General features: G+C 42.6%; 4 protein-coding genes and 3 long non-coding RNA genes across 13 annotated transcripts; 4 read left to right on the forward strand and 3 right to left on the reverse strand.

Annotated features, from left to right (window-relative positions):
- Window positions 1-2,917: 2,917 nt before the first annotated feature.
- On the forward strand, window positions 2,918-5,283 carry LOC119115561. Its single transcript, XR_005096164.1, has 3 exons — window positions 2,918-3,094; window positions 4,185-4,283; window positions 5,030-5,283. It is a non-coding gene; the product is annotated as an uncharacterized LOC119115561 (long non-coding RNA).
- Window positions 5,284-5,722: 439 nt separating this feature from the next.
- Window positions 5,723-17,258, forward strand: irs2b (insulin receptor substrate 2b). Its single transcript, XM_037240109.1, has 2 exons — window positions 5,723-9,156; window positions 16,319-17,258. The coding sequence occupies exons 1-2, from the start codon at window positions 5,805-5,807 to the stop codon at window positions 16,321-16,323; spliced, it is 3,357 nt and encodes a 1,118-aa protein (XP_037096004.1). The 5' UTR covers window positions 5,723-5,804; the 3' UTR covers window positions 16,324-17,258.
- Window positions 17,259-23,596: 6,338 nt separating this feature from the next.
- On the forward strand, window positions 23,597-28,173 carry LOC119115562. The gene is made up of 2 exons (XR_005096165.1): window positions 23,597-23,887; window positions 27,170-28,173. It is a non-coding gene; the product is annotated as an uncharacterized LOC119115562 (long non-coding RNA).
- Window positions 28,174-40,089: 11,916 nt separating this feature from the next.
- On the reverse strand, window positions 40,090-107,006 carry myo16 (myosin XVI). Of its 7 annotated transcripts, XR_005096158.1 has the most exons (36): window positions 102,402-102,747; window positions 92,844-93,119; window positions 88,972-89,042; window positions 88,492-88,635; window positions 84,352-84,460; window positions 83,233-83,357; window positions 83,024-83,149; window positions 80,186-80,261; window positions 78,660-78,810; window positions 78,435-78,585; window positions 78,134-78,244; window positions 76,443-76,508; window positions 75,289-75,416; window positions 73,310-73,415; window positions 72,735-72,852; window positions 72,009-72,156; window positions 71,808-71,925; window positions 70,434-70,551; window positions 69,537-69,608; window positions 69,303-69,444; window positions 67,397-67,469; window positions 64,659-64,811; window positions 64,252-64,455; window positions 63,439-63,514; window positions 60,857-61,056; window positions 59,305-59,385; window positions 57,551-57,756; window positions 53,892-53,994; window positions 53,174-53,270; window positions 52,828-53,110; window positions 51,536-51,918; window positions 50,190-51,422; window positions 46,610-46,762; window positions 46,404-46,486; window positions 45,253-45,369; window positions 42,747-42,838 (listed from the first exon to the last, which is right to left on the reverse strand). XR_005096158.1 is itself a non-coding variant. In XM_037240099.1 (35 exons), exons 2-35 carry the CDS (start codon window positions 93,082-93,084, stop codon window positions 42,665-42,667), a joined length of 5,823 nt encoding a protein of 1,940 aa, XP_037095994.1. In that variant the 5' UTR covers window positions 93,085-93,119; window positions 106,866-107,006; the 3' UTR covers window positions 40,090-42,664. The 7 variants fall into 7 exon arrangements, 6 of the variants coding, with proteins under 6 accessions (XP_037095994.1, XP_037095988.1, XP_037095989.1 ...); XM_037240099.1 differs by lacking the exons at window positions 45,253-45,369; window positions 102,402-102,747 and adding an exon at window positions 106,866-107,006 and having other exon boundaries at window positions 40,090-42,838; XM_037240093.1 differs by lacking the exon at window positions 45,253-45,369 and having other exon boundaries at window positions 40,090-42,838; window positions 102,402-102,746.
- On the forward strand, window positions 85,204-107,460 carry LOC119115558. Its single transcript, XR_005096161.1, has 4 exons — window positions 85,204-86,010; window positions 96,568-96,570; window positions 104,186-104,190; window positions 107,450-107,460. It is a non-coding gene; the product is annotated as an uncharacterized LOC119115558 (long non-coding RNA).
- Window positions 107,461-109,927: 2,467 nt separating this feature from the next.
- On the reverse strand, window positions 109,928-113,079 carry tnfsf13b (TNF superfamily member 13b). The gene is made up of 6 exons (XM_037240159.1): window positions 112,760-113,079; window positions 112,573-112,666; window positions 112,410-112,466; window positions 111,521-111,645; window positions 110,384-110,534; window positions 109,928-110,289 (listed from the first exon to the last, which is right to left on the reverse strand). Exons 1-6 carry the CDS (start codon window positions 112,982-112,984, stop codon window positions 110,177-110,179), a joined length of 765 nt encoding a protein of 254 aa, XP_037096054.1. The 5' UTR covers window positions 112,985-113,079; the 3' UTR covers window positions 109,928-110,176.
- Window positions 113,080-113,258: 179 nt separating this feature from the next.
- On the reverse strand, window positions 113,259-116,836 carry abhd13 (abhydrolase domain containing 13). The gene is made up of 2 exons (XM_037240149.1): window positions 116,654-116,836; window positions 113,259-116,168 (listed from the first exon to the last, which is right to left on the reverse strand). Exon 2 carries the CDS (start codon window positions 116,133-116,135, stop codon window positions 115,080-115,082), a length of 1,056 nt encoding a protein of 351 aa, XP_037096044.1. The 5' UTR covers window positions 116,136-116,168; window positions 116,654-116,836; the 3' UTR covers window positions 113,259-115,079.
- Between the last annotated feature and the right edge of the window lie 11,316 nt (window positions 116,837-128,152).

Here is a 128,152-nt window from a genome sequence, read left to right on the forward strand (position 1 = left end):
AATTGCGTACAGCAAGTGGAGGACAGACTCAATAATGACAAATAGAAGCAAATATCCTCCATTTGGAATGATTGAGTTGAATGCACCGTCTTGAGTCCAGGATGGATCTATTATGTAATATATATATAATATACGTACAGTCTATTTATTACATATGTTATGTCTGGGATGTGTTATTTTCATTAGAAGCAAGTGCAGTATAAATATTCCATGAATTCCATGAGCAAGTGCAGATATATCTATCTATCTATGTATGTATATATATATATATATATATATATATATATATACTTACATACATACATACATACGTATAGCATCATGTCTTTGAGTACACACACATGTATGGATGTGCATGCTTATAGGAATGCATGTCAAATGGCTCTGAATTGATAATTGGATTTTGTGTCCACACTTTGTCCATCTGATTTTTAACCATGGGAAAGTGGGATGGATGCTGATGGGGCAAAATATCTTTATCCGGAAAAGACCTTGTTACCTTGCCACGGTCAGCGTCGGAGAGTGGCAGTCATGTTATGTGTGGTAAGAATAATAATTTCCTCGTAAAGGCCATTTGTTTGTTTGTTTCAATTGGAGTCTCTACCTAATTAAAGTGGGATGGATGCTGATGGGGCAAAATATCTTTATCCGGAAAAGACCTTGTTACCTTGCCACGGTCAGCGTCGGAGAATGGCAGTCATGTTATGTGTGGTAAGAATAATAATTTCCTCGTAAAGGCCATTTGTTTGTTTGTTTCAATTGGAGTGTCTACCTAATTAAAGTGTCAAGACACTATGTGTAACATACTGGCAAAGCATGCTTTCTTTTTAGAAAAGGCCCATTAATTGCTTTACTGCAAAAGTCTTATTTAAATCCCCTTGTTGCAGGGTGCCAGTTTATTATTCATCATTATTACTGCTGAGCTCGAGTAAGTTATCATCTTCTGTTTAATGTATGGTTGCTTCGAGGTCAATTTTAAGCTTATAAAGTTGCACATTCCAAATTAATTATTGCAGCAAGCTCTGTTTCCCATTGTACAGATTACAGAGGAGAGTGTGCTGTGCGTTCATTGTGTATTCATGTGACCACTGGGGTCACTTCAGGATAAATAACAACAATTAGGCCTCACACACACACGCGCACGCATGAATGATCAGCATCCTACACTTTCCGATTAGATCATTCCCCTTTTTAATACTATTCATGCCGCCCACATTCCCCTGCTGCCTTCTTTCTGCTGCTCTAAATGTGGCCTGCATGATTTAGGATTTGGAAAGTTTTAGTTTTATTTATTTATGTATTTATTTAGTTATTTAGTTAGTTAGTTTTTATTTTGCTTTTAGCTTTAGCTTTTTTCTGAACAGTAAAAGTCAAAGACGCACAAAGTCCTTGAATATTGACGCAACGACTTCTTGAGATACATATTTAATACAGACAATAAGATCATGCATCTCTGTCATTTCCGTCCCAGCTCGTGACGCCACACGAGGCATAATTGTGACAAATGACTGATGATGGCATTATGGAGCATGAATAACATATGCATTCATATTGATTTCATCTCCAGGAAGGCGGGCCCAAATTTCACTGTTGTCGTTTTCCTCCCGCCGTGTGCGGCCAAGTCGGTCATTTGTGTGGATGAATGAATACGTTTGTTATCACCGGCCTCAGTGAACACTTTATCATTGGCCTTCTCTTATCAAATAGTCACACAATGAACGGTCTTAACACTTTAAATGTAAATGTATACCTGACTCATTGACCTGTGAAATGAAAACATGTTCAAAGTGCTTACGTGACAAAGGAGTAGACAAACGAATGAATATATGAATCAACTAACAAAATACCTTTTGTTTTAAAGTTTATGCATCTGATTGTAAACAAAATGACCAGTGTATTTTGAAACATAGAATTTTGCCAGATGGTGGCACTGGTATTAAGACGCCAATTCAAAGGATTTCCCAGTAAACAAACGCTTTAACTGAGAAACATTCTAGTTCTATATGGTCATTACCGAAACAACAAATCATTCTGGTCAAGGATGAAAATTGTACGTGTTCCTATTATTCCAGTGAATTACCCAAGCAACTCAATCACATCTGTAATTGCTTCTGCTGCTGGCATGCGATCGGGTCCAATGATGACAAAATTCGTCATCATATGCACGCATTCGAGGCCAACTCTCCGGAGTTCAATGGCTTGCAAAAATTAATTGCCAGAAAATGTCCATTTTCACCGAATTGATCAGGAAATCGAGTCGGTTATTTGCAACAACGTTGGGCCGAAGCGAGAGATCCATACCGTAAAAGCTCAAGACCCAGAATGGCGGTTTCATTATCATCGTCATAGATTGTAATTTGCTCATATTGAACCCTGTTGCCTTGTTATTCGATCTCATTGGTGTGGGAAAACCTTTTTTTGCCCCTAACACCTCTCATGAAAACAATTTAATCTTTGCATGGGAAAGGGGCGATCTGGGGTCTTTTGGATCACTAACGGAACATCAGCTTTAAGAGTAAGCTGGAACAAAGGTTAATCTGTTAGACGAATGGCACAATAGGCCTGAAGATAACAAAAACAATAATTCCTCAAAACACAACAGAGACACTCAAGGATTTTGGCTTTAATCTTTTTTGCCGTTGACTAATGAGATGAGGCAGCGGTTGGTTAAAGAGATGTTGCAGCGCTTGTCTGATGGCGACTTATAAGTATGGCAGAGCCTAATCTTTAACCCCCACCACTACCAGTCCCGCTTGTCCTTAATCTTATCTCATCAGATTGGCTATTCTAATCTGCTTTATGAAGCTTATGAAAGTAATCTTTACGCACAGTGACAGTGGAGTGAGACAATATTAGCGTGTGACTCAGCGGATGGGCCGAGCCGAGGTGTGTTTCTTGGAAAGCTAGCCTAAAGATGCTAACGTCTTCTTCATTCTTGGAGTAAAACATAGACTTTGAATATGATTTTTATTTAAGATGTCGTTGCCTAATAGATGAGATGAGCGCCGTTCCCATGGTGATGACGCAGCAGGAATTTGTTGTTGCATCAGAAAGTTAATGGAGGCAACGATCTAAAGCAAACCACTTCTCACAGGTTTGTGCCTGCCATATTGGCTCACACTGCACAAGTACAGTAAATCACCCACCGCGTCAAGTCTAAACTACCGACTGCACTGTTCAGCGACAAAGAGCTACGACTTGACTGCTCACCCTGTCCCGCTTGTGTTTCAAACAGCTGCCAAACTGTCTGCATGGTTTGTATGATGGAGTGTACACGCTTTAACCCAAACCCAGGTGTGCTTCCATGGGCAACTAATTCAGACCACAAAATGCAAAATACAGATGTTGAAGTCACCTCAACCACACCAGTTATCATTTTTTTCATTATGATTGGGCCTGAATGGATGCCTAATCACCTTCCATGAAAACATTTCATCTCTTTCCCGAGATGGGCTTGTGCAACAAACAACCATCTGGCCTGTCAGGTTAGAGGTCACAGCCATTTGGATCAGAAGGTCACTGCCTTATTGCCTGTCTGCAACAATACATGCCTCACATTATTTGTTAGCAAGCTAGCAGTAATGGCCAGCAACATTCTTTTGCTTGACCTAAAAAACAAAATATATAAAAATCAAATTAAAACGTACAAGATCACAACATCTTAAATTCTCACAAAGCATCATCTTTGAACAAATTGAAACTGAATTCAATTAGCAGTAACATTTTCATTTTTATCCAACCAAACTTGAACCTAACCCTCTCTTGGTTCAAATAAGCACAGTAAATAAATACAATAGAATTTATTTAATTGAACTCTTTAAAATTGGGAAGTTCCTCTGAAGAAAGAAAATTGATGATGGTCCTTGTTGTGTTGTCATGTTAGACAGCTTTTGCCCTTTTCCCTAAATTACTAAACCTATAAAAACTCTAATGGCTTCATACTCTGTAGATCAGAGGTCCGATTTAAAAGCGTGTAAATCAGATTCATTCGTCCATTTAATTAACTTGTAAATGAATGCACCATGCTGTGTAAATTGGAGGAATGATAAATATTCATGTTGTTACAAAAGAAAAGGGCAAGGGCGCGTCACGTTCATATTGGGTTTTGTTGACGCCCCCCTCCCCCCAGTCCCACCTTATTGCTACTTTATAGGGTGCTGATTTGCATTTGTTATGATTTGCAGAATATGCAAAAAAGATATTGTCATAGCCCCTGCTTTGATTTCACACCACCCGCCTCCAGATCATTTTGGGCCTGTCTCGCAAACAGCAGGTCATACAAGGTGATTCTGACAGGAAGGAGCACACTAATTTTGATCACTGTAGATCAATCCGTTTTTTTCCCAATAATTTGTTTTAAATATTTGACTTCAAGTGTTTTGATAAATAATTGTTAAATATAATCTAAACAGTTTTAATCATTCCTGTTGTTACTTATGTGCGAGTGAACGGTCACATGCTTTGAGTGGTGACCCAACATGAACTGACAGTGAGGAGGGAACCAATGCTAATTCTAAAGAGAGATATCTGAGCACCACATCTATTTATATCAAATATGGCTTTGAGCACTTAAGGTGCACGGTTTCAAATGTTGCAAAGACAAGTGTGCAAAACACATGTGCCATGCATGAAAGACATCATATTTAGTCACTGGACACTTTATTATTTATTTATTATTATTTATTATTTATTAGTCTATGAGACTACTGAGTAAAATCTCAGTTTTCTTACTCCTATAGTGACATCAAGGTTAAACCGTGGTGGTATAATTGACCTGCACCGGGCATGATAATCGACCTTGCCTCTGAAAAGGAAAAGAAAAGGCACCATTTGGTGCTGAGCCAGCAAAGTGGATTGTGAAGAAAAATTAGAATATAATGGAGAGGGATGTGTGAGTACATTCATGGGGGCTGGGCTGCGTTTGAGGGGGGGTTGTAACATCTTGGTTGCATGCAATTACTGCAACAAAATGTTGTCACTAAAGCAGCATCGCTTGCATATATTCATGTCTCATGTTTCTTTTCTTCAGGAACGTCGCACCTTCACTCCATCTTCATCCTCATCCCAAACACGTCTCGGTACCCAGCTGGCTCCGGCACTTGTTCTGTGCGCACACTGCCAGCCTCTGACGCATGAATATTCCTGACATCATCTTCTTTTTTTTCTCCACAAACAACCATATTTGGAATATGCCTCCGTTTTACGGACAAACAGGTTGTGAAAAATTGGGAACACTTGCATAATCCAATAAAACCTGCATTTACAAAGACAATAAAGCAACCATTCGACCAAGCTTATTATTTGGAAGGCACAGTATGTTTATTTTTGTAATTGACGTTGGCAATGCAGAACTTCACAGCATCATACTGAGCCAAGTATTTCATCTTGCTAATTTAGACTAAAATAAATATAAAGATGATCAGATAGATAGATAGATAGATAGATAGATAGATAGATAGATAGATAGATAGATAGATAGATAGATAGATGCTTTTAAAAAGAAAAGTGTGAGGCTGCTTTGAAGTGATGAAAGAGATCTAATGACGTAAAAAGGAGGCTGCATCAACGCAGCCAAATGCTTTCTCTGCTATAAATAAATAAACGGATCCCTGACTTGGCTCAAACAGGTCGGAAGGGGGCAGAGTGACGGTAGTAAGGAGGCTTTCCTCCCCTCTTTTATTCACGCTCAATCCACCAATGAGCCCAATGAGCTGAGCGCGCACCGCCCACTGGCTGCGTGCGTATTTTTTCTTCTCCCCCTTCCACCCTCCTCCTCCTCCCCCATTGAGTGTGTAAATGGTCACATGTTGTTTCCCCTCCCCAGTCCGGACACCAGCACGATCAGAAGCAGCAGCAGACATGTGTTATTTATCGCTCAGCCGTGGGGGAAGCAAGAGGACGATCGAAGCGTAAAAACAAAAACTAACGTCGAGTGTCCTCCAATTCTTCTTCCTCCTCGTAAGTGTTTGAAGAGTAGAATGGCGAGTCCGCCGAACGATGCCGGACCCCAACGACCGGCTGCCGGCGTGAAGAAGTGCGGCTACCTGAGGAAGCACAAGCACGGCCACAAGCGATTCTTCGTACTCAGGGAGCCCGGCGAGGGCTGCCCTGCCCGGCTGGAGTACTACGAGAGCGAGAAGAAATGGAGGAACAAGTCTGCTGCCAAGCGGGTCATCCCGCTGGACTGCTGCCTGAACGTCAACAAGCGAGCGGACGCCAAACACAAATATCTCATCGCGCTCTACACCAAGGACGAGTACTTTGCCGTGGCCGCCGACAGCGAGAGCGAGCAGGAAGAATGGTACCGGGTGCTGACGGATTTGATCGCGGAGGGGAGAGTGTTCGACGGGTCGGCGTCCAACTCCGCGTCCTCGCTGGTGGGGTTCGACGAGACGAGCTACGGCGTGATCACGCCGGTTAGCGCTGCCTACAAGGAGGTATGGCAGGTCAACATGAAATCCAAAGGCTTGGGGCAGAGCAGGAATTTAACCGGAGTGTACAGACTCTGCTTATCCAGTCGGACTATCAGTTTTGTGAAACTCAACACGGAGGTGGCCGCGGTCATTTTGCAGCTGATGAACATCCGGAGGTGCGGCCACTCTGACAGCTTCTTCTTCATCGAGGTGGGTCGCTCTGCAGCCACCGGACCCGGCGAGCTTTGGATGCAGGCAGATGATTCTGTCGTGGCGCAGAACATCCACGAAACCATCCTGGAAGCTATGAAAGCAATGAAGGAGTTGTCTGAATTCCGCCCTCGCAGCAAAAGCCAGTCATCGGGTACCAACCCCATCTCCGTGCCCACGAGGCGGCACCTGAACCACCTCCCCCCCAGCCAGACCGGTCTACTCCGGCGGTCGCGCACTGACAGCATGGCCACAACCTCACCTGTGGGTAAATTCTCCTCTTGTCGGATACGCACGGCCAGTGAGGGCGACGGCACCATGACACGCCCTATTTCGGTGAACGGGAGCCCCCTCAGCCCGGGGGTCCGCCGCACCCTCCTGAGCAGGTCTCACACCATCACGGCACGCCCATGTCGGACGTTTGAATCCTCCTCCCTGCAACACAGTAAGTCCATGTCCATGCCGCTGTCTCATTCCCCGCCGATGACCGCCCCCAGTCTTGTGAGCCTGACCTCGTGTCCGGATAACAGCGCACCTCGTCCCTCCAGCTGTAGTGCCTCTTTTTCGGGCTCCCCGAGTGACGCCGGTTTCATATCGTGTGAGGAGTACGGCACGAGCCCCGCGGACGCACGCGACCTCCGGCTGCCTCTCACGTACGGGAGCAACACCCCAGAGTCTCTCAGAGCTGACACTCCTCCCTCCCGGGATGGCAGCAGGCTCGATGGCTACATGGTGATGGAACAGCCGAACCAGAATGGCTATCGGTGGTACTCGGAGTTGGACAAGGCTTATCGAAAGCGTACATACTCTCTGACCACCCCCCGGCAGCAGAGGTGTCTCCCTCAAGTGTCTTCGGCCTCCCTCGACGAGTACACGTTAATGAGGGCCACTTACACGAGTGGAAGCCAGTCTTCTCGCCGATGTCTCACAGCCTCTCCTAAAGGAACCTTTCCAGATGAGTACAGGGATGTCCGGACGGGACCAAACTGTCTCCAAGGCGACAGTGGTTACATGCCTATGATGCCAGGCGTGGCACCTCATACATCAGGTGCTAAGAACGACCCCTACATGCCGATGAGCCCCATGTGTGTCTCTGCTCCGAAGCAGATCATCAACCCCCGATCGCACCCCTCCTCTGCAGCAGGGCTGGGCCCGCATACTGTCTCCCCAGGCAGCGTTTCCCTCGAGGACAACGGCTACATGCGCATGTGGTGCGGAATCAAAATGTCAATGGAGAGCACTGACGGAAAGCTCACCAACGGAGAGTACCTGAACATGTCTCCCGGTGACCACACGCCTCGAGACCACCACATCCTTAGTTCTTCTGGAGGAGAGCAACAACACAGACAGCCTTATTCTTATAGCACGCTGCCACATTCACTTAAGGGCCAATTGCAGCGCAACGGCTCCACTGACACAGACCAATACGTGGTGATGTGTTTGCAGAAGCAGCGGATCGAAGAGGAGTCCAACTACTGCCCTGTGACTTTGGGAGACTCTGTGACACCGGGCACCCCTTCATCTGCCCCTTCTCCTCTCAGAGACAGTGGAGTTCTGGCGCACAGGAGTAGGGCGTGTCGTCCCACCCGCCTGGCTCTAGATTCTCTCAGAACCTTACCATGTATGAGTGAACACCCGCTCCCCTCTGAGCCACGCAGCCCAGGGGAATATATTAACATCGACTTCAGCAGTGCTTCCAGTGACGCGGTGGAATCCGCTGAAGCCTCAAAGTGTGCAGATGAGGGATCTATACCACTTTCGGACTATGTTAACGTGGACCTCGCCTCGCCCAAGACTGTGAGTTTGAACCGGGAGGAGGAGGAGGGCGAAGGCGTAGAGGGACAGGAAGAGGTGAGAGGCGTGGTGGATGAATATCCTCTCCAGCATCACACGAGTCCGGCGTGTCAGCCGACTGCAGTCAAAGACGACTACACCGAGATGACACTCGGTCCTCTCTGCGCCACCGACAATGCCCCTCTCCCGACCAGCCCGACCGCCTGTGTCCATAGACTGAGTCTTGACAGCAGCCTTGTGGCGGACGGAGTACCAGCGGTGCCCGTGGATTCTTTTCTCCTCAGTGGACCTTCGCTGAATGTCCCCCTTGCAGATCCACATCGGGGGGCCAAAGTAATTCGCGCTGACCCTCAGGGACGCCGGCGACACAGCTCCGAGACCTTCTCTTCTACTACCACTGTCACACCCGTGTGCCCATCCTTTGCCCACGACACCAAGCGCCACAGCTCGGCCTCGGTGGAGAACGTCTCCCATGGCGTGCGGGACTCGGAGGGACCCGATGAGGACTATGGCGGCAGCACCCCGATGTGCAGGGAGACGTCCGCCGGCTATCAGAATGGACTCAACTACATTGCCTTAAACTTGATGGAGGGTACTCTCGGTGGGTGCCGGTTAGGGGGATGTGATGGACTCTTGAGATTCAAGACTGCCTGTGGCTGCAAAGATGGTATGAATGGCTTCAACTCCAGCCCCTACGCCAGTTTGGGATTCAAGGAGACGACTGCTGCTGCTGTGAAAGGTGAGCGCCACTACTATATGTTGTACACACATTCATTCAGGAGGCTTTCATTCATGAAGGGAGTGGAGCAGGATCTGTCGTAGTGCTTCTGTGTACTCTGCGGATTGACTGGTGGTTGCTAAGCAGCGCTAGGCTCATTTTCATTCCCAAGTTGTGAAAAATTGTGAGAGCGCAGTATTCCTGCCTGCAGCCGGCCTCGTAGTCACTGGACTCTGCCGCGCTGACTCTTAGCTCAAAGCTGGTAATCAGAATGTATTTTTGTGCACCTAATCAAAAAGAATGTAGCGTGCTTTACGCCTTGATGCTCGACAACATACCAACCTACATTATGTAACAAAAACAGAGCAAAAGAACACTAGACGGCATATCATATCATCTGTGCTCACACACACGCCTGGCCTTTGTGCAGTTGTATAAGTCACCGCGACCGAGGAAAGTTGTACCAAACATTGCTGTGAGATGCAGGCGGCGATGTTTAGGTAGAATTAGTCACCCCCTCGTCACACCCATGACACAACGAGAAATTTCACAGGACAGTGATGTGAAGGGGAGCTGTTTGCTCAACCTTTCTTTTACGTTGGGCTGCACGGATACCACGTTGTGATGATACAACAACACCCGATCCAGAATGCCCCATTCTATTCCTAACACCATTAAAATTCATGCTTCGGGCTGTTTCTCTATTCTTATTGGCTGACTTGAGCTCATGAGACGTAGTTTTATACCACGTCAGTGTTTCATCTTTACTAGTGACGCATGTTACTACACCGGCTCATTTAAAGTAGTAACACCAGCAGAGATCCTTGTTTTTATGCCTGATTGTAAAGCCGGTTTATTGGTCCTCTATTTGGTCCTATTGTCTTTATACGGCTGACTACTACACCGTTGATGGGTTGTCTTTCCGGGAAAGAACAGTTGCCATCAAAATATCACCTTTCACCTTGTTCTCTACGCTGTTGCATCACTGGCTTTTCATGCAACTCTCAAAGGCAGGGATTATTTACACGGATAGGTGACCAAGCAGCGGCATTTCAGAAGTCACTGTTATCCGAAAAGACAATCACGGGGCAGGATGGTTGCGAAGTCTTGTTAATTGCTGTTTGTGCTTTCATGACAGAGATTGTTTCTTTGCTAGTAGGACTGAACAAGTTATCGTGTTTGGAATTGAAATCGTGATCGGAGATAATGCGATTTGTGATCTTCAAAGTTATGCGCTTTTATCCCTGACAGGTTACTAACCAATTGGCTACAAGCTGGTTAAAAAAGCGTCGCGTCCACATCACACTGACGCCCATCCTCCTGAGTTATTGCTTTCCCGGCTCCTCGTGAACGCTAGGCGCTAAGCTAACTTGCTCAGCTGTGAGCTTCGGGGTGCGGGTCCTCTCCTCTAAATAACTAATCCTCGCCTCCGTAATGACAAAAAAACTACACTTACAAGAAGAATCACTCAGCAAGCAACATACGAGCAACCAGAGAAAAGATTGGACATGCCAATGCTAACTGCTAAACTAATGTGAAACGCAGTCATGAAAGACCAAAATCGGGGCTTTTCCCAGAAGTCATGTTTGTAAAAAATTTGAATGTAAAGAAGCAGACATGATACATTCTGACTCATTTAACGGGAAATATTTACCTTTTGTTATTCCAATAACCATTCGGAAATATTTCCATCATGATATTTTCCACTTTTACACTCACCATTATTGTGAAGGGATTCAATTATTACCAGGATGGGAATGTCAGGAAAATAAATCGGACCTTGAATTAAAATTGGTGTACCTGTCAGAAAAATTGGTATTCGATCTTCTCCAAAAATGGTTGAAACTTATCGACTAGTCTGTCTTTTAGTCTCTGAGCCAGCTCTGACGCTTTTCGCGGTACTCCGTGCGAGTCATCGGGTTCCCCAGGAAAACAAGTGAGTCAGTTGTTTATCAATTGTCAGGTACCGGGTTTCAGGCCTGGAATGTGGGGCGGTGTGCAAAGGTTGCTGGGAGAGGTGAATGCTCACTTGTTTTTCTAACCTGGCAGCATGGAAGACTCTGAAGGGGGATGGGGGACTTTTTTTTTTCTGCAAACAACTTCACAAACATGGCTGTATGGCCGCATGTTTGGGTTGTATGAACATTTGCTATCTCCCGTTTCTTCTTCTTCTACTCCTTCCAAATGACTAAACGCATGCTTCTTAGCAATCAAGGGAGAGACGAGGCGTCGCCTTCCGCAAGCTATGCCACATTTTCTTGTTATCAACCTACTGAGCCCATAGTTTACATTCCCTTCAGTGCTGCAGTTTGAAACATTCGGAACTTAAATCCCATGTCCTCATTTGGGATTTGCAGTCACCCCGTGGGGCGGAGAGGGAAGGAGTGTGGGCTCACAGTGAGGAGGGGGTGAGAGGGAGGGAGGCAGTTGCTGTTCTAAAATTCAACACACATGTGAATGAATAAGAGGGGGGCTGCATTCTATATCCCTATATATGGACTTTTTTGTTTCTGTGTGCTGTGGATCACTTTTAATAGGCCAGGCAGTCGATTGGTTAGTAGTTTTGAAGCAGTAGTTCCACCGTTTAGCCTTCAAGGGCACACCTCCTGACCCTGCTGCAATGTCACTTTAGTGACCTTTGAACTACAGCGAAATGCATCAAGCCACATCATAGAAGCGTGTGGATTACTTTTTACCATATTTTTTCTGAGGCTGCCTTTCATCTATTTAGCCAACCCCCCCCCCCCCCCCCTTCACATACGCCCGACCCCCTCCCCCCACCCTCTGTTGTAACAGCCGTCTTGCATGGTTGCATTTAGGGGAGAATCTGACTCACTCCCTCCATGCCTTGCCGAATTTAGCAGCCCAACGCACACACCGTTCCACTTTCTGCGTCTTCCTGTCTGCATATGCGCAGCCGCCAGCAGATGGTCGAGAGGGTTGTGTGTGAGTGTGTTTTGTGTGTAGAGGTGTTTGTGTGTGTGTGGGGGGGGGTTGAGTCAGGAGTATTTGCACCTGCCCCGCCAAGCAGCACTCACTGGTTATCTGGCTCTTTTAGGAGGAGAGTGACAATACGCTAATGACCGGCCACCATCTGCCACAACAACAGGGAGAAGGTGGAAGTGGAGGAGTGTGGCGGAGGGGTGCAAGAGGGTGTGTTCAGAAGCCTTACACCAAACCCCTCCCCCTTTTTTTTTTTTTGCATCATCCCTCCCCCCCCGATTCTCCGCCTCGTCTCTCCAGGCATCGCTTTCTGTTTTGCAGAAATCATGTGACGCAACCTACGCCTACCCCCACAATCATCCTACAGCAAGCCCCCTCTTCTGTTGACACACACACACATGCTTTATTTGGCATCAGTGTTGTGTATTTTCTCTTGTTTTCCATACCTCTGTGGGCCAGTTTTGCTATGGCTTCTTGCACCAGAGTCCGCGGAGGATGTCCTAATGACTTGTTTAGCAACCAAAGCTTATCAAACTTGATTAAAGGTTGCTGTTGTAATCACGAGCTTCCAAAAACAAGAACAAACAGCTCTGGCATAGTTTTGATACCTCACTGATAATCACCCCGACTTCTTTGCATTTTAATGAGCAAGTTACAGAGGTACAAAGTGCACTTTTCCAAAGTCAGCCCAACAAGACTCTTTGATGACAACAGAGGAAAGGAACACTTTGTTTCTTGCCCTCACCTGTCCTGTACTCCCCGTCTCCCTCCCCCTGCAACTCTGCACAGTCACAGTGAGTGTGATACATAACTCTTGAGAGTACACTAGGGCAGGATGTTCCAGTCGCAGATAAAAACAAAGTCAACCTATCCCCAATTTAGCTTGGAGGTAAGAAGGCTTACGTTCACTTCAGGATTAAACATTGTTGAGCCGCTTGTTTTGTCTCGAGCTGCTGCGTGATGCGAGCGTGTCTCAGCAAACTCGGCCCCTTCATATGACCGTTTTATACTGAATGTAGAGCCAGGATAAACTTTTTTTTTTTCCCAATTTGTGTTTGTTAGTAAGCAACCATTGCCATGATGGACTGAAAAGAAAAGTAATTAATTACCCCCCCCCTTCAATATTATGTAGTTTTATTTGACAGAACAGGCACAGGTTCTTTAATCAAGTTGTGATCGCCTCGAGAAGAAAATAAAAATCAAATGCAATTATTGATCCAGTAACTTGAATAATTCGATTACAAGAAAAGGTTGAAGCAAAGTCTTTGCCTCAGAGCTTTGCAGGGATCATTCTTCCCCACACAGACTAATGTTACTGCAGTTGCGCATATCGCTCTGTGTAGATATAAGTTGGCGCAATGAGGGTGAGCCAAAGAATTTGTAAAAAACAATGTTAAAAGTTTGAGATCATTTTACACTTAACAAGTCGATTAAACGCAATTTGTACCACAAAAGCACGATTGCCAACACAAATAACGTATTAATGTTAGCTAATTTAATCGAGCCTAGCATCACAAGTAATAGCATATTGTATTGTCACCAAAAGTGGTCAAGGAAACACACAGCCACTTGTGCACTTTCGCTTCTCTGAACAAACAAACAGTAAGAAAACAGGCCCACAAGATGAGTTGTCGATGGCCTCAACTCACACCAAATACCTCCAGCCGACTCTCATTATTGACACCCACGTCACTCACCAGCCACTGTTTAAAGCCACACACACTAAAAGTGACTATAGTAGAATGGTGACCAAGTAAACGAACATATCACCGGCACCTTACGTGTGTGCTCAATATGCAAAATACAATTAATTGATAGAAAACGTACTTTATATGTCGCTATATGATGAAATCGCTGGATATAAAAATGGGGGTTTCCTCCCAAATGTGTGCAAGTCACTCAAGGGGATACTGTGATTGGAGGTCATGTCCACGCCACTAGCAAAGGTTGAGGTGAGCGAGCAGGGCTTGTTTTCGTGCTGTGCGTCGGACAGGCCCATGCCGTGGGAGGTCATAGGTCACGAGGCATTCGGTGTTTGTGTAGTAGAGCCCTGCGATAGATCAGGGAGGAGTCAGCCGGCGGGAGGCTGGAATGTAAACACAACATATCCCAGCCTGTTCATCTCTGAGGGAGAAGACTTGTCATCATTTCTGCTCTTTTCACTCTTGGAGTTGTTTACATGACACGTTGGAGCCAGGAATAGCAAACTGAAAACAGATTATTTTAAGACAAAATTATATTTTCTTAGCATAGTTCAATTTTTACTAACACTTTAAATACACCCATAGCAGGTGTGTAAGAATATTTGGTGGCTGGTTTCACAAACCCAAACCACAAAAAATTACTTCCAATAGGACCTATGAGGAACTGCTATTGCTACTTACTGGCTTGGCATTTATGTTACTTACGTATTCTCCGTGAGAACAGAGATTAATTTGGTACAACCTGAACTTTACGACTGTTGGCAAAAGTAGCGAATGGCTAACTTGCGACCTTGATCGAACCCTGACAACAACTCGACATTGGATCCCTTCGCAAATTCCTCAGTGGGACACGGCCTTAAGTTTGTCGTTTTTACCAGTCATGCTTGATGCCAATAGAAATCCCCCCCCACCACGTTTTTATGGGTTTGCTGTCTTATTTTTCACATTTATGGCCATTTACATGAGATACGCTCAGTGAGGGAGGCTGCAGTGGACATGTTTACGTCGGAAGAGACTCGGCCGCCAATAACACTCCCCAGTGTCCTAGCCCTGAATGGAGCTGGGCTAAGTTTAGCCTGCGAGCTAAATAAATAATGAACAGTCGGTGAGGGTGGGCGGTCGTCATGGTTGTGGGAGGAACTGAAAGAGGGCACCCCCACCGAAAAGCAGGACAGGGGTTGAGTAGCCATCGGGTTCATTCCTTGATAGACCTCGCTCCCTTTGTTTCAGTAACACCCCTTTTTCCACACACCCCTGTTGTCTGGTGTGTGGTCGCGTTGAGACATGACATTTATTTATTTGTTTCCTCTGCAGCGTGTTATTAATCCACGCTGTCAGTGATTCATTTTCCCGGCACATCTCAGTCATTCTCACCCAAGTGTTTGCCCCGACAGGCCACTGTCTGGACCAGCACATACACACACAGATTGTTACAGGCCGACGGTCCCATGACCTCACTGCATTCCCGGTCCTCTCAGTCAGGTTGATTCTGTTACTGTGGTTTTTCCACCTCTCCCCAAACTCTTTCTTCTTGATTCTCTCTTTTCTTGCCCTCTAATGAACCCAAACAACCATGAGGAACCATTAGAGGAGCCAAATTAAATGTCTGTTTTCCCCAAAATGAGTCATCCACTGAACAAAAAAAAAAAAACCCTGACATGATTCTAAGATTTTTCTTTTTAGTCAAAAACAGGAGAACAAAGTGTGTGTGTTTTTAGTAGGGAGTGTTGTGGGGAGGGGGGGGGTCAGCTTGGCCTGAATGAAAGGTTTGTTTTAGAGAATGAACGATCACATCGAGCTTTGTGAAAACAGCTCTTGTTCACCTCCGGGGGAGGGGACGAGAGAGAGGGGAGAGGAGACGGCGAGCGGGGGACAAAAATGTGGCCTGCCGGCCCAGCCGTGTGTATTTGTGCGTGTGTGTTGTCGGCCGACATTTCCGCTGCCGTTTGATAGCTGCATGCAAATGAAAGCTCCCAAGCAAGTGTGTGGGGGTCAGAGTTCAGCAGTGTTTTCCACTGGGACAGAAAGCGACACTGTGGCGACTGCATGAATGAGAATAAATAAGAATATGTCACTGTGGTGTGTGTGGGAGTGACATTTGCATGTTTTATTTGGAGTGTGTGTATTCAGTCTGGAATACCGGTGTTGTGTGTACGACGCTGTTTTAAAGGCACTGACTGAGGAGCACACACTTTGTTACCAAGTAAGGAATAAGTGATCTTCAAAGTGGGGGAATCCATTTGACCACACACACACACACACACACACACTCACACACACACACACACACAACTGTCAATATGGATTTATTAAAAAAAAAACTTTTATTTTCTCCCAAAATGTAATTTTAGTCAACCTCTTTTTTTTCCCCTTTGAAAGACTACAGCTTTTGTAAGATTTGGACTTTTTTGCCCAAATACAACATCAACAACAGTTCTATTCATTTTAGTTTTGTAATATTCCAACCTTTTCTTTGGAAAAAAAATCTGAGTTCATTGTCATCATTGTCATCATATGTTTTCCCTTCTCTCTTTCAGAATGAAGGCCACTGGCTCAGCCCCTCTCCCCCTTTCCTCTTCTCCTGGCCGTCAGGTCGGTCCGCCGCCTCCATGTGATGACGTCGCCTCGGCAACAGCTGGACCGCGGGCTGCCACCCACATGTCCTTTGACCCTCGCCGCCATCTCTGCGAGGTCACGGAGGCGACAGTCACCACGGCAACACGGACACTTGACCTTTGGCCCCAAATCTTCCCTTGGCACCAAAACGATGAGGCGCCATCCATTGATGCTGCTGGACTAGATGACTTAAAGAAACAAACTGTCGTACCAACTATTAACTCTTGATAACCATTTTATTTATCTGCGAAATGACTACACAAGTTATTATATCGTGTTGGATATATATTATTTTGGTTACCGATAATAACAGAGTTTGAACTGGTGGTCTGACCTGAGAAGACACCAAACTTGGAGATCACATGCACACACATGCAGAAAAAAATGCATACTAAATATTTATTTATTTAACGCGGATGTATGCATTTGGCAAAACCTTTTCCAAATGTGTGAATTTCTATAAAGGTGGCATTTAGGTACATATTTAAAAAAAAAAAAAGTTTGCTTAAGAAAAACCTACCTCAACAAAACAAACAAAAACAGGTTGGTTAAACCCCCCCCTTAGTTGATATGAAGATATATGAAATATTTATTTTTTAAAACTTTTTTTTTTAAGAAAATCACCAATCCAAAGCCTTACTCTCGCCCCTGATGGGCTGTTTCGTCTGGACCTAGCAACCCTCCACAACTGAACCGATCCGCAAAGAATGAGCCACTCTGAGATTTCCACGGTACATTTAAGACAAGATGATGTATGAAAGATGTCTATATTTATTCACCCGGCGGGGGGCGGGATGGAAGGATTTTCTATCCTTGCGTTCCTGGAGAGCGATGATGTCACGCTCAAACACCGCTGCACCACCCAGGTACATCTGTGGCCTGTCTGAGCCAAAGTCACAACACTTTGGACCTGTTCACCTGTAGTCCCCTGCATACCCGCCCGCGCCGCCTGCAGGAAGTTGTGACAAAATGGAATGTTTGAAGTTGTCTTAACTAGGGATGGGCAGAGTGATAGAATTTGGTTGATTGTCGGGAAGTGATCAATAATTAAAGTCGAAATTGACTACAACCAGCAGAGGTGCAGTTAGTGGTTTAAAGAAGACGTCAGCATTGTTCTGTTCTTTAAGATACTGCAACAGGAGTTCAGAACATCCAGAGAGAGGTTATCATCTCACTTAAGTAGAAATTCATGCAAAAAATGAAAAATCATAGGGCTACAAGTAAAAAGTTGCAGTCCGAAAGTACTGCAGTTGGCTTTAAATATGAATGATTTTCAGGTGTATTTTTCCCGCAAATATGTTTTTTTGTAGAAAATTCCATCTATTTTTTTTTGTATATAATTAGTTTTCTACCATTACAGTTTTACTCATAGAATTGAACTTTTTATCAAAAAATTATCAAATGCGACTCCATTGTTTTTTTTGTCGTTTGACCATTAAATTTTTTTCTCAATATAATCTATTATATTCCCGTAAGAACAATTAAACTTTATTCCCATAAAATTACAGCTTTAGGAGTTTTATAGAAACTATTTCTTTTTAAAATTTTGAATTTTAGAATCAATTCACAATTTATAATTCTGCAACTTTATTCTGGCTATTTCTGATCACATTTGCACTGAATTCTTAAAACTACAACTTGTGCTATTTTTTTCCCACCACACTTTTACAGAGGAGTCGTTGAACAATTAATCAATTAATTGATTGCTCATTTTCCCAACCGTCAATCAATAAAAAGTCATCAAATGCCCATCCCTGATCTTAACTGAACAGTGCACACAGACCCACTCACCTGTTGCCTCACTGCAGCGCCGAGCCACGTGGTCGGTTTTGTCGCATTATGGGACGCTGACGCAGCAAAAGCATGGTCTTGCACTTACAAACTTGTCTAGATTGTAACACAAGACGCATTGAATGTAGTACACGCTGCGTTCCAAGGCTGGGAACGCACAATCCCAATGAACAACCACAACAATGAAAAGCCAACGAAAACATCGACCGACACAACACACACCAGGATGAGCATTGTTGCTGTTTATCTGGATCCACTGGTACTTCAAGACTGTAAATAGTGTGACGTTATGACAACAACAAAACTTTAAGTTAAATAACTTATGCTGTTTTTACTGTACATAGTTTGTGTTGGCGTGATACAACAGAAGCACTGATTAAGTTATACGCTAACCACTTCTGGTTTGGCTTTGATTCCCCCCACCCCTTCCTTTTTTTGTGTTTTCAAATAATTTGATAACCCTGATGGGAGTATTGTGAAAGCCGATGCCACCATTTTTTTAATGCTGTAACTGCAAATTTTACAAGAAATTCATACTTGACCTAATTCATTCTTGATACTTGGGTACAAATGGCATATGCAATATTTACACGATTCAAATCTAGTTTACTTACCAAGGTGTACCAAATGTACAAATATTGTCTATTTGTTTATGAAACTCTAAATAATGATTTTTTTGATTGTTGCGGTTTGTACGTGTTTTTTTCTTTTTCTTCAAATTTGAAATTTGCTAATCGAGCCCATTTGGTGTTTGAGCAGTGTTTTGCATATGGGTCGTGTATCTTGATGAAAGCATCTAAAAATGACTGTTGGGGGTGCCCGGCTGATTTGCTGTGTTTTCCCCCGCCCACCCCACTGTAAATAATTCACTTCTTGCTTATTATTGTGATGCGACTAAGAGATGATAATTTAAACTTACGTCTTTGCTTTAGATTGTATTGGTTCTTTTTAGACACATGGAATAAATATTGATATTATTTAAGATGCCTGCTTATGCTCTGTTTATTGTTCTATTTTGTCTCTGACAAATAAATACATTACTTTGTTTATCATTGAAATAATTTCTACGTTTCCTTGTATCATTGTTTCTCATTTTATCAAGACATTTTGGAAAATGTTATGCTTCCAATGTTAAAATATAAATAAAAAAATTAATAGAAATGGTCTTATTGTCTAACACAGTGTTTCCCAACCTTTTTTCATTCACGGCACACCTTTTCATCGGAAAAAAGTCTCGAGGCACACCACCAACAGAAATCTGTTAAGGGTTACACCAGCTTCTACATTAAAATCAGTTATATTACAACAAAAGACGTAAAGTTCTATTCCTATATATGTATGGAGAGTCGAATAATTGAATAAAAATAAATACTAAATATTCTTTAAATTGTATTTCTTTTGTAAATGAAAGTGACAGTTTTTGAAAATGGCGGTGTACCTAATGGAGTGTCCGTGTGGTTCCCTCGTTAAGTACACCTGCGTGAAAAGTTTTAGCTCCTGTAGAACGTGAAAATGACCAAAACTTTTCACGCAGGTGCACTTAACGAGGGACTCTTGGAAAACATGTTGGAATGCGGCCCCGAAGACTAGAGCTTGACACCTGTGACCTTTGACCATGATATTTCCCTAATAAAGTGGCCTGTTATTAGGTACACTTGAAAAAATGGCGGTGTACCTAATGGAGTGTCCGTGTGATTCCCTCGTTAAGTGCACCTGCGTGAAAAGTTTTAGCTCCTGTAGAACGTGAAAATGACCAAAACTTTTCACGCAGGTGCACTTAACGAGGGACTCTTGGAAAACATGTTGGAATGCGGCCCCGAAGACTAGAGCTTGACACCTGTGACCTTTGACCATGATATTTCCCTAATAAAGTGGCCTGTTATTAGGTACACTTGAAAAAATGGCGGTGTACCTAATGGAGTGTCCGTGTGATTCCCTCGTTAAGTGCACCTGCGTGAAAAGTTTTAGCTCCTGTAGAACGTGAAAATGACCAAAACTTTTCACGCAGGTGCACTTAACGAGGGACTCTTGGAAAACATGTTGGAATGCGGCCCCGAAGACTAGAGCTTGACACCTGTGACCTTTGACCATGATATTTCCCTAATAAAGTGGCCTGTTATTAGGTACACTTGAAAAAATGGCGGTGTACCTAATGGAGTGTCCGTGTGATTCCCTCGTTAAGTGCACCTGCGTGAAAAGTTTTAGCTCCTGCAGAACGTGAAAATGCCCAAAACTTTTCACGCAGGTGCACTTAACGAGGGGATCTTGGAAAACATGTTGGAATGCGGCCCCGAAGACTAGAGCTTGACACCTGTGACCTTTGACCATGATATTTCCCTAATAAAGTGGCCTGTTATTAGGTACACTTGAAAAAATGGCGGTGTACCTAATGGAGTGTCCGTGTGATTCCCTCGTTAAGTGCACCTGCGTGAAAAGTTTTAGCTCCTGTAGAACGTGAAAATGACCAAAACTTTTCACGCAGGTGCACTTAACGAGGGACTCTTGGAAAACATGTTGGAATGCGGCCCCGAAGACTAGAGCTTGACACCTGACCTTTGACCATGATATTTCCCTAATAAAGTGGCCTGTTATGAGGTACACTTGAAAATGGCGGTGTACCTAATGGAGTGTCCGTGAGATTCCCTCGTTAAGTGCACCTGCGGGAAAAGTTTTAGCTCCTGCAGAACGTGAAAATGCCCAAAACCTTTCACGCAGGTGCACTTAACGAGGGGATCTTGGAAAACATGTTGGAATGCGGCCCCGAAGACTAGAGCTTGACACCTGTGACCTTTGACAATGGCGGTGTACCTAATGGAGTGTCCGAGTGATGTCACAGATCAAACAGCCAATCAGAAAGTGGGGGTGAGGGCGGGCGTGGGGCTGCCAGGTCGAAATAGCCGACTGGTTGGTGATACGGGCTCTCGCTCGGAAAGAACTTAGTTCGAGCCCAGGTGTGAGCATATACCTGAATGTGCTTTTAGAATTGGACCCTCGCTGCGTACGCATATGCAAACAAATGCAAGTATTTATGTGTAAATACATAAGGAGGCCCGCCCCTAACCCTAGCTTTAAACCCTACTTTGGAACCCTAACTCTCTTCACCCCGCCCCTTACACTACTGGATTCTACCCCGCCCCCTAGGTAGTGGGCATGATCCATTGGTTTGCTCCGCCAAATTGGGGGCGGGCCACCTTATGTATTTACACATAAATACTTGCATTTGTTTGCAAATGCAGCGAGGTTCCAATTCTAAAAGCACATGTAGGTATATGCTGACACCTGGGATCGAACCAAGTTCTTTCCGAGCGAGAGCCCATGTCACTAGCGAGTCAGCTATTTCGACCTGGCAGTTTCTGGCCGTCTGTACTCTTTTGTACTAGTGATGGTGTACAACTTTATTCTTGTGCTTGAATAAGTATGTCTTTATTCTTGTTTTACCGCATTTTAATCTTTAGTCTCAACTATTTTAACTACTTTTTTTTCTTTTCAGTATGAAATGAGTACTATGATTTAATAGTCTCTCAAAAGAAAGAGCAGACGACACATTTATTTCTTCCTTTGCGTTTGTTTATTTTGAGTTTGACTTGGGGAGAAAGTGTGCGACCAGCCTTTTGGGCGTGGGCCCTAACCTAGGATAGCTCCTGTTATTGTTTAGCCTCGCAGGCCCCACCCCCTCCTCAGCAATAGTCATTAAGCAGCATGTTACAACAGCCTCTGGAGGTGGGTGGGATTAAAGCACCAGCGAGATCAACGCTTTTGCACATTTAACCATATGCCGGCGGATTATTCATTCCCGCAACCGTGCTAATTAAAATGGTAATTAAGGCTAGGACTCGGTCTAATTGTATCTACTGTGTGATGCAGAGATATATTATTGCTATTTGTTATCTATCAATCTAGTGGTGGGGTCATTGGAGAGGTAACAAGCAGTACCCAATTCTTCCACCGGGCACTTTCTTTTAAGCATAGTCATGTCAAAATATATTATTATTTATAATCAATTATTTTATATTGTTTTTTTTTATTTTTTCATGTTACAGTCTTAATTTTTGGTAATTAAAAAAAAAAGATTTTTCAATGAAAGTCGAAAATTATTATTAAATTGAGGTTCCCTGTACTTCTGCATAACAGAGACGTGTTATTTAATCTGATTTAAAATCTGATGATTTATCCTAGCTGGAGAGTATTTAAGTGCTCATGTGTGTGTGGTAGCAGTGTGTCCATATACAAAATGTCCTAAAGTGTAGCTTTGGCCCAAGAGAGCCGTCCTTATGGACAGAGACCTACAGCAGCTCCACAGGAAATGGTCTTCTTCCGGAAAGCTGTCTGCAACGTTGCGTCTCCTTAAGTATCCGTGTGTGTGTTTTAAAAGCCAATAAGCTCTGAGGCCGTATGAGGACCCCCCCCCCCATACCCCACTAAATCCCCACTTAACTACTCACCCACCTTCAAGATTGATTTATAGTATGTTGTTTATAGTTTGTGATTGTCACTGATTATTAGCCGCCCACTGACTATTTACTTCTACTTTTGCAAAGTGTAAATTCTAAATATGTATTACTCTATTTGCCCATTATATTGATGATTGCAGGTTTATATTGGTCAATCAAGTGTCTATTTTTATAGGACCATAAATGTAGTGTATAGTATAAGCTATACCACTACATTTATGGTCCTAGATTATTGAAAATAAAGTATCTTAGTTTTTCGGAATTGGCTTGAGAAAAATACATTTCATAAAGTAAAAGTATACTATATATTGTTTTAATGCATTTTAAGATGTGGCTGCAGATTTGCTACTTCAACCATTCATCATTTATTTCTCACAGAAGCAAGCGGAAGGAATGCAAACACCATTTTTTTATTTTTCGCCTTGTTTGTCCATGTTGCGCGCACGCACACACATGCACACACACACACGCACGCACACACACTGGAGGAACTGGATGACAAATTGACAAGAGAGAGCAAATACCCTGGGGCACACCCATTTGTGTTTCCGTCTTTCACTCAAAAAGCACTTCCTGTTTGGGAATGCTGTGTTGAGCTATATCAGCTATGAGCTATCCTCTCACTCTCTCTCTCTCTCTCTCTCTCTGCCCCCCCTCTCGCTCTCTCACCTTCCTCGTAATCCATCACCCTTGTTGCGTAACCCGCCTGCACCAAGTGCGGTAAACAGGCACTTCCTCTTTTGCTAATGCAAAACACTCTTTTACACACCCTTGTAAAGCTCTGTTGTTGTCCATCTAGAAACCATTCACACGTGTAATGGCTCGAAAAACTCACTATTTCATAAAACATAACCTTTGTCTTTCATATCACATTGCTACCTGTGCAGAAAATACTATGTGTGAGGGAGGGCCATAAAGGATTAGTGTGTTTTAAAGTACCGCAAATAGCAGTCTTTAATACTGCTCAGAGAACTTGTTTACAATAAGGTGCTGCTGTTTGGATTAGCAACAACGATCGTTAAACACACTGGTGCGCCCGCTGAGTGACGGCTACTATTTGAGGAAGTGCAGAATACTGTACTACGTGTGTGGTTGGGCAGCCTGTTTTAGCCAAGCAGCTGTTTTCCAGGTTGTAGTTCTCACACTTATCCTGGATCTCCGCTTTCTCATGCAGCCTGTAATCTCTCTCTGCACACACACGTGCACACACCTGCAAATGCATGCACACGCACGCGTAAAAAGAGGCAGGTAAGACAAAGAATGGCTGGAGGTGGGTGGGGCTGGAAATGTGATGTGGGAATGTGCGGGATGAGCTCAGCCTGGGTCCCCGCCCACTCGGTGACTCACTATTTGGCAGGTGCGCGGTTGGTGCATGCCCGTTGGCACCTGCGGGTCAACTCAGGGTGTGACGCCCTCACTAAGCCTGACAAGTTTCCTCAGGCTCAGGTGAATCTATTCACCGCTGCTTACTCACTCACCGCCTCGACTCATCAAAGGAATACTGCAAATATCGTTTCAAAATGTTTTTAATCGGACAACAATAACGCCTACATTGTCGTGAACCTGAGCCCTCCCTGTTATTTTATCTGAGAAAGTTTGTGACCCTTCTATTCAAGAACACTAGCCTTAAAAAGTCTAACAATGTAATGAAATGAAATTAATAGGGCCTCACAAAGAACATATTAGGTAATCAACAAGAAGGATGCATTTGAAAAACTAGCAGTCTCTCCAGTGTTCTCCTACAAGGTGACAAACTATTGATGTTGTTCTTCCCCCCCCCAAAAAAAAGATTTAAGATATTGGTCGTCCAATAAATCAGTACATGCTTACTGATTTCAAGATTTAAATTGAATTAAAAGCAAGATATGATTTTTGTATCATATGACATCATTTAATTATCTACCTTAGGGAATCACAGATAGTGAGTTCAAATTAACTGATGTGTTAATTAGTTGTGGCTTTGCAAAATTATTTGACTTGATTTATGACTTGCAAGTAATAACTCGGCTCAGCTTCAAGTGAGGACTCGATTTGACTCACTTGACTTTTGTAACAGTAATTTGGTACTTGTGACTTTTACTTCCACCTCTGCCAGCATGTATGTAAATCCCATTTTAGGACACAGCCATTGTTTTTTGTTTTTTCTCTGAATTAATGTGAGACTCCCGTTTTGCTAAAATTGCTGCAATGCTATGTCAACATGCATATGATGGTAATTTTATTTTGAGTTTTCAGCAGTTTTTTTTAAATAGGTCCCATTGACCTAAAACTGCAGACATACATATTTTTGGGATTCGTCCATTTATTCTATCAAGAGATGCAAGCTTGATAAAACTGCAGCTCTGCTCAGCTAGCATATACAATACGTTAATCCCTTTTGAGTTTCCGCCAGCATTTGTGAACTCTCCCTTTTCCTCCTCACTTTCACCGCATCTAAATGCTTGCAGCTGCCGCTTTTGTTCACTCACATTTCTTGGCCGTGTGTCATGGAGGTATCATCTTGAGGCTTGGCAAGATAGATGTGTGAGATTACTGTACATACCTATGCTCGCTGAATGTAAATAAATAACCACGGCATTCTTTCTGTACACTAAGCCCATTTCCTTCCAAAATGGATCATGTGGTTGCTAGAAACAAACAGCGGAACATGTATTGGATCACCGAGTTCATGGAATAAGGATAATTAAGGTTCATATTTTAGCACACAACTCCAAATTACCCGCCTCTGACTCACGTTGTAATTGTTTTGTACTTCCAAGATCCTCTGTTGTTGTTGTTGTTGTTTGCACTCTGCAGGAAGTCAGTACTCTCGTGGCATCAAGGCCTTTTAGCTCCCGCTTGAATGACAGCCATTGGGTGTTGACTGATCAAACACACGAGCCGTAATATTGTACTGGAGTGCTTGTTAATGACAGCTAGTAAAGGTTAGTGTACGAACAAGGAGTGGTTGAGTTTGCATAGGGGCCACCAGAAAACAATAAATCAGCCACCGAGCATCCGATTGACAGCATTATTATGTTTGACTTCTTCGACTTCTCAATGTTGAACTTGAATTTCCGCCAAATTTGCTGTTATAATGATCAATGATCAACGGAACCCTTGCCAACCTCCTATTTTTTCGGCATGAATAAACTTTCTAGTGTCTAATTTATCATATTGAAAACTAGAGGACTTTCTTAAGGAAGTTAGTAAGTGAAATAGCGAGATGTTAAATCTGTAAATCATTGTGATGAGCGTGTGATGGACATGCAGTGGGAATCTTACGCCTGGGAGGTGAGTTTCTTCTCATGAAAACACGAACAAAGCCATTAGAGTAATATGTCAGAACAGGGAGTGGTTGAATTTGCCTCAGAGATTTCAAAACATAAAAGCAGGCCCTAAGCATCTATTTGACTGTGTTATTAAATTGTTTTCATGATCTAGCTCCCAGTGTCAAAACACAATGTACTCATTACGTATAATAGTTGTGCTGATGGCTCATGTTTCACCCAATCATTTTTGATTTGGTGTTTAAATGATTATGAATTAATGAAGAAAATTCGACATAAGGATCAAAACGCGCCAATTTGGTGGAATGGCCCAGGAATGCATTCACTACTATACATGTTGACTCATGTCAAATGAAATAAATTGAGCTGAATCGTAAATATGATCCTAAATGCATCAATTTAAACAGAAATAATTTCTGCAAAAAGAGAAAAAACAACTCCCTACCCCAGAAAAGACCGTTGCCTCACCAGTGTAACACAATCTTATTGAACCAGAAGGAAACAAGCAGCTGATGCTAGTATGCTACAGGATTGTAACTTGAACTAAAAACATTAAAATATGGCAATAGAAGTGGAAGACTTTTCGCCTCATAATAAGCAAAAGGTCAATTAGTTTGAAAACTAAAAAAAATGCAGGAAGTTGCGTGACAGAAAAAGTTTGCGTTACGTCAAAAGATGACGTTTTAAATTAGCATTACAACAATGGTTGTCAATTATGAAGAAGGAGTTTTATTCCAACACCTGATCTTGAAATGACACAAAAACATTCATGTTGCATTCTAATCTCTGTCGACATACTTTTTTTTCCTGATAATGTTCAGAATTCTCAGAAATCATGTCTTATCTCAGCTCAGCACTGAATGACGCACGAGCTCGAGCAAGGACGTGCGATTTCTATACTCGCAAGACCACAACCTTGAATTGCAAACGTCTATTTTATTCTTTTCAGACAAGCAGACGGCTAAAAATAACATAGAAAGGTGCAACGAAAGGAGAAGCTAAACAAATAATGACAAACTAGTTAACAATACCCCACCATTTATTTGTTGGGCAATTATAAGCCATCGTTGGAGAGACAGTGTGTACGTATGTTTCCAAAGACACTGACTGGAAGTGGGCCATCGCTCCCGTTCAATCACACTAATGTGAACGTCTGTGAAGCTGACAGCCGCCTATTGCGTTGGGCAGATAGCCAGCCAACCCTTCCTCATCCAAACTAGCCTCTAATAAATAACCCCCCACCCACTGCGGCTCTCCCCAGGTGGTCTCCGTCAACCTGCTGAATGGAGCATCACTCAATGATGCCTCAAAAGGACCACTGTCTTCCTCATCCACCATTTGATTTGGCTCTTCTCCTTTCAGCCTGCCTACACAACCTCTACTTGGTTTCAGCCTCACTTGCCAGCCCCCCCCCCCCCCCCCCCCCCCCCTCCACCGTGGAAGTAAAAGGTCCCCAAGTGGTCCCCGATGAAGGATGAGCCTGTTACATGCGCCGCCACTATTTCTTTTGGACTAAATCTCGCATGTGTCATGCATGTGCGCGCCTGGCCTCTTCCATTCATCAGTAGGCATGCACGTAAAAGCTCAATAACTGCGTTTTTTTTTTTGGGTCAGAGACGTCCTCCACTGGTGTCACATTTGCATTAGGCAAACAGCGCAATCCATCCTCCCCACACAAGGGAGAAGTGACATCCTCTCTAGGTCATTCCTCCAAAGAAGAACGACTGTGAAAACTGTGTAAATGGCCTGAATGAACATCCATCCACCCATTTTCCATAAGGCTTGTCACCACGGGGGTGGCGGTCAGGCCGGAGCCTATCTCAGCAGTCATCGGGCAGCAGGCGGCCTGAACGGGTTGCCAGCCAATCGCAGGGCACACAGAGACAAACAACCATTCGGAATAACGATACGAGTTATGAGTGCTAAAACGGAGAGCATGCAAGATAGCTAGCAGGCTTGTTTTGGCTGAATTAAAACAACCCAACCAAACATTTTATCATTTTTTATAGAAATAGGAAAACTCTACGTAAACCTTTATACTGTACTTGTCCTTGTTGACTATTGCGGTATCCAGTTTGAGGTCGGTGAGTTTAAGACTAGTATTTTTCTTTTCAGACAGCATTATGTGTATAAATGTCAAGTGTCTTGCACATGTATTTATTTTGGAATATTTCCACATTGTCAAACGCCTGCAAGAACTACATACAAATTTGTGAACAATTTCACTGTTGCACCTGAATAAACACTATGTTATTTCTGGTCTAAGATGAACTTGACTGATCCACAAACATTTTAGCAGCAGAGAGAAACTGAGAATCTGAGATTTGACCTCCTGATGGGCCTTCCTCTCCAGAACCCCTGCTGAGACCCTACCAACGATGCTAAGGAGTGCATTTGAAACACATTTTCCTTAAAAAAATAAAATAAAAAGGTCCCACCTCTCAATCTGCCAGTCCAGAGGCGCTAAAGAACTAATATTTAGAAACAGTTGTGCTATGTCAACATCCGTATTAATGACTTGGCAAAAAACAACATTTTGATCACATACGATCATACGGCAGGTGCACGGCTGAACCGTAAAGTCTAAACATGTCTGAAATGCAAAGTCGTAACATCTATCCGGCGCGAGGTGCTAAACAAACAAACAAAAGAAATCATTAGTTGATCGCAGCTGGCTTGCCGAAGTGTGTTAAGGTGTATGACTGTGCCTGGCTGAGGTTCATACGGGGCAAGCCAATGACAAGCAGGCTGTTACGCAAGTTCTGGCCGGAATACAAAGCATGCTAACAGCTGTAATGAAAAGCAGAGACAAAGTGCTGGTGAAAAACAACAACCACTCGCAGGAGAATCCGTGGTAATGGACTCTTCTTACGCAACTAACAAACACTTTTTCCCTCTTCCTTAATGCTCCCGGAGTCACTTTGCCTCTTTGTCTTTCCATGCAGCATGATAGGTGTTGCTCCCTCTGAGCGCTCGCAGAGTAACAACACATTCCTGTCCACATTCCAGCCTCAGGAAAAACAGTGTCCGGAACATAATAAAAGGCCAAGCATGTCAACGCTGCGCTGAGGGCAGGATCGGGCAAATGTGTTTGTGCCTGTGTGTAAAGAAGGGAAAGGGGGGATGGCAGGACTGGTGGAGAGAAAGAAGCATGTTTGCGCGCTTGGTGATTTGCTGTTCTTCTCCGTGGTTAATGAAGACATGATGAACTCGGAGCTCTCTGTCAGCTAGCGATTCGTCACAAGGCCGCCGCCCACCTCCGAGTGCAGCGATAAGAACAAAATGAAGTACAAATCAATCAGAGTCACTCCGTGTCTGATCTTATTGGTATCAATACGTGATTGGCTTCTTGTCTTACTTTATTCCTCATTTCTCTTCATGAGCTACTTTGTTTGGGACAAATTATACCTGCAAGATCAATACATGAACAACAAACAGCCTTGACGAAGATAATAGAGCAAATGTCTGCCCAATAATGTCAGGCGGTGCACTGAATAATACTGACAGCTGTTTCTAATATTTTGACTAGCCAAATATGGTAACCAAATGAGCATTGTCGAATACAAAGTACAAGTAAGATGGCCTAAAGCAGGCCTGTGGTTGATTTAAATGTATTTATTTGAAAGTCATAGTCCGAGTGGATAACTGACTTTTTGTCTAATAAGATAAAAGTAAAATGAATACATTTACTCTTTTCAGACAATTCAGTTAATAATAGAAAAAGTGCATTTTGAAATTAGAATGAATTATTGTTTCATTGTTAAAATAAACTTAAATCTTTAGATTTTAAAATATAATAAAAGTATCCGCCATTTAAAGTGGTGGATGTGTACATACCAATGGCTCCTAAATATACACTAAGCCAACTTATGTTTTTTTTTCCCCAAAACATATTTAATGTCTAGATGTGCATGTGATCAAATAACAAGTGGTCTGACAGTGTCACTCCCTGGAGCAACGAATCGTACCCACCGGGCAGTATTCACAATTTTAATTCCAAAAATACATTTTGTTAAGCAACTGGCCTTTTAGTTTGTGTGTGGGTTTTATTGTCCATGCAAACAATAGCATGAGCGACACTGCAGGCAGGGTGAAGGTCATGATCATATTTAATGGAGTGTTTTGGCCCTGGCATATCCTGGCTCAGACATCCTCTTGACCCAAACATCCTGTCTGGAGCAATCTCACTTTCACTCTGCCCCTCCCGCTGCAAGGCAGCTCGCTCACCTGCCTCGTCTATGACTGATTTGTGTGCAAAAACTCCAGCGTGTTGACATTTGTCATCATTCGTGCGTCATCATTTTTCTTGTTTTAATCCTCCTCCATCCCTCCATTTCTAAATTTGTCAAGGAAGAGCAGTAAGTGATACTCGGAGCTTCCGATGGGCCGATCCTTAGCTAGTCCCTGCTGACCTCATTCTGTCCTGCTATCCCCTTTCCCCTAACAACACACACACGCATGCGTGCAACACACACACACACACACACACACACACATGCACACACACACACACACCAGCTCCTCAGGAAGCTAATAATCTCCTTCCTGTATTTGACACGGGGCGTGCCAGCCTGGGAGAGCGCATGAGTCCGTGCACAATGATTATTCAGCCATAACGGAAGTCATAAAGACTTCCGCTGATCACTATCAGTGTGGACAGAGCAATAATGCGCCCACACGCACGCACACACACACGCACACACACACACACGCACACACACACAAGTTGGGTGTCAAGGCAAAGTTGGAGAGGATCTGTATTGACACCTAAATAAAGCAACTCCACATTAATTGACAGTTTGCATTGTCTGACAATACCCGATTAAAATTCATGCTATTAATCATTTTCTACCTTCACATATGCAGGACTTGATTCGAGAGACAGCTGTAAAATAAACTTGCTGCTGCAGTTACCCCAGTGGAGTGGCAAAAAGGACAAGGCATGTGGAAAATTGACAACTGATAACAGCAGGAGCATTTTGCCAGTAGTAGCACTGCTGTCAGTATAAGATGCAATCGAGAAGTGAAAAGTGACATTAGTGACACACTTTCCAATAATAGTAACCAAGCAGTCGAAATGGGAAACTATAATAAATGTTGATCCACTTGTATGATAATCCTCAAGAAGCATTTCATATCTAAATCCTTGGTAAAAAAAAACAAAAAGAAAAAAAAGAAAAACACTTCATTTCTGAACTGAGATCTAATCAAGTCAATCATCTTGAATGCCATTTTTCAAAACACTCATGGACAAAGTGTTGCTAAAGATCCAAAGACGCTAACTCCTTCAGAGTAAATCATACTGATTAATATTGAAATTCTACTTGTTTGTTCCAGTAAGGAGAAACAAAAGTCATATCGTCAATGCATATGAGTGCCTTCTATCTACAGTGACTCAGTCGCGCTTGCAGGTGTTTACCTGTGCATCATCACGTCCCAGCAAACACATGCATGAGTCACATTGCTAACCGACTCCTTCATTTGCATCCCGACGAACAAATGTTGACTTGTTGTCGTAAATATCAAAATAGAACATTCGCTTTTAGCAAAAATAAAAAAACGGCAGGAGATAGTCCTCAGCAAACATTCTCATGAATCAACACCTTGGGTCATGTTCTAAAACTGCAGTAAAGTGAAATCCACTGTATTAAGAAAATTAGCATTAAGATGTTGGAAAGAAAGCTGAGGCTGACTCATTATATCAACTATTCTACGTCAGACTGACATTATTACTCGTTACCTCGAGAGAATGAACGACAATTTTGTTCACTTATCCAATATCAGCTTGTCCCCGGTCATTGGTGTCAACCGGGGCACCATCCTGGTTCAGTGATGTCACACTTGTAGCCCACACAGGATCCATCCAAAGGGCACGGTTTAACGACCCGGGCCATAAAGCAGCGGTTCTAACAAGCTGCTTTTTATATGAGCCAATATCACACTCGCACTCTGTTAAGACGTAAAGGACCAATAACTGGCGGCCTTAATGGCCAATGCTTTTCCCGCCCCATGACCTGGACATCAAAGAGGAGCTCAGATCTATAGTTTGAAACGTCTTAGTTGGTTCTCCGTTGTGCACCTGTATGGGTAAAAAACAAGAGAGGAAAGAAGACATCCAACAACCCCTAATCATTATTTTTCCCCTCTCTGTTTTTCCTCCATCTCCGCCACCTCCTACCAAACAGAGCTATATTTTCAGTCCATCATGTGACTTCCTTCCTGTTGTTTTGACCCTGTTTTTTTTTTTCCCCGCCTCAGGGCCATTGGACACTCTCGTCCGAAACAACACACACATGCTGATTGAACACGATCTGAAATCGGATTCTTTTTACTCTCAAACACAGCACGACTACGAACTCCTCGTTGCGGCGGCGGTTTTGAGAGACAAACGGATATGAGGAGGAGGAGTCGCTGTTGAATCTGATTGAACTTTAGAGGAACTCAATGACCACTCTCAACTCGTCTTTATGGTGCTCTCTGGCTGACCTTTCCGTCTGTGAGGAATGGCAGACGGCAGCCCGGTGGGGGTGGGAGGGGGCAGACGCCGCGACGCAGGTTGTTGTGGTCCAACTGGTGCAAGTGTCACACTCTTTCCTCACTTTGGATTATCGGCCCGGATTTGGATGAGATGCTATACAGAAAATGACCATGATCTTAGTAGGCCTACTTCACAAAAGAATTGACAAAATTATTCAATGTTGGACCAAAAATGAACAGAAATATTATTCTAGTGTGTACATGTAAAATGGAGACGAGGAAATGGTAGTACATTTAAAAGGAAGTGCAAGATCTCCAATTCATGATACTCCTTCACCCTCACCCAACCTATTTTAAAAAATGGCTGTTGTCATGTTTATGAATGAAATTCAATGACGTCCTCGACACACAGTGCCCGCGGCTCAATCAAATCTACCGAAATCAAGTTACGCCATCTGCGCCGCAATTTAGACCTGCTTTTAGTTTACAATCGAGTGTACTTTTGGTCACCAAATTACCAGATGGACCGGCGGCACTGGAATGCCTATTGAGGTTTAGCACAGTCTACCAAATTCACAAACACGTTAAACCAGATTTGCCGTTGCCTGGAAATGAAGCCCATGGACTTCCCTACTTTAACCCTCCTAGCTTAGGTAGCATGGCCAAAGGCACACAGTTCAAAGGAGGTATGTCATATATTTTGTTGTAATGATGTATTGCATAGCCCAGCCCAATAGATGATATACTGTATTACTGGAAAGATGAGATAATTCTCTTATTGTTTATACCAAAACCTCATTCGTGAAATTTGGGTCACTGTGACTCACTTTTGCTGTGGCAGATCACATATGCTTTCATTGTCTTAATGGGCACTCAGATTTTCCCTACACTCTGGGTTCTGCTCCCCGAAGTAGAACCACAAGGCTAAGGCACCACCCCCTTGTCATCGTTGTAATGAAAGCCATACTTGCCATTTGCCCAGCAGTAAATGAGGCGGAGTTGATGGTTGCTAATTTGCAGAAGATAGGACCGCCCCCCTCAAACAAGGCCAATTTTAATATGACTAGAAACACGATATTTAGAGGAAAGCATGTCACAGATATAGAGATGCTGCACACGTCTCCTTTACAACAGAAATGTATACGCATATGTACACAGACCTCAACATGGTTTTGAAACTGACTGCTAAAGGTCACATCTTTACATACTGTCGCTTAAGATGTTGAGGTCAATGTTAACAAAACAATAAAAGGTCAAAAAAACACAAAGGACCAAAGCTGTGATTTCACTCCAGACGTGTTCAGACGTCAAAGTTCTTTCACTGCCTTGTCCTGACACACAACGGGCGTCAAAGTCGATCCAGCGTGTTGCCATGGTAACAGATAAGGCCGTGCGTTATCGCTCCAGCTCCAGAAAGCATATGAACTCTATTTGCTAAATATGAGCGTGTTTGGGAGAAAAAAAAAAAAATAGATTCGATTCAAGAAGTTCAACTTTCCGTGCTTGAAAACTAACCCCCGAAACATCTCTGGCTTTTATCAGTAAGAAAGCGTCCTCTCAACAATGGAGGAATGCTATTTGCTCTTGGGAAAGAACACTTCGTCTCCAAATGTAATCTCCGTGTGCGCGAGAGGCATACGGGAGCTTAACCGCGAGGAAGGGGGTGTTTCCGTTGTGTTTGACGGCTGAGGGGAACACTCGGTGCTGGAATAATTAAAGTTGCCCTCGGCTACAAAACGTCCTGTTCCCAATTTTGGGAGCGTCTAACCTAACCGATCCCCCGCACACTCCTAGATTCAGGCGTGCATGTCAGCAATGTGTCGTAGAGGAGCAGCCTGACCTGCCTGTCTCATGTCAAGCATTTGTGCTCCTACATGCTACTACTATGCCGTTGTTTTGTATTTGTAGCTGTGTCTGCATTGGCGCAGGTTAGTGATGGACTAGTCAATTTTGACTAGAAATGTGACTATCTCATCCTTTTCCTGTCTCTGTATTTAAGAGTCTGTGTCCAGATTGAACGTTTTACTCACTCTGTGAATTGTTATTGCTCCACGAGGCTCGTTTACGCAATGGAAAGCCCCGTACTCTCGAGGCCTGCCCGCCATTTACATCTCCTACCATTTGTCATATGAGAATAAAGCAAGTTGTATTTACAGCGCGTCTGTGTATAAATCCACTCTTCAGATGCGTGAGTGGAGGACAAGCCAGGAAGCTTGGAGCAAATATGGCCCAGATGTGTTTGCATGCAAATACGGCGGACGTTGCAATACTTTAAGGAATGTGGCACACGTCCAAGGGATCTGCGGACGCCACGCTCGAAGCCCAGATATTGTTCCACTAAGATGATGGCGGGGTCATCGGAGCATTTGAGGTAATTGTCAGTCCGTGACGTTTCGGCAAGAGGTGGGGCATACCTTGGACTGTCAATCACAGGGAGCTTCGAGACAAACAAGAATTCCCACTCACACATGTAAACTCCACACGGGAAGGTCGGAGCCTCTCGACTGTGACGCAGACATGCTAACCACAAGGTCACCTGATGCCTTTCATTAAGTACAGACAAAATGTTATCCTACCTTTAAAAATACATTTTGGAGCTCAAGGGTTAGGGTTAGGGTTAGGGTTGAAATTGTCGTTCCCCTGCATGTTCGTTTATGTAATCTGGTTTAATAAACAATGAAGGCTGTTTTTTCTGTTACCTCCAATTCAGTGACCTCCAGAGCAAAACATACTTTGACAAGAGTTTGGTAGACTTTCACATATAATTGAACATGATTTATTTTGATTTTTAGAATGAGTATAATAGAGTATAACATTATAAGTATAATGGAAATTAATAATAATAATAATAATAATAATAATTTGCTTTCCTAAACAGAAAAGAAATGCTTGAGTATGGGTGTAAACAAATGTGAAAACCCTTTTAAAGAACGTGAGTACCTGAGTCTTGACCCTATTTAAATTCTTTGTGGAGTGTGTTATGGCAAGTGGACTTTTTTCTGGAGTGTGTATTGTGAGGAATTTGGACATATGCAGAGAAACTGTATGTAGATGCTTGGAAATAGGGATTTTTGTATGTTTTATACGTATTCTCCCCTCAATCACTGCTATCCTTCAACATACTGTACATTCTATTGGATTATCGTATTCCATACACAAATGTTTTCCTCCAGCACCGGCGTGATTTTAAAGGTCAGAAAGCAGCAACGAGCTCAATGTCGTGGCAGCATTCACCAACAGAGAGCAAGCGATGCTCCAAATTGCATTGTGTATACCACTTAAGTAGGCCATTACAAGAATGTAATTAGTCAGAGGCGGGTTGATTAGATGGTTAACCAATGCTTGATTAAAAGATGGGCAAATGCTCATTAAGATAAGATGGAGGGGGAGAAACAAGACCATCATCTGCTTGGAGGAATGAATGAGACCACCATTGGGTGTGGTCCTCATTAGAAGACGACGACGCCGTACAAATGGGCTGAGCTTTTTTTGATGTTTATTTCAAATGTGGTACAACCTCTTCCAACTCTTTGGACAGACTAATTGTCTATAATTAAAGGAAAATGTTGCTTTTTTAGGTACATAAAAAAGGATGCTACAATAATGAGTAAAAACAATTAGAAAACTGAACTGAAATGCTATTAATGTGTTTCAGGCCACATAAAAACAACATGTTTTTTCTGTTACTAAAAGGAATAATAGCACACATAAAAGCACAAAACGATACCTTAAAGTGGTGTGGTGACATGATGAACCTGAAGTCAGTCTTGTTGGTCGTCGACCACATAGTTAGTTTGGTGTTAGCATTTCCCTGATACTACTTATTTTGTATTCATGTCTGACTGTTTGTTTCATCATTGAAAGATCATTGGCGACTGTGCCTCTCCATGCCCACATGCCAGCACAATACAAGTAGCCTACCTTATTTACTCAATCTTCTTTTTTATTTATGTTTTGGCTAGGCAAAATCAACACAGCAAAGGCTCGAGTTATGAACACGACACTTGAAAGTTAAGGTTACGCTGGTGACACTGGACTACAAGGAGACCATTAAATTATAGAGCATGTTAGGTACAAAACAATGTACAAAAATTAGTATGATTTTTTTCTTGTTTCAAAAGGCAAGATGGCAAAAATGAGAGAAAAACCTTCTTAGCTACAAAAAGGATGGTATGAAAATAATAGAAAAGTGATCTGAAAATAAGATGCTAAAATTAAGGCAGTAAAAACAGGGGTGGAACTACGTGGTGGCTAGGGGTGTCCCTGGCCACCCACATATCATGGGGGAGGTTTGGATCCCTGGATTTTTTTGACATTTTCACATGGAGGAAATACTATTACAACCCTTCTTATTCTCCCACAAATATTTTAGAATAACCACATATTTAAAAAAATAATCTTATAATTGATCTGAATGCAAACTTCAGAAGAATCTGTCTTCAGTAAAAACAACGTCAATCAAACAACTACTTTGACATGTTAGCAAGCAGAAAATGTAGCGTTTTTACATGACATAAAATCAATCAATCAATCAATCAATCAATCAATCAATCAATCAATCAAGTGCTTTTTTGTCCAACTTTTTGCTAGATTCTTGACACCCACAAGAAAAACCAGGTGCTTTCCGCACCAACAGGCAGGATTTGAACAGGTTCTTCTGCATCAACATCCTCCTTCCATTCATATCACTTGCATCTGTGCATGCACTTCCTCACAATCGATTGCCACTGGCGTAACCCTCCGGGAGCGTGTACACAGCTATGCACATGCCGTTTTTCTCCGAGCCCACGCGAGCGTATAGTGTGTGTGTTGTCTTGTGGGAGTGGCCCGACTTGTTCATGTAAACATGTCATACAGCAGGGAGAGGTTTTAAGAAAGCTGGCCCCAGGGACAGAAGCGGCACTGCGGTTGCCTCCACCCGCAAAGAGGCCCCCCGTTTCCACGGTAACCATGCAGAGAATATTGACACAATTTCTCACATACAGTAGTTTGAGGAGGTCCTCCATGCCTGACTGCAATGTTGCTGTATGTCTTAATGTGCATATGCAAACAACCTGTGTAGAGAAGTAACAAAAAAAGGTAAAACAGGAAAAGTACACACTATTTGACTAACCGTGTGAAAAGGCTTTTATTTTGAAAATGTTCAAGTACAGTAAGCCTTTTAAAAATTACTTTGTTTAGTAAGGCTTTTATTCATTTTCTTTTTTATTGGTTTCAAATTAGAGTAGTAGGCCCTCTAACCAGAGTTAGGGTATCAAATAAAGGTTAGAGTTTCAAACTAGGGTTAGGGTTTTGATGGCGGGTTTCAAATTAGGGCTAGAATATTAAAGGAGAGCTTCAAATTAGGGTTAGGGTTTTAAAGTAGGATTTCAAATTAGGGTTTTAAATTAGGCTTAGGTTTTGAATCTAGGGTTTCAAACTAGGGTTAAGTGAATGAAACAGGCAGCCAATTTCCCACCTGCCTGCCTGTAATTTTGCTAGTTGTCTCAATATCTTGCAATCAAAGATATACACTCTATATTTTACTTTGTATTGTAATACAATTATGTCGTCCGTATCCTACAACACATTGATGACACCGTTAGACCTCATTAGTGTTTCCTCATGAGTGCCATTGAGCACGTTAGCACAAACGTCAGCCCACGTGACCTCGTCAGCAGTATACCGCCTCGTTAATTGCCACGCTAATTAGCATCATCATGAAAGCGAGGGTGGATTTGCTGACTGCTGGCTAAGCGCAGAATGGATGGGGATTGTATCGTGGGGGGTATGCGGTCGTCTGGATGTGAGCAGACAGAATCCATCTAATCTCCTGCCAGTGATTTCGCATTTGCCGTTTCATGTTTGGAGGCGCATTAACGCGGGAGCGCGACCTCAAGACGAAAGGCGGCAGAGCTCACTGCCATATTGATGGAGGCCATATGTAACACTAACAGTGCACAAGCTGCTCAACCAATGTGGACAGTAGAGTTGAACTTAAACTAGTAATATATTTCACATACATGTATTATTCTGGATAGAGTTGAATAAATTTTAACTATTCTAAAAATGATTTGTTTTTGCTGCTGGTCCCGTGACGCACGCTTGCGTTGATGAATGCAAAAAAGGAAAACCAGAAATATCATTTCCTGCCTGCTATCACGCCACGACAGGCAAAGAGAAGTGCACAAATACCCAACAATGTCATTCCTGCGCTGAAAACGCATTGTTACAGAGAACAAAACAGCTGGCTAGTGGGGGTGTATGGTTTTGTCAATAGCACAGTCTCCTCCATGAATCCTAGCCTATTGCTTTAGTAGTGGTTTATAATCGCAGAAGTGTGTCTACACAGCACAGCTTTCGTTGGCTGCCGTCTAATCGCATGTGTCGAAGTCTGATCCCATGTGATGGATGTGTCTGCAGAGAGGGACCTTACAGTCGTTAACTGAAAATTGGGACAGTGTTTAGATGACGCTATTGATTTTATCATAGCATGGGGCTGCGGTGTTGCACTGAGAAATGAGCCAGGGCGAAAGAGGAACGACTGCTGGGGTCCAACAGGGGGGAAATAGGTATCGGGGGGGAGGGGAGGGGTCATAAATACGCTTGTAAAGGCTTCTGATGTGGAACCTTAAAGCCAGGTGAGTGACTGTCCGGCCAAGGTTGAGCAAGACTATCGAGTGGCCTTTCTTCGCCGATCGATCAGATGGCAGCGAGACACTCCCCTGGCTGTTTACGAGTCAACATACCTGCCCACAAGTAATCAATAGGACCTGCGTGTCATGTTTACCTTTTGCTATGTTTCAGGATCCGAGCACACGTCGAAGAAAAAACACAATGCTGTTTGTTTGTCTCTGGTGGCTTTCAAAGCAACCTCAAGGGTCAAACCAATTCAGAGGACACATCATTAGGTACACCTAGATGATCCAATGGCACAACAATCTGCTTTACTAAGACAATGCTAACCTTGGTTTGAAACCGTGATTCAAAGCCATAACGCGATCCCTAACCCTTGTGAAATACCTTAACCCAGGCTTGAATCAGAAATGTGGAATTCTGGCTTGAAACTTTCCATGGAACTTCCAAACCTCTCTCAAACCCTTAATTTGAAAGTCTAAATCTACCTGGCAACCCTAATCCCAATTTAAAAAGACCAATCCAGATTTATAGACCAATTCTCAATTTCAAATTCTCTACCAACACAGGGTTTAAACCGTACTTTGAAATCCTGACCCAGATTTTAAACCCTCCTAATTTCAAATGTGAATAAATCTAAAAACCCAATCCTTGTTGAAAACCCTAAACCAGTTCTGTAATCCAAATTTTAAACAATCCTGACACCGTCTTAAAATCTACTTTGAAAACCTAACCCTGGATGGAAACCATAAACTGAAACGGGGAAATCGACTTTGTCAGAGCTTCATTTAACATGAGTGTTACATGAATGTAATTTTAGTGCTGATGCAGACCTCAGTATCCTCTGTAATGAACACATTATGACATAATCTATACAACTTGAGCATTATTATCTTCTTAGAGGCTGTATTGCTGATACAATGCTTGTATTGAACATCAATGGTGGTGGGTGAGCGTATTATCCGATAAATTGCATCCCTAGACTATCACAATTTTTAAATCAATCATGAAAGCTATTTGGCACATATATTTGAATCTGAGAATGAACAAAACTGTCAGATTACTGTAAAAAAACAACAATAAAATAAATAGGCTAGCACTGACACAGTTGTGCTTTATTGCTGTACAGTATTTATAAACATAATAAACATTTAACAATAATACAATCTCCCTCCCACACACAAACACATGAATGCATTTTAGGATTTGTTATAAATTATGTAAAAAATACAGTATAAAAAAAAATCTAAACAATGACACACATTGCTCTTTATATGTCAAAACAATAGTGCACAGCTGGATTGGAGTTCTAAAAAAAAAATGACGGAAAAAATGTGAAATGGATGTAGCACCAAAGATATACACTGATGCCCAATTAATTAATCTGGCAACATTTTGGCTGACACAAAGAGATGTGTGTGTGTGTGGGCGGCTTGTACTGTAGATGGATGACGAGGTATGAGACAGCGAGGTGATTCACAAGTGTGATGGGAAGCAGTCGGCCATGTATAATGTCTAATCTTTTTAGCATGTTTTAACAGCTGGGCCTTTATCTGCTTGACGTGTGGTCATACAAACACTAGTAATGGTAGTAATAATAATAATAATAATGCCGGTCTAACCATAGCAACCTCCAACTGACCTTACTGTTGCTCTTAATGTTTGTCAAACTGTTTTCAGTACATTTTGATACGCTACACCCATCTTTCTTCATCGCTGGAAAAAGGGAGATCAGTGCTAGCGCAATACTACACAGCTGCTGCCTTTTGTGCAACCACTATTGAATTGATTATCGCTCAGTGACCAACAGGTTGAAATGTGAATGGTTGTTTCTATAGACTCACTAACTGACTGCTGACAAATCTAAAGTGTTGGAGAAAATGGAGGGATGGGTGTGTATGGCGGATGTTGTCCACCTTTTTGCCTCCAGAGTCGCTTGAACAGGATAAGCAGTGGAAAATGGATGACCAGTGTTCACGCCATGAGTTTGCTTGGACAGATTCTACATTTCCTGCAAATCTGAAAAGGAAGAATGAAGAGAGCATTGGCTAAAACCTACTCCTACTGATGAGTTAACGCTACCATAAATCGGTTACTCGATTATCAGTGTGTAGGTGTGGATAAAAAGAATGATTACACATTGCTGTCCGTTAATTGGTCGATAGAGAATCGTCCACTCTGGCAAGATGACAAGATTGGAATGGTGGGAACTTGTCTTGTTCGAGGAAAAGTGATGACAAAATGTTCTTCACGGCTGTCCTTTTCTTTTGTTGCGTCACATTCTTCTTCTTTGATCAATTCGTGTGGGGGTTACTTTGTCAACTGGAATCCAAATGTTGACTGTCTGCCAAGAAAGTAAGTGATGCGGTAGGTAATAGAAAGCATGTCACGATTGTGAGAAAATACGTCGTAATTCATGGAGTTGTATATTTGTAAATTATTTTGCTATCAGAAGCACTTTCAGTTGTTTATTTTGAGGCGAAAATCGAGTTCTTTTGAATGGAGCCACAATTGATCGGTAACACCGAATCAATCAGACATATTGAGGACAATCACGAGGAATGAGGAAATCATTTCGAGCTATCGATACGTTTTGGTTCTAATGATTCCGACCCAACTTCAAAAAATGTGGGCGGTTATTTGAGCACCACCAGGCCTATTAAGGTAATGCAAACATATCTTGTTATTAGAACAAAATGGCAGGCCAGGAGAAGGGAGGGATGAAACATTATTAAATAGAATCAAAACAATTTCATTGCCATCGACATTCTTAAAAACAAGGTATTCACATTTTTAAAACAAACCTCAGTCATTGCATCGAACCCAAGGCAATCTTTCATGTCGGTCAACATCGTTTCATCTCTGTGCTTGGACACCACTCACTATTTACACAGCAGTTACCATGGAAACAGCCGTACAGCTACTCGGAGCCATTAACAAGGAGGGAGGAGGTCAAACACCAAAGGGCGGCAGGGTGGCGGGAATCGGGTCTGTCAGTTGGGGTCAACCGCTACGGAGGGTAACAGGGGGCAGATTCTGTACAAACGAGGACATCTGCTTCTTTTCCACAGTCACTTTTCAACACGTTCCTCACAGGATGTGGAATGAGAACAGGCTGGGTATTCTAAGGGCTATCATAGACACTTTGGCACTGACAGAGCAAGTGATGCCATGCTGTATTTCTAACTGTCGTGTCAGATCTCTTTTTTACTACAAAGCAAAGTGCAGTAGAATGCATTCGTCCAGAGGCGTTTGTCAAAGGCCGGCGGCGGAGAGAAATGCACCTTTGGAGTCTACTGAGGTTCACCCGATCCGCTGTTGGCATGCAAGGCTACTCAGCGAGAGTTTTCTGAAACCTGGAGTGTGTTGAAAGGCCTTGGTTGACGTGTAAACTTGAAAAGTCGCTGGAAAGCTCATCAAGTATAATCAGCAGCACCTTTTTTGGAGGGGGAGGATGGACCTTTGACCTTTTCCCTCTCACACCAACCATGCCAGATTCTTAAAATAAATATGTCTATATTTACATGTCCCTGGGAATCTTAATGCTGTCTGCTTTCCACGCATTTCTTTAGAGTCACAAAGTGCTTGGTAAGTGGCAGGGTTAGGGGGCGTCCTTTGCTCAGAGGCCACTCCATCGGGTGTTCTCGAATCCTCGCGTCCTACGTCATGGCGAATTCTTCCTGCTGGACCTGAGCAGTGCGGGCGGCACTGGGGGAGACTGAGGCGGTGGACGGTGTTTCCAACCCTTCCGCCCCTCACAGTGCGCCTGCCGCCATTGCAGGAGCTCTCGCAGCGTGGTGCCCGCATCCCCGTTGGTAAGACGCAGCCTCTGAAAAGCCTGCGTTTGGACAGAGGAAGAAAGTGTGTCGGTTCTGACCGGCCAGATGAATACAGTGGAACCTCTAAAGCCAAACAGCTCAGAATTTAACCATGTATTTTAATGAAACTATTGATTCAGGCAGGGTTTTTCAAAGCTTCAAATTTGCTTCATGAACCAGTTGTATTTTTTATCTCCTCTAGATAGCACCCTCCCTTCAACTCTACCTATTTTCCATTTCTCAAACCACTTCATTTAAATTAACGGTGTCATCTAGAAGAGTCAAAAAATAAAACTGGTTCAAGAAGCAAATTTGAAGCTTCAGTTTGCCATCAATACTTGTTATTGGGTAAAATACTGTAATTTTTTAATGGATCATAAAGCAGACTTGCAATTTTGTTAGTAGGTTTTGGGGTTGTATTTGAGTCTAAAAAATAGTAAATCTTAATTTCCAAATGGGCATGGCTCTTTATTCAGCCTTTTTCAATTTAACATATTTTTCTGTGATGCCACCACAGAAAGGTAGCAGAGATGGCAAAGAGTGAAAAAAGGATATCAATTTAACACCGGAATGGATTTGTTCGAATTCCATTATTCCCTAATCATTATTTCAAAACCTAGTGAACAGCTTTTACATGAATTTAGAGGTTCCCCTGTAATTACTTTATGGTCAGATAGGACCTTAAACGACAAAATGATGATTTAGAGGTTGGGAGCAAAGTGCAGCATGAATGACAAGCAAATGGGAGTTCTACGCAAGGAGACAAAATCAAATTAATGGAGCAAAAAGATTGAGCACGTGCCATACTCTAATCAGGCAGCCATTAGAGTCGACGCCTACAGTCTGGGAAAATTAGGACATGGCTATCATTTCTATCGGAAAGAAGATGGAGATGTTGACGTCAGCGAAGCGGGCGGGGAATTTCCCCTTCTGATTGACAGCTCTATAGCGCCGCATTCACATCTCCTGGATGTATTGCCTCAAAAGGGCTCACGTGTATTACAGTCGGGGTCGTTCAGCGTGGACAATCCAAATGTACACACACTCGCACGTACACAAACACACAGAGTACATCACTCATCTGTGAGTGGATATTCTGGTAGATCAATCAGAGATGGGAATTCCAATCTGCCTCAGTCAGTAATTCCAGAAAGAGGAGTGAGCATGGTTGATACATACCAGAATAGAACATGGAGGTTGTAGCTTATTGATGACATCACATTACAACCAGTGAAAATTTCTTTTACCTGCACAATTTAGTTTCAAAGCCAGGACTGAAATTCAGTCTTGAAACAGATTCGTTTAACAATTTGATTACGCTTTGTGGCCTTTGGTGGTAGTGTTGCAGAAGTAAATCGCATCAAAAAGGGATTTGTAATATTTTGGTTACACTTTATACAGTTGCCTACATAACTGAAAAGCACAACCACAAATCTGAGAATTAGGTAGTGCTTTATAAAAATAAGTTGATGATTAACTGTTAGACTATAACTTGTAATGAGTAGCAGTGTAAAAAAAAAAAAAAAGGGAACTCAAAATTTCAAGGCAACAAATTGAAACATTTTTAAGTTGGCCAAATCAACAAAATATTTTCAGTTAATGTGAAAACTGCCTTTACATTCTCACCCAACTGTAAGATGTAAGTCTCATAGTTCCATTCTAAACTTTTGGCTGGTGCTGCTGGAGGGATTACTGCTCTACCTTGTACATGAGAAAGAGAGCGAGCGAGAGTGCGAGAGAGAATTTGCTAGAGCCGGCATGTCTCAAAGTTCGCGTCCCTGTATAACCCGAGAAATCAAGGTCATTTTGTGAGCAGCGCAGTCAAGTTCTTCCACTCCACATTAGGAAAACAAGAACTTTGTGGACTTTCTGCAACAGAGAGAATCTCCTGTTTAAACAGAGAAGGGCTATCAAACACAGCTGCCGCCAAGGTCACCATAGGGTAATTATGAAGGCCGCCTCATGAAATGTATTTCATCAGTTGAGGGTTCTTAAGTTAAGAACCTCGTAGTATCCAAACACGGACGAGCCTACCATGACTGTCCTTACTACAATTTGAAGATATTGTTTCACTAATTGCTTAACAATAGCCAAGAAGCTGAATACAAATGCCTGATGGAAAACAAATGCACAAAAATAAGATGCAGATAAGAAAGAGCCTCACTTGTTCTGGAATCAGATGTTAATTATAAGCAGGGATCCGTTTCCAGAAGAGTTTTAATGTAAAAAAAAAAAAAAAAAAAAAGCATTGATGCTTATTTCAATGTGACCCCCAAAAACTGCCCCCGAAATAATAATAAGCATGACTGATGATCTTAGACTTCCATAGAAAAATGATTTCACCACCAAAGATGGGTTCCCATCAGCACTTTGATGAACTCACAATGGATTCGATTGAAGCATAGTTACAGAATGAATTTCCGGACGGACTCACCACATCCCTACATGTGGACTGCAGCTTCCAGTAAGCACCCCCCCACCCCCCGCGCAACACCCTCGTCGATCAGAGGGCGGCCCCAGCTCCAAATGGAGAAAAATTGAGATGACCCCTCTGGAAGATAAAGGATAAAATGATAATCTTGTGGTCATTGGGTAAACACATGAAGACATATCGACAAAATGATCATAGATCAAGAAAGCACTCTTCAAGGACTTTAATAGCGCATGCGACTCGGTGGGGTTTGTCGCACATTGATTTTTGATCTTATTACTGGTGAACTTTGAACTGAGCCGTTACCCCAGGCAATCAAGATCTATTACCATCAAAAACTGAGCAGCTGGGAGGCTGTTTTCCTCATATGGCCATCTAGTTTAGGGGCAATCTGACAAAAATGGTGGTTTTGCTTGTGAGAGATATTAGTGTGGTAAACATTAAGCTATACTTGGGCGAACAGTTCACTCTTGTTAAAATTGACAACAAACGTGTGTGTGTGTGTGTCTGTGTCTGTGTGTGTGTCTGCGCTCAAGGCTTTAAACTTAATCCTGCAACCAAACACCTGAGTGCAGAGGCAGGGAAAGCTTGCACGTCACGGGTTGCATATGTTGCCCCAGGGAGGCCACTTTGCTCACAATGTAAACAAAAACAATAACAGCTGAAACCTAAATACATTTCAACTTAAATCATGTTAGTTTGTAAATGTGCACGCCAGTACGGAAGATACGGCATAATGTTGTGGGATCTATTATGTATTACTTGTTATAAACTTTAACTCTTTTGTTAGCCAAATCAGCAGCACCCGACCAAAGCACCAAAGAAGTTCTAGTAGATTCTGATGTGTCTGCTCCACAATATTGCATGCGTCTACATTTGTGTATTCTTTTTTTAAAACTTAATTTTCACTTGATGATTTAAGTTTTAACCTCACTTAAAAACACACTCATCTGAAATTATCTGGCATAGCCTATTTGTGGTGTAAATACCCTACTCTTTGTGCTCCTAAATCCTCGAGTTTAATAAGGTCACAACAGAAAGCAACAGTCGCCTCTTGTAAAGAGGATTAAAATAAATCAAGTTAAGGACGACTGCACTTTTATTACAAACGCATACGATAAGTCTATGCACGTGTGTTTGTGTGTGTGTGTTACCTGCATATGGTGACTATCCATGTGCCTTTGCAGAGAAGATGTGGACATGTTTGACTTGACGTGACGGTCATCCTCCAGTGAACCTGAGCACACAATTACATGAGGCGTCTGAAATGACTTGAACAAGACATCGTTATCGATTTAGGATTGACAGAGTCACCTTAGGATGAAAGGAAAGAATTGTTTGAAATGCAATAAAAGTCTACCATTGGAGATCTGGTTGCCGTTCTCAATAGGGGCGTGGCTTGATGAGTGAACTGCATGATTGTTGGCGTTCTTGTCCTGTAGCTGCAGTGATGGCGAGGATGGGGCGGAGCCACACTCTTCCCGGCCAGGTAAATTGATGTTGGAGTTAAAACCTGGAAAGAACATACTCGCACGTAAAGTCGAGAATGTGGAGTTCTGTGTGTCTGCTGAGCGAATTTTGTGGCTTTGTCTACCGCATTCTACACATCTGTATGTTCAGTCATACTATTTAGGATTCATTCAGCTGCATTTGGCCATCCCATTCTGAGAATATGTTTTCCCCCCTCCCCCTCCAGTTCATCCGTCCAACGCCAGTGATTGCACCTAAATATAAACCCGCCACTCTCAACTCATGTTCCCGGTAGGCCGCCACGTGATAACGGGCAACGCAGGTAGAGCAAGCGGTGGCGGTAGATGTGAGAAAAGATGAGTCATGTCCCAATCACAACAGTACGACAATGACGAAGAGCTGGCGTTGGGTTCAATCCCTGGCATGGAATGCCGCCGTCGGGGCGGAAGGGGGCGGGGGTGGAGACTTTGAGTCTTATGACAGTGATTTCCTGCAGCCTGCCAAGACCACCTGCCCTCTCCCGCTGGCATTCCGGTAGTTTGCTCATTCCCCGAGGATGAGGGAGGCAGCTGCTCCTCACAGAAATGTCGAGGCTAGCGACTGTAACCTCTGTCCCCGCCCCTGGCATCAGGTATCACACTGAGCCGCTTAACGGCCGAGAGGGAACGGAAGTGGAGCATCCTGTTAAGCCCGTTGGCATCCCGCCGCTCTCAGATCTAAGTGGGCCGCTTTGCTTGGCCTACTCAAAATAACAGCAAGGTTGTGATCACCACCACCCGCCCCCTCAAGTGCCAGCTTCCCTGTCACAAACCCAGTTTCCATCACGCCAACACAGTGCCTGCGTAGGAGCGCGTGCTCGCCCGTGAAGAAGAAAAAAAAAAAAAAAGCTGACAACGTCACACTTCAGGCCAATGTGTCAGCGCCAGAGCTCCCATTTCGCCTCTTATAAGGCCTTCAGCCTCTCGCCCCCTGAACACGCTCTGGCAACGTGATGGAGGGCGACCCTCAGGGAAGCAAATACACAAGCCCTGTGACGGCAACGGAGTCTCGCACTTTCTGCTGAATGCAATTTCGAGAACCTCTTAGATAACCGTCCCGGGTCTCCCGGAGCACCGCTTTTGGCCCGTCAGACTGGCTTCTGTAGAACACGAGTGAACTGTTAAATATTTGATAGGCATCCTCATCATTCCGCTGCTCATGTATTATTAAGCCCGCCACAACTAATACTCCTCCAGGAAACAGCCACTCGGATGAATACGGCATGGGAGGACAGTTTCTCCCTTGGCTGGAGTGTTTTCAACAGCTGTGAGAATTAAACTTGATTCTAAAACTATCCTTGGATGTCTGACATTGGGTCGTTTCAAGTCTGGTTGGGTGTGGTAAAGTACAACATCAATTTGACCGAATTTACGCATTGCATGGAGGTTCCATCTTGCCAATTTTTAAAATGGAACAATTAGATCCAGGTGGATTTTGACGCACTTACACGGTTGAAATGAAAACGATTTTTCGGTTCGAATGGGTTGTCGTCACACCCCTAGAAATTAGCCTAGCTATTTGGTTTTCTTTCTACAAATTTTCCACTTTGTATTTTCCGGCAGGCTGGATTGCCCTGGGGCAGAAACTCAAATGACCCATATAGGACTTGAGCGGAAAAGCGTCTCGAACAAATATGGTAAAGTCGCGTTCGGTCAAGGACTTAAGTTGGTTTGGAGCGTACTTGAGAGTTGGATGCATTCTCTGTTGAGGAAACTCAACAGAGGGAGTCTTCGGTTTACGACCGGCTTCTGTTTGCCGTCTTCTGCAACGTTTTAGAGGAACGGATAAATCATTGTTGGTTTTTTATATTTTTGTCCATTTTCATTTTAAAACTGAGTTGTGTTAATGGGTCCCCATGGGCTGCAGTAATTACAGTGCTATTCTTCGTAGTTTATGGGCTTTTTTACTGGACTGTTCTCGCCATCTAATTAGCTTTCACTATAGATCCCATCTTTGAGTGCTGTTTCAGTAATAGTCTAAGCCATTTCACATAAATATGACTTTCCAAGAATATTCCTGGGAAAAACACATAAGCACTAAGTGAAGCGATGGTAAGACTAAACGTGATGATGCACGCGGGGCACCGCAAGCTCAACTAGGCGTGGACACCGTCACAAATCACTCAAATAATACTGTTTACTGCGCACGCACTGCAGCGGCAGCAGGATGAAATGTGCCACAGCTGGCAGCGTAGACAACAAGGTCAGCGATGGCTGTTACTCATTATCTGCGCTCGCTGCATGGATGCGGATCTTGTTTGTTTTCCCGATGGGAAGGGGGTCGTCTTTAAGGGGGCGTGACGGATTTGTGAGGAACACATTGTGACAATGATAATATGTGGGAAAATATGTTTTGCCCCATTTTAGCATAAAGGTCAGCCTTTCCATCAGCATCCCCAGGTTCGCTATGCTCTAAATTACTACTTGCATGATGTAACGCCGCATGGCGAGATAAGCCCGCTAGCTCGTTAGTTATCCCGATGCACCCACCAAAGGATGCTGCAGCTGTATTCTGGAATAAATGGACTAGCTCAAATGTGCCAAATAGCGTACTTGGCTACAACATCGCTCAAAAATGAGAGAAATGAAACACCTACAATGAAAAACAGAGGACTATTACTTATCTATTGCCCCCTACACTACAGGACAGTGCAGAAGGTAATCACCCAGCACCCAATACATCAACTCCAGACTTGAATCAAGAACTAGAGTAAATACAACACACAACAGACACACATCGAAGCAGACTGAGTGGGCCATGGTGAAAGAGTACAATAAAGCAGAGGTTAACTTGCCATCACCCCCACGCTAATGTATATCTGGCCCATGGGTTCACTGGGTGCCGTCGGTGCAAACAATGAAAAATGATGAGAGGAGCTTTATGGTCTTGTTTTATGTTGTACAAGTAGAACCTCTGAAGTCGATCAATGTACAATTCAGCAATGTCCCTGTGGGGTTAGAGGGGGCTTTTAGAGGAATAACACCACCGTGTGCTTGGGCTTTAATTATTGGAAAAATAAAATGTTGTGGATCACACCAAGCCTTAGCATGGGATTATCTTTTGCTTTGTCTTTATGAAAACAAGAAGACTCTGTGGTTGCTTTTCATTAATATTTAGTTACAGGGGTGTCAAACTCAATTTTGTCGCGGGCCCCAGTCATTGTTTCCGCCAGAGGGCCATTATGACTGTCAATGACTTATATTGTATACAGTATAGGTTATGTACACAATAAAATGATGAATAACTGGTTTTGAAATTAGAGACTTATAAAAACTAATGTCCGTGTAGTATGGCGTCAAAGGTGAATGCCTGTTTTGAGGGTTCGCCATATGAATTGAGGGCTTTGATTCATATTGATATTTGGGAATGGGAACACAATTTGATGTCAGAGGTTCCACTGTATGTTAAAAATGTGTGTTGGAGTGACGAACCTCCATCTCGCTTCTTGCGTCCCATTGAGGACTTCCTCAACAGGCTGCGTCCTGTGCTGAACAAGGTGTTGAGCTCATCTAGGGGGCTGGTGAGGGGTCTTCCATTGGCCGGGTTGAACAACAAGGGCGATGAGGAGCAGGAGTGAGCCCTTCGAGGTTCCGGGCGGCACATCTTCCCCGGGGAGTAAGGAGGCGGCTTGCCCAGTGGTTCCACACTTGGTCTTTGTGACGTTATGGCCTTGGAGGAGTCTGATTGGGTGACAGAAGCGGTCCGCGTCAGCGTGAGGAAGCCGGCGTCAGGTGGGAAGGGGAAGTGTGAAGGTGGTCTATATGGAGGAGGTGGACCACTTGTGGTAGAAAGAGGAAGTGGCGGGGTTAGTGGAGGGGTAGCCTTCTTCTCCGGCATTAGGACGGTGAGGCTTGGGGAGGAGTCGGCCCGCTGGCGCACATATTGAGGTGACAGTGGGCTGTCCGGACCTGCAGAATAGTTGAGATTGGTCTCAAACACTGGGAGCTTCTTGACCTCTAAAGGAGTGAGGGGAGACTCGTCTGAAGCAGGGGAGCAGGTGACGGGAGATGGCGGGAACACCAGGAGCGGTGGTCGATGCGGGAGCAAGTTGGGAAAGGGGGCCGGAATGTCACAGCCGCCATCTTTCCCATGCTGACTCCTGGGAGCGCTGCTGATCGCCGTGTTAGTTGGGTGAGCGATGTCCAGAGCTGCCATCACCCCTGACGTCATTCGTTTATTCTCCTCACTTTGAGGGCGACACATGCCGGATGTAAAGAGGCCCAAGTTGAGAACCTCCAGCTTGGTTGGTTTGGTTACAGCGGCGGGTGGAGGCGCAGCATCATCGGGAGGAAAAAAGGTCATCTCCTCATAGACGGCCTCTGAATCCGCTTCTTCCGGACTATCGGGTGGCTCTTGGAGGCTCCGAGCTCGGGGGTGAGAGCCAAGCATCTCAATGTAGATGTCCTCTTCGTCCTGGACCTGGTAGGGACTTAGCGCAAAGCCCTGTGGGGCATCTAGGGAGGCCGCTTTCTGCATCATGCCGCTGGTGCGCGACAGCAGCGCTGTCTTGACGTCAGCGGGGCGAAGCTGGTGGAGGAGGGGCGCCACGGCGTTGATCTCCTCGTACGAGCCCGTCAGCTTGGTGTTGGGACTGCGCTTAGGCTTGGGCGGGGGCACCTTCCTCATGGTGGTGTAGTCATCGCTGTGGGGGCGGGGCTTAGAACCTGAGGAAAAATTGAGAACATTTTCTTCTTGAAAACGGGGAAAAAAAACAACTGAAATGCAATATACAGACTAGCAACCATCTGTCATGTCTTCTAAAATCAAGTGCATGTACCTGCGGGGTCTGTTGGAGACAGCTGGGATTTGGGGGGACTCCCAGCTGGTGAAGCGTAGCCTTCTGGAGTGGGACTCTCCTTGACCGCCATCACCAAACCGGCACTAACCACCTCGTACGACGCGCTCAGGCGCGTGTTGGGGTCCCTTTTTGGTTTGGGGGGAGGTTGCTTACGAGGCGAGGAAGTGGCACAACAACCGATATTGTCCATGTTGGTGTGAGCTACTTGCTGCAGCGCTGGTTTGACTGCCGGGCCGCTGGTGGAGTGTGTTGTATTCTCCATAGCCAGGGGGAGTGGCACCGAGCTGGATCGAAAGTGCCGAATGACTCGACTTCCCCCGTTCCCAGCACCTTCGTGGACTTTTCCAACTTTTTCCATAACCCTGCATGTCATATTAATAATTAGATCACTATACAGTCCAATTAAAATTAGAGATGAACTCTTCTATCATCCATGCTATAGCCACCCTTTAAAGCATTTTTTTTTTTTTTTACATATGAATGCTGCATTACAGTCACACATCAACTGTCATGCTACAAATGTGAACTAAGGAGGCCAATTGGAGGATAAAGAGACAAGAGATTATGTTTTAGATCTAATCTCCCAACAGTAATTTGATCATATCCAGTTTGATATTTCCTACTCTAATCTCAGTGAACCATCTGTTCGTCCTATGATTGCATGCGGAGGAGGCTTGGGGGAGGGGCATGTAGGAGACTATGTGCGTAAAGGCTGAGGGAAGGAATTTTAAATACCTGCGGACATATTAAGTTGGTTTCACTGAATTTGAGCATGTGTAGCATTTCTTTCGCAATAAAATTCTTCTTATGAAACCTTTTATAGTTATCCAATTTAGTCACACGCCAATATGTGATTGTTAGTGTGTGTGTGTTTGCGGCAGGCAGCAGATGTCACATGCACAAGGACACTCTACACAAGGACATTTGAAAGTCAGTGGGATCTTGTTCAACAATAAATTAGTATCCAAAACATTGCGCAAATGTTTTTGATACAGTTCTTGTATCGGATCTCATGAGATTGTGCAAGTGTGCCTCATGCTGTGGCTTTTGACTATAAGTGTATATTTGTAAATGTAGCTTCAATTAACCTTCAGAAAAGCCTTTAGGGTCTGGATTGTTTTGTTTAGTTATAAGGTTGTTTGAAGAAAAACGGATTATTTTGTAACGGGGGCTGTGTTACAAGTGTACAAAGTGTAATCTGGCTGTGAATTTGCTATTTAGCAACTTTGCTAATTTATCAATGACCATGCATCACGGAGTTCACAAATCACCTTTTAACCGGTTGCTCCTCCTCCTTGCCAACAGGGTCGGGCCTCTCCCCGAGTGGCGGACTGCTGCCAAGGGCGGTGGCGAGGATGAGGCCGCTGTTGCCGTGGCAGCGCAGGCGGTCACTCTCCCGCGCGATGTCAGATGCGTTCTGTATGACGAGGTAGTCGTAAGTCCGTAGCCCCATGTCTTCCGCCCCCTGTAGGAAGCGACGCACGCTGCCCTCGTCCTTGTGCCGCGAAGACAACCGCCGCCGGACGCGTCGTCGGACTAGCCAACCACGTACCACTGAAAGGAAGCATTACACATATTTACAAAGAAATATCTCGAGTCATCAATATTCATCTTTACCTTTCTGGCAGGTGATGATCTTTTTATGCAGCTGGTAGCAGCGGTCGTTGAGCTGGTCTGCCTGCCAGTACTTGAGAAACACTTTACTGCTGCCCATCTAAACACACAAAAATACACAAACGATGAGGTTTAAGAATATACAATATAGTTGCGGTGCAGAGACCCCGGCAACCTGAGAGACGATTGGAGCGCGGCGATGTATGACAGATGCGTGGGTGTGGACTGTTGACACCGCATTCAATTCCTTCATTTAAAAAAAAAAAAAAAAAGGGGCGGAAGGAGTCACGGCGGTATTTGGGAGGGGACAATCACAATGATGGGGTGAGTGACATCCTTCCAGCAGCTACTACTTGTAGAATGGATGTCCAAAAAGCCAACATTGTGAAGGAGTGCGTGTGTATGTGTGTGAGTGAGTGCGGCTGCAGCTGATGTGACCCTTGAGGTCACTCGCTCAGACACAACAGCAGTCTGGCAGACGGGGAGCAAGAGGAGGCAGGGTGGATGGGTGGGTGGTTCCGAGGGGTTCCCTGTTCATGTGTGCGTGCGTGTGTATGTGTGTGAGCAGCTACGAGGGAAGAATGATGATGAGGTGGGACAGCTGGAACGTGTTGACGAAGATTCCAAGGAATCTCTGACAAACAGGGAGGCGGGGGTCAGGGGATTAAGTCATTTGACAAAATCTTTTGTTGGCGATGGGAAGACAGAAAAAGGCGCACACCTGCCATCCCTGCAGTTTGGTCTGTTGCAGTACACAGCGACACTTCTCCTCCGCTGACAATTTCCTCTTGTCGCCCAGCGTTGGCACAACGAGATCTTTGTATCTGAGACGTACAAAGACAAATAAAACATCAGAGGAGAGAAGACAGTGTTCAACTTGAACAAGAGGCTTTAGTTGGGGAGAAACAATAGGTTCAAAGGTCAGGGGGGGTCAAAGACCAGCAAAACAGCATCTGTTTCTGTTGGGGTTGCCCGGGGCAACTGTGGCTATGAATGGTCATCAGAATGAAGACATTGGTCTGTTTTGTTTTGGTTTGGGAGTGAGACGTGTTTAGTTTGATTATAAAAATGTGTCATGGTTGTGTTGGCAGAATAATGTCAATGTTAAAGACCTTTTTGGAAAGTCTGTTCCACTCAAAAGATTGTGAAGCAACACAGATTTGTTTTGAAGCCGTTCTAAGGAATGCGGACCAATAAATCAGCAGGATTTCCAAAGGCCACATTACCAGTCCAGCCACTCAACATCAAGATAAGGACACGCTGAGTGCTAACCCTCTTCACTCAGCAACCCATTTGCAGCTGCGTTCGAGTTAGGTTGTGAACTGTTTGTGAATTCTGGTCAAATTTAATTTGATCATATTTAGAAACGATTGTTCCCAAAATAGTCATTCCATTTAAAAATTGTGCTATTTTTACAAATCGTCCTTACAAAATACAATTACCCAGTGGAAAAACACAATTAAAATCTATCTACTAAAGGGGTATTGGGGGTCTACACTGCTGGGGTCTTCTCTATGTCATTTATTTTCTTACCCATTGTAGTTGGATTGGGTTAAGTCACATTCTTCAAAGCCAAGATTGCAGTTATGCCTTAAACGGGTATTCCCCAATCTATTCCCACCAACTTGGAAGCATACTGAAGAATTAAGACCGAAATGGAACAAAAAGGTCCAGCCCGACCCGTAATTGATGAATTGACTGATTAAAAGGATGGCGTTAAAGCCTTTGTGCATATGTCAGCTATGTTGCATCCAAATTTATAATCATAACGCTGTTGGGATTGTTGAGGCAGAGATGATGATGTCACACACATCAAATGAAGCAAATATAACAAGCAGATGGCTGTGAATCTAAATCACTCATGTTGTCATTTGCAAGCAAACGTGGGTTCGCTTGATTTGCGCTTGAACTCTGGCTAACCCTCTTCCTGTATGGAAATAGCAGTTCGGCAGACAGCGCCCGCTATCCCCCACAGGGCCCATAAAAAACAAAAGAACTGTGTAAACCCATAACCCCCTCGATAGGGATAAGAAAACCTTACGTGGTCGCTCGATCCACAAATAATACCCCAAAAGTATTCAATTTATAGTTCAACTAAAATCTCGTCTCAAAGTCAATTGAAATTTCAGCACCTAGCGATTAACTAAAAAAGTTTGGAGCTAAACACGCTACATAAAGGGTGTTTATCCGCCAGCCGGCAGCAATGAGGGTCCACTTGTCACTATCCACTCCATGTGATGGAGTCGTCTGAAGTGCTCTGTGAAGAAATGCTGCAAACACTCAAAAAAGAGGGGCCGGGATTTACACGAGCGACACAAAACATAGACAGTATTTGACCTCGTGCAACTGTCAGGAAATAAATTTGGCCACAAAACAGAGAGAATCATAAAAGGGAAATAAAAGCAATGGTAAAATAGATTTGCTCATAAATCTCCAGTTGCCAGGACACTAATGCAATTCCCTTAATACAGCCTCGAGGACTTTAGGGAAGCGGCCTGCGTGTGTGTGTGTGTGTGTGTGTGTGTGTGTGTGTGTGTGTGTTAACGAGAACAAAGCAAAACTCAACCTTAACGGCTGACTTATTGCTCTGTTGTAGGATTTGGTCAAGGGCCGGGACCTGATCTTAAACGGGGGACAAATGGAAAAAGGGATTAGATCAGTAGTAGGGAAAAAAAATAAAAACTGATGTCCCTTGGGAGAGTGGAGACAGTTCATTGGTCAAGGCTGAGCCCAGGAGGGGATAAAAATGACACTTTGAGTTCCTACACTGTTTTATTCCAGCGTTTACATCAGGATAGTCCGAGACAAAAAGGTCAGAGTGTTTTCACACAGAACACAAGAAACAAAAATAAAAAGCATCAGCTCAAAATCAGAGATGGGTGATGATTCAGTAAAAAAAAAAAAGTTGAAATGCTTTTTCTGATGTGTCACAATTCCTTTACTTTTTAGAATGATCATATTTTCAAATTCACCCAATACAGAGTCGATTTGACATCCATTATTAAGTCTTTTTATCAGGAGGCCTTCCTCATGGGGATGACTTGAAATTGACTCATTTCTTTGGAATAGGCATACTTGGGCCGGATCAATTGCTTTTCCAAAAATGTTGTTTGTGTTCATCATTCCTAACAGGGCCTTAAAATATTTTCTTATTACGGAATTATCGGGAAAGTTCAGCCCCTCAAGCCAGCTTCCTGGCACCTCCATTGCAAGTAGACATACTGGAAAGTCTCATGGACTCATAAATCAAAAGACACAGGAAGTCTACCATTTAAGTGTGAAGCAGCCATTTTAGGGTCATTTAGTGCAATTTCCTAGGGGGCTTCAAGAACAAACTTGTATTGGAGAGTTTTTCCAATTAGCCCCAAATTTGAACAATGTGTACAGACAGATAATTGCAGAAAACTGCTTCAATTGTTGGGAATGCTTCGATGGATGAAAAACACAATTCTAATAACTGAGCCCTACAAAGTCATCCAAACACATACCCACAAAAAAAAAAATATATATATATATATAACGTGGTGAACTTCTACCTACCTTTTTATTCTCCATTTAGTCACAATAGAAAGTCTGACATCACTTCAGTAAAAGCCAGAGCAGGAGATATGATGTGATGTTGATGGTGTTGGGTAGTGGAAACTTTTTGGTGAGGGGGTTGGTGTGTGTGGGGTGGGTCATGTGATCAGCTTTGTCCTCTTTTATAATGTGGGAGGAATGTCCATGTTAATCCCTTCACTTTCTAAAGCAGACAATAACAGGGGATGAGAGAGAGTGACAGAGGAATGGAGAACCAAAAAAAAAAAAAAAAAAAAAAGCTTGAAGCCACATTGCCTCCAATGCTTGTAGGAATGTGAAGATGAAGGAGAGATGTGAAGTAAAATGCCAAAGAGATCTGTCAGAGAACCATTCTATTTCCTGGCAAAAACCCCCAAAACAAGCTATTTTGACATAGCAAGAAAACTCCGCTGAGGTAAATTGGCGAGAGTAGCAATGCAGTGAAGAAAAGAGGAGCGCTAATGATGTCAAATCGAAGTAGTGGAACACGGAGACCTCACACGCAACTCACTTAATGCATCCGTGTCACACTGACATGAGAAACGTGATAGTGGCGTTTATTTGCTGCAATGGACTCCCATCATCCTCCTCAAGTGAGCCTAGTCCGGGTCCTAATGTGCTTCCAGCAACAACAAGGAAGGTTGCCGTGACCTCTGGATGCTGGTGCTTATCTGCGAGTCATTCTTAGAACGGATGACATCATCGACAACTTCCCTCGAGTAGATCACCATTCGTATTTGTCACCTTCTCTCAATGAATACCCTCTCCACCATGTTGACTAAATGATTGCTTCCAAAACTGCAAACACACTGTCACACTGACCTGCTGAGGAATCCAGGAAAGGACAGGCGAACGGGGTAGCCGTAACGGATAGAGCGCACCATGTCGAGCACGGCGACATGGCGCAACTGGGCAGACACGTGGGAGCTGTCGAAGGTGTCAGCCTGACCGCTGGCATTGGGGCGCAGACATTCCACAAAATGGGCCGTGGAAGCCTGCAGCTTGTTGATCACCTCCGACAGTGAGTTCTGCACAGAGGAAGAGGGGGCAGAGTCAAAAATTGTTACTATAGAAACAAGACTGCCCGCGCTTTGATTGAAGACCTAAATTGACGCCTGTATAATCATGTCTGTTCTTTGTTTGACGCAGTAGAAAAGAAAATGAGGCTCTCTGTTATACTTGGTAGTGTAACATTGTTTTTTAATCTTCAAGCCCTCAGGTCTTTCATTCGTCAAATACCAACAGGATTTCCACGAAAGTATGTGTTGAATAAGAGTAATGGCGAGAGTGAGGGGGGGGGAGGCAAATTATCAAATCAAAGTTATGTACCAAAGGAAGTTGTGATATAACTGTGACTTCCTGTGGCCCAAAACAGAATATGTGGTCTGAAAATATATGGGCGGCTATTAAAAAAACAGGAAAGATTTTAACCCAAAATATGCCAAGAAGATTTTTAAATTCAATATTTTTGGCAGAGTTTGGATAACCAAGAGTATAGCATAGTATACAATAGTACGAGAATAAATTGCAAAATCTTTGGAAGAAAAATGCCAATGCAATAAAAGATTAAAATTGTATTATTTCTTTCCATAATGAAATACCAAATGAAATCAAACTAAATTAATATTACCCAAAAATAACGAATGTTATGAGGAAAATAATGTGAATAAGAATTAAGGAAAACAATGGAGGAAACCATAAATTATGGTCAACTGTATTTTTAAAAAAAAGTTATTTTTGTCATTTTTGGAGACAGAAAGCACTATCAGAAAAATTGAAATATTTTCCAGGAAATACATAAAAATATTACAAGTTTTTAGATGAGATTTAAGTTCTAAAACTTCAAAATAATTTGTTGTTGTTTGTGTAGTGTTACAAGAAAAATGCGAGGAAATCATATTGATATTCTTTTGAGTAGAAATACTGAAAAATTCCAACCTGTCCTTTCTTTTTAATTTTGCCCCAATCATCCTTTGGACTCAAGCACCCTTAAACCCACATGAAAACAACAGCATGCTTGGCCACTTCCCAAACGTCACCCTCACACTCGGCATACCTTCCGATTCCCGCCCCTCGACTGCGAACGTCATCGGCAGCCCTCACATGGCCGAATACGCGTGTGCTGGCGGGATTCGCAGGAATTCACGTCACACAGCACTTGCTGTCCATTGTTCATTCATTCATGAGGAGGGCTTCAAGCATGGTAAAGCATCATTCTTCAACCTCCCCCCCCTCCCCTTCCCTGGGGGACTCTTGGACCACGCGTCCACAAGGTCACTGTGATTGTGAAACACACTGGCCTCATTCAAAACACAGGCGCTCTTTCTCCAAGGCGCCTTCTACGGACTTGCATCACTGGCAGGCACTGGGCTTCCCTATTTTTAACAAATTATTGTTAGGTGACTAAAGTCACAAGCCTTTATGACTACGTCGATCAAAGTAAGAGGAAACTAGAGCCAAAAATTTCGATTCCTTGGAAACAAGATTGGACGGACCTAATATACGAACTGCATCAGAAATATCGTTACGCAAATAATAACGCTTATTGCACGAGTGATGGATGTGCATGTCGTTACCCTCAGCTGGACCGCCACTGTGAAGGGACCGCAGCGCTCTAATCGTTGAAGGAAGGAGCTGGAGCCTTTCTTCTTCAAGATCTGACAGTTGAAACAAAGTCGGAGAGACACGCATGAGTAAAACAAGATTTTGGATGGTTTGAAGGCAATGTGATTTGGAGACGAGCTCTCATTGCCATGGCAACCCCGCAGCATCATGTGAAGTGGTGTGGTAAAATTTGAGGACGAGCTCTTTTTTTTGTGTGTTTTGCTATTTGAAGATAAAATCGCCACCACTGCTGTCAATTCATCGCTTCAGCTTATCTGACGTTAGCGAGCATCACATTGCTTGCTCTTTAGCTTTCCAGCGACCTCCTTGACATTTTAATTTCATTCATGAGAAGAATACACCTCGAAAGTTCACCAAACCACCATGACACCATGAGAGATGGGAAGAAATCAACAGAGATCACAAGACCTCAGTTCAACTGATCTTGTAATTGTTTTGACATCAGAGCACTTCTCAGACACACGTTTGGCCTTCTCAGAAGCAAAGTGTCAATTTCTCACCAATTTAAAGCCCGATTTCACATCTTTCTTTTTAATTCATTTCAGTTTGTGTCTTCTCTGTGATGTGTCAAATTTATGAGCCTTTTATCCACTTTACTGGGTCTTTGAAAAGTTTTACTATACAACACTGACAGTTTTACCATTTAATATAGAAGTTGTAGAAGAAAAAAAAAAATCAGAGCAAAGGCCGTTTTCTCAAGTAGATGTCAGCTAAGTATGAATGAGCAATTATAGGTTATAATGGAGTATGTTTAGATAAAGTTATCATATCAGAGTGTGTTGCTTTCAGGATGTCCCATTATGAGCACAACATTGTGGCCATGCAATCGTAATCAGCACAATGAGTTTCTCATGCCTGACTCGACACATGGTATTTATTTGCTTATAGCGAGCCCACCACTGCCGCATTACCTGGTGTTACTCTACAAGCCTGGAAGGGCAGCACTGGGTGTTGTAAGGCTTCTTATGTAAACTCGTGCGCAAAATGGCTAATGAGCCACAGAGACAGAAGGCCGGAACCCCAGGAGGGTACATGAGCAGGAAGTGTCTTTAGTCACATGTGCGTGAGGGAAATGAGCTTTCCAAAACAACAAAACTTATGAAATAGAAAAATGGACTAGAATGCATCACATCATTTGATGAAAGATGACCTTTTGTTAAAATGGGAAATTAAATTAATTTCAATTGTGCCCAACAAAGTTTGTGCGCGTGGGCACGCAGGGTGGCCAGACTTTTTTTTTTTGTCAATTTGGTCCATACAAACAAATCCAATTCCCAGAGGTTTAAAAATAGCCTGTGGTGGGAAGTAGTTGAAATCAGACCATCGTGTTTGTTTCTAAAAATACAATGGTTCTATTTCCATTGATTGTTAGCATCCGCCTAATTCTAATAACAAGCTCATGACTGGTTGTATCAGGGACATCCTTCCACTCATCAATTAGGCCGTGGCTACTGAGATTTATTTTGGTAAGTCCCGAACACACTGCTTTGTGACCCAGCATACCTTGGTGAGGTCATGGTACCGCCGGTGGGGTTGGGGAGGCGTGCTGGCCAGGTTAGGTGGTGGTGGTGGTGGTGTACTGTTGATCAGCAGAGAAGCTTTGGACCCCCTGAGCCCGACCCGGCCCCGGGTCGCTGGGACCAGAGAACCGGTCTGAGTCAACTTGGCTAGGAAGAGCTGCCGCAGCAACACGCTCTCGCTGGCTGTAGGGTACAAAGCACACAGGGAAGAAAACAAGCATGAAAAGAAGCAAGCGATTGGTGGAAACTGGGGGGTGGATGGGAGAAGAATCAAAACCGGGGAGTCAGGGTGGGAGGGCCCCATGTAAACAATTAGAGAGCACGTGGGCTTTTCCAGAACAACACGTTTACATGACATTAGAAACATTTAATTGCTGGGTTAGGGCAATTGACACACGTGGGAAACAATCCAAATGAAAGATACACAGAACAGACAAAAAAATGACTGATGGATCCACAGGCACTCAGTCCGACTGACACATCAACAGAAAAATGTTAATCGGACCGAAAAGATACCCGGAAACACCTTAGTCCAAGATTAAGATGCACGGAAATGCCTTAGTCTGACTAAAAGATACACAAAAACATCTACAGTATGTTTAAATGAAATATATATAGAAAAACTTTGGTTCTGAAAGATACACGGAAACATGCTAGGCCGGCTTGCCTTAGTCTGACAGACAGATTTACAAACACTTATTTGTCCGACCAAAAGACACTGGCGGAGCTAGGATTTTTTTCCTTGGGGGGGGGGCATGGGGTGGCCAAGGATAGATTTTTTTTTTTTTTTTTACAAATTCCCAAATTCTTCAGAAAACACTAATGAAGATTCAATATATATCCTATACGGGGAACAGGGGAAAATGTAGAAGAAAAAAAAAACTAGAAAAAATAATATGAATATTACCACAAGTCAATTATCTGGCCTGGCACCCAAGGAGGTACAAGCATGTTGCGGTTTCGCCAGTTCCAAAAGAAAGAATGAAATATTTGTAGTCTGACCTAAAAGATATGCATAATATCTAGATTCAAGTGAGAGATCCATGGAAACATTAGCTGACTGATGAGTCATAAAAACGTACACGTTAGTCCGACTGGCAGGTGCCGGGAAATACCATAGTCTGACAAAAAAAAAAAAAAAATACACTGAAACAATTCCTCCAAAAATCCCCTTATAAAAGAGTATGAAAGATGTCATAGCGCCGTCTATTGTAGATCAAGTAATATCTTATCGAGCAACAACAGAAAGCTCACTGAACAACAAATGCAACAAAGTGAGTGAGAGGGAATATTTGATTATAGTCAGGTAATGAGCAACAAGAAAAAAAAACAATCATTTAAGTATTTTAAGGACTTAATTACACAGCTCTTCAGGGCTAATTGTCTTTTGATTTAAAGCAATCACTTACATAGATCTCATCAACTTCTAAAAGCTTAAAGGCTTAGCGAGGGAAGTCGCAAGCCGCATTCAGAACAGAACCGGCGCACTGTGAAGGACTGGAGGCTTCTCATTCGTTTAAATCAGCGCCAGTCAAGTGGGGCAACTCAGGGCACCAACTTCGGGTCGTCACGCTACGCTCGGCAACAAAACGTCAAACGTTGGTCAGTCCCTCAAAGTCGATTACTGCTTTTTATGTGATTGGAATAATTAATGACGATTGTGTTGCATTTTATCAAACAAAACTGTTCTGAAAACAGTCCTTGTATTTGACGTATTTTGGTTCTCTGCTTCCATGGTCCATACCACAATTAAAAGATTAAAACAAGGATAGTCAAAATATTATGAGAATATATTTGTGATAGTAACATAATGTCATCAAGTCATACTATTTAGAAAAATAAATGAATGTACAAAAAAAAAACAATTTGGAGACAAAAAAAATGTTAAATGTGCAGCTCTGATTGATTTGATCAGCTTGGCAGATATTTCATGCTAAATTGGTGATCAGTTGTGTCATAATTAGCAGATCATGCAATGACGTCATTTGCAAAATAAGACATTACCGCAAACACAATCTTGTTCACTGCAGGTACACTTGTTTCTATTTTTTCCAAACCATTTTTTTTTCTCTATTTTTCATTTTCAGTGTGGCCCTAACACGCCTCAAAATGTCCAGAAAATCAGGGGGAGGAAAAAAGAACGTCCCAATGTAATCTCGGTATTGTGTTAACACCTTCTGTTTGCGATTTGAATGCCTGCGCTCGCCTGGTCGCTCGAAGGAGGACAAGGGCCAAGTGTGAATGAAGGCCGGGCCTTTAGAAGATTAGCCACATCATGGAAATTGAAGCAATTAGGCTGCTGGACGCACAAGCAAGGCTGGCAGTGGCACAACGACTCGTCTGTGTCTCGGGAGCTGCGACACCTCACATCTGGCACCTTCATCGACAATACATGCACACAGACACTGCTGTCTGCAGCATACGCCGTGACACACACACACACACATGCCCTCAGACAGAGAGTGTTTTGGAGCGCTGTTGGTTTAGACATGAGTGGATCTTTGTGATCAAGTATGCGCTGACGCAACAATGTGCTCATATGCGCGCTGCTCAGCGAGTACTCACACTTCATCGTAAACAAGATGTTCTGAGGAAGGGAGTCCTTGTTTTTTATGAGCGATCCTGTGAGGTCATAGGCAATCTGAAAAAGGAACAACAACACAGAATTAGGATTGTTTTCGCCGCAAACCCGAGGGGGAAAGTATGTTTTAAAAAGATCACGTCTGGAGGAAATGGCCTGACGCATGATAATAACAAGGCACAAATTCTAATAAAGTATTATGAAGTTCTACTGCACTTGTTGGACATGACGTAGATTATTTGGATGAAAAGAAAAACAGTTTTTATTTGAAGAAAAAAAAAAGCTCTTCATATTAATATTCTTTATAATAGAAGAAACTAATGGAACTAATGTTTTCTATGAGGTGGCGCCTCTATTATGTCCGCGAAGAGGGTGCCTGGGTCAATGGGACTAAAAAAAAAAAACTTGTTTTGCATTTTCGCTGAAAGAACGGTGACATAAAAGCACCGTATTCCACCTTTTTCGTAAATGTACTTTTATGACTAGATGAATTTGGATTCAAAACAAGGTCTTGCTTTTATTCCTCCGTAACATTGCTCATAAAGCAGACCGCAGCTAATTTTGCTATTCGGGGGCCATTTATTATTATTTAACTGTATAATTAGGATTTCATAAACACTGGACAGACAAATATTCATTCGATCTTATCGGGTATTGCGTGTAACTGTGTCAAGCTCACTTATGTTGTGCTGCTTTTTCCATTGTTCAACTTGCTTCGGGCATCGTGAAGACAACACCGGATTGGAGCATGCATCGGTTCAAATGAGACAACAAATGTTGGCGTTCATTTTTCTGACCTGTCCTGTATAATGGCGGACAGTAAAGGTGGGGCCTTGATCTTTGGGCGGGGGGTTTCCGTTGCCATCTTTGGTGGTGAAGGAGAGGCCGTGCGTCGGGTTGGACTCCAGCTGGCCGGAAAGCCTCTTGTAGAGGTTCTGCTCCGTCGGCCAAAGACTCTGACTCTCCTCGTCCAATACGCTGAGCAGTCCTTGAGGCTTCTGCTTTGCAAAGAGACGCCGCCGTTGTTACGCTACCATTCATCCACGGCTGGAACGTAATGTTTGTTACAAAAATTATTTCTAATTATTGTGTTTATTTCTATTGTGCAAAGGGGATGCATAAAATGATGACCTGGCCAGAGAGGGTCATCGCATTATCTACATGACATGTTCACAAAGTTAACACGAGCCCGAACGGACAATACCTGGAGAAAAAAGTCCAGAGTAGATGGACGGTTGCTGGGGGATGGCGAGGTCTCCATGGCGATGCCCTCCTGTAGACACTCAGCCTGCTCCTGCTGGAATAGCACCTCGGAGACGTAGCGCCTCAGCCGCTCGTTGGTCATGTTGACACACAGCTGGAACGCACACAACAAACACTTAATAAATCTTCATTGCACATGGAGAGTGTCTTTTTGTTTGACAGCCATTACAAAAACAATTTGGGGGGGCCCCTCAATGGGATGTAATTGATAAAACTAGACATGTAGTGAAATGATTAAAAGAGAAAGAGGCCTTCCTCAAATGACAACGACGCACGAGTTGTACCAGGAGTTAAACTATCGTTCTCGGCACAGGGAGGAATGGAACAAAAGCTGTGTGTTGCGATCTTGTGGGGAAGTCACAAGTTTTACGGAAGATATACATGTCATGCTTTAAACTCTAGGAAAACGCTTAAACATGAATTAAGGGCATCTTTCACAGTAACGAGTAAATTGGTCGATTATGGCCTTACAAATATCGGCTGAATAACGGGCCGACCTTTTGACCTTTTTCAGCAGTTTTACACAATGCTGGTTAACTCCTTATTGCACATATATGGACTACTTTTAAAACGGTAGTTTCTCACCCTCCGAGCTATTCCACGCATGACACCAATCTCTGACTCCCTTTGTACGATGCATCTCCTTCTTTATAACTCGAGCAATTCACGTCTGATCAAGCTCACGTGTACGTTCCGCTTAAAATAAACAACGCACTGTACATCCTGTTCGCGACCGTGACGGAAAATCATGTGACTCAATGGAGCCGAAACGGATGTAAACAACAAACAGGACAGGCCTGCAGATAACGTTTACGGCCCGAGTGCACTTCGAGACACAGGTGAGCGCACTCCTGTTTTCCTCTCAACTGTGTTTGCCTGCTTTATTTCGGGCCGTATCGCAGCGGGTGCTTGATTGAGTTAACTCATTAGCAAAGTGCTGAGCAGGTACAACACACACACACACGCACAAATCGTTGATTAACAAGCACTAATGACCCTGATCATGCTGTGTGACTGAGTGTATGTCGGTCAGTGCCTGTGTGTACAAACAGTGTGAGGATTTGTTTGCCAGTGACATGTGCACGACAACGAGGAGGGATTACACTTATCCATCCATTAATCCTTTATTTTCGATTGAAGCTCAAACTTTTAAGTGTCAGTAAACATTTTTACTGAAATAATGATCTCTTCTTCATTTATTCCCAAATGAGTCACCCAGTTTGTCTTTGAAATATAGATTTATAAACCACCAGACTAATAACCAACAGATCCTTGTTGGCATTAGACTCAGTCAATCACAAAAATATGTCGCCCTTTTATAAAGTTATGTGGAAACGAGCCAACAACAAACGAGAGCAAACAAAATCATACCGATTGACTTTGGAATTTGCTCTTGAGAACCATTATTTTTGTTCATGGCGGAATTCTTGTACAGGATTATTTGGCCGAACGAGCACACGAGTGGAGTTGTCAGACGCTGTTAATTAACACAGAAGGAATGCTAACACACAGACAGTATTGACTGGATCGTCTCAATCTTATTCCTTCGCACTTCTTACTCTCCTCCTGACCTTCTTTTTACTTGGATTAGACAACATGTAGAGGACACGTAAGGACACACGCACACACACTACAGTTGATAGAATGCCACAGTCTATTGACATTGCATGCCAAAAATGAGCACACGGTGTGTTTACACCTCAGACAATGGGCGCTGAACAGACTGTACCTTCATCAAAAATTTCATACATGACTGGCAGAAACAAAGCACGCAAAAAATGCTGCTTGAGTACAGGTAAGTACATATTTGCTAGATTAGCACTTCGCAAAACAAACAAATTACGGAACGCATAAAGTCTATACCGGTTGCTTAATTACCTTTATGTAAATAACATTTAAAAGAATGTAAAAGAGTGTTAATTAGTCGGTAGTTTTACCCTCAAGAGGGGCTTGGGGATAGTTGCGTTCAGACCCTCATTGTTCTGAAACACGACTATGTACGTAATTATTTACACGTGAATGTCAGTTTGCTGTAGCCATTGTGATTCACACACACAGACACACAGAGACACACACATGCACAATAAGCAAGCTAAATGAGGTTGTCGGGTCATGCGAGGACGAGTGAAAGTCAAGCCTAGTCAACCGCAGGCTTCACATGATTCGTTACAATTAGAGACTAAAAATGTTCCAGAAGCAGACGATGACTGTTACACTTCTTTGTAAATGATTAAACCACATTCCAGAGATGTCAGTCAATCATGTTAGTCTTCGGAACGTCACAAGGTTGAATTGTACAAATAGTTAAACAAGCGTTGGCTGTTAACAGTATAATATTTTTGGATGTCAAGCGTCTTTGGGTGTTTGAAAAGCGCTATACAAATTTAATGAATTATTATTATTATTATTATTAATATAGGCAAAGTATTTTTGCAAATAATACACAGTTAATGTCACGTATTCTTAAACAAGGTCACAGTATAATAAATCATGTCAAGTGAAAGTTAAAGCAAAAGTAAATATAAAGTGGATGAACACACAACATTCCGGATCATTGTCATAAGAAAAACTATTAAGATTATTTGGAATGCTGCAGTTGTGTTGTTTTTTAACAAATACTTTACAAGATATACCTAAACACAATAACATCCTAATATGTATTGTAATTGTTTTTCTAACCTGTTCATATCTATTCCTCTGAAATTCTTCAAAACCAAAGACATCCAGGATTGCAATTTCAAAGGCAGGGTCACTGAAAGACATTCAGACATCGAAAAGCATGTCAGACACATTTTCTTGAGCGCATACATCATCATTGACAGCAACTTTGATAAAGAATTTTCTAGTTGGTGCGTGCCATGGACACTGTGAATGTAGTAGTACATTCTTTTCTGTGTACGTAAACAAGTAAACAAGACAAAAACATTCCAGAAGTTGAACTTCAGTTATCTAACTGTGTAAAACTGGCTTGGCAAACGTGCATCCTCCAAGGTTATTATTAAAACTGAACATTTTGTTCATGAAATAAAATAAAAACAAAAATGTCCTTCGTTGTCATCGTGATCATGCAGTTTTTTTTTTCAAAAATAAAAACAAGCAAAAGCTAAACTGATAGTGCTTTTTAAAAAAAAAAAAATAATTACAAAGCCACCCTGAAAATTGATTAACCAAATAAAAAATTAAAAAAAGTAAATTACAAACTAACCATAATTGAAATGCCAAACCCATGATAACGTGCCCTTTACACACTGAACTTAGTTGGCCGCATTGTGCCGTCATCAACCCCATTCATTGTGTATGTAATGAGGGGCAGGGACTACGGGATGCGCGGGTGCAGGAGGTTTCAAGCCACAGCACGTCACCTCAAATTAAAAATTAATCGATTCTAGAGTAGTGTCGCCGTGAATTAGCAAAGCCAGCAAGGTGAACTAATTTAAATTTGCGTTGAACTCTGCCAAGCTACTCGTTTTGAAAGGTCAGGCAGAAAAGTAGACGCTCCCAAAACTGAGGGATTACTTGGAACACTGCTGGAAATTAAAAGCCATACAATGTGACAGAGTTCGTCATAACATGCAAATAAGAGCCACCTCTGGTGTAACATCAGACGACACAACAACGTTAAGCACGTGCGCGAGTATGATACGACAAACATCCCCTTAAACCTTGGGAGCGCCCCCGAAGATGATGTTTTGCATTTTCCATTTCACTCTTGAGTGTACATACCATTCCCTGGATGTCATGAGATGCAAACTATTTGACGCCGCGCTACCAGTTTACTCGCAATGCGGGCCTTGAGGCGCTTTCCACCACGGCGAGTTTGCGGGAGGTTTTCGGGAGGCCCCCCGGTCTTGATGTGCCGACGGAAAATGACTCCCGTGGGAGCCCCTCTTTTAGACTGCTTTTTGGGGAAACGTAAGCGCCAAACCAGTGTGCGCTAATGACAGGCGGTTAAAAAGTACTAGGCGGGGCCTTAACTGACATGGTCCACGTTGTGATATAACGACTTTGTGACAGCTTTGACCCCAGCGTTAATTCCATGCGTGCCGCACGGGTTACCGCAGTTAGACAACAAGAGGAAATGGATCGAAGACACGCACCAGTTAAATTCTCACGTTCTGCTCGAGTGCATTTTACAAGCCGACTCGCGAACGTGCACCACGGCGATGCTGCAAGTGATGATTAGGGGGGGCCCATCTCGGGACCACAAAATCCGCTTTTCATTACAGACGCAGAACAGAGGCACTGTTTTTCGCTTCCTCTAGCAAATCATTATGCTCGTGTCGAAAACAGATATTTTTAAAAGCGCTCAAAAACAAAAATCTCTCCCCAGCTTATTGTTAAAGCTGGTATACAATAGAAACAAATACTGTACACCATAATAAATGTAAGTACTATATTTTGGATAAATATATAAACAGTACTGGAAAAATATGTAAAATATCGATAGCTTCAAGAAAATATTCTTTGTCAATGAAACCCAAAGGACTTGAAATATACATTTTCACTTGCCGTGACTTATCCTGTTTTCTCATGACCGTACGAACTCTGACACGATGTAACCAACCACTGTGACAAGAGTCCTTACCAAACACTGTCGTCGTGTCCTTGCAGGTAGTCGTTGATGCAGTTGACCAGGTAGCTGAAGAGTCGTCCGTAGATGGCCTTGGCCAGTTGGTCCCTGTACTGCTGGGCCATTTCCACCGTGTGGCGTCGTGTGATCACATCACCTGATAGGAAAGGATAGGTTTAGAATGTGATTGATGACACTCCGATCTAGGACTTAGGTTATATGAGGCCTTTAAACGGTGCGAGACGGTACCTTTAAAGTACTGAACATCAGAGGTGAGGGCGCTGCTTAAGTCACTGCAAGACACCTGCAGCATTCCGGCCACTGTTACGAAACGATCCTGTCAGACTTTTATTTAAAAAAATATATATATTTCATCTGAAATTCTTTTTTCTAAATTATATAGGGCTGTTAATATTTATTTACTCAAAAATATCTGATTTTTTTTTTATCCAATTTCATTTCCTCTAAGATAATTGAATATTTCCTCTTTTTTCAGGATGGTTCTTTATAAAACACTAACAAACAAAATCGGATCAATCGAAACTGAATGCCCACTGCGCTCTTGAACTACAATTAGAATACCTTTATCGTCATTGCACAAAAAAATTCCTCATTACAAAGCATAAAAGATGAGTGTGACTGGAGATAGTGCTGAGTATGTGTGACATCATGATGACCTCATGTGAGGCTCTCGCTAAATCGATCGGTGGCAGGAAGAATCATGAGGGGATTTCTCAGCAGAGCCCAAAATAAAGAAAACGCGGGTGATAGCGAGCCAGAATTCCTTTGCTGACTTCACATGTCCCTGACATCAGCCCGCTTACTCGCTTAGGCCCATGATGTCAGTTGTTTACCGCTGCACAGGGGCCGTGGAAGGGCTACTGGATGAGTAAGCCTCAGAGTGAGAGATGAAAAGCAGTCAATCGAGTTAGAGTTTATTTACAAGCGCGAGTTACCATCACCACGGTTACCATGCAACAATCTGGAACTTGGCGCGTGCCAACGGCCCGCCAGGCGCGACTTTGGAAGATCGAGATGAGAAGCCGAGGGCAAACGATGACGCGGTTGGGTGCCTTTGAAGCTCCGTGGATGAAATCGGACCCCGATCATATGCTGACTTGCGTGTGCCTTTGTGTGTGTGCTGACCTCTCTCAAGCAGCTGCAGGTCAGAAGGGAAGGCGCTATTGGCGTCTGTCAGCGCAGTGAAACGCAGATCCCCGATATGGAGCACGGCGGAGAGCAACATGAACACGGAATCCACTTCCTGGTTGACAGAGATGGTCAACAATCTAATGTAAAACTTTTACGTTCAAAATGAGGTCAACACAAGTATTGTTTTTAGAATAATACGTTCTATGGGACCCACTGGTCCAAACACGGCATTCTGATTGATGGTGATTTTGGAAAATGGAAAAAAACATAAAAGCCAGCCTTTTTTGGCGCTGAATGAAGGGAAAAAGCATCACGAACAACCTTACAGGTTTCATTGTATCATTATCACAGTAGGATAACAAATCATATTTTATAGTTATTCAGATGCAAAATAATACTTTCTGAATGAGAGTGACATAGTGGAATGTTTGGATTTGTACGGGGGTCACGATAGTGCGTTGCAAAGCGGAAAAACAACAAGAAAAACAGACGCCATTTTGGATGACCTTCACCTCGTCACCATTCTCAACACATCAACCTTCATCCTTCCATTCACACACTGCCACCATCCCCCTCTACTGTACCTCTCTGCCCTTGAGAAGAGGATTCTTAATGGAACACACCATTAGCCATTGCTCAATCTCTAAAGGGGGGGGTGGGCATAAATTTGAGGTCGTATGTGCGTGTGTGTAAGCATTACTCTGGCAGAAGGATTTTATTGATACCAGTATCAATACTTGTGCGGCTTATCTGTATTCTGGTCACTGGCAGTCCCTCATTTAGTATGTACAGTATAGCCAGCCCTCAATTTGGCCATGATCTTGTTATTTACTGTATCATCTGCACTCCTTTCAATCCGTACAAAACAACAGCAGGTTTACACCGACTGGCCACGACATTATAGGCCTTTACAAAGATAGCGCCCAGCGTCAGGGAGATGAATTTAATCAGTGTCTATCATTATGCTTGTCACTGAGGTAGACATTGCTAGAGTATAAGGCAACCGCACGGTTGCACAAGTGTGCTAAAAAAACACACCCGACTGGCATGAGTGTGTGCATGATGGATGCATGGTCATGTGAACAAGGCTTTTGGAAAAGTGGTTTGCTTTAAAACCGTTTTTGTTGGGTTACGATAGTGGCTCTTTTATACATGCATCGAAAAAAAATTGAAAAAAATGACTTATGAGTACTTACGCTGCTTGCTGCAGTGAAAACTATCAAATTTTTTTTCCCAATACTTTGCTTTGGAACTTATCAAAACAGGTGTACCTACTCAAATAGTGAACAGTGAGTTGTTGTTTTTGCAAGTAACAAGTCAATACTTTAAAAAAACAAAAACACTTGAGCATTAAGGTCATGTCAATACCTGCTTGTTGAAGCCCACAGCTTGAAAGGCTTGCTTAAGAGCGGCAAGACGCTCCCTGCTTTCCGGAGATGCTGGAGCCACAGGAGGGCTCCCCCTGGGTAGTCCTCCACTAAGATACCTTCACAACAAAACAAACTTGCGGGTTGAAAATGGACACAAATATTGTGTTTGATACCATTACGAAGTGATGTGAGAACACACTTATGAGCCAAGATGTTACTGAGGTAAAGTGGGCTCTTCTCTTCAGGTGACAGGCCCTCGGCCATCAGGTAGAAGATGTTGAAGTTGTGTTGGTGAAGAGGACACTGGACCACTCGAGACTTCTCTAGCATGTACGTGTACACGCGTGCTGCAACGTCAAGACAGGTTCACATAAATAAATCTTTAGTAAATTGTGATTGAGTGGATGTTAATATACTTATTGGTCAAACTAACTGGAGGAAAGCAGGCACGTAGTAGTGCATATATGAGTTTTTATCGCCCCCTGCTGGAATTTCACATCATCGCACACAAAACTGTAGTGCATTTGTTTCAGCAGTTAAGTTTTATTTGAGTACATTTACAGTGCAATTTGCTCAGGCAGACTGAATTTTTTTTCGTCATTATCGTATTTATTTATTTATTCATGTATTTATTCATGCATTTATTTATTTATTTATTTATACATTTATTGATCAGAATTAAATTGGAAATGTATTTGTCACCCTTTATGCACTTTGTAAGGGTTTAATTTTCTGAGTTCTGGTTAGATTGTTTAACGAGTGTAGACAATTTTCAACAAATACAACAGAAAATGTACTGAAATAAATACTACTAATAAAACGTGAAAAAAATATCACATATTTTCATTCATTTGAAATTCTACAAGGTTCATGTTGTAAACAGACAGCTGAAATGAAATCCCCATTTTAAAGATGCATTGATTACCTCTAAGCAGCGTTCTCCTCTTCTCACAATACTGGATGGTCAACAGCTTGATAAAACGACTGGAGTTGTTGTTCTTCTCTGTCCTTGCGTGCCCCAAAGCCTCCAGAATACAATTCACCTGCATCATTCAAAAGAAAATTTTACATTTGAAATCCATGGTTGCCCGCGTTTTAATTCCCACCACCAGGTGTCAGTGTACATCTATATACTGTCTCTTTAGTAAAGTACAGTGGAGTGCAGTATGCCAAGCGGTCTCTAGATGATAAGGCAGCACACTGACCCAGATATCACCAGCATGCATGAGGATGACTTCATCACGGAACACGGCGCTTGTTCTCACGAGCTACACGCTTTGTTAGCCAGCGGGGAGAGTGAGAGGCAAGAGCTGAGCAGGATTTAAGAGCGGCAAACACGTCATGACACCACTACCAAAGGGAATTACTACAAAACTCACTAATACTCAGCCTCGCAGGACTAAAATGAACATTTAGCATGAGCGGGATCCTTGCGTATTGTGAATGAAGCCTTCAAAATGTAGAAATAACTAAATAAGAAATCCAAAGATTCAAACTTACGTGTTTCATTCTGGATTCCAACGCGAAGCCTTTAGGGCTGGATCTGGCTGTCAGGTGTCGCACGATGTGCTTACAGGCCTCCGTTTTCCCTGAACCACTTTCGCCACTATAAGACACAAAAAGGAAAAGGGTAGACAAAGAGTCAATTGTAATGTGCAGCACACGGTCGATGTCATCCACATTGATGATATTTGTAATTTGCATACATTTATATTTCCATCATTAGTGAAGTCCCCGTAAGTGTGTTTCTAAATACATGAAACATGTTTCAAGCTAAATGTCGAACTCAAATAATGTGAAATTCTTTATAGTGGACTTCCAGGATATTTGCATAAAAGCTTCAGAAAAGCCAAAATGTGCCCCATATAGGTTATGTTTTGACATTCTCAATGATCCCTTTCTCACAAGAGTAGGTGTTGAGTGTTAGTCATCACTAGGTTCCATACGTGTGTCATCACATGCAGCACGACATCATCCACCCACTTCTTCATTAAAAACACCATCCTACAGCTGCTTATCTCGTAACCCGGCTCCAGTGCTCGGCACAGCCCACGTAGTGTTACCACTACGTCTGGAGGCCTGTTGTACGACATAAGGTACCGACCACCGTGTTGCGTGTCGTGACACATCCGCACGCAGTTGCAGCAGATGGCTGCAGAAGGTCAGGAGGCCTCCCTAATGACAGCAGTGCATTGCTCGCTTTGTGAGTCCCGCTGAGTGCCAGCCTCTTTTCTTTGAACACTTATTAGACTCCAAGGGCATTCGGTTAGCGAGCTGGCCTCGGGGATTATGGCCGTTGATTGAATGTCTGTAAACATGGAAGGAGTGTGCAAGGCCAGGACCTTTGCAGCTTTGGGGTGGCCAATTGCACTTTACAGTCTTGAGGAAGGGCAGATATTTTGCTTCAACACTTTGGATTGGGGATGATGCAGAAAGGCTTAAGGTTCAGTTTGTATTGGTTTCTGGTGATGGATAAGAAAATTGCATTGGGTCAATAAATAATGATGAAAAAAGAAAAAATATTACCTGTATTGATCCACCTGAGAGGAAATAACACTATTATTGTTGGCAGCGCACCTACACTACGGCATAAATATTGGCTTATCCTGATTTTTGTGTCAGTACAGTCTTCACTTTGTTTGTCAATTTAATAGACTTGACTTCACCAAGCTGGGCGTCCCAGAGCAGCGAGGGCGTTTCCTTGGAGATGTTCCCGGCGGAGTAACAATTAGGTGGCAGAAAATCCGTTTAAATCTTCTCCTACTCAGACCATCGTTAAAGACTTGGACTTTGAAACTGATGCCAAGACAGTTTCTGTGTACAGTATTGGTATTTTTAAAAAAATCCGACACTGTACGCACCGATACCACAACCCTTTAGCTGTCCGTGTGTGTGGAAATACTATAAAATAAATGAATAAATAAATACAATTCACAACTCCTTGCTGCATAAATCAGGAAACAAGAAAACACAGACCACCGACTACAAAAATATATCTCCTGTCTTTTTGAAAAATGTCTAAGCAAAACCAGCAATTGTGAAAAAGGAGCGAGATAAGCAAGAAATGAGAAAAAGAGAGCAAACGGCAGGACGAGAAAGGTCAATGTCCTAGCATGGATGTGTGTGTGTGCGCAAGTGTGCGTGCGCGTGAGGGAGATGGATAGCCTGTGGCCAGGGTGCATTAACTCACTGCCAGATTGGTTACAACTCAGCAGGAATGCTACGGGAGAGCTGAAGCGAAGCGTAATTGCAATCAAGGGGCGGCCTCCATCAGGCCAAGTACAAAGAGTGCGACAAGCCCCCAAACACACTCGTCGCTGTGCGTGTGAACGCGAAACAGACTATTTATTTCTCGAGGGGATGTTTAACAGGTGTTGAAACAGAACGGGGCAAATTTTATTATCTTTTTTGCAATTACTTTGCTCCGCTGACTTTTTTTGCTTCAGTGCAACTAGGGCGGTTCGCATTGGGACACAAACCTCAGGATGAAACATTGGGGTCGTCTCTCCTGGAGCATCATGTGGTAAGCTCGCTCCGTCGAGGAAAAGATGTGAGGGGGAAGAGAGGAGCATAGGCGGCCCGTGGAGCTCAGGTACAACTGACTCACCTGTGAGAGACAAACAATCCATGATTTAATTGTTAGGTTGCAAAGTGACATCATCGGGTGAGTAATTCACACCTTGTTGGTGATCGTATGAAATAAGCAATCATTCCTTTGACATACATGCCCCCCAAAAAAACAATAAAAACCTAATTAAAAAATAAAACAATAAAAATTAAAATAAACAAAAATAAATGTAATTGAGAAAAATTTTGTTTTCAGTGAAAGATGTACCCCTGCTGACACGGTTTATTATTATTATTGGAGTCTTATTCTATTGTTCTCTTCACAGCACAAGAACAAAACAAGTTTCGACCAAGGTCTTAAAACGGCAGTCAACTTTGATATCCTGGCTGGTTACTGGTCTGAGCACGTCGCAAGCCACCAGACGTGAGAGGGTGACAGACAGTGAGCAGATCGCGGATGTTGTGACATATGTCCTTCTAGCACCTCCCAGAGGGATAGCGCTTGGCAAGAGAAGATGTCTCCTCCGATCAAGTCCAAATCTTCCTAATGTGCCTTTTGGAATGAAGTGCATGGACGATGCCTTTTATTCCATTTGTTTCGAATTCAATTTCGGGATCTGCACCCGGCTCCACCCTTGATTTCTTGATGCACAGTCAGCCTTATGCTGTGCTTTGCTGACAGGAAGAATGCATTATTTATCAACCACAAGGTCCATTTCACATACTTATGTCTCTCTGCTAGGCAGCCAACATTATTGTGCAACTTTTAATGTGTACTACAAGAACTTATCCAAGGTAAAAGCATTTTTACAATCTGGGAAAAATTCTAAGAAAATTGACATCATTAAAATATTATGTAATAAGTAAATCAACAACTAACATCATCATATGAATATTTTTTTCATGTTGTGTATGTGTTAATGTCCTGCGATTGCGCAAGAGGGTGTACCCTGCTTCTTGCCTAAGGCTAGAATAGGTTGCCATTCACCCGCAACCCTAACGAGGATTTGAAATTCATACCATGCATGTATGTTGTGTTCAGACAGTTTTATCGTAACATGCTTACCAAAGTGGAGTAGATGGGCAGCTCTTTGTTTGGGTTGACCAGCAAAAGAATGTGTCCAATGTAAGTCTGCAGGGAGCCAAAAAAAAAAAAAAAAGGATTGTTAAGTCACTATGCCAACTGAATCTTTTTGTTTTTTTTGGCAATTGGGGTTAAACAGTTGTAGAATAAGCAGAACATGAGCGTAGAAATCACCATTTGCCACTCAATACATAATTTGCACCCTCCTGTACACGCACACTCTTTAAAGTGAGGCATTACCCTCTGGGTCAAGAGCAGGGGTGTCAAACTCATTTTTTCCGCGGGCCGCATTGTAGTCATAGCTTCTTTCGGAGGGCCATTATGACTGTCAACCCAAATAAATGTATGAGCACCTTATATTATATCCAGTAAAAGCTATAAAACAAACTGACAAATAACTCCTTTTCAAATCAGACGAGTAGAAACTGGTCAAATATTTTTAAAACAGATATTAAAAGTGAAGACAATTTGCAATTCTAGTAATGACACAAATTTGCTGCACAATTTGTCTTTGCGGGCCACTTAAAATGTGGCGGGCCGTATCTGGGCCCCCGGGCCTTGAGTTTGACACCTGTGGTCTAGAGTCTCAAGGGACCTTTGAAATCTGGAAGAGTACATTGGCCTTGCTGGTTCAAGGTTGATGACCTGAACATATTACGTCTTTACGAGGTTTACTAGTGTGTCCGAGAGGGTAAACAACTTTCAGTGCAGTCACGCATGAGTGACCAATCAAGCCATTGTTATTGTTGATGACTGCGGTCCACAGCTTGAACGGATGCGCTCTTGTGAGTGTGGAGGGTGGGGGGCTTCTTGGTTGCTGGCAGCAGGTGAAAGAACTCTCATCAAAAGTGTCCACCCTGCTGGGAGCATATGGAGCAGTCTTTGTCCTCACTATTACAAATGAAGGCTATTGTTGAGTCGGATATTACTTTTATATTTCAACTTCTCCAATGGGTGTGTACTTAATACAAATGTCTTAAACTGTCATTTAGTTGGAAAAAAAAAACAGGTCATATGCATGACATGTTAACTTCAATTCAAAAGCGAAATCAACAAATACATCCAAGGCTGCCTGAATTGTGTTTAATTGACACAACTGGATCGCAACGCGTGGGCGTGTTTTTTGTCCCTGAAGGTGAAATTGCACTCAATTGCATCAAGCGTGCTGCGACATCGCCGTGATTGCAGCATTTTCCCCAGCATAGTCCTTCTGTGTTTGCAGTTATTTCTCCTTTCTTCCTCACGCCACTTTATTACCTTCTATTTGCCCCCCCACACACTCACACAAGCGCACACACACACTTTGGACCACCCAATCACAATCTGCGTGTGCCGTGTAGGTCAAAGTTTTGCGTTGTAGCACGTTTTCCCAATGGACGAACACGGGTAGGAGACAAGGAAATAGCATGCCGTTAAAATGGGTGCAATTGTTAAAAGATGAAGGCAATTTAACCCTGAATGCATCCATTGATTGCCCCTCCCCCCTATGGATCTAATTGAGATTGATTTCTTCCATTATCACTGGTGCAGACTCTGAGTTTTATTTTGCAGTGACAGACAGCAGCATTGCCAAGAAGCGGAACAAAGTATCGGGCGGTTAAACCTAAAAACCTGTTTAAATAAATGTGCCCATTTTATTAGGCACCTCTGCATGCTCAACGGCAGAGACTTACATATATTTGGTCGTTGCCAAAACGCTTCTGCATCTCGTAGAGCAGGCTGCGGTCGGTTAGCTCGCTGAGGGACGCCAGGTCATCGTTGGGTGCTGGAGGCATCAGCTTCACCTTAAGAGAAATTGAAATTGTCAGTTCTAATGACAGCAGCAGGCATAAGCAAGGTGAACTTTGGTCGTTGCATTCTATTAGTTCACCACTAGATGGCAAGTGCATTTTACACCTTTAAAGGGCTCTAAAGTGTGTTTGAAGGGCAAAACAAAAAATTCACTGAGAACTCAGAATAATAAAGAGAATTTACCTGTTCCAGTTTGGTTGTTCCTGAGCTGAACGGGCCATCCAGGATGTTATCCAGCGACGGCTGCCGGCTGAGTGCCCCGCCCGCTTCTCGAAACATGGCCCACTTCTCTAGCATGCTGTCCCGTTTCGAGATTGGGATGCCCAGAGGATTCCTGTAAGATTTATAAAACTTGTAATGGTCAAATTTAAGAGCGAGGCAGGTGAAGGCGTTGAATATTTGACCTACAGGTTTTTCACAGGGGCTTTGAGGTCATGTGATCCACCATCATAGTGTTGGTCCGTGGAGAGCAGAGGGGTGGAGGGGTCCTTCAGCCTTTGCAGCCAGCAGGCTTCACCGCTCAGCAGTAAATCAGCTATGTGCTCTGATGCGGCAACGCCTGAGGACAATTGAGCCAAAATCCAAATCAAGACGCATTTAAGATACGAGCGGTGATGAATGGGACCTTGATCCTCCCAGGGGTGTATACGAGTGTAGCGAATCAGGAGCGAAATTATTAGAGTACAGTTCTACTAGTATGCGGCAGCTTTAAAAGCGTGCTGGGCTCGTGTGGGTCCTGAGGAGATGACTCGCAGTATTAAAGTTTCATGTTTTATGGCAAGTCATGAAACTTTGCCGCCCTACTCTGCCCACATGCCATTATGAAAAACCCAATTACAGGGGGTTGCAGTTTACAACAATTCCAGCACACGACTTTTGGAGGGCAGAGGAATATGTCGGTACTCACCGGCACGTTAAGCCATGCTTAGCGGTAGTTAGTTTTTTATATGATTGTTTTTATTTATGACCTATGGCCTATTTTCATAAACTGCAATTATGACATTTCAAGGTTACAAACGGCAGGCAACTAGTTTGCACAGCGATGTAAAAAAAAAAAAAAAAATGTCCCTTGGGAAGAGACGCCACAATGTGTTCCCTCCATAATGATTTTTCATTGTTTTGTTTTTATTGAATTTATCGTGTAGAGGCTAGTGACTGTCGTGCATGCGTATTTCTAATTTGCTCGTAAAAAATAAAAAATATTGTGATAGGCATGCCGACAAAATTTCCCATTCACATTTCATTCCTAAGTAGAAATATTTGACTTTGAAGCACCACTTAGGGCATTATTGGAGGCTTCATTGCAGCGGACGACCCCCCAGACTCTCATCATTTACTTCCGTTCATCACATACTGTAGGAGCGGAAGAATGGATGAAGCGCTCTAACGGAGAAAGATAGGGAGGAGGAAAGTCTCTAAGGGCTTATCTCATGTGTGTTGTGAGCCCACAAGCTAGAGAGGGCAGCTATTGATTATCGCCAGAGTGATGCGGGGCCTACACAAAATGGCCATCGGCAGAAACTCTATTTGCTTTGACACAGTGGAAAGGTTAGAGGTCAAACCTTAAAACCAGAGTCCAAGAATTTTTGTTGTATAAAGTTTTTGTAGGTTTTTTTTTTTTTAATAAAAGATAATTGCTCATCTTCAATATTGATTCTTCTCATTCTTGCTAATTGGTTTACATGGGAATTGTAAACCAATTAGCAAATAAATCAAGTCTGATTGATGAGTGCTGACATCCGAGGTAAACATTGAGCATAGGTGAAATCAGGCATGTGAAAGGTGTCAGTGACATTTATCCTCTCAAGGACTAATCATCTCGTGTAAATACACACAAGTGGCCATGCAGGCTTATTGAGGGGGATCTTTTTGTGTCTGTTCAATATGAGCACAAAGATTGTTCAAGCCATGGAAGAGCTCCATGTGTCTTTTACCTGAGGGCTTGTCTTGGTTGCAGTTTAACAGTGTAGGATTGGCTCCATGCCTCAGGAGTTGACTAACGATGCTCGTCTGGAAGACAATATAGATGGCGTGAAAACTCGCTTGGACTGTACAAGTACAATACATCTTGTGTTAAAAGCTCAAGATATTCCAGATTTTATACTGGAGTGCACCTGAATAAAACTGCTTGCGTTTCCTCATGAAGTGGCCTGAAGTATTTACAGTAATTGCAAAATTGCTTTATGTCCGAACTTGGGATGGGTCATATGGACTTAAAATGAAGTATAAAATGGTTTTCACAACAATGTCATAGTGAGCCATCACATGTCAGAGTGGAAGAAGCACCCCTCCGCAGTGCTCATTTGTCCACATATTGATGTGGCACTGACTGTTACCTCTGACCTGCACTCTTCTTCTATCTGTCTTTCAGTGTATCATCATCTGTCATACTTTTTTTTTTACGTGTTGCACTCTATGTGTGTTCATTCTCCCTGGAAAAGCTATATTATATTTAGGAGACGGGGGGGGGGCGGTGGACTCCAATGACAACACTGATGGATTAGGACCTTCTTGCCGTAAGAGAGATTGTACCACAAATTGACAATGAAAACAACTGGTACTTGAATGTTGACTCATACTTGATTTCTTACTTAATACGCAGGTCACTAATAATGACTTGTATGAATTGAAAAATAATAATTGCAATGTGGAATGAGTGCAATGCACTATTTATTATATTGCCTTAGTTAAGCTTCTTGTTTTTTATTTGACTTGTTTTGCTTTTTTTGCAGTTTCTCTTTTAAAGGCATAATTCATTCCAGTAGAGCAGAGCCAATTTTGTTTCTTCCATTAACATTTTCCAGTCAGATGCATCAAAATAATCATTAAAATTAATGGGAATAATCTTGGCTTAAAGGGGACATATTGTGGAAAATTGACTTTTTAATGGCTTGTATACAAACAGTTGGGTCTCTGGAGAGTCCGCCCACCCTTCAAGTGTGAAATTAAACAACAAAGTCAATGTGTTATCTGGCTGGTCTGAAAATGTGTTTCTGTACCTTAAGTAAGGCCAATTTACATAATAACCAACCTCACAGAATTACTCGCTAGACAACCAATATGGTTGCCAGGTCAGATAATTGACTATGATTTTTCCAGGAATATTTTTTTTTCCAACACTTCTACCTGTCTTTCATAGAGAACATATAATGAATCTTCATCAGAATTTTTTGAAGAACTTTTGGGGTTTCTAAAACCTTTTTGGTTGTTGTTTGCACACGCAACCACACACTCTCTCACTCACACACACACACACTCGCACGCACGCGCACACACACGCACACATACACACACACACAGTTTAATAAGTGGAAGCTCAGTCTGCACCCCCAGCTGTCATGGTAATTAACTTTTCTGATCCTTACAACGTTCTCCTTTCAAATGAATAAGCGACGTGACAGTTTGTAAGAGGTTTTTTTGTGTGACTCAGCGCATTCACTCTAGCAGGTGTTCAAAAGAGCTCACAACCCGTTCCACCAGCCACACACTGTCGGCTGTGCTCACAGACTATAAATACTGTCTTAGACGTCACTAACAGACCAAGATCTCAACCTTCTGGAGGACCCACGAGGACAAGGAAAAGGTCATCTGGACCCAATGACCCCCCGTGACAACGAGATCAAGCAAACTCCTAGTCAACCGAACACTTGTAAGCCGTGACAAAGAATCTTCAAAGAAGTCAACTTTAAGATGAAGCACATGGTTTCCTATTCCCAAATCTCTCACATGTACCTTCATCCTTAAATAAAATAAATTACTCCACACCCAGCAATCTAAAAGATTTCATTAAAAGGCATTTTTAATCCCCTCACATACTGTAAGTATTTGAAAAGTCTTCCCCGGTGCTTCCGCTTATCTCAAAAGCGGGAGAGCGGAACGTAATTAGCCGTGGTAATAGGGTCATACGTCTTCTTAAAGGGTGAGAGTGTGGCCTGTATGCAACATTGCACAGGGGGTCTTTGGGTTTTATGCCCCAGCTAGAGTTACACTTGGCCGTCAGTGTTTCCAGGCAACCGTTTGCTATGATGAATTCACATCAGTCAAACCTTTCTTTCCGTTTACTCGGCATGACTGCGGCAGCCATGTTGTCAAGTGGCACCAATAAGGGCCTGATTTACTAAGATTTCAAATAGCGGGTGCTAAATTGTGTGTTCACGGGTTTCAAAATTCAGCCAGGATAAACCACAAAAGGAATAAAATGGTTGGATAGACAGGATAGAACTTTCAAATGTTTTAAAAGATATAAATCTATTCAGTCTATTCCCGGTTGCCAATTTCCCTTTCAGCACTGTCTACAATCTCGTGTTTGACATTAATAACATGAAGGACAAAAATGTGCTTTCCGGCAAGATGAAGCTCAAGTTGGGACTGATTCTAAATATGCATATATTCTCTTTGTCAGCATACAAGCTCAAAGCCCAGAAATGTAATTATAAAAATCACGATGACTGTGCAACACTTGAATGTAATTTGCTTCTTCTGCTTCATAGCATCAGATCCCATCAGCTTTCCTCTGGGACTTTGCAAAAATGTCCCCTTTCCTTCAAGAGTCCACTAAAGGGCTAATCTGAAAACGCAATACCGAATCCAATACAGCTGAGGATCAATGGAGGCAAAAGGAGCAGTTTATCAGAAAGTGCAGAGTGACTGCAGGCCAGTTGGTCACACAAAAGATCCATCAATACTTCCCCATTACTCCATGACACTTGACCAATGGAGCTGCACAGTACGAAAAAAAAAAAAAAAAAAAAAGCCTAGATATGTTTTTATACCTGCCCATATTTAGCTGCCAGGTGGAGAGGTGTCCAAAAGTTGTGGGCCACAGGATGAGGATCTGCCCCGTTCTCCAACAGCACAGCCACAACGTCCCGATAGCCACTGGCACTTGCTATGTGAAGCTTTTAAAAGGCAGACGGGTTTCAATCAGATCGGTCGAAACCAACCAAAAAAAAAGTAGATCGGCTGCACGAAGGAGACTTACCAAGGTGACCCCGTCGTCATTGGGCTGATTGAGGTCTGCCCCTGCAGCTACAAGCTGTCTAATGTCAGATAGCATAGTATTGGGCCTCTGTGTCCTCATGGTGCGCATAGAAGACACATCCACACCTGTCATACAAAAAAAAACACACCAAAAATAGGTCACAGTATCCAAACTATTAAATTCAAGGTAGTCAAAGACAAGGCAGGGCATACCACATGCTTTATTTATTTATATTTCATTTGAACTAATTATAGCATGTAACTTAATGGATACACAAGAAATTAAATGAAAATACTGGACATGGTCACCCCCCCCTCACACACACAAAAAGGCAATGAATAACGTTTCCATAGCAACAGCGGGCCAGCATGCCATGTGTTGCATGGTGGTTGTGGTCCTGCAGACTGCAGGAGGGATGTGATCATTTTAGGGCTTGGCTAACAAAAGCTGAGTGAAGTAGCCATAAATTACTGTAAATGGCTAGGGCTCATTGCAGAGACAGACTGTTTTTTTTGTGTGCCTGTGTGTGTGTGTGCACATTTGTTTGTGTGTAGGCTACACTTGAAGTGTTTGTAGTCTTGTCATGTATAGCTTCAAGGTAAGCCTACAGATGACCATTACATACAGTAAATGTTTCGAACCACATTTAGCTCCAAGGGTAGGAAAAAAAAAAAGAATAAAAAGACTGCAGTAAAGGTCTTAAAATGCTGTCCATAGATGTTAATCGCAATTCCCCGGGAACTGGAACGTTCGCCTCTCTCTTTCATGTTTTTGCTCTTATCATGAGTGCAGTCAGACTATGGGCCATACTTGAATTTTTTTTTTTTTAATCAAACCGATGGGCCTGGTCATTCATGAGTGGCATCAAATGTGTATGTAAAATCATACTTATAGTTCATGTATATATGTATCAAGTGATTGTGTGGCAATTATGCCATTAGGCTAAGAAAATATTACACTATTCTTGATAACGTTAATGCTCGCTCGGCCATATTTCGCCCGGGGCCATGCTTGACCCACACCTGCTTTTGACTTTTGACATATACAAATGTGTTTATGTCAAAATATTTGGCGCGCTCCTTGAACTCAAATGCAAATAAAAACAGCAGGTGTCTTTACCGTTTTCCTCCAGGTGTTTTTGCAGAATATAGCGGCTCTCTGTTCCCTCAGGGGCGTAGTCCAGAGGAACGTTCCCGTCAACATCCTGCAGCAACGAGTTCACCCCGGCCTTTTGAGGAAGAAGAAACGACGTGCAAGAGGTTAGCGGGTGATGTTTGTCAAGATAAATTCTATGAAATTAGTGGAATATCTAAAACCGAACATGTCCAATTAGTAATTCAACTAACATTTTTAAAAGGGCCATTAAGTATCCAGAAAATCCTTTTTGCAACACTCAAATGTTTTGACATCTTGACTTGTTAGTATTTTTGTGTACAGCATACAACCTTTGTTTTTTTAAGACAGTCAAAATTGTTAACACAAAAACGTTGTTTTTTTTTATTCTCGTACTCCCATCTTTTATTCCCTATAGAAAAATTGTTATCTGAAACAAGAAGAGATCACCCAGCTAAGAATCTCATTAAATCCAAAGATTAAAGATTAACAATAGGTTAGGTGAGAAGACGAATGTACGTTTGTATTTGTTCGACAAGGATCACACCAGAGCAGTTTTCTAGCAGGCCGGCTCCTTGAGCCCCATTAACGACTCGCATTGTGGCTATGATCGATTGCTTCTCTTTGTTTTGTTTTCTCCAGCTGTTAAAATGACGAAATATGCACGCGTGATGCAAAACGTGCTTCTGCTCTTTTCATGTTGAAGCAGTAAAAATTATATACATCCTCAGACACTGGCACATGAATCGCTCATTTGACTAGACCATAAAAGACAAGCGGAAGTAATGATCGTCAACTGGACTAGGTCTGATAACGGGGATGGGTGGGGGTCCTGAAATGAGGACCTTTATTGGATATCCGCACCTAATAGAATTCTAATGACCCTGTTGCGCAGCAGTAAAGAGATTTACGAGCAGGTCCGTCGAGGAAAAGGCCTGAAAACCTCTTCAAAGCAAAAGTGCTAATTGATTCATGCATCAGAGACTTGTTTTATAAGAAAAAAAATGATATCGCACATTTCCAGACAAACTGTTTTCGACGCAAGACGCCTCTAGAGATATTTCTGATAAATGAAGGCCAACGGCGGCACTTTATCATCAGAAAACGAAGTCATGTGACTCATGAGGGTTAACAAAAACAATTCGGGGACATTATTGAGGGGGGGGGAAAAAAAAAAGTCTCCAAGCAGCAACTCTTGTAACATTGACTAGCATCCGACAATATGTCGCCCCAACAAACACCAATCACAGTCCTCATAAAGCCGACCGCCCCTCCCGCCTGTCTTTTGTGCGCCTTTGAGGGTTTGTGGCACTCGTAAAGCAAACCCACACGACACGATTCACCTCCAGGCGCACTCGACGTCAATGCGAGTGTCGCCGGATGGCGCAATGACTTGACAGTTACAATGGATGGCAGTGTATCTCTCTCCATGCCTGTGAGCAAATGCGGACATAAACTTTTACAGAAGACTTGTGTGATTAAATGATTTTGGAATAAGCCGTGACAGTAAACAGCACAGTAGTTCAAGTGCAAATAAAAGACATGCATCTAATATTTCATATATTTTCAATTGAAGGCCAAAATTAACTCATTCAGTGCCAGCCCAGTTAAAATAGATGTTTGACGTCTATCGTCGTCAATGGCAGTGAACGAGTTAAATAGCTGGTTCCTCTGAAAACTGATTCATATATCACCATGATGTAAGTGTAAACAATTATGATAAAGAACATATATGGATTCATTGACGACACTTATAATGAATGGAAAAAAGCTTTGTACAAAAAAAAAAAAGCGATCAGACTAAACAGGTGTCCCTAATGTTGTGTCCTGTGAAAAATGCCTCAACTCTCGAGAGAGTTACTGCGCCACCACTAAAGCAACAGCTACTCTTTCATTGCGGCACAAAGCGCCACAAGAGCAGGCGACGCAGATGGCAGCTGGGGAATTATGACAAGTGGCCCATGGATGCGGAGGCATTAGTCATGTGTCTGCGCTCCGACGATAAGCGATGACAGATATAAATGAGTTGGCGTCAGCAAGCAGCCCCGCAGACTGGGAGAGGTTAACAAGTTGACTTCTGACCTGCTGCGGCTCACCACAGCAAAGTGATGAACAGTGTGGACTTGGTCGTTCACTAGATGGAAGTCACACTTATGTCTATTGGTTACTTGGTTGGAAAGCCTTTCGACTTATTCCCTCCTCTATGACCGTCCAATTGTTTTACATAGTGTTGGGCAGAGTAGTAAAAAAAATAATAATAATAAAAAATAAAAAAATAAATAAAAATAAAATATAAATAAGCCATCCAGAAGTTTAGTAAACAAATACTGCCTCCATCAATGAAAATAATTCCTCATATTTTTCTGGAGGTTCACATCTACTGCAGTTTGCATTAAAGTTTTGCGACTTGACACCAGGTAACAAACCTCAAGCACCGCACTTAGTCGTCATGGTAACAAAAACCATAGCCCAGCAGCAGTAGCATAAGTGAAATAATTGTGTTACATAATTAACCCCAAGCAGATCACCCTCCATGCAACCGTAAGGCAGACTGAGTGACTTTATTTACAGACAGACATACAAAGCTGAGCTCAGAGCAGCCAGGGGCTTGCTGTTAGCCACAAACTTCAAAAGACTGGCAAATGCAGACGTTCCAAATGCATCCGTCACATGTCGGGAAAATGGGTCAATTCCACAACTCCCTACCGGTGGATGAGGATAAGAAATAACATTTTAGAAAAGAACACGTCTCCTGTGGATATCACATGATTGCTTAGCTATATCTTGTAAATGTTTCGAGGAGTGAAACTCAAATCAGAGAACCACTCTATGCTGTTTCTGATTTTTCAGTTAATCATCACAACCAGAAGAGGAGCAAATGATACATAGTATTGGAATTGGGTTGGGGATGAGGTTGGTAACAGCCATTCGGAGAGCAGAGAGGGGAAAATGGAAGAACTAGAAACTGTTCATCAATGATGAAGGACGGGAGAAGTAAAGATGAAAACACCAAGAGCAAGACACAATAAAGAATTTCTTTCAGTGGCATTTAAAGATAAGGCAGCTAATCAGGCACGTGGGTGAGACCGTGTTTCCACATCTCATTAAAATGGAGACCCAGAATATTCTGCGGAAAGCGCTCCACTTTTATTCGATGGCAAACCTGTGTTCCCTCCCACATCGGCGCAAACGACCCGTTCTACTTACAGCCATTATTTAGAGAACAAAATAGGTCTTAAATATTACGGTACATTTAAATCAACTCAAGAAAGGATTCAAGTTTCTAATGTTCGTCAGGAAAATCTAGCCATCACATTGAATGGGTTACATCAAATGGATGGAACTGAAGCACCCTGCAGTGAGGAGATGCTGAGAGACCCACCGAGCATGTCACGCTTTGGATGGCAGCTCTTCAAACACATCCGTGCCTCAGTGGAACCGCTACGCTGCCGCATACAGTAAATCAACACGAGCAAGCTGTAAAGGAGTTTAGCTTCAGCCTGGTGACAAGCCTCTGTGGGTCTAATCAACACAAGGAGATTGAGCCGAATGTCTTATTTGCCCTCCCCTGCAGATGGCCCTGTTCTCTTTAAGGACCTAATCAGACGCTTCACGACATGCTGGAAACGTTTGCCGTAGAACTCGTCCGGGTCTCTTTGATGGTACGAGGTACTGTGTGGTGCCGTTTGCTACTTCCATGACGGCATATGACGAGCAGGGTATATTAGGGTGGAAGTCTTGTATTATCAATGTGAGCCCGAGGACATTATGACTTCAATTTTGGTCGACAGCAGGGGGCGATACTGAATAAAATGTCAGCCACTTATTATGAATGAAAAATGATTTATCTATCTGTTTAACTCATATTCCATTCAAATATTTTAATCAGAATACTGTGTTTGGACTAGTTGGAGAAAATATAACATTATTGTAAAGTTTTTTTTTTTACTTGAGTTCCCCTTTAACACTTGAGTAGTTCCAAATATAGCACTTGTATACCAACCTACTGAACAAGAGAATATAAATTGTACCTTTCACGCTTGGATAAGCAATTATCATGTTATTGTGTAAATTTCTGCTGGCATGCATTTCTAGAAATCCATTCTCCCATTTGTTGTTGTGGCATGCATGTCATGAGTCTCTCACCAGAAGAAAAAGCAGCACCATGTCGGCGTGGTCGCACACACATGCTACATGCAGCGCCGTCCACAGGTCTTCGTCCTGCAGGTTGACGTTCAAACCCCGCTCTATCAGCACCTCCGCCGCCAGCACGTTGTCGTGACGAGCGCACTGCGAAGTGTTGGCAGGATATCGTTCGGACGCACTCGAGATAAGGAATTGGCGATTCAAGTGTGCTCTACATACACCTATTTTTCCTCATGTTTTTTTCTTATTAGTATTTTCTATCCATTCATGCGTCAATAAAGATCTATCTGCACTCGGGTTAATCATGCTTTTCACACAAAACCACACACCAAAACATTTCATAGTATTATGGTTTAAATTCATAGCATTTAAAACAAGTGGATGCAAGACGCACACCAGTAAAATGATACATCATCATTATGATGTCCCATATACTCTTGCTGTCATACATGTGGTGCCCCATTTGTATGTGTCGCCTACCAAGTGTAACAAAGATCCTCCAGAGGAGATGGGAGCGTTGGGATCGGCTCCTTCCTTCAGGAGACGCAGCACTGCAACACAAGAGCAACACCTGTCATTTACAAACAAATACAAACATTATAAATGGAGACAAATGTAGCATTGGGCAACCAATACTGAACACTGTGGATGCTGACTACCATCCATTTTCTATCGTGCTTGTCCTTATTTGGATCACGGGTGCAATGGAGCCTCTCTAAGATGACTTTAGGCTAGAGGCAGGGTACACCTGGTCACCACCCAATTGTACGATAAATATACGTACACGAGGGGGGAAAAAAAACACGCATTCATGCCGCTGTGCAATTTAGAATGTTCAGTGAACCTAACACGCGTGCTTAAAATGAGGAGCGAAGCCTGCAAACACTCAAAGTACGCCAAGTCATTTCTGAAGACAGGGTCAATTAGTCTGCTACTAATTCCACCTGCCATTGACCCGCTTAAAGTCATTTAAAGGCTCATTACCTGTCCAGACATGTTCAACCTCATTACTAGTTATGTAACACATATTCACAGACTTGACAAAAGTATTGGGATACGTGACTTGTTGCCCTGTTTGCAGCTACAACGGATTCTATTGTTCTCTAGTAACTACTTCAAGTAACATGCATGGAACTAAGGGAACATGCAAACTCTTAAACTATCCCAAAATGAAATTTAATCCTTTAAGAATAGTTCAAAGCCCACACAGCACTTGAGGTGTACTGCCAAAAGACATTTTCCTCATTTGTCTAATAGCCACTGTAGTATAATGATGTTGAGTAGAGATTGAACAGTGAAGTCAATCACGGCAATTTACATTTCATCTCTTTGATATGCTGTAAAGGCGCAGGACTCGGACTCCCCCCAATTAAGGCTCGTCTAAGATTTAAATAGTTACTAGGCAACACATAATGCGTTGGCTTTGCTGTATAATCGCCGAGATGCTCATTAGCCAGTAGAGACTTTTAAGCACACCAAACTCAAGCAGGATTTATGGATGCGGAAAACATTTTTTTTCTTGCATTTGGCAGCGTTACATAATTAATAAAAATGTGTGTGATGAGTTGAGTTTATGGCGCTGTGCCTTGATCGGCATTCCGTTGGACCCAGGACATTTTCTTACACGTGGCCTCGCCGCACCTGACAATTAAGTGACTGAAAGTTGACTCGACTTTAGACCAACTCTGAGGTGGTCAAAGTTGTGGCGCAGGTGGTTTAACATAATTTTCGGGAATTTAATCAAGGTGCAGGCAGACAAATTCTGCACTCTGCTGATATTGTGGTCATCGTATGTTATTATATTTTCTGGCATAGTTTACCTGATGATATTTATCTGGTCTGCATAGAAATCGGTATGATATCGCTGTATCCACAGTTAAACTATTGTTTACCGTACCAGAACGCCCACAAGCTTTTGGCTGCAACTTGAGCATAATGTATCTCTGATGCTTATCGAGGCTGCCAGGCATGTTTTTTATGTAGTGTATTTTAGACTCAAATGCTTTTGGATCAGTTGTTGTAAGCATTCATGCTGTTCCTGGTCTTTATTATAATCCTTTTACGAGAGATGTAGTATAAGCAGAGTATTTCAAAAGCACAAAACATTGATTTTTGTTAAAGCTGGAGATGAAAGTGAAAGCAAACGGAATCTATTAAAGAGATTTATGTCTGCTAAAAGATTTAAACAGGACAGCAGCAACAGTTTATGCTTGTCCTGCAGCAGTAGCGACAACGGCGATCCATCTTGGTGCTCCCGTTTGACATTTGATCACATGCTCCGTTACTCTACACGCTGTGACATCCACCTTTGACTCAATGCACGTTCCTTTTAGAGAGCATGCTGACAATGGGGGGGACTCCACAGTGGAAGTGGGAGGCTTCTCTTCCTCGTTGCCATTTCTTAGGGTGCTGCACAGCTGTTCTGCAGATAAAGTGCATTTCCATGACAACCAGTGAAGGAAAATGGGGGAAAGAAAGAAAAAGCAGGGGAATAGCAAAGAAAATAAAGCTATAGGGGAAATACTTTTTCAAGGGAATGGGATGGTACAAAAGGTGTCCATCTGTATCCCTTAGGTTACAAAAAAAAAAAAGAGTAATCTTGGGGACATTATGTCCATGTGTGTTACTAAACTGAAAGTTCTAATGTCTTCCAACCAGTACCAGAATACAAAGCCATTAAACAGATCCACTGGATGTGGTATGATTTTTTTTACCCAGATACTGCCGTAGAAATGTCCTTATTAACATTCTAAATTCAAGTTTACCATACCACCATCTAACTTTGAATGCATGGCCATCCTGATTGTGTGCTCAATGAAAGTTTGGAAATACCACGTTAAAGCAACCTTGAGTTGTTTATGGTACTAGTGCATTTGTGGATGTAGCATAAAAAAATTATATAATCAACTCAAAATCAAGAAGACCTGGAAGTAGTGGCGGAACTAGAACTTTGTCCTTGGGGGGCAAGTTTGGAAAATGTAGATAAACAATAAGCATATGTTCATTACAGAGAATGGGAACAAAATCAGGGGACCAGTGATACCCCCAGCTCTGTTAGTGCCCAGGACTACACTCAAATTCAAATCATTAAAACTCAGTCAATATAGATATTCAGGTTTTATGGTGGTTGAAAAAAAATAAAGTCCAAGCACAAAAGAAAATGCATTTGTTTTCGATTGGCTAAAACAGCTTAATAGTTTGCAATTATAGTGCCAGCTGTTACTTTGCCAAGTGCTCTACATCATGCGAACATATTTTCTTATGGGCATAAACCTTTCAAAGTAGACGGCATGGTGAGAGATTTTTTTTAATTGAAGATATCCATTAAAATGATGCCATGGCATCATCCAACGCCCTGCTTTCAGACTGACTGCTGCAACAACCCACAAGCTGCTGCTCACCCCGAGCAAACTCATTGGCAGCGAGCTAGTGGAGATTAACACGCTGACCTTGTGACAGATCGCTGCCACTTCTCTGATTAGCCAAAGAGCCTCTTGAGCATCCTGCAGGTTTTCAGCCCCGAAGAAAATCGGTTCAAGTCCATGCTACTTATTTTTCCCAAGGACACTGCCCTTTAAAATTATGTGGCTTTGTTTTTCATTTCATGTTTATGAAGTACATTGGCTACCTGTTACTGTTTGTCTTTACGGGAAGGGAGCGCAGTTTCGATATTATACACAGAGAGCAAAACAAAAAAAAAAAAAAACAAGGGCAAACTTGATTAAGTTCCTGCCAGAGGGAAATTCTTCCCGCACCCTGTAGTCAATAGACGTGATGAACAATGACAGATGCACGTTTTTTGTCGAAATGAAAAGGCTAAGGTGGAGAGGCTTCGTTGAATAAGAATGCGGCTCGTTTTTAGTTATGTTGATGACCTGACATCAGCACTCATCAATAAGATAACAGCAAAGCAGGTGTAGCTATGGTTCGAAACGGTCGAGCTGAAAAAAGACAAAACGTTATCGAACAAAATATTTCATTTTTTGATTTATTGCGAGTTAGGGTGTACCTCCAGTGCAAGTTTGGCTAATTAGGGGGAAATTTAGTTACATTTCTAATATTTTAAAAATCTAATCACATGACACTAATTAGCCCTAAATGCAGTTTAAAAATTCTGCAACTATGCTAATTTTCCATCTATGCACAAAATGATGGTTTCATTTTCAAGCTTATTTCAGGTCAGATCATTTGTTTTGGATTTACCACAAATTGATCTATTGACAGTGTCTCAGAGCAGCATCATCTCCACAACTATTGTTGTCATAGAAAATATGCCAAATCGATAGCATCTGTTCACAGAAAGATAGTAACCAAGCATTTCAAATCATGTAAATCATGATCAAGTTACGTACCTTCTTTGTCATCGTGGCGAATGATGGCATCCTGGAGGATGTCGGCAAGGCTGAAGCGGACTTGTTGTTTCTTGCGTTGGGCGGTCGGCAAAGCTCGCACCTTGATTCCACCTTGCTGACGTTGCTGGAGGCTCTTCTCCCGTTCGTAGTACGCCCTTATTTGGTCGCAACGCATTCTCTTGACCAGACGCTGGCGCTGGCCGATGGGCAGAGACTCCAGCAGACACTGGTCGATCTCCATGTTCTGACGGAAGGCGTTACATAGCTGGAAACAGCCTGGTGATGAGGGAAAACAGTTGTTAGCGTCAATCACAATAGAACACTTGACTTTGGGGTTTGCTTGAATGCACTTTGAAAGATATTGAGCTAGTAACACAAAGCACCAAACATAAAACGCAGTTGCTTCTGTTTAGCCCTTGGGCGGCTCGAGAAGCAGCATCGTGCTTGTCGTCTTTCTTATCCCGACAGTGATTCTCCTGCTTTGTCAGTCTCTCAGTAGACTTTAGCCAAACAGCCTAACATCAAGAAACAGCAGCATACAGGTGGAGGAAGCTACATAACTGAACAAAGAATGCTTAGCGTAGAAAATTGCGTATTTCACAAATCTGTGTGGAAGTCAAGCCATAACTGATGGAATATTATTTGTCTTTCTGTTATATAAACCTGCCATCAGTCTGTTGGTGGAAGTCTCAGTCAATCTCAGTTAATTTGAGAACACAAAAAAAAAAAGATGGAACTTCCTTTGTAAATTAAACATGTTGGTCACAGTCTGGATTCATTTGTAACAATTTCAAGTTTTTCCCGAGGGTTGTCTCAGTGTGAGTCACTGAGTTTGAATGTTGAGACATTCTATCTACTGGAAGTGATGCTTTCCAGAAACGTGGAAAACACCAAATTATTTTTTTTCCTCACATCAACTGGGTTATGGGTAAACCATTTTTTCAAAAGTACGCCTACACAAATAAGCTGTTTTTTTTACTGATTACTAAAACACAATCTAGAAGCCAAACATAGCAGTTCCAATCGCCAATAGAGGAAAAAAAAAACAGCTCAATTTCCAGCCAAACAAATCAAGAGCCTATCCCAGCTAACTTTGGGGGAGAGGTGGGGAACACCATGATGCATATGGGCAATTTACAATCTTCAATAACCCGAGTGTCAGAAAATCCACCCGAACCTGCAAACTCCACAAAGAAACACATTTGAAACCCAAACCTGTTCACCCAGGAAGTATTTCAAATTAAAGCAGAACCATCAAAGATGATACTGATACCGTTGGGTCTGATGTCACCACTACTTTGCAAAGTGCTGTAAACAACATGAAAAATCACATCCATCATGCCCTCTATGAACAATTCATGATGCAGCAGCATCCATTATACGCTGCAGGCAATATAAGATTGGATGCTGATGTAGTCCATTCTATTGGCACATTACTGTAGCCATCTTTCAGCTAGAGTAACACTCCCAACAACAACTCCCTCTTTGCACTGTCCCCTCAAAATGATTCAACACACACCACCATTGAAAATGTCCAAATTCACCCTATTAGTCATTTTCACTCCATGGTGTCATGTGACTCAGTGTTAGGTCACAGGTATGAATGAGTGAATCCTCAAAGTTTCCGATACCTTCGGTCAAAATATACTTGGATATAGACTAGTCACAGAAGATGTCAGACTATCAGAGTTGATCGCGGTTGACTCGTAACTACCTCTCACTCCACCTTGACTCACCAACAATCATCATTTGTTTCGCTTGGGCCGCTCGCTGCACGTCCTTCACACAGTCACCCCGCACTCAAGGCTGCCGTCGTATGGTCGCCGTTTATTAGCGGCGCATGACAGACGTCACATTGCGCCGTGCATTTATGCGGACACGACTCATCCTCAAGATCGTGGCATATGCAGGCAATATTCATTAAATTTGAAAAGATATAGTACAGCAAGAAGACCTGGTTGCCTTAAGGTGAAATTGAAGTGATTGAAATCAAGTCATACGCAAATGTCTTGGTTAATAAAAACATGATTTACGGACGCAAGGAGTGCTCATAATTAAGACATTCAGGAACTGAACTAGCACACTAACACTTCAGGAAAAGCAGTGGGTGCCATTTTTGTTTTTTCAGAGGGCGCAAAATTTCAAGAGGGGAAACCACTATATCATGATCATCGTAGTTATAGTATATAAAAATGTCAAAAAGCATTTCAGAGTCAATTATGGGTACATTAAAAGCATTGACAAAGGTCAGTCTTGGAACTACGAAAGACTGATTAAGGGGTTGAGACCGTTTTATGGATTGTTTGATGAAAAGCAATGTGTGGTGGTCCAAATAGAAGAAAACATGATGTTTGCTTAAATGCTTCATTAAAAGCCGTGATTTACGTTGTCATTGGTTGACAATATATATAATCTACTCCTGGCACTCTTTAGAATGGAATGTCTGACATCACCTTCCGTTAAATATTGCTCAAATCAAATTCAACCCATATTCAACTTTTTCCTCTTAAAACCAAGAACTTGCTGCTGACACCAATTTCAAGGTCACCCTCCCCATAAAAAAAAAAAAAATCAAAATAAAATCCATGTATGAATGGTTAAGTAGACCTGAGACGAGTAGAAATGCAAGTATGAATTGCTCCAGACAGCAGCAATGTGAAGGAGAGCGGAAGGACAGGCATCTAATGGAAGGGGAAATGGGGGAGAAAAAAAAGAAGCTTCTACTCTCTCATTCGGCTGGCTATCAGTTATTGATTGAATGTGAAACATTCCGTGCAGGCTGCAGCTAATAAGACCGGCAATCACTGCTTTTGATGTACTAGAAGGATTTGCAGAGATCTGCAACATTTCCCATCACTCATCCCGGCCGGCACGGCACCTCTTGGCCGCACGTCAGTCATCTTTTCCATCCCTTGTCTGCCAATATCGTTTCTCGAAATCACTGGTTCTCTCATGCAGTCTGCTCTAGTGTTAAAAAGAAAGCCCAGTCACTCGACCACCGCTTTTCCCTCTGCTGCTGCTACCTGACGCAATTCGCCGGTCAACTTCTCACACGCATCTGCAGCCATTTCTCTGCAGCGCACACCCACACAGGAAAGAGACGTTTGAAGTTTTGATGGCTTTGCAGGTACTTGGATTTCAGAGCATGCAATTTATTCTCTCTTTATATATATGAATCAATACAAATAGGCTACTTACAGCATTTGATGAAATGATAGTGAGACATTTTGGAGTTATAGGAGTCCCATCAGTTAGAAGAAATCTGGCAGGAAGAACGGCGTTGAAGCCGGTCAAGCTGGCGTCCCAATCAGCAGCTACAGGTTCCAGCACAAACTGGATGCATTATTCATCTGGCTTCCTGCACACTATCCCCCCCAAATAATTGCCCTCCTTGTGTTTGCATTATTGACCACAAGCAGTAGCAGAAGCTCCGATTGCAGCTCACACACACGCTCACACACACTTCCTGCGACATCCAGAGAGTGAGCTGCCTCCTAGAGCTCCTCGCCTGCAGCGGAAGAGCCGCGGCGCAGCATCTTCCCAGTCATGACCGTCACACGTGTCCCCCGCGTCACTGACTGACAGCCGGCTCGGCCCACCTCCCGCTCAACACACCTCCGATGACGCAATGCTCTTCACCTCCACACACGCGCAGATGCCGGTTCCCTTATCTTTCACTGCGACTCACACACACATGCAAATGCAAACGAAGAGCGTTTATGAGTGTGTTTGCACGGGGGGGTGAATTTAATTAGTTTCATTCATTTAACTGGGCCTCCTGACCCTGCACAAAGACAGATGAGAAGTCAAGGTCATATCGGAGAAAACCGATAAGGATGGAGAAAATGTTGCTTCAGCACGGTGAAGAATAAGAAGATCCTACATGGAGGAAGAAAAGAAAGAGAGAGAGAGAAAGAAAAGAAAATAAGAGAAAGAGAGAGGCAGAGAAAGAAAGTCAGAGAGAGAGAGAGGCAGAAAGAGAGAGGCAGAAAGAGAGAGGCAGAGAGAGTCAGAGAGAGTGAGAGAGAGAGACAAAGAGAGAGAGACAGAGAGAGAGAAGCTGCTGCAGTGCGGCTGTTGGCGCACTGACAGGTTAAGAGCGTGTCAGTCGGTCTTAAACTAGCCACAAATGGATTGGAATGTTAAGTGTCCCTTGCTACTATATTGTCTAGTTTGAGGCCGGTACGCCTATGTTAACACACACACACACACACACACACATTGAACTTACTGTAGTAGTGTGCGTCGGCATTCCCATGTCAGTGTGTCTGTAGGTCAAGCTCTTCCATTCAAAAGGGAATGAATAGGGAAGCTTTGTAGTTGAAAGACGATTTGCATGCAGGAGGGTGAGAACGTGAGGCAGAGACCCCCCCCCCCCCCACGCACCCCCATACCCCCTAAAAACGCTACTGTCGAAGTACAATAGGCAATATTCTCTTCCACTATATGGCAGAAGCTACAACTAACCTATTACCATTAAAAAAAACACACAATAAACAGCATTCTGTTTCACTAAACATATCCAGATTTCATTTCATTTACATCTTAATTTGGAAAGACTGAAAGATCCTCTGTCCAGTGCAATCACATTGTGGAATCGATTGTTTAATTGCATCTTGAACTAATTAAGAGTACTGCATGCAACCAGCCAGCAGACACTGGTGAAGTCTGAAGCACAACATGACATCATCTAATGGTAGCAGAGCTGAATCCAGCAATGTTCGGCTCAATACTAAAGATAACAATTGGTTATTAAACTCACCGTAGCCAATGCCCATCCCTCGTGTGAACAGTTTGACAAAAACTGATTTGTGACCCACATTTAAAAAAACGTGATGTGCATTGTCCTCAACTGCATGTTTTGTTGCATTTTCTGCCGGGAAAATATGAGTCAATCTATCAAAGTGATAAAAAGCACACAAAAGGCAGTTGAGGTTTATTTAGAGGAGAGAGTGATGCTACAGAGCCATTTTAAAAGGGAACAAGGCAAAAGGAAGGCACAGATTGGAAAAATGAAAGTGTGCTTATGTGCTCGAGCAATTCCTGTCATTGGAAATCAGGTCAGAGAAATGTGTGACAAACGGCGCCGTGACAAGGGCGAGAACTAAGTGAGTATAAAGTGAGTTCATGTCTGGATTCACAGACAACCCCAACAAGCATGCACTAAAATTGCACCCGATTAATAATGCATAGGCACATCGCAAAAGACGCAGAAATTCACACCTCGGCTGCAGTGGGGGAACAATACCCCCCCGCTCCCCAAAACACTCCAGCAATGACACCACACGCTCACAGCGGTGGCTGTGACTACGAAAATGTCATGCTTTGAGATCCAAATGTCACATGACATTAGAGCAAGTGTGTGGAATAATTGTTTGGATTTGGCTTTGCACTCGAGCTCCCCCAAAGTGAAATTTATGACCACACCGCAGCTGGGATTGGATTTACACAACAAGGTTCAAGTGATACTGGTATGTTTGTGTGTGTGTGTGTGTGTGTGTGTGTGTGTGTGTGTGTGTGTGTGTGTGTGTGTGTGGCTGAATTTGGAAATACATCATAGAAAGGAAAAAAAATGAATATAAAGGAATGGTAGCTGTTTGACTATTTGCAGACAGACTGCATCGTACAGGTATGATGTCATCAAAATAGAACAATTAATGTGTAAAAGACATTCTAACATAAAATGGATGACATTATTAGCGGGGGAAATGGACTGGGCCAATAGTGCACATACAAAAATAAATTACCTCTTTTTTTTTTTTTATAAATCGCAAAACATCTCACAACACATCAAGAAGTGTTTTCTATTAAAAATAGCTGCTCCCCATTCAAAAAAGCAACAACAAAAAACTATTTATAACAATTTTTATAAATTAGTGAAGATAAACGATAGACAATAAAAGGCTGGGTGGATAATACGAGTTTATTTACTTTTAAAACGACTTACGACTTGATTTAAGATACCGAAGCTATTATCCAAAGGTAAACACACTATCAGTAGATCCAACTGTATCTTAAAATAGACAAAACCCTGCTATTAGCGCCTGCTGCAAATACAAGGTGGCACAAGGTCTCGGTATGGAACACAACGCTGGAAGGCAAGACGACAAATCTCTCGTGAAGCAGTGAGCAAGTAATGGGTGCAAGTCACGTCCTCGTAATTTTTACCTCGGTGCTGCTACAATTAGGTCACGCACCAGAACACAGTCAGGCTCACAGATAGTTCAGATTGACAAAAGAAAATGGATTTCTTCTCACAGTAGCTAGCCTACAATGGAAGAACACACCATCATTCTCATCCAAGATGACGACTATGTTGACTTTGACACGTGTCATCCTGTCAGCATCGGCCTCAGGCGACTGTGTTACCACCACACATCAACACTTAAGAGTCTGCACACTGCTAGTATCATTATAGTTATTTTTTTTATATAAAACCACACAAATATTGCATGACTTGGGCTGCTGAAGATTCCCCAATTATGGCAAAGCCAAAGGCGGGCGAGAAGGCTTTGCAGTGAATGCATTAAACATGAAAAGAGAGATCGCTTTGAGTTAATTATTCATCATATTTGACATATTTACACAAATATTTACTCTTCATACCAGGCCATTTTTAAAATTTTGAACACACTATTCAGTTCAGGAGTTTGTGTACTGAACTGTACTCAGAAGCGATGCGAGAGGAACCTTCAAATACCAACAACAGATAACTTTTAAAATTACAGTTAATGAGAGCAAAATAGACCCAACCCCCTCCTTTGGATGAAACCACTACCAGTTTAATGAGCAGATTTTCCCCCTTTGCATTATTTCTGAATGTGGACCTTGTAGAGCATAGGTGTCAAACTCGAGGCCCAGGGGCCAGATACGTCCTGCTAAATCATTTTAAGTGGCCCGCACAGATAAATTATGCATCGACTTCACGTGTCAGTACTAAAATGACAAATTATTAGAAATTTTTATTAGCATTCATCTTTTTAAAATATTTAAACTGTTTTTACTTGTCTCTGATTTCAAAACTAGCTAGTCATCAGTTGTGTAGTCTATACTGTATTGAGTTTGTCACCCCTGCTAAGCGTGTGTGTGTGTTTGTGTTCCGGGCTGTGCTGGCCAACCAATAATTATTTATTTTCTTCCCAAAGGATATAATGGAAATATAATCATCTTGAGAATCTAAGGCAGATAAGTGCTTGTACTGTTTTCATTAGAATATTCAATTTCCTGTTTTATGGTTGGCATCACGATAAAAGGAAAAAAGGAGGGGGCGGGGCTTTCCCCAATAGACCTCAACAAGACTCTTGAACAGAATTTGCCAACATCTTTTTTTTTGCTTTAGTGGATCTACTGATGCCTATCACCCCTCAATTTATTTTTTTGTTAGTTTAGTAAATTGCACGGCCCCAGGGGTGTTTCAACAGTAATTATCATTTCTAAAAGTTGCATATGGCCTTCCAATTATCTTTGCCTGCAGGGGGAAGGATGATGACACGATATGACGAGTACTGAACATAAAGATGGGTTGCAACAAAATGCCTTTTATGGCAGACCACCTTCTAAACTTTTGTCTTAAATTAGAAATGCAATGATGACAGTATTTCAAACAGCAGCGTTCGTATTTCTTTGAAGAAAACAGTTTACGACAGCGATAATTAGGGCATGATGGATTTAACGTCTATCACAAAAAGAATGCAATGAAATGTGATTCTAAATCGCCCGTTAGTGTGAATGTGACTGAAGTTTGTGCCCTGAGAATGACTGGCGACCAGTCGAGAGTGCACCATGCTTCTCACCTTCAATTAGATGGTAAAAATGATTTACAGTATTTTACAAGTATCATGGGATCTGTTCCTTAGGTTAATCCTTCATTGCAGAGCTTTTAAGATTACTCAATGGGAGACTATGAAAACCATTTTTAGTCGCAGATTGAGTCAGTACTGCCGAACACAAAGTGAATTTGTGAGTAAGGCAATGCTCATCATTCGGCTTATGTGCTGTGCTCACAGCTGCGACTATTCGGGTGTAGCCATGTTCTCGCAGATACTTACTGTGAATGAAATGAACATCTTATCCTAGCTGACTTTAGGCAAAAGGTGGAGTAATGGGGTAAGTTTTAAATAGAAAAAAAAAACTGTTCAGAAGTGTATCAACAGTCTGGCAAGCAACAACGAAATAACTTGTTCTTTGACTTTTTTTCAAATTGTATTCCAAAAGTAGATCAATCAAGTGAAGTCATCTTAATTGTCAATTCATCACAATTGAAATTCAGAGAATTTTGACAATTTTCTGATCAAATATATTTATATTTAATCGATGAGTTGTCGATTAATCGATTAATTGTTGCATCTCTAGTTTCATGTTTTTTCTATCTAAGAATGGCAACAAATGGGAAGACTTCAGCAACATGCCTTCATACAACATTAAACTTGAGATGGGGTGTTTTCATGTTTACAGCATGGCCATCGAGGCCAAGCACAAATAACCAACCTTGTGTGCACAAAGCATATCCACCACTGCTCTCTAACTCCAACAAGTCTTAGCTATGAAAGTGTGCATCGAAATGCAGAACATGTGCCTTGAAGCCACAGTGGTGCATAATCAAGTGCAATTTGGTTGTTGCGAGATCAGAGAAAACAGGATATTCAGCGTTGAGCGACGGCAGATAAATGACTTCATGCAAATGGATATGCAAATTCATCGCCGTTGCATTTTCTCCCCAGACACAATCTGACGCTGCTGTTCTCACAATCTTGCCCAAGGAGGCCCAAAACATCTTCCAGTTAGTGTGTTGTGATGCTTTGGATCTTACGCTCAACGTCAACCACCACAGTTAGACCAACAGAGCTGTTGATCAGCTGGTAGTCCCGGGGACGGATTATGCATCCCGTATCTAAACGCTGAGCCTTTCATCCCTAATGTAATCCCTTTCCTCATTCGGGATGGCGGCCAAGATGAGGAAAAAAAAAAAAAAGACTTAAAGTCTGCTGGCTGGTTTTGTAGTGACCTCCATCAAGCCCCTCCCTTTCAACTTGAGCTGTTTGTCCCTCAGGGGTCAGCTTGGGTCAACTGGGTCATCAACCACACGGCCAGATGAATAGCCGTGGCTTTGCCGGCGAAGCCGCCGCAGGGTGGCACTCCGAGATGAGGAACAACTGTTAACTTAAGGGAGCTAGTTTGGTACGGCCAAGGGCAAGTGATTGACCTTGTGGTTTACTCGCCGACAGGAGAAGTTAATACGAAACTTCCCTAAAAGGACTTCACCATAAACGAAAGCCAAGCACGGCATAACAACTTGTGAAACTCGGGACAAATCTTGTCATGAGCGCTTGCTGAAATCAATCTTGCGCAATCAGCTGTTCATTCCCAACCCCAACACAAACACACGTACATTCTTCCACACCAAACTATATATTTAGATCTGCAATTGGCACATCTGCTTTTTCTTTCATCCCTCAAGTGGCAGCCCCGAAGAATCACGACCATAAACATACACATCAACGTTTCCATCACTTGCAAAATAAGCCAGAGGAGAAGCGAGGTTTTGGAAAAAAGACTTACGGGGGAAAGTCCATCCAGCGGAGAACCACGGAGGGAGAAATATACGCCTGCCCGCCCGACTGCCGGAACCCCAACGACAGCCGCCTCCCTTGCGCTCCGCCACCAAATCAATTTCACACTCTCCACCTCCCCGCCGCTGTGATGTCATTCATTCATATGCTTCTGCCGTAACCATGGCAACCCTTCTGCTTGGATCCGCTCACTCCTTTACATCTCTCTCGCCGTCTTTCTTTGTCCCTCCTCCCCCCAACTCTCCAGACCCCAGTGAACCCAGCCCACCTACTCCAGTCGAGAGATACAGTTACACCCCCTCCAGTAAAATAAGGAGGCGCGTGGGGTCCCTCAAGCTTAAGAGTTTTGCAGCCGAGCGCACTTTTGTCAAGACAAGTGTCCGATAAAGACAACTGGCGGACGAGCCAGACAAAAAGCAACGCCTGGAATCTCTCCCGGTCGGACACGAGGCAGCTGTCGCATTTGCACGCAGACGTACAACAAAAACAAAAGATGTGCCTGAGCCCAGCGAACAGATGGGTTTGCTTGCATCGCGCTGATATGCCGACACAAGTCCAAAAAACTGAAGCATGAATAGTTAATGACCAGCGTTGTCGTTAATTGGGTGCCACGTTGACCTTGGCTTGCATACACTTGACTGTCTCACTTTCTCAAGGAGTTCCTTTCTTTCCTGAATTCTTGCATAAAATCATTTGGCATGAATTATCCTGATTATTTGAATAAGGTGTGCTAGAGGAGGCATAGCAGCCCTCGAGGACCCGTTCTGGACACCCCTGAACTTGATCGTTTTATTGCATTTTTACTTCCTGTCTGCTCATTGAATAAAACGGTTGCCGAGCTCATCAAAAAACACTCAATGAGAATGGATGGTGTTGAGTATTTCTGCGAAAAGGGAGATTAGATTCCCTCAGTCTATCAGATTGATTAACACATCATCTGCTTCTTAATTAGCTTCTCAAGCGTTCCTCTTGGAAATCTATTTGAAATGACTGCTCGCTCACACATTTACTGCCTCACCCACCGCAAATTAGACTAGCACCTTTTCAGACACATTTAAGGTCATTTAAAGTCTAACAGCTTGTCAACACCGCCCACTCTTGTGTTTGAAAGCTAGTTTAAACTGAAAGCACCTCAACCCGGCCTTGCTATTGTTTTACACAAAAGTGACCTTTTCAAAACTGAGTGGGAGTTTACACTGCATTTTTTATGGTCCGAAATTTCAGATGGGCCCGCTCTCGAATATGATACGACTTATTTATCGGCAATGAGAAAATGTTCAATCGTCTCAATCCGGGTCAAAGAAAGAGAATCTACGCGCACTCAAGGGGGATCGCAGAAATCTCTGCAAATTGTTCCCTACAGTGGCCTGAAAAAAAAAAAATCTTCTTTGTCTGTAACCCCCCCCCCCCCTCCCAACTTCAAACTCAGCCCTCACCACTGCCCTGCCTTGATGCTCTCACTAGTTTGAACCTCCACTGCTTCTTCTCCACACCCACAAATTCATTCTACTGTTGAAGACACCAGTTTGACACTTAAAGTATCACAACATTGTCAGTCAAGGGGGGGGGGGGGGGGGGGGGGTATCACGCTCCATTAAATCCTGCCCTAATTTGATTAGAATTGAATATGGGCTTGAAATCACAAGCAGCTTCATCTCAGTTAAAGGTCCCCGTGCAGCATCTCTGACGGATCAAAGCGGCGCTTTACAGAGAATGTGTAATAGTAGCAATCTGACAAGGAGGCAGGAGAGCAACCCCCGTAGCTGGACAAAGTGTTTGTGTGCAAGGGGGACGGAGGGAGGGGCCCTGTTTCTATGTGTGTGTGTGAGTTACAGGTTTGATAGCAATAATGGGAGCGCAGCAGTGGAATGATTACATTTCACACACACGCCCTCCTACACCAGGGGAGGACCAGCTGCCTCTTGAACTGCTCTCTTTTTCAATTTCGTTCCACCTCTCTGATTGTATCATCTCTTTGGTTGAAGGGGGGGAAAAATACACAATTGTACAGTCCTGATACTTTTTTGCTGCTTGGTAAAGATTGTGCTCACAGGTGGACACTATAAGGGATTATTTTGAATTTTTGGGATGGATTAAAGGTGGTTGAGTGGCTGGGTTTAAAGTTGAAGTGATACGGAGAGCGGATTTTGGTGTGTAAGGGAGGAGCTAAGTTTAGTTTGGGTTGTTAGTGGCAATTACTGTGATGCTTCACTTTTTTGGTGCATTTTGACAAAATTAAAATCATATTTTTAAGGTTTACGTAAAATGAGTTTGAAATTTCAACAAATTGTCAAGGACTGGTACAGTTCAAATTAAACTATTAATATCGAGAAGTAGCAAGTGCTGTTGATTTATCTCAATTTTACAAATAGAAAGAATAATTTTGTTGGTCACTACAACAAAAACACACCCAGAAGTGGTTCCCATGGTCACATGCACATACAGTAGAATAAATATAGCTTTGGCAAGTTCCGACAGGCCCAGAGAATTACCCTGATGCTCTATCTTGACATACTGTCCAATAATAGTCCTGGAAACAAAACTGTGTGCGGGACTTCCCCCAGCAAAGGCTTGAAAGCTTTAATAGAAGGGATATAGAAAAGGGAAGCTCATAAAGTTTTTTTTTTTGTACAGAAGGAGATCAACTCCCAGCAAATGTTGGAATCTAATTTCGGCCTCCTGGAAGTGTCCCATTTCCCGAATAAAATCGCCGCTACCAGCTGTGACCCCGTCCGACAAGCACCTGTCGTTAGCTTTAGCTGGACAACTGCCCGGTCTCCCGGGCCGAGCCTCTCTCGGAACGCAGTCCAAGACGTCCCCCCTCAACTAGGGTCGTTTTCCGACAGATGCAGAACCCAAAGCTGTGTACCATCAATACAAATATCATTGTGAGCTAAAATAAAGCGCTACCTCCAACAATCTTAAATATTTGACTAATCACCACCCAGCCAATATTTATTATTTAACTGTATACAACCAACATACATTTTGCTTGTTTTTCTTATTTAAATTAAACAGTTTTGTAATCCCTCCTCAATGCATTGTTCTTTTTCATCATTTATTTATTTATTTTAACGAGTGTTTGTTGCTGCTGAGATGATTTAATTTCTCAGGGGATCAATAAAGTATCCATTTCTGTATCTATCTAATTTAACAGTGATCAAAACAAGCATTTCCCGGTGGGGGGGATTGATGGACTTAAAACTGTAACCAAAGCCATACATGCAACGAGTGTTTTATATCCCAGCACAACTGTGCACCACAGTCTGGCCTCATTCAACGTCAGTGTGAGTCAAACGTATGTTTTGACTCCTAATTCCACCTCCATCAGTCCCTTCTGCTCAGTCAGCTGTCCCGCCTCTGATGTCAGCCACGTGAAACGCTATCTAAATGAAATCCATCTACTTGGTGTGTCACAGCGAGAGCTGGGTGGGGGGGGGGGGTTATCGATCATTCGTCATGCATATCGCTGGTGTCAGGCAGAATTTGGAAAGAATTTGGCAGCATTAACAGAGAAAGCAAGCTTTCAAGGCTATAGATTGGTGGAAATGTGAAATTGAGCTAATTTGGACAGTAACAATATGTCTTAAGGTATAATCTTTAAAAAAAATATATATATTCAGGAAGTGTTAGATTTTGTGTGTAGTAATCTAAATAATAGAGATGTACTTTGTTTCATATTTTTAATCAATTTTCAATTGCTGTCCTGCAGCAAAAACAACTTACGAGAAATTATACGACTATTCCAAACAGCTCCAGGTGTGATTGCAATTCTGTGCCAATTAATGCCAAATTCTTAATTAAAAAGATATATATCTCTTCTATTTCATTACATAGAGCAGACAACCCTAATGTGAGCACTGGATGTTTAGCTTCATAAGTGTTAAGCCACCCCCTTACACACACTTGTGTGTCTGTGTCGGCCTGCTGTCTGAATGAGCCCATCTGTGAGCTCCTGTGAAACAAAAGCAGAGATTGGTGTGGTGACACACAGAGTTATGTTCTTTTCCAACACAGTAAAGCACACAGACCCTTTTTCCTTTGACTTTCCTCCCCATGTTTTGTTTCTAGTTCCATACATTAAATCTCTCTTGTTTCCTGCACAAGACTGCTAGCATCACACACAAGGGCAGACCGACGAGGTCCACCGAGAGTGGGACTATTTCCCCAGGTGGCATTCACAGACAGCCTCGCAGGATTTTTGGAGTGTTTGTGTGCACAACAAAAACCTGCCTATTTTAATGCTGCCAGCAGTATTTCAAGGCAAACAACAGCTTGTAAGACTGAGTGCAACAAAGAGAGGGAAAAAAAAGGACCAGTTGGTAGACGAACACTTAAAAACATCTCTTCATTGGCAAGCAAGTGAGAGCAATGAATATTGTTATTTTAAATAAAGCAATAAAGATACATGAGCATTTACAAACATTCAGTACTAATATCCAAACAAACAGACCTCAAAGTGTCAGCATCCTTCAGTTCCCGTTGAGCTCTTCTCCGACAAGTGTAATATCCAAGAGGCCTCAGCACAAAAAAAAAAAAAATCCGGACCACTCTGACGTGCAGTGAGTGTGAATGAAAATTGTCTAGCTCCCTCCAACATCCACTCTCACGAGCTCCAATCCTCTACTGACATCCCTTCAGAGAAAAGGGGAGGGAGGTTGGTAGTGGGTGAGGGGTGTGCCAGTTTGGATGAACCGAGGGGGGTTTTAAAAGTCCAGAAAGAAAAAAAAGTTTCCAAATGTGTCTTTTAACATCATGCCTTTGGGATGTTTTTCTTCAGCCAGAACCAGGGTCTTGGACAAGGTGGAGGAAATCAGAAAAATGTCAGGAAAAACCAACTGCTTGAATTTATCCGAGGTTCTTCTTCTTAAATGGTGGCAGGTGCTCACACCTTTTTAATAAGTTGCCATGTTAGCCACACCCCTTTGCAACCACATTCTCAAAATTGATTTGTTTTAATTCAATTTAAAGTGTCAATTTAATGATAGGGGGAATCATGATGTCACATATCACAAATATTTGAACAGGGGTGTGTAGACTTTACTTTAAGAAACTACTGCATACACTGAAATCCCTGGTAGAAAATATAATCCTGATAATATCCCAACTCATTTTACGCTTTCTGAAATTCCTTTGTAGATCTAGAGAAGGAGGTGGATCAAATCTTGCCAGCACTTGGTGGCGATGCGTGACACTGGATTTAATGTGCAGTTGAATGTGTGTGCATGTGAGACACAGAAAGAGGGAGGGGAGTCAAACAAATGGTTAGACAATACAATGAAAGGGAAAGTGTGTAGTTAAAACAGAAAGGGCAAATAAAAGAGCAGCGAGGAGCAGATGTGCAGAGGACGAATGCAAGACCCCAACAAAGCACCGCTGCGGCATCAGCCTCCCTTGCTCACTTCTCTAATCCCCTTAAGACCGTTCTCCATTCCTACTCCCTAACCCCAACTATTGGTCATCAACAGGACAAACATAGCCAGGAGCAAGGACCCGGTAAAAATGTCGGAGGAGAATTCCCGTTTCAACCTATGATGAATTAAGGTGATTAAAGGAGAAACACAAAATTTGTAATACTGTCAAAAAGTGTATTTGTTATACACCTCCAAACCAGTAGGGGCAGTGCAGGTTGTATTGGTCAAGTGACCCACGCTGGACAGTTGTCGAAGAATCAAACATTCCAGGAATGTAACATTAGACAAAAAAATGTACGTAGCAGAAGCTCCATGGGTTACTTCCATGAATGCAGTTTAGAACAGACCATGCTGCCGTTAAGCCACGCCCACTTGTGACAGCATGCCACGCCTTCTTATTTCATCCTCTCCTGATCACTGCTTCACAGACTGATTGTTGGCTATATGCTCCCATGGGAGACTCTAAAAGTGGTGTGGAAGTTCATGAACCAAATGAGACAAAAAGAAAGACATAAACGACAAATGCGTCATTTCACACTTAATAAGTGAGCAGCAGTTTTCATACAATTACAATGTGAATTTTCCATTATATAATATATCCACTTTATTAATATCCTTTTTACTCCGAGAATGTTCCTTCTGGGTAAAGTTGCTCTTTCTGTTCAAATTTCAATTATGGGGTTCTATTATGACTCAGAGTCTTTTAGTTTTACTGTGTGTTTCAGTATATTGCCTTTGGGAAAATAAACTGACTTAAAAAGTGCATCAGAAAGACAGAGTGCGGTTGTCCTCATGAGTCAGGATAAAGTTGGAGGGCATCGGATGCGATGCAGTCAATATTTACAGAGACTGCCTCAGCCTTCAAGTGTGTGCGTGAGTGTGTGTGGTCTGCCAGAGCTCCATCCCGGAGCCATAAAACAGAATAAAGTGCAAGATGGAGGGCTTGACAAGTGGCTCTCATTCATCTCCTGCAGGGGAGCCATTTTCTAACGAAAGACCATTTCGCTTTTGATAAAGTCCAATGATGGCCATACTGCAGTAAACTAGGACAGGGGCCTAAGTCTGCTCCAAATAGACCCTATCGACTCAAAAAATGCGAAGTATAATTGAGATTAATAGCTTCTTAAAAAATGATAAAATCCCTCGCTCAGCTCCCGTTCCAGATCAAAAATAATTAGTGTCATCTCAGGCTGGATTGGTTGAAAAATGTACCTAATGGCGAGTTGAAATCATCCAGGTTTTATGCTGGACTAAATCCTCAGCCGGTCCTTAAATGATAAACCCAAATACTGATGCTGCCAGTTCTACTGGAGAGCTCTGGATCAGCGTGATTACTTTGGGCTGCCTGGAGGAGATCAAAGCAATCCCCGAATACGAGTATGAACACGGAAAAAGCATGCCGTATACGTTGACACAGTAACGCAAGCTTGTTTGTATATTTGGGTTATTAATTTTCTCTGTTTATTATAACCTGTGTGTTTTTTTTATGCATGGTCAGTACCAACGTGTGTACTCAGCAGGTCTCATTTCCTGATTTGCCGGTCAGATGCTGATTTGTCTTTTGTGTGCCGGGTCCACAATGACATGAGCTTGCCAGCCGTCACCATGGAATCACAAAGAAAGGGAGGGTGGGTCGGTGCATTTTTAGATCATGTTTGACACTTTTTGCCTCCAAAGGGGATGAATGCTTCTCCAATACAGCCGTTTCCTTCTTAGTATTTTGTGAAGAATGACTTCTGACCTCGGGCTTTGTCGGTTGCGTTGCAGCATCGCAGCCCTCTTTCAACTAATGGCTGCTTCTCAGTCTCCATTTATCCATTAAGGCCATTTGGAATCACTCTTCCTGTGCCTTCTATTTTTGACTTTCTTCTCCCACTCCTCCATCACACCACAAGTCTCTCAATTTGCCAAATGGAGTCACGACTCCCAGTGCCTGACGCCATAGTGAGAAAGCGACCACCCACCGGGCTTTGTCCAACTTTGTGGCCCTTTGGATACAAGTCGAGTGGATGAGGGGGACCTTTTAGCGTGTGTTAAGCAGGATACATTTAAAAGTGCATTCAAATTGTATGAAGGTTAAAAAAAGTGGGAAAAAAAATAAAATCCAAAGTATTTATTTCATTATTTATTGAGTAATACAACGTCCGTCCGTCCTTCCACCCCCCCCCCCCCTTATATTTTCAATCGGGTCACGTGTTGTATTATAAATAAACGAAAATTGTAAAAAAAGAAACCACATCCTAAAACAACAAGGGCCAGCGTTGTATTCACACAGCGTCAAAATGTCTCTCCTCACATTTAAGGCCGGCAGATTTCCAGCTCCTTCAACTCTCATGCGAGGTGACAGACTTTAAACCAGCTTGACAGCTCCGAAAAAAGTGGAGTCTCCATCCAGAGACACATTGGCCGTGGACCTGGGGATCAGCAGCTCCAACTGATCACCGACTTCCAGCTTCACGACACCTGAGGGAAACATCAGCGCATTTCACACCTTGAAGCAGCATTGCTGTTTGCTGCTGTAAAGATGGTGTACAAAGTAGGTTATATCATAACGCACCTCCCGTGTAACACGTGTTATACGGGAACACGCTGTCCATGCGCTGGATGCAGCGAAACAGGATCACGTACTGCGCCTCGTTGCCTACCACCGTCCTCTTCCTTCGGACCACCACGTGGCCCATTGCAAATGTGCTGTCCATGTAGTAGACCTGAATGTGAAGGGAGATAATAGACAAAGATAATAGAATACATGATCAGGAATTGAATGAAATGTATAATCACTTGTGTGTTCCAATACTTTTGGAGGGGACTGTGTTGCTGTGGGGTTTTTTTGTGTGCTGTATTTGTATCTAAATATAGTAACAAATTAGATACAAAGGAAGGTACAATGCATTATGACAAAAAGGATCAAAAAGTTGTTTTTGGCTACAATGCATTCCTCCTTGTCCTTGTCATTTCCAGTGGTGGAGAATTACGTACTTCTTTGCACTATAAATAGCCTTAAATCTGCCCACACAAAGCCCTGTGCTGGATACAAAATATTCCGATTTGCCATAGAACTAGGAATGTTTGATAGTGTCTCACTCATGTTAACACTCCGATACCAAGTAACGATACCACAAAGTAAATCTCAGTCAACATGATAGCAAAACGTTGATGACAGAATGTTTCTTTTTTTCTGTTGCCTATGATGATTTGCAATGTAGCGCCAACTACTGGTGAGGAAGAATTACTCAATGATTGATTTTTTTTCTTTTGCCTCAAGTATCAGTGGCTGGTATCTGCAAACATTCCCAAGACGTTGAAATATGGTTGGTTATCGGCATGATACGATACTGGTATACTGGTACACACATACATGAAAGAAATATGAATATTACCTGATATGTCCATCAACAAAATGAGTTTTATAGAGGTGGAATTTTTTGATACAAGGCTTGTATGGGTTTTCATTAGATAGATGCAAATATAACTAATGAAGTGTTCCCTGCATACCTGGGATTTTATCATGCATTAACAATGATGAATCATTAAATATTCATTTTACAAGAATGCATCATTTGCATAGATCGTTTTCTGCACTGACTGCAGGCAGAGTTGTTCGAGCTTCATGTTCAATCAGCAGGTTGCAATGTAGGCCAGAAGCGCCATCTTGTGGTAAAACTAAATAAGAACATTGACATGTGCTACTAACCTGACTGTAGACAAGGTAATATCCCTCCTCTTGGACCAGTATGTTGTCTCCTATCACCTCCAGCGAAGAGCCTCTCCTCAGGCCAGTCATCCAGGGGATGCCCGTGTATGGCTCCAGGGCAAAATCTAATGCAGAAAACACGTTCATCATGTTGATTTTCTTATAAATTTGTGTTAATGGGACTGTTTAAGACACTTATTTATATTATTTTATTTTATTTATCCATCCATCCATCCATCCATCCATTTTCTGAACCGCTTAGTCCCCACGGGGGTCGCGAGTGTGCTGGAGCCTATCCCAGCCGTCATCGGGCAGTAGGCGGGGGACACCCTGAACCGGTTGCCAGCCAATCGCAGGGCACACAGAGACAAACAACCATTTGCACTCGCACTCACACCTAGGGACAATTTGGAGTCTTCAATCGGCCTACCAAGCATGTTTTTGTGATGTGGGAGGAAACCGGAGTGCCTGGAGAAAACCCACGCGGGGCCGGGGAGAACATGCAAACTCCACACAGGGAGGGCCGGAGGTGGAATCGTACCCGCACCCTCCTAAATGTGAGGCGGACGTGCTACCCAGTGCGCCACCGAGCCCGCCCCTTATTTAATTTAATTTTATTTAATTTTTTTTCACTTCATTTCACTTCATTTCACTTCATTTCACTTCATTTCACCACTTCATTTTATTTTATTTTATATTTTGTTTAATTGTTGTTTATTTATTTATTTATATGAGGGGTCACCAACATGAAGCCCACGAGCACTTGGGAGACCCCAGGCCTGTTCCAAAAATAGCTCACCAGGGATTGTGATTTTTTTTTTAGTGATCTGAGCTTTTATAACATTCCATTTGAGAGATTCCACTGAACATACTGAAACATTTTCTTTACCTTTCCTGAAGATTCTTCTGTTCTTGTTCGCCAACAACTGGAGACAAGACTGTGAAACTGGGGGGAGGGGAAATGTCTGATGAATTTTTTGACGCACAATTTTTCTTTTCCCATTAAATCCCAGGACAACTAAAAGCAGAAGAAAACAAAGACAAGAGCTCACCTGATGTGTCTGTTCCAGAGACCATCCTCCTCCTCCTCCTCAGAGTGAATGGGTGGTGAGGATCTGTCTGGCTGCTTCTCGTGCCACTCACATCCTAAACACAGAAAAGGAATACAATAGGAAAGAATAAAGGGTACACGTCTAACGTTAGGATAAGCATTCCATAAAAACTGTTCAAATGGCTCACCTGCTCATCACACTTGGCCTCCGGCCTTTCCACCCTCCTGCGACACACTTCAGATTTCAAGCCCTCCACCTCAGCGCTTAGGACCACCAGCTGGTACAAGGAGAGTGCAGACAGAGAGGACGAGGTGATGACCGCCAGCGAAAGCAGGAGGACCTGCCTGGAAAGCCCTTGGGCCTCAACGGCCTTCTTGTCTGTCCCGGGATCCAAATGCAAGCTAACCGCCATTGTCAGGCTCGCACACGCAGGAATGGGAGTCAATTCCTGAGCGCTGATATGCTTTGGTTTCACATTCGTTCTCCAGTTGCTTCCAGTTGAATGAATAGTCACTAAAAAAGAGAGAGCTGCTTCCCCTACTTGTTCTGCTTGGCTAACCACATCAACTTCCTGCCTCAACAGTCAGGCTCTTATCATGATACATTCCCACAAGTTACATTGAGTTAATTCAATGGACAGGACAGGAGAAAAAGTTCTGCACATAAAAAGTGAGGTGGCATCAAAATTGTCTTACATGATTTATTTCATTCATTTAAAAATGTCACAATTTCATGTATCAATGTTATTGCATGTTACAGCACAGAATACACAAAGTGAAAATATGAGCTTACAAAAGCGGCGTGTGAATAAAAACCCAGAAATGGTGAAGGTGGGTGGAAAGATGATCATTCAGTGACTTCTTCAAGCTGAAGATGAAGACGAGTCATTCATTTGTCTGCTTAAGAAACGCATCTTTGTCAAGTCTTAATACAAAAAGTCAACGCAGTGCAAATTTGTATCCGAAACAATCACATGCCAGCCCCTGAAAGCAACACACACTTGCACTCATTCCATCAGTGAATACTGATTTGTGTTGCATTCAGATTTAGAAAAACAAACACATTCGGACTGGCTTTGCAGTTGTAACAACGCAAGATCCCCAATTCTTTAAAATTAGCAAAAGGCAGGAAACCACAGTAACCCAAAACGTTGAGGGCAAAAAAAAAAACAAAAAAAACACGTTACTCTTAAGTGCAATGTCAACATGTCAGAGACAAACCAGGAAAGGTCATCTTCCGATGCCGCCGCGGGGAAGATCGACACATAAATACAAGCGCACGCACTAATAATTACATTCATAGCAGCTCTTTTCCTTGCCAAGCGTTGGCTTTATAAACCGTCGGACCAAATATGGCTGAAGAGCTCCGCTGTGTACTCAAATGGCTTCATTGTTCTGCACTTTGAACGCGAGGGCAGACAAACCAAAGAAAGACACCGGGGAAAGGTTAATTAGCTCATTAACAGCCCTTCGAGGGACTACAGCCATTTTGGCACATTGTAGGAGGGTGATCAGAACCTAAAAGATGATTAGAGTGGAAAACAACGCCAGATAGGATTATAAATCATCACAAAAGACAGGCTCTTGTAAATTTAATACAACACGCATGCGTCCAAATATATGTTGAATGAAAGAGGTGCTGATCTTAAACACTCCTCCAGCAGAGCCTGGTTTCATTTTACGATTCCAGTGGATGGATACAAACACAAGAGAAAAATATCTTTGAGGATTAGACTTTAAAAACTCAGTCTGGCACTCAAAGGGGTAAGCTTTTCATTCCATTCCAAAAAGGAAAGCTGCTATTTTCCAAAAAAGTATTAGGGTCATAATGGAAAGGGGCGAGGGGGTTGTGGTGACGTTTACATAATTTCATTTTCATTGGCATCAAACTAAAAGTATCACTCAAAATAAGGATGATCATGAAATAATGAAGTTGTATTTACATAACTGTGCATGGTTTTGTGTTATAGTCAGACTTCAAGTCTTGCGGGGCAACCGAAAGAGCTGCCATGTCGTCGCAGCTCAAATCTGTATGCGCATCGAGACGACACGACTGCAGATTACGTCAGCAGCTGGAATACATTTTCGCTCAACGTCGTCTTTTGCAAGTGACCTCATTTAGTATAACAGTGATTCCCAACCAGCATGCAGCTAGAAATTATCCTTTTCTTTTTTTCCGACAAATAATTTCCTTTGTTCAGACAACTGTGCCAGCGACATATAGCGACAGGCACAACAATTAAATGCTCTTCTACTAGATGGCAGAAAGCCCTTAATAAGCCAGTGCATACCCTTTTGTAACATTCCTTTTAGTGTGCTGTTCCTTGAGATTTTAGTCAAATAAAAAATATAAGCCTTGACTCAATAAAGGTTGGAAAACACTGTATTAAGAGTCACATGCATGCGTTTATGGATGAAAAAAATGAAAAGAGTAATGATTCACCTCCCTGAACAAAACCCATTTACAGATGTGAATGAAATCAAAGAAGCATTAAAAACAAAGTTCCATCAGATGATGGTGACATTGGAGGATGTCTGCACACTCTCCTCATGGGCGTGGCTCTTAAGCAGCTCGCAAACAAACTGCTCCAAGGCGGCGAAGTAGCCTTGACACTGCCACGTGTCATTGTGCGTGCCCTCAGGGAAGATGGCCAGGCGTTTAGTCCGCGACGGCGACATTTCGTACAGTTGCTTCATCATGACCGGCGGTATGAGTTGGTCCGACAGTCCGGAGACGAACAGCGAGGGCATGCGGCACAGCGCCACCTGCCGGTAGGACAGGAACTTATTCCTGTAGCACCACAATGGCAGCAGGCGCATGGGCAAGAAGGAGAAGAGCGTCGCCGCCATGTGTGGGATGCTGAGGAAGGTGTTTTCCACTATAATGGCCGCCACGCGATGCGGGTTGGTCGACGCCAAGCGGATGACCACGGCGCCACCGAGCGAGCGGCCGAACAGTACCACTTTGGTTTTGTCCAAATCGGGCCGGGTCATCACATAGTCCAGCGTGGCCTCGGCGTCCAGGTAGAGGCCCTCCTCGCTGGGCTCGCCGTCGCTCTTCCCGTAGCCGCGGTAGTCCACCAGCACCACGTTGGCTTTCAGATTAACCAGCATCAGCAAGGCATTAGGCACCCTGTGGCCTATATTGCCCGCGTTGCCGTGGAAGTAGAGAATGGTGGGCGGCGCCGAGGATGTGGGGCTGCTCTGACTGGCCCCCGCCACCCCAGGTGGCACATCCCCGCCCGTGTAGCGCAGCAGGATAAGGTTGAGCTTCACACCGTCTTTTGTGCGAATGTACACATTCTCGTGCGGGATTCCCGTCGGCACAGGAACGTAGAGGCGCGATGAAGACGGCTGGTCTGGGAAGTAGAGGAGCGCGTCTTGGAACTTATAGAGGATGCCCGCAACGGAGGCGAGGATGAGAGCCAGGAGGATGAAACCGCCATACAGGTGGAAGGTTAAAATAAGAGCGAGCAGGGAGACACGGCAGGCACCCCAGGACCAGGAGACTAAAGTGAGGGCGCAACGCTCCACTGAGCCCCACAACCTCCATGACTTCTCCATGGCAACACAGAGCGTGGTCACAAAAACAATAACCTGAAAAAACAGAGAACACGACACATGAGGCAATCAGAAATGTAGTTGCTGGATTCATGAAATCCATTGCACAGCTCAATTAGAAAATAAATGTTGTCATGACTCCAAATTCACAAAACAGTGCATATACAGATTGAGGAAAGACCGTGTTAAACGCCGCTGTTAAAAATAACTAAAGGCACACCCAACCTTTGGTCTTTACAGTATTTGATGACAGTAGAGTAACTGTAGCAACTGATAGTGTCAATGCACGCTCGTGCTAACCTCACCGACCTAACCGACCTCACACCCAATTTGACGAGAAACAAATGAGGAATTATTGATTAGGATAAAAGCCTCAAGTTTAATATTAGAAAACAAATCATCTATTGCGGTGATTGCCAGCTAGAGCCTTCTTTGAGCTTTTAGCATGCCCAAGGGTGTCGGCAAGCTAACTAGCGTTTACTCGTCGACGTTAACCAGGCGGCCAGGTACTTCTGACTCACCTCCCTCTCATTGTCGTTGCATCAGATGCGTGAAGTGCTGTCAACTCACTCACACGAAAACACCGATGTTGTCACGCAGATCAGTTGCAATTAAGTGAACTAAGTTAATAAGAAGTGACTTGCAGTGAAAGAAAACCGGCGGAGCTCGGTGTGCTACACAGCTGGTTAGCATTCTAGTTAATGTCTTCCGGGTTGAACTATCTCCGGGGACAATGGTTCCGTATGAAAGATGGTTCCTTGTCAAGCTATATTAGTCCGTTATCTTTGTGACAATAACCATAAAAATGGAAAATATTTTATTTAAATATTTTAAAAAGTGGTATAAAATATTTACAGTCGACCGTTTAATGACCACTTCATGTAGTAGGGGCTGAATATACCACATGAGGTCGCTATTGTATTTTTTTTTTTTAAGTGCTCAAAATACAGCAGGAAAGAATGCAGTACTTTAAATCAAAACTACTTTCACTTCCATCCATTCACACAGAACACGTTGAACGATTTAAATTAATATAATTATGGGGTTATTGCTCACTTATATAGAGAAAAGCTGCAATCTTCTTTTTAGTTAAGACATATATAATACTAGACAACGCCTGCCTTCGATGAATTTTTTTTATTAAGGCCAATATTGACTTTCTGCAAAAACATCACATTACACAGCTATTTCTGAAGGACAATAATACATTGTCCTTCAGAGTTTCTGGCAATTAACCTGTTCACAGGCATTGGACAAATGGTGAGTCTGCTATGTGACAATAATAGGACAGAAAAAAGGTGAGATTAACGCGACTGAATAAATACATTCATGCTGTAAATACAGAATGGATTTTTACACTGTCTTTTCCCTGCTGACGTTTAACATCTCCCTCACACTTTATCATTCGACCTTGGTAGGCAGGCAGACAGATGATGAGCAGGCTAGCAGAACTGCTGGCCATTTAGCTCCGTCCTTGAGGTTTCACTGATTTGATTCCGGGTTGTCCCAGCCAACATCAAGAGAAATTAGAATATGACACGCTGTTAACAATAATAATCATGTAAAAGTGAAAATAAGACAGGAAGAAAAAAATTCAAAGCAGAAAATGGTAAATGCATGCTAATTTCAGCTGAAGAGAGGTCTCTGATAGTATCAGACAGTATTGAACCTTAAACTGCAGCATCGCGGCAAGGGGAAGTAGGTCAGATGATTGTCATTTGCTGCTTGATGTCACAGTAGGCTGACGTCAGTGAAAGCATTGCAAGTTGCAGCGTTAGCTTTTCAGTATAACTAAAAAAAATGTGGTTCACTTTGACAAGTGATTGTATTTTCCCTTTCATGAACTGTTCCGTGCCTACCTACCTACCTAAGTGGAAAGACACCTGACAATTTAACTAAAGAGTAGACTTTACTTTAGACCAGGTGAAACTAAATCAAGGTTGTGACAGCATTTCATATCAGAATGACTTGATTATGCTGCCTTATAGTTACAACGCCTAACCAACTACTACCTGTTTGTAATCTTGGCAGAAATTAGGCTGCTATTTTCTCAAATGCACATAAAGAAAATAATACCTTTTGACTTTAAGGCTTTGTCCACTCCCATAACGGCGCAACCGCCCTTTTCTAACTGCGACTATCTACGAAAATATCAAAAATACCGCAGGCTGGCTACTTTACTCTTAACTACACTTTGAGTCTTTTTGATAAATAATCAAAACACACACACACACACGCTTAAAGTCAGTAAACACACAGGCACACATTGTAGCTTCAATTACTCCAAACATATGGCTCCAAAGCACTGGAGGGCAGCAGCTCAATAAAAGTGGGAGCTGCTGTAGGACGAGCAGTGATTTGATGACCTAGCAGGGAATATCATATCATCAGGCCGAGGGACATGCTTATCATTCACCTCACGCCAACCACTCAGCAGCACCCTGCTAGCAACACTGAAGCAGCATTGTGCATGTGTAAGGCACCCATTGACAAAATTAAAGGCTGTAATGCACCCAATAGCATGCACGTTTTCATCCTGTAAGATGGGAGCTATTGCCACAAATTGATTGCCAGTCAGCATTTTACGACCGCAACCTTATCTGCTAATGTGTAGGAGTTGCTTTTATTATCCTTCTTTTTGTTTGTTTTTGGTTGCGTTTGTGAAAGACACACTTGTGCTCATCTGACAAAAATCAGATCCGCATGTAACTAAATGCCATGCACAAACGTGATAGATTCGGTGTCCATGGTTACAATGTAAATGTGTGATCACCTTGGCGACAAGAGCGTTGAGTCACAGAGGACGGCTTCGACATGATACGGCGGAATCTCCAAAGTCCAAGACAATCAGTTTCAGTTGACCACCGAGTTATTTGAATTTCAACACCTTTTCTCCTACTGGCGACACTGTAGTGTGAAAATGAAATAGATTAACTGAGAACCACTATGTAATAAAATTAAATAGTAATCATATAAAATAAAACCACTTGCCCTTTGAAGACACCTGACTAAGTGTCCGTCTCGTTATTTTTACCTTTACAGTAATATTCATCCATTTCCAATAGTGCAGCTTACCCACATCGTAGGATTGTGGGGAAGCTGGATCTTCTTCTAGCTGGCTTTGGGCGAGAAGCGGTATTCACCCTTGACACACATCATACTCACATTGATGCCTAACCACTAAAACACCCAGTTTCATCTACAGTAATTATATAAAATGAAAATCATCAAACGTCTAGTACAATTCAATCCAAGTGTCTTTAATGTTCAATTTTCAAAATACTCCGCCCAAGATTTTAGTATGACAATATGTTCTGACACAATGCTATTTGTTAGCACGTCAATGGAGTTTTGCATTGTGTGTTAGCATTAAGCTAACAGATTTCCCTGAGGCAGTCACGGTTTTTGCTTTACACAACAAGTATTAGTTTGACAATAAAGTTGAACTAGAATCAACATCTGTCAAGGTGGCAATGTAAATCTAACCCCTGTATAGTAAATAATTTGACATTTAATGATGTCTGGGGAGGGAACAGCAAACAGACATCACACATTTCAATTGGGACATTCGTGTTTTTCTCAACTCCTGCACATTGATAATTTTGTTTGACGAATGAGATATGTTTTTTTTTCATAAAATTCTTTAATTAGATCACTTTTGTGCTGTTTGAGGTTCCACTACAATCATTTTAGTTTTACTTTGAACCCCAAAACAGGTAATAACGATGCAAAAATTCAAACATATTACCTGTCACTGCAGTATAATCTCACTGACTCATAATTAAATCAGTACCTTCAGCTCCAGTGGCTCTGTTTAAGCGTCAGTCAAGGTTTAATGAGATTGCCCATACAGTATAGTGATGGCTCAGTCAGCTGTAGTAAAATAGGCAGCCCGTGCCTGCAGTGAAGGGTGCCCTCTGTGCCGTTCCCACCAGCAATGACTTGGATGGAAATTGCTGTACGTCTCAAACAGTAATTAGGAGGCCTCCTGTAGCGAAGAAGCCAACATTTATTAAAATCCACCGTCACCCTCGTTTCCCTTGCACATCAGTCTACTGTCAAATCTGCGTTCCCACACTTTCTATTTATCTGAGCCTATTTGAGGTACGAGGACTAATACGATGGATGACTAAAGATTTTTTTTTGATTTTGAAACAATTTCCTCCTATCTTGGAATACATACACTGTGTTTAGGGTGTAAATTTTTTTTTTCTTCTCCACCTTCTCTTGTGGTAGCACAGATAGATAGATGGATAGATCATTAGCGCGTTTGGCCATTGTGCCAAAAATAAAGATGAAAAGACAAACTTTCAGAGCAGGCTCCCTTTTGTGTCTCTAGATACTTGAGCAAGCTCCTCAGCGGGAATGTTAATGTGCCAGAGCTGCTAAATCAAGCACTCTTCAAGTTAGATCCAAATGCGTGTTTTCTGCTTTGCTAAAAAAGAAAAAACAGCTCTTTGTTTGCCATCGTCTTACTGTGTCAGGGTTTGACCAGATGAGGCTCAACTCAAATTATGTAGCATATAAACAAATAGCATATAATTTGGAAATTCATATTGGCGGCTCGAACTGCAGAACGGCTAGGTCCTCAACCAGGCGGGGCTCCCTCTAGTGGTTGTTTATCTCAACAACAAACTACACATCAACATTAATGGTTTATATCACATGTAAGGTTTCTTTTTTTGGTGGTGGTGGTGGTGGGGGCGGGGGTCACCCTCACCATAAATATCCTGTGTGGAAGCACACCCTGCACAAACCACAACTGCCACTCACTCTTCAGTAATGTGTTTCAAAGTAATCACAGTGAAGGCCTTGCTTCTGAGACAGGGACATTTTCACGGAAGCAAATCAGCACGCTGCACAGTTTGAACTCAAATGCAATTCCTGATTGATTCATTATTGAATTAAGAGGACTGCCCTAATTTTTTTTGAATGAATATCCCAAAAACAATTCACCCTCTGTTTGAAAATAGTTAAACAGAAAATAGCAAGCCCGCGCTGTAACCTCGATGGACATCCTACAGCTGTGCCGCTTGAGTCCCGTGACCCTGTAGTATGTCAGCGTAATAGCAATTACTCAGAGGTCCTCGTGATTTACACGCTAGGCTTCCAACCTACGAATGGGAATAAATCACTGCCTCCCCTACTCATCCTCTCCTCTTTATCTGCACGCTCAGCTCTTAGTCGCTGTCTCTTCCCGACCCTTTCTCAGTCTGTCACAGTCGCACACAGGCAGAAACACTTCTCCTGCTCACCCCTCGAGGCCCACACATAATCGCTTAATGAAAAGGTACTTTACACAGGCGGCCGTTCACTTGGGGGATATCTCTTTAAATGTCACTGTTAATGGCGGGAATTAGCAGAAAGCAGCAGGTAGTGTATCAGCCCGTGGACATGCTGATGACAGAGTATGATACCCGGCAAGCCCACTTATTGCTTGTTTGTCCTACACCTGCACACTGTACTTGTTTATTTAGTGGCAGATCCCGTCGTTGATTTATACGCCACCAGGTCGTCCGACTCGGCGCTTGATTACAACGTGTAATCACAGCTGGGGCCGTGACCCAGCCATGACCGCAAAAATAGATCCGCTGCCGTAATCACGTGACACTGATCAAACGCTGTCGCATTTGTTTAGATTTAAGTCTCCTTTACAAAAAAAGTCAAGTTGTTTTCACATTTTTATTAGCACGTTAATATTAGCCTCATCAAAAAATGGAAGTTGATTTGGCACATATGCTTGGAGTGAGAAGAAGAATGTGACGAAAAAAGATTTTTTTTTGTCTTTTGATATTTTCACTGACGTGCAACCAGTTTGCGCCGTTGTGGGTGTGAACACAGACTTGCTTCCAAAGGAACGTAGGAGTGGCACATGGTCTACATTGCAAGAGATTAACGCGTGCAAATTACATTTATAAGGAACTGCAAGAAGATCTCCACTTGTGGAGGATGTAAAATTGTCCGTGGCAATCGTGAACATTGCTTAAAACATGTTTTGATGTTAGACTAAAAGCCCAGACTGTGCCTTATCTACGGTATCTGATCACATAAAACGGTCGACCTCAGATGACTTTGCAGACACTCTCTGAGGTCGACCGCTCATGCGCACGCCTTCCCCTACACCCCCATCACCCCCCCTTCTGTGCTCTCAGTCTGGATCTGCTTCACGTGAACATCTACGACCGACCACACAATTAAATCTCATCAATTAGCCTCTATACGTAAAGTTAGCATTTGCGTTGGTGGCTTGCTACATTATGAGTACGTTTGCAGTTTCTTTGACATGTCGAAATATCGGGGGGCTCATGTGACATCACAGTAAGCCGTAAAAAGTTGTGCTCCGCCCACAAAATCCAGCCCAAAGATGAAAAGTGATCAATTCTGTGCTGTCTCAGAAAAAAAAAACTTCTCAGAAGGAGGAAAGCAAACTACGGGTGCAGATGTATGAACTTCTGATTTGCTAAATAGCGCTTTTATGATACTCAAGGGTTGGAAATGTAGACAATATGACAAAAAGAAGTAAATAATGTCTATAGTTGACTGTGAATCAAACACAGTTGGTAGAAGACAATAGTACAGACTGGTGGGATTAACCTTGGCAGCGGTGATGATAATAAGCTCCCGCTGGAAGGTTCCAAGGCTCAACGGAGCAGCAATCCAAACTGGAAAAAGCGACCGGTGACTGGCGAGAGTGGCGCTGCGTTGGCCTTCCTCCAGCCTCATCCCGGGCACAATCTGGAGAGCATGTTTATTCTCACGAACACGCCACCCTTTAAGCGGAAGAAAAGATTGGATCTCACTTTTGGAAATGGTTCGGATTCCACAGCCAAAATGAGACTTCATTGGCAACCCTTCAAAGATTTTAATATATTTATGGATGTCTTTTGACTTTCTCGCTGTATGCAGGTGCACTTTTCACCAGGAGGTGCTTTGTCCCTGTCAGCAAAGATTAGCTGGAGGTAAATGCATTTCCAGCTACCATGCGGGCTAATCTTGCTGCTTTGCATTAATCATTCGGGTTCAAATTCACATGGTATGGGAAATTATATTTAATACCAGCAGAGATGTCTGGGTGAAGGGAAGTTTCAGTGTTGATTTTATTTTAAATGGACATTAAGGTGCATCAAAGGAAAATCTCTATTGGTAGGGTTCCAGGTCTCCCTGCAGGAGTTTGGAACGTCAGTCTGGAGTCCTGGAGTTCTTGTAAATCCACCCGTCTGGTGTTTACACTCGGGCTGGTGCTGATGTTATTGGGGTCTGCTGTGCTCTGAGAAAGTTTAAATGGGGACAAATAGGAAAAGATTATTTTCAGTCTGAAACTGAGAAGAAACGTGTGTTGAATTTACTCAATTTTATTTTGGCAAATGGTTGCAGACAAAATCATTTGGATACCTGTACATTTTTAAAGTAGATATATTATGATGTTTTGAAATCCAGATGACTCTATTGTGTGCAGCCTCTTGATAAAATAAAATTGAGCAAATTCAACACATTTTCTTTCAGCGTGAAACTTAATTATTTTATGATCATACACTGAAACAAATAGTGGCTGGAATTCATTCTATTTTTTTTTCGTCAAGTGAGAGCTTGAAACAAAATCATCTAGATCTTGATTTTTTTTAAAGTGGTTGCATAATCTGTATCTGGATCCAGATGATTTTGCGTCATGCAACCACTTCATGAAATAATATTGAGTAAATTCAACAATTTGTTTTTAGTATTAAAAATACTGTGACCTGTCAAGATGAATTGGTGACATTTTTAAAAAGTTACACTATAAGATACACTGTGATACGTTATAGTTAGGCTAAAGTAGAGTTTTTTGGTTTAAATTCTTTCTAAGATAAAAACCTACTGACTTTTTCATTAATCTTATAGACGCCTCGGCTCTTATTTTCCGTTACGCTGGAAGAATTTTGATTAGCATCTGAGCCGCTCCTGGTACTTTTGGAGCCTTCCCTCATGAATAAGCTTGTGTGGAGCATCAGGATTCAGTCCTGGGCCATTAATGATGCAACATCAGGGCAAGAGGCAATGAAGACAAACACAAATGCAAAACGACTGAATGGTGTTACGCGTACTTGTCGGTATGATCCACCCAAACACCTGACACAACCTCCAAACCTTATGATCTTCTGTCCTCTACTGTCAAAGTCCAGAAATTTCCTTGCCTCCTTCACAAAGCTGTCTTCCCTGACAGGCATATTTCCTTTGAAGCTTTGGAAAATTATAGATTGAGTGAGCTCAATGCGGATATGTAGGGCGGCATAGTGCGAGGCCAAAGGTATGGGAAAAGGCATTGAGATAGTGAGCCGTGTCGATGTGTCGCTAAGGAATTCCTGGAATGGAAATGAGGCGAGGCGATCGATCGGGAGACTAATACCTGAGGCGGAGTGGGTCCGCTGATGGGTGGGTGGGTTGATTGAACTGCATGATGGTATCTGGATCATTGCTCTAATCCCTCTTGATTTCAGTGACCAACTGAGCAAGCAGTGGGAGTGCATCTCAGCAATCAGCGGCATGCTCTTCTCTGAGTTTTTTTTCATGCACATGAAATTCCTTTTGTTTCATTAGTTTTTTCTTACATTGTAATCATTTAAAACTCGTTTTGCAACCCCGCTGCAGATTTTTTTTAAACTTTTGTCACATTCCCAGCAGCATTTTTTTATGGTCCATTTCTGCTCACTTGGGAATCAATTGTCTATTGAGACGCCCACTGCTGTTGTAATCCATCATAGTAACAACCACGTTTTGTTGTTTATTACAGTTTTGTGAAGATGTGCTGATCGTTAAATATTAACAGTCGGCCACCATGATGCTTTAGTATAGCAATTAGCGATAAACATGATCATGAATGAATTGCTGTGTTTATCATTAATCTTCCAACAAATTAACTACCTTTTGGAAGGGCCTTATTCTGACCAAAAGCAGCAATTTCAACATTAAACAAAATTCTGTGAGCAAAACAGTGAACAGTTATTGTTTTGAAGTAGACATTTTGAATTACAGCGCTCGTATTTTGAAAATGATTTTAGCACATAGCCTAGCTTGGCCTCGTCTTTTCGTTTTGTTAGCTTTTGGATTTAGTTAAAGCCTATATATATGGTCGCTAAACTAAGCTTTAGCTACCTGCCAAGGCAAAATCTTTTAGTAAGTACCCTGTCAATAGATTTTAGTTAAAGGTTAAGGTATAGTTTATCTTTTGCTGACAGTATACTGTACCTTCAATTTACCACATAATATTCCAATGAGGGATAAATGCAATGAGCTTACATTTTTAATCACCATATTACACTATATAATTATCAGTAATCATGAGGTAATTGTCAATTTGTAGACCTTTTATCGGTAAGAATGTGCAAATCATTTGCTTTAATGCACTTTTGTATTTATTCCTCTTACAAATGAATTGTAAAAATAACAGATTACGGGGATTTCACTACTCAGTTAAATCTGTGCCAAAATTGCGTTTAGTGTATTTACGCCAAATAACTTTTGGTCCAGAAAGAAGCATATAAGCAAGCTACTATATGATGATTCAATCAGAGGTGGTTCGATGGTGCATAGACAAACGCACACACACGCGGCATTGATAGTGGATGAGTCATGTCTGCCAGCGGTTACAGTTACTGTGATGGCCTGCTATTTGCATTCACAGCACACACACAAGCTCTCTCTCTCTCTTTTGGCCTCTTGTCACATTATATGTCGCTTCCACTACCTTTTTTGGACTCCATTTGACTACCTTGCCTTGGAAACACATGCCCAGTGACACATACACACTCCATGTGTTAATTGGCCCCACGACTCAGGTCCTAATTGAAGGAATCATTTCAGGGGGAGATTTTCAATAAATATATCTTTATTCTTGTCATTATGCCAGCGATGTGAGTTTGGATATTAATGCCCATAAGGCATGATGGTGGAACCCAGCAGAGATTAAATTTGACACGGTTGAGTGAGCGTCTCAAATCATTCAAGGTGATGATTTTAGTGTGTACATCTTTTCATTTCCACTCACTCGTGCATCTATTTTGTAGCCTTTATCACGTTGAGAGTCACAGATGAGCTGGCTATCCCAGGTCACTTCGGATGAAAGATCCCGGAGTGGTCGCCATCCAATCGCAAGAAACATATTGAGAAATAATCATTCACACTCGGATTCACAGCAGTTGATAGTTTGGGGTGTTCAGTTAACCTAACAAATATTTCAACACAGAACTGAGAGCACACTAGACCTCTGCCAAGGTTAAATTCTTCCCTGTGAGTTTAGCCGCAAGACTAAAAGGTTAAAAAAATAATGTTTTGCTGTGGATGAAATGGAAGGAATTAAAAAGATTGAGCGGGGATTGTAAATATTCTGAGTTTACTTTTTTTTTTTGCACCATAATGTTCCACTTTACTCCTGTATTTCGCTCAGACTACTCAGTGTTGCAAGAAAATGCCAACAAAAAAGTAAAACATAAACACAGAATCATCTCAAGTTTACAGTTCTGGGTTCGAATCCCTACACTGGACTTTCATGTGTTGTTTGAATGTTCTCTTTAGTCCCGACCTTAATTTTACTCAAATACACCTGCTTCCTCCCACATTACAAAAAAATGGGAGATTCTTGGGGGGAAGCAAACCGTTCGTGAAAAATGGATCTGAAATGTTCAGCATTTTTGTTAAAATTTTTGCGTTTACCATTTATTCTAATACGTTGGACCTCGAGAAGCACTGAGAAAAAAATTCTGACCGCCCTCTCTCCATCATTTAAGTTGCCCATATGTCCAATATAAAACTCGCTGACCTCAAAAGGAGCTTTATTGACATACATTTAGATCGGTGAGGTAAATAACTCATTCGTGAACGTTTTTCCTCTGTTACATGTGTTGACTGCAAAGCTTGTGCATTCATGTGATGTGTAACGGGTGAGTGGGAATGTCAATGCGGGACACGGCCAGTCCATAAACCTCCTCGTTACAGAGCACGGGCGCATTTGACGGTTCGGCTGTGCAAGACTCAACTTTGGAGAGTTATGATCGGCTGAGTCTTTTTTAGACATACTTTCACATGTGTGGTGAGGGGTTCACTGCTTCGGGGGCAGAAAGCTTCTTGTCATGGTTTGGCTCCCCGATCAGTAGAAATATGTTTTAAAAAGATCATCTTTAGTCTTTTGTGAAATCAATTCACTTGATGAATATCAACCATCACAGCAATAGAGGGAAATTTAATGCTAACTATTGTTATTTAATGTCTATTATTGGACAGGAACCCACAATCTGTGGTTGGGCTTGGTCTCTTTCTTCTTCAGTACACAAACTTACAGTCCAATAAAGCCCATTTAGTTTTACAAATATTTTTTTAGAAAATGCAACTCACTTCAACACCACTGCAAACAACAACTAACTGTACCTCTGTAAGATCAATTAATCATATCAAAAATATTTTTAATCTTACTGTGTAATATTTTGCTCCTAACCTCCATTTTAACTCCCATTTTTTGGATCGACGCTGTGTTAGTCACCTCTGCCAGCCTCCTCCACAAGAACACAAATTGAGGGGATCTCTTTTGGAAGAGTGATCATCCCGCCAGAGGAGCTCCAGACGTAGACTCTTTGCCAAGGTGCACTGAAGCCAATGCTGCCAGCCCACAACAAACTGGGCCAACCCCTCACTCGGCCAGATTATATTGGTACTCTTTCACTTTGTCATCCATTTGCTTGTTAGTGAATAAACAAAACATGTTAAAATTCTTCCAATAGCATCTCGGACACTCTGACAATAATCACTAAGGATGTTATATAAATACTGCCATTTTACTTTTACCCTCCAGGGGTCCGATAGTCTTAATCAAACACAATTTATAAGTGGACAAAATTATTGGGACACCTACAGAAAGTGAAAATAAGATGTCAATCCCCCTCTTTCTTTTAATTTTTGCAAGAGTTGCATAATAGTTTATTTTGACTTCACCCAGGTCTTTCTAGAAAAGCAGATCAAAATGTCCATTCTAATTAATCTCAGTTAGTTTCTCA

Source organism: Syngnathus acus, chromosome 21 (assembly GCF_901709675.1).
Source record: "Syngnathus acus chromosome 21, fSynAcu1.2, whole genome shotgun sequence".
NCBI classification, from domain to species: Eukaryota; Metazoa; Chordata; class Actinopteri; order Syngnathiformes; family Syngnathidae; genus Syngnathus; species Syngnathus acus.

Coding starts and splice junctions, on each gene's coding strand:
- irs2b (XM_037240109.1), top strand. CDS start 5,805: ATGTTGTTTCCCCTCCCCAGTCCGGACACCAGCACGATCAGAAGCAGC.
- abhd13 (XM_037240149.1), bottom strand. CDS start 116,135: ATGGAGAAGTCATGGAGGTTGTGGGGCTCAGTGGAGCGTTGCGCCCTC.
- myo16 (XM_037240093.1), bottom strand. CDS start 102,549: ATGACATCACAGCGGCGGGGAGGTGGAGAGTGTGAAATTGATTTGGTG. Junction 78,245..78,434: donor GAACAACCAAACTGGAACAG/GTAAATTCTCTT, acceptor ATTTCTCTTAAG/GTGAAGCTGATGCCTCCAGC. Junction 72,853..73,309: donor TGGAATCCAGAATGAAACAC/GTAAGTTTGAAT, acceptor TGAATGATGCAG/GTGAATTGTATTCTGGAGGC.
- tnfsf13b (XM_037240159.1), bottom strand. CDS start 112,984: ATGGCGGTTAGCTTGCATTTGGATCCCGGGACAGACAAGAAGGCCGTT. Junction 112,667..112,759: donor AGGCCAAGTGTGATGAGCAG/GTGAGCCATTTG, acceptor TTCTGTGTTTAG/GATGTGAGTGGCACGAGAAG. Junction 110,290..110,383: donor TAACACGTGTTACACGGGAG/GTGCGTTATGAT, acceptor TGTTTCCCTCAG/GTGTCGTGAAGCTGGAAGTC.